Source organism: Danio rerio, chromosome 10 (genome assembly GCF_052040795.2).
Source record: "Danio rerio strain M-AB ecotype USA chromosome 10, GRCz13ab, whole genome shotgun sequence".
In the NCBI taxonomy this organism is placed as follows: domain Eukaryota; kingdom Metazoa; phylum Chordata; class Actinopteri; order Cypriniformes; family Danionidae; genus Danio; species Danio rerio.
The window spans coordinates 29,150,867-29,261,391 of record NC_141030.1 but is presented as its reverse complement, the minus strand read 5'-3'; the positions used below and the strand labels follow the sequence as shown (position 1 = coordinate 29,261,391).

At 35.6% G+C, this 110,525-nt stretch overlaps 1 protein-coding gene across 25 annotated transcripts; it reads left to right on the top strand.

The window, feature by feature from the left end:
• Positions 1–591: 591 nt before the first annotated feature.
• grik1a (glutamate receptor, ionotropic, kainate 1a) lies at positions 592–105,355 on the top strand. 25 transcript variants are annotated; one of them, XM_087270595.1, is made up of 19 exons: positions 592–691; positions 21,053–21,181; positions 36,824–36,991; positions 38,759–39,016; positions 49,837–50,018; positions 50,265–50,318; positions 52,108–52,281; positions 53,113–53,256; positions 66,016–66,123; positions 67,668–67,712; positions 72,140–72,247; positions 72,749–72,952; positions 74,208–74,431; positions 82,025–82,143; positions 89,257–89,474; positions 95,607–95,832; positions 97,829–98,079; positions 100,231–100,386; positions 104,930–105,355. In XM_087270595.1, exons 3-18 carry the CDS (start codon positions 36,862–36,864, stop codon positions 100,366–100,368), a joined length of 2,583 nt encoding a protein of 860 aa, XP_087126721.1. In that variant the 5' UTR covers positions 592–691; positions 21,053–21,181; positions 36,824–36,861; the 3' UTR covers positions 100,369–100,386; positions 104,930–105,355. The 25 variants fall into 25 exon arrangements, 24 of the variants coding, with proteins under 24 accessions (XP_087126721.1, XP_087126723.1, XP_087126720.1 ...); XM_087270597.1 differs by having other exon boundaries at positions 104,916–105,355; XM_087270594.1 differs by lacking the exon at positions 21,053–21,181.
• Positions 105,356–110,525: the final 5,170 nt, after the last annotated feature.

Sequence of the window (110,525 nt, the reverse complement as noted above, 5' to 3'; positions counted from 1 at the left end):
AATGTGCTTATGTTTATACATGCCTATAGTTGTGTCTACAAAGTTTATATATTTACAGTATAACCACCTTGAAAAATGGGGGTCGCGAGTCACTGACATTGTTATTTTGGGGGTCGCGGGCTGAAAAGTTTGGGAACCCCTGCTCTAGAAGCAGGCTTGACAATCTGCCCTAAACATCTTCCTTTTGTCTGCTTCTTTCTAACATAATACCACTTTAAATGCCAAGTGCACATCAAGGGCACATATTTGTTCCAAAGTAGGGAGTTTCATGAGCAATCTCCTAAAAATATTAACTCAAACTTCAGATGACTCGTGGGAATGAAGGAGAAAGTGGTAAGCACCCCCCATGTTTCTTCCACGTTATATTTGTGACGCAGATGCAGTCAAAATCTTTTTTTATCCCCTATAGGCATGCATCCCTTCAAAGTCGTCACTCTAGAGACTAGAAGGTAAACCATTCTAAGGGATTAGGGCAGAGGGATGAAACGCAGATGTAATCTCATGGTGAGTCAGATTTTGATATCGCCAACATGTTTACATAATTATTCTTGTCTTATCAAGTTTAACCAGGAGGTGGCAGTGCAGTGCTGTACCAGCTACTCTGAATTCATTAAGGATATTGGGACTCTACTGAACTTGCGACAACCACGTTTTCACAACTTAGGTTCCTGCTGAAAAGACTTTCAAAAAAGTAGGTACAAACTTATAAAAATACAGTTCTTCCACACAGGCATCAAGCAAATGTCCACAGAAATGATCAGGCCCACTGCTGTTAATTACTCATTTTGAAAGGAAAGCGTTTTCAACATCACTCAACAGGTTTTTCACTCGGTTCATGATTTTAAATGTCTCCAGGGTAAACTTGCTGCTATTTCGGTGTACATGCTGAAGGCCTGTTATAGTATTCAAGCTAGATTTTTGGAGCCATTTTGTTGATTGAGGTAAAGTTGGTTTTATATTAAAGGATTCTTTGCAAATTCTAAATGGAGAAATCATATTAGCAGCCAATGTCTATCAAAATACAACTGTTCACAGTCAAATAAATAGTGCTAATGTTGTATTGAAGTCATATTTATATGTAATTTCAGGCCTAATTATTCAAAGTAACATGGTACACAATGTAGGGAGAATGCCATAAGTTGTCACTGAACGAACGTGTAAATATAAAACCAACTTTTCCTCAATATTTTGTTGTTCTCCAATTTAGACTTTTGTTTTGATTTGTGATTCCCATTTTGCGGTATGCAGATCAGACTGTGCTCCATCTTTAGTTTTTTTTTCTTTATGTTGGACTTCACAGATGGTTTGTCATTAGGGTAAACCTTACAGTTAAGGGAATAATCACATCTCTACAAATAAGCATATAAGCATGTTACATAAGCAAGATGACCCAGATCATCACCACAGGGTTGTATAAAATGTTACAGTTCGTACAACCTTACCATTCCTGCAGGTAAAGCACTGATTCTGCATTTATCTGTGCCTTATCTGTCCTTAAAACAGTTCTGTGGGATAAAAAATGTGTGCAGTTATGATCCATAGAGAGCATTGCAGTAAATAGGAATAACAAAATACAATGCTAAAAAAAACGAACATGCACAATGACGTTAAAAAACACAAAATGAAAGGTCTACAGATATTTTTTTAGATTTTCCACCCGCATAAGTGGTGCAAATGAGTCATATTTAATGGTTGCACAGCCAGTGCCCGCATTTCCTCCTCTCCTCTCCTGCGGGTTATTTTTGTGCTTGTATTTTTGATGGGCCAACAGTATATTTATGCACTACCCCTTTTATACTTTAAATGCTCTTGATGCACTGATAAATCAAGAATAGCTAGCTTGAATCATCATTAGTTGTTTTTTATTTCCATTTTATTTTTCTGATGTGAGTACATATGAAGCGCACCCATAGTTTTATCGTTGTCTTACATTCTTTCATTTATGAAGCATGGATGTTTTGCAAACTTCTTACTTATTTACTACCAATTTTGATCATGTTTCCCAATTTGTATGGCTTCATCTGGACAGTAGGTTAACATCAAGTGCTCTAAAACATTGCAGATCCATTTTCTGCTCTGCTCTAAAGAAACCCATTTTGATTTAGAAAATGAAGCACTATTTGCAGCGTTTACTGTAAATGTAAACACTCATAATCAGTTCTCTACCTTGAAACCCGCAGAGGAAAAAATAAACATGATGGGCTATTTGCTAAATAGGATATCACATTTCTACATCAGGTAACTATCAGACCGAGAGAGCCCGAGGGATGAAGAATGCTAGCATAACAACAAACTCGGTGACAGTTGTCCTACTTAGTAACATTACTTTGCATACTGTATGATCATAGTCTTTTCAAACACTTCCTTCTCTGCCCAGCTCTGATTCTATTCACTGAGGTAGGGAACGTAAGTAGAATAAGGAAAAGTAGATAGAATAAGTTTTAAATAATGTTTCAAGGTGCTGTTTGTAAGTTATTGACACTACTAAATCATAAAAAAACATAGCTAAGAGTTCTCAACTGGTTTGGCCATGGGACCTAGATTTTTACACAGTCATCAAGCCGCAACCCAATTTTTTAGGAACTATAATACAATTTTAGGAATAATAATTAATTTGTATTTATTTGTTAACATACACAAGTAGTGACAGATAAATCATAAGACTTTTACCAAGACTTACAAATAAACAGTATTTATTGCTGTCATTTAAAAAAATAGATCAAATTATAGAAACATTACAAAGTAAAAATGACAAATGCTGTAAACAGTGGTTAGGGTAAGGAAAGGTTCAGTTACCATGAACTAAACTGAACTGTTAATAAAACATTTCTGGTTTCTAAATGTCGTTTTAATTTAGAAGGTTTCATGCTCTCTTATGAGAGCACCTCACTACATATGACACTGAGGCTTTAAGCCTTTTTTGTCGTCAATATATGTAAATATATACTTTAAATATTCGGGGTCGTACATGCGCTTCGACATATTTGTTGCTATGATTAAATGAAATTTCACATGTCAAACGGTAGGGTTATCGCGCACGAATTTCAAAATAAAAGTTTAATATAAGCAAAATAAGCAAAATTTTTTTACTTTTGTTGTTTTTTTTTACCACACAAGCCGCGACCCAAAAGTGGGTTACCAGTTGAGAAACACTGCCAAAGCCTAGTACTGTTTGCAGATATTTAAGTGACATGCTGAGAACATGCATGTTTATCTGAAAAAAGTCAGTTATTCTCCTTTGAAAATGTGCGTTTGGACTGTTTGTCATTGTTTTGGTCTGTGTAACTCCACCCACTGTCAGTTTGCCCAATTATATTTCAGCACCCCGGGTTGCCTTGGCAGAAAAAAAAACTCTTCAATGTTTTGAATTTGGACTGCTAAAGGTTATTTTGACATGACGTCATCGTCATTGATGACGTGCAAAATTCAGGTGGCCAGGAAGTAATACTTCTAGATAGGAACTGCTGTCAGAACATCAACATGTTTATGTTTTATGTTGTTTATAATTGTTTAAATTGGCCCAAAATAAGAAATGCCGAACAGCTTTTGTAGAATTCTAAAAGTTTTTCTTTAAAAAAGGGTAAAAGTTCAAGAAACAGAACGGAAAAAAAGGCAGCATGTACATAAATATGAAAACCATTGGAATGACAAATATGTGCATGCTGCCATGCTCAAATGAGTAATTCTGGCTGTGTTCATATGGGTTCCATGGTGGTTTCTGTTGTTGTCTACTGATGTTTTTAGTTGGGCTTGAGCAAATAGATTTCTTTCAATGTAGGCTATTGAGAAAAACAGTGTGTTTGTCAATCTATCTTAAACTCTTCAGCACTTAATTAGATTCACGTCATTCTCAGCCAGTGACGTCGTTTTCTGCATAAAGTTCAACAGTTCTCTCTCAGTTTTTTCAGTTTTCTCGGTGTTGTTATTACTTGACCAAGGTGAGTTCAATACAGACGGTACGAGTGGAGCCATGACAATTTTACAAAGACGTCTTCGTAATGCTTCACTCTAACCCCTCGATGTAGTTTTTTGAGGTTTTGCATGTATAAATGCAATTTCGCAAAGAATATTATTCATTTGTTGCTCAAAATGTGCCGCAAAGCAACATCCCAGGCATCCAGGGACATTTTATTTTACCCATCAGATTGTGCTTTACCAACACTGCATTTGAATGGTTCTGAGGTAGTGGTTTAGGATAGGGTATATGCCAAGCTAGTGTTGTTCCCATGCTGATGAACTTCCGGTGACCTGTTATTGTGAGTATTTTTCCATTTTATACGATTCCTTTAACAACATGGATGTTGTAATGTAATTAGAATAAAACTAGTTAAATAAACTTTGGGATTCATTTAGTTGCTCAAGCGTAAAACGAGACAAAAATCTTTCTACTCGTAAGCGTCTGACAGAATCGGCAGGTTAGCACAGAAGCTCCATTGAATATAGTGGGGTAAAATAAATGCTCATATTTTAAAGACATGGCGGGGAAAAACGAAATTTAATGCAGTGCTTTTTGTACAATCTGAGACCCACTTTATATCGGATATCACTTAGCAGGTGGAGATCGCTGATTTTTAAAGAAGACCTTAAGCACACCAATTTTGTAATGGCATACAGTTCATCGGAAGCACTTAACCCAGGTTACTGGCAAGTTAAAAGTCCTAATAGCACACTTCGCCATATACCCCATTAGGGAAGATAGGGCAATATTACAGCTTCATATCACACTACTTCACATAAAATTTACACTGGAGCAAAATCTAATGGGACAATAGTGTCAACAAACTGTGCTACCTACTTTTTGAATGGGAGGTAGGACAATCTGACAATCTGACAATGTAGGACAAACCGACAGAAGACCCGCTTTGACAATCTGACAATGTAGGACAAACTGACAGAAGACCCGCTTTTGCACGCCTTGACAGGGTGCTACACAGGGCTCTGAGGACCCTTTGGGAAACACAGGAGGCTGGTGGTGGGACTGCTGCCAGGGATATGGTGGGTGGGAGCAGTGTGGCCCACTTTATTCTATTTCAAACATATAGTTTTAAACTTTTTAAACTTATTAACTAATATAGTTTAAAATAGAAATTATTGTAACTATTTGCTTGTTTGTTGGAATGTTGTGATGTTTTCTTTAGTTTTTTACCAGGGTTTTTGAACAAAGACTTATTTTACTGCGTGCTGCATTGTGGTCAAGCCAGCCATGATTCAGAACAACGCAGACCACTGCGATTTATTATGAGCGTGCAGATTATAATAGCTTTTTTTGTTTCATTCTATCCATAAGTTTATCTTTCAGATTGTTGTTTTCAGATGATTTTTCAGGTCAACAAAATACAATATACTTATCTAAACACCTGGGGCCTCATGTACGAAGACTTGCGTGGAAATCATACTAAAACATTGCGTACGCACAAAGCTGTAAATGTGCGTACACAGAAAAAAAATCAGATGTATGAAACACTGCGTACGCCGAATTCCACGCATATTCTTTTGTACATCTGAATGAACGTGAAACTGAGCGCAACATGCACGAGCACAAAACCCCTCCCTGCCTCCTCCCCCATATGAATATGCAAATATGCAAAACCCAACGAAAAGGCAAAAGCAAGCAAGAAGAGAAACTTTGAACAGAATTGCAACATTTTACACCTATAAATCACACTATTTCTTTTCTAATTCACTCAGTGCAATGTTCAGACCCAACTATGTTAACCGCATCAGCTAAACTCTCCCCATTCTATTTTTTTCTTTTGTTGTTAATTCCGGAGGACAAATTTGCAAATAGCACTGATTTTCTCCGGTCTACCTCCGAAAGCAGCACCTCCAATTCACATCCTGTTCAAAGTTTCTCTTCTTGCTTGCTTTTGCCTTTGCTTTTTCGTTGGGTTTTGCCAAAGTAGAGTCATTTGCATATTCATATGGGGGAGGAGGCAGGGAGGGGTTTTGTGCTCGTGCATGTTGCGCTCAGTTTCACGTTCATTCAGATGTACAAAAGAATATGCGTGAGATTCGGCGTACGCAGTGTTTCATACATCTGAATTTTTTTCTGCGTACGCACATTTACAGCTTTGTGCGTACGCAATGTTTTAGTATGATTTCTTAGTACATGAAGCCCCTGAACTGTTTTTATATGTCCTATCCCTCCAATGATGAAGTGAACAGATACATTGTTTATAATGAGCACTGCTATATACATGTAAAAATATGAAGAGTACATTTTGATTTCATTGCGACTTTAACAGCTAATCTACTGTACAATATCGCTATTACATAGGTGAAGCAGTGGCGCAGTAGGTAGTGCTGTCGCCTCACAGCACGAAGGTCGCTGATTCGAGCCTCGGCTGGGTCTGCTGGCGTTTCTGTGTGGAGTTTGCATGTTCTCCCTGTGTTCGCGAGGTTTTCTTCCGGGTGCTCTGTTTTCCCCCACAGTCGAAAGACATGCAGTACAGGTGAATTGGGTAGGCTAAATTGTCTGTAGTGTATGAGTGTGAATGAGTGCGTATGGATGTTTCCTAGAGATGTGTTGCGGCTTGAAGGGCATCCGCTGCGTAAAAACATGCTGGATAAGTTGGCGATTCATTCCGCTGTGGCGACCCCGGATTAATAAAGGAACTAAGTCAAAAAGAAAATGAATGAATAAATGAATATAGCTATTACAACTACTACAACTAGGACTTCCAGCTCACACTGACCTCTTCTATTTGTGGGCTTCTATGTGTGCATGCTTTGTTTTTTGTTTTCATGCTTTATGATTGTGATTTTGTCTTTTTTATTCTTCCCACACACTGCTGCCTGCCGAGTACAGTCAATTATAATAAATAATAAATTATAAATATGTCAATAAATACAGTCAAGTGAGGAATGGAGATGTGACCATGCATTGTTTAGACTGAGATTAAAATTCTGCTCCTCCTCTCCTACCAGCCACACAGCCTGACCACCGTCAATATTAGCTTTGCCGCTTGTGGACACTGTAGCTTTAGGAAGAAGAAATCATGTACGAGTTGCTGAATCCCACAGATGAAACATTCATCAGACTGAGGCCAGTTAGAATCCTCTGTTGATACTGCAGCTTTGATTTGTACTTTTTTTGGTGTAGTCGTGATCATGGGACCTCTGAGGTAGAAACTGACTGTATGCTGCAGATCATGTGTTGAATATGAAGCACTGTGTATGGACTAAATGTTCCATAATTCATGATGCCAGTTCATTTACATGCAAAGCCTATTTAGATCCAGGCCTGTGGTCAGCAGCTTGCTACTGTGTGACTCTGTCTTTGGTTCTGGCTGCGGCCGCATGGGTCTGTTCGCCGGTGAGCATTCAGTGCACCCATCCCGTCAGTGCCAGGTGGTGTGTGGTTGGAGCAGCCTGTTTGCACCTGCTCGCTTCACTCATCGCTCTCATATCTGTGTCCTGGAAGAAACTCAGTATCCTCCATCCCAATCGTGGTCTGAGCTCCAGTCGGATCCACATGGGGAAGCTCTGTGTGTGGGCTGGCTGGCCTCCTGTTTACAATCCACGGCTGGGATGTCGCAGTGCTATTCTTGCCCAATCAGCAGAGCAGGATAAACCAGAATCTATGAGTTGTCCAGCTACAGTGACATCATTTTGGACACACTGTTTAGATGATCTTGGTATAATGTCTTTTAGGAAAGGCAAAGACCTCTAGATTACGCTTATTTTACCAAAATAAAATATGATCATGCCTTGATTTTTAATTATTTAATTAGGACAGTAAGGTCTGACTTTGCTTAGACAATGGTCTTGCCACTTATATAGAATATAAAGTCATGGTGCAGTGGAAAAGTAATTAATATTGTGTATGACTACCATGAGCTTGGAGGACTGCATCCATACATCTCTGCAATGAAGTAATGAAACGGCGAAGAAAGTGTTCTTGCAGGACTCTCAGTTTTTATCAAGATTCTTTGGATTCATCTTCAATGCCTACTCCACCTTACCCCAGACATGCTCAATAATGTTCATGCCTGGTGACTGGGCTGGCCATTCGTGAAGCACCTTGACCTTCCTTGCTTTCAGGCTCTTTGATGTGGAGGCTGAAGAATGAGAAGGAGCGCTATCCTGCTGAAGAATTTGCTCTCACTTGTGGTTTGTAATGTTACTGAATGTAACCCCAAACCATGGTTTTTCCTTCACCTACAGTAACTTGACTGATTTATGTGGGAACCTTGGGTCCATGAGGGTTCCAATAGGTCTTCTGCAGTATTTGTGATGATTGGGATGCTGCTCAACAGATGATTTATCAGAAAAATCTACCTTCTGCCACATTTCCAAATGATCAACTAGAAGTCAAGTTATTATTTGTTGCTCTTATAACTGGGATTGACGACAAGACTTTTGTCAGGCAGTGTAGATAGTCTCATCATTGAATCATCAATGCCAATAAAGATTTTAGTGGCAATTTCATCTTTCACACATACTGTAAATCCATCTGTAGGCTTTTATAAAAAATAAAAATAAAATAGAAGTCGGGGAGCGTCTTTTTTCACACATAATGAATATTAATACATAAAACAGTTCTTAAATATAGCATCTTTAGATATGGAGCGGTTTCCCCAATATGCATTTAAAGCTAACAAAGATATCTATCACATATGCAGGTTAATATCAAAATCATTTTGAATTAAAGTTGTTTTTTTTCTTCGCAAAAACACAGAGATGAAAGAATCTATCAAAACGTCACAATAGGGAAGGTCATCCGCTGCGGTAAACATTTGCTGGATAAGTTGGCCACTGTGATGCCCCTGGATTAGTAAAGGAACTAAGCCGAAAAGAAAATGAATGAATGAACGTCACAATAGAAAGAACTGACTATAGCAATGAACTTAAATGTCCATAGATATTGCCAACATTTCAGAATATTGACAATCCATTAAGCTTATCTGCTGTGATGAGACCAGTTTTGTTCATGTGATATTCAGTTTAAGGTCTGCTCATGGCTTGTTCACACTTGTAATTCAGTTCTGTTGGTTCTTTCGTCTCAATCAAAATACCTCAACTACTTATAACAATGATACTGAAGTCCTAATTGACTTAGTGTCCACACTGTCATAAAAAATGTAAAATCTGCTGCAAGGAGATGTGTTTATGGTGCCTTTTTAGTGTTCTGAATTATTAAGCAAAAAAATAAATGAAAAAACAGCTATGCTAGCTGTGATAGTTTAGCAAAATATTTGTTTACTCATTTACTCACCTTTTACTTGTTTCAAACCCATATGAGTTTATTTCTTCTGTTCAACATAAAGAATAAGGTCACCTTAGAATTATAAGGTTCTATCTGACTTTTTTGTCAAAATTGAGTTATTGACATATTCTTATTAAATGACATCTTATTTACATTATGGGATTTTTTTAATAAGTTGTTTTCATTTTAAGACTTTTTATTTATTTAACATTTGTTTAATGTTACACACATACTGTTTGCTATGGAATTCAAAAACTTTGACCCTCAATATCTCAAAATCATTCAGAACTCAGAACTTTATAATTCCATTTGACGTCATGAACATATTTTAGCCAATGTTCATATTTCACCAAAGAAAGATGACTGTGGAGTCCCTTTCTCATATGAAATTGTATGCATCAGTTTTCTTTTACTGCAGAACGGACTTTCATTCATATGTGAACTCATTAAAAGACTCTTAGCATTTCTATTGTACGTAAAACTGGTGTAAATCATTTAAACTTGTTAAATTTGCTGGAATTTTATTTATGTAACCCCTTTGTCTCTTTGTTCATACTGTATCTTTGTAAATGTTCTTTCTTGCATAAAAACAAAAAATAAATAATTCACCAAAGAATATTTTAAAGCAGACCCAGAGAGAAGTTTTTAGGGCTCTCAGACTGCTGACTTAATCAGTTGAACTGGACTTACAAAGCAGTTGCTGTTATTCCATTTTTAAATGTCCTGCTTCTGTCTTGTAAAAAGGGGGGCTATTAAGCAATTTGTCCAGCAGGTGGCGGTGTGTTATATTGTTTGACAAAAAGCCAGTCAAGCAAGTTTTTATTTGGACCAAAGTCAACAGTTCACTCCAAATAGTTTACAGTACTGTTTAGATTTTTTGTTATTGCTTATTCTTTTTATGTTGTTTAATAGGCTATGCTATACAGTTTCAACAATAAAAAATGTAATAATGATTATAATAATAAGATTTCTTGATATTATTGGTGTATTTTAACAATTAATCTTCCATATTTCTCAGTAATGCACAAGTCCTTGCTTGACCGAGTCAATGACGAATAGAACAATTTCGTGTTATTTGAAATACATTGTCACTACTTCTGTGGATTTCAGCGTGATATATTCGTGTATTTTAAATTTAAGCTTAATTAGAGCAAAAATCTAACTCCACGTGACAACATTTATCTTATTTATACCTCAAAGCGTTTGTTATTAGGTTATTGTGGGGTTAATTAAAAAAAAAGTAAATACCATATACGGCATTTGGTATAACTTGTATATCAATAATTTAACAGCCAGAAAACTTGTGTGCCGTCTGTGCTGTTTAAAAAAAAAATAATAACATCGTGAAGGAAGCCAAACGCTGAGCAGACTTTGCTTTAATCCTGCGTCTGGATTGTGTGTCAGTCAGGGGCGCGCGCTTTTACTCTCCTCGCGACGGCGCGCGCACGGTGTGCTACAAGTATCTGAAGCGATGAAGAGGGAATATCAGCACAAAATCTTACCTGAAATACCTTGAAGATTCCTTCACGTTTGGATTTCCCCGGAATGGATGATAACGTGTTGTTTTTGAGGCAATAACTGGCTTTTACGTGGAGCTGTTTCGCTTCGCGCAATGGGAGGTGAATGGAAGTTGATGAGCGCGCGGTATGGTTCCTTAAATCCAGTTTTATGACATGAAGTTTTTGCTTTTAACCTCTTTTGATAGCAGAGCTATGGAGAAGCGCAAAAGACTGTTATTTTTCTTTTTTTACTCGATGGCAAAGTTTTACCTTAGTGAACAGCAGGTCATACGAATTGGTAAGTAATTATCTACTCATTTGTTGTCACCTGCAATTGTTCATTCAGAATCGGAAACTTTAAGGGTTTATAGTTTAGTGTTTAAATATTGACGTGTGTTTTTATTGCTTCTTTCAAAATGTACCATGTTTTTGTGACCTTTAAATGCATTTTGTTGAATATAGTATTAATACTCAGTTAAATTATCATCTACCTCATTGATAGCTGCTACAATAGTCTATTTTGTTACATACACAATACTGTCTATAAAATGGGATAATCTCAAAACAAAGAAAAGGTTTTTCAAAGTCAGCTGTGATTCTTTGACCTTTTTTACATAATAAATGTCTGTGACAGTGAAAGTACACAAACAATGCATTCCTAATTTAATATGAAACCATCAGCAGCAACATCACCAAAATGAGATTTGATGAATTTGATCACTGACTCTGTGCTGCGTGTATTGGGATAAAGCCTTCTGTAATTCACATAGAGGACAGTACAGTCTGATGATTGCTGTGGTCTGACTTTGGCATCACTGTAAATCCCCAAAGCAGTTTTAACAACCTACATTAATCCTCTTTCCTACCCAAGACTTGATTTGATGTTCCTCTCCGAAAGATGGAGCTTCATAGGTTTGAAGCAGAAAGCTTGGCATATTGTTTCTTTGGGGTGGATTGTGAGATAGATAGATAGATAGATAGATAGATAGATAGATAGATAGATAGATAGATAGATAGATAGATAGATAGATAGATAGATAGATAGGATTCAATAATTTTATTTCAAAAAATTTTTCAACTTTTGTTTTGTTTGTTTGTATATATAAAAACAATACTGAATATGAATTTATTTTCATTTATTTGATTATTGATGTGCTACATTCATACATAGTAAGATAGGTAGATAATAATAATGTTTTTATTTTATTGTGTTGTGTGATTTTTAATAAATTGTTATTGTTTTATATTTCTAAATGTTTTATAATAAAATCTATATTCCAGGCATGCTATGAGAGTCAGGATTTCTATCATGTTATCATACGATTATGGTTTTTGCAGCCGATACAGAGAACTGTACCAATTCCTTGTCATGGTGATTGGCCGATACAGAGTACAGATTCTAATGCTTCAAGCTTTATAATGCATTAAGCACATTAAGAGAAGATCCAGCTTTACCTGAGAGAATAAATTAAGGATGCAGCATACAATACCTTAAATGCATCTTCTATAACCATTTAGGTTTGAACATCATGGCTAGAACAGAAGCAGTTTTACAGAAAACAATTCATTGATTGATTTTACTTCTGCTTAGAGGGTATATATAATATACAGGAGGGGAACGCTTGTGCGTCTTCCTCTGTAAACTCATAAACAAACAGCTGCGATCGGTCCATGAGATCAGCCAGATTGGCAAGTACCGATCGAGTCATGAAATGTGATTATCGGCCGATACTGATCTTCGAACGATCGATTGGAGCATCCCTGTATACTACATTATCAATTTATACTTCTAAATTATTATATTCTTAATTTTATTTTTTTTTTAAATTAAGCAATTAAATAAAAAATATATTTTCTTGGTGACAACCTAAAATAAAATGCTGTTTTTTCTAGATAGATAGATAGATAATAAATGTACTGGTGTTTCCTACACACAGACTTTACTTGGGTGGGCCACCGAGGTATATTAATGGCTGCCCAAGTATATTAAGTTATTAGGGATGCTCCAATTAGGATTTTTGCGGGCGATAGAGAGTAACGATTCCTTGTCATGAGGATCAGCTGATACTGAGAATCGATTCGGATGTATCAAGCTTTATAATGCGTAAAGCACATTTTCACTCTAAAGCTGCGGTCACACTGGGCTTTTCCTCCCATAGACTTCCAATTGTACGCACTCGAATACGTTAGACCGGAAACGCAGGGTCACGCGTTATGTTTCACAGGTTGCTGCGGTGCAAAGTTCAAGCTTGGTGAACTCTGACCTGCGAAATAGCATCACTTGACTGCGTGAGACCAATCGAGGATCAAAACATGACATCTTTGGACAGAAATTTAAAACATGGGGCAATCGCTCGTTTTTTTAAATGTCTAATAAGCTTATTTAATCCCGCCCCTTTTCGCAGCGCCGTATGACAGAATTTCACACACTCAAACTCTAGTGTGACCGCTTCAGTATGACACTTAATTGGAGATCTCTCCTTACATAAGAGAATAAATGAAGAATGTTGCATATAATCCCTTGCATGTCTCCTAAAACCATTTAGCATAGTCATGTCATGATCAGAACCAGCTTTACAGAAAATAATAGATAAAACATTAAAAAAAAAATAGTAAGAAAACTGACTAACTATGCAATTTGGAATCACTGCAAATGATGGAAGAAGAATTCAACATTAAAAAGTTTGGAGTGCATATTTGATGCTTGCAGCCATTAGCAAACCATTTTTTGGGACTAAACAATGCATCTGGCCAGGGTTTTTAAATCTCCTAAAATGTCCGGGATTTGTTTTGCTTTTGCTTTCTAAAGCTGTCTTCAAATGTATGCGCACAGCCGTGAGAGCGAGAGAAACATTAAACAATTCATTTTTTTAATCTTAACGACTCAAAAATCTGTTTGTGGAAAAAATTAGATCTAAATTGGCTGCATTTTATACACCATTAGAAATGGTTAATCAACTCAAGTGCCCTAATAAAATAATCTACACTTTTTTTATTCCTGTAATTATTAGCATTTTTTAAGATATTGTTTGTTCAGTTCTTTTTTTATTTTATTTCTCATTTGCTGTATATTTTATTAATTTGATGTAAATATATTGTCTATTTTATGCATCTAAATAGACATGTAGAAATATGCTTTGGCAATACTGTACAAAGTGTCATGCCATAAAGCAACCAATTTTACCTGTCAGTTAGGGTTGGGCAATTTACCGAAAAGTAATCGAAGAACATATAATCGATCTAATTTTTCCAGGTCAATTTTTTTCAATTACTTTTCCTACCATTTGTAGAGTTACGTGACTCAAAAAGATGTAACAAGACAAAAAGATGTAACTACACATCACAACAACACGTTGCGCAAGCTTTATGATTGGTCGGTTTGGTACTGGTGACGAGGGTGGGTGGCACAGACAGTCGCGTTTTAGACAATGTGTGTTTTAATTTCAGTTGTTCAGCATTGATGTTCAATAAATAATCATAGACAGTGATAGTGCTTGTTTAATTCAATTATTTTAAAATCAAGTGATGCACCCTACATTCATAAATCTCTTGCTTGTAATATTTGAGCATATTTACGGTACAAAGCTTATCACTAAACTATGAGGGTAAAATTATTAAATAAATAAATAAATAGTGGATTTCTTTTCTTTTTTCAACTTTAACTCATAGAATAGAAACAGTTTATTACAGCTTTTTAATAAATTAAAATATTGTAAAAATTTAATTGTTTTGTTTGTTGCATGTAACTCTTTATGTGGTGGGATTAAAAAGTGTATTTCAATGCAGCTACCACTGCAAGTATATTTCAAACCTGTGGGAAGCACTGAATACTATATAAAAATGTTGAAAACGAAGGTAATATAGTCATATTTTAGTAATAATAAGACTAAAAAGATATATATTTTTAATTTTTTTAAAAATATATTAATGCATTTTTCTATTAAATTTTTTATTTCCACAAAACTTGACATGAATTATTTACCCATAAATATTCAGATCATCTAAACTTGTGTTTACTAGATCCCTTGTTGATGTGGGTCATTTTTAGGATGTGTGCTTGTGTTTGCAGCTGAATGAAAGACTACTGTACTTTAGCTGCGATGTAACCTCCGGACTTCCCTATTGATCCCACAGGTATTTCATCAGTTCTGTTCCCGGGGGAGCTTGTTTAGACCACACTATGTGCGGACTCTCTGTATCAGGGACATTTGTCAAAGTTTATCAGATATTGTAGCTTTACAGATGTTCTGTCGTCTTGCACACACAGTGATCTGTCTTTAAGATAGATGTGCAATGAACCACATTGCTAGATAAACACTCTCTTTCACATACACATGGATTTGATAGGACATTGTATACCTGGGGACTCTGGTGACCGTATTAGTATGCTCTTAAAATATGAACATATCTGGATGATATGATTGGCATCTGATAAGGTGAATGTCATCCTGCAATAATGGTTGGCTTGGTTTGCTCAACAGTAAGCAATAATGGATTAAACTGACATTGTTCGGTTTTTCACAAGTCAACACTGTGTGACTGGGTACAGAAATTGTTTCTATTTCACTGGTGATGAGCAGAGAGTGAACTAAAAATAGAATCAGTGATATTGCCTTCCTGTAGCTCAAATAGTGGATGTAGCAAGGTGCTCGAAATGCCAATGTTGTTAAGAATTTGACTCTCAGTGAAAGCAATTTATGAAAGTGTGTACCTTCAGTGCTTTAGATACAAGCGTCTGTCAGATTTGTACATTTAAATGATATATAATGAACCCAGTTTTGCAAGGTTTGGATTTTTAAAGATACTCTTTTCATTTTTAGTTGTTTGTATAATTAATTAATTAAAGGATGATAATTAATTAAAGGATAATAATGAATTATCATCCTTTTATTTAGGGGTGAAATATATGTCAGAAACTACACAATAATTAGAGTACCAATGTCATTAAACAACCTAGTGTTTTTCTATTAGTACTGCATGAAATTGGAAAAATCTGACATTGCGATGTTTTGTTTTTCTACGATTCATATTGCTATACGAATAGAGTTTCTGTAGATGATTTAAAGAGATCTATTTGGGAAGAATTCAAGTACTTAAATTAAATAATGAAATGTAAATATAGTTTTTGTTAGGGCTGTATATTATACAGGACAATATATGAAGAATATTATATCGAATCGCAATGAAAGTTATGTCGATTACAATAATACGCTCTGGACTTTTCTACTCTATATTGATCTAAGAGCCAGTCACACAGGACAAATTTTGCAACAATGGAAATCTAGAAGTGTGTTGATATTAGAGATACACTAAATATTTGGCCGTCAAAAATTCGTTAAGTTATGCTATGGGCCCTTTATTTTTTGTGGTTTCAGTCATTGTTGGGGTATTCTTTTAAATCTGGAAGCATTAACACATTATATAGAAATATATATATCGTTGTTGTTAAATAAATAATTCTATAATATAATATAATATAATATAATATAATATAATATAATATAATATAATATAATATAATATAATATAATATAATAGTTTTTTGTTACAGTACAAATGGGACACTTTCTTGAACCGGAATGCTTTAAACTCTCTTGATTGACAGTCACAGGCCTTAAAAACATGTAAATGATAAATAAACTTTTGCTCCATTATGGTAAACATCCTCAATGACTGTGGCTCCTGGTCAGATATAATCAATTCAGCATTTCAGATTCTGTGATGTGACTATTGTGGATGCACATATTGCAATATTGATGCTGAAATGATATATTGTGCAGCCCTATTTTCTTTAAAAATGTTACAGACACATACAAGCGCACAAATGAATTTAAAAAAAAAACTTTGTAAAGACATTTTATTATCATTAAAAACAATTATTAGTGACATAATTAAAGATGAATTTATTGAAAAGGAGCAGGTGAATACTGATTGTCTAGATAACACATTTAATAGACTCTTGAATACATTTTTCATCATTAGTTTCATCAAATATGAAAAGATATTGGAAATGTGTCAGTTTCTCAGTTTCGCAAAAACTACCAGATGTCCCTAAAAGTTAAAGGGCACCTAGGTTACCCCTTTTTTCAGATTTAATATAAGTCTTTTGCGTCTCTAGAATGTGTATATAAAGTTTCAGATCAAAATACCCATGAGATTTTTCATTATACCTTTTACAAGATGCTGTTTTATACTGATTTCCAGCAGGGGGTGGTTTTGTCGTACTGCGCCTTTAAGACGAGTTTTTCCCGCCCACTATTTCTACATGCCTCCTCCCTCAGCTGCGTCAGACAACAGACAGACTTAAAGGAAGAAGGTCTCACCTAGCGTTTGTGAGATACTACAGTAAGAACTAACCTTTACTAATCAGTATTGTTAAGTTGCATTGATGAGTTACACACAATATCGTTACAAAGTTAACGCGCGCGCCCGCGCAAACACACACACACCGCAGATGACACACACACACACACACACACGCAGGCAGGCAGACAGACAGACAGAGCGCGCTTAGCTTAGTTAAGGCTAACCTCAAGTACTGTGTGGATATCTGTTATGCTAATGTACAAAATAAACCTGATTAACTTCCACAAACCGGATTGAAGCGTCTTCTTTTATAATTGTTCTGACACGCGGCTGTGCTGATGAAGTAAAGCTGAAGTAAAACGCTGTAATTAATTACACACATACTCTGTTTTAAAACACTTTAAACATGTGAAACTCACTCTTAATCACATTTGATGATGATTGCTGATCCTAGCGAACAGAACAGAGCTTTTATTCCCGGTTGCTTTGCGTATGTCTGCCTGGTCTTGTTGACATATACACGTGACTACCGGAACATGTTAATGCGCGCAGCTGTCAATCAATTCGGTGGGCGGGGGGATCGCACACCTACGTAATGGTGCGATTGATTTGAAAACAGCTCCAATTGGCCGACCCTTTTTTTGTAGTTAAATTGAAAAAAAAAAGGCTGGGTGTGTTCATATCACCCTAGTATGACGGTCTATACACTATACCAACACACAGATCTGTCCAAACAGCTTGAAAAGTAGATTTTTTACCATAAGTGCCCTTTAAATCTTGCATGAGTTGGTTTTTCTGGCAGGTCGAAAAAGGAATATTTGACCTGCGCTAGAAACCTTTTTTTTTTCGCTGCGAAAAGGGGCGGGATTAAGGTCACCTAGCAAGCTTAAAATTAACATGATCATTTTTTAAAGATATGGCTATGGATTTATTTGTAGAAACTGGCTCTCTTAAGCAGGTCGCACACCAGAAGCGCCGCTCGGCGGCGCGCCGCGCAGCGCCACGCAGCGCCACGCAGCGCCATGTATTTTAGAATTCTAAACATAGGTTTCTATCAGGATACACACACCGGCTGTCGGCGACGGCTCAGGACGCAGTTCATTTTTCAGCCGCGCCACAGAGCGCCATCTGATTAGTTTCATGTTAAATATCATTCTAATGTGCGCGTCTGGTGTGTGATACCTTAAACTGTCATGTACGCGCCGTGTCGCGGCGCCGAGCGGCGCTTCTGGTGTGCGACCTGCTTTAGGCATCATGCAGCTGGTGCTACAAGAGGCTATATTGCATTGCACAATTCAAAAAGATTGATCTTTTCATCTGGAAATTCTACTAAAATTAACACTAATGGTTTGATAACAGGGTGGCACAGTGGCTCAGTGGTTTGCATTGTCACCAAGAAGGTTGTTCAAGTCCCAGCTCGGCCAGTTGTTTGTCATTTCTGTATGGAGTTTGCATGTTCTCCCTGAGTTTGTGTGGGTTTCCTCTGGGTGCTCCTGCTTTCCCACACAGTTCAAAGACATGTGCTATATAAATTGGTCGTGTATATGTTTGTGTGTGAATGTGAGAGTATGTGTTTCCCAATACTGGGTTGTGGCTGAAAGGGCATCCACTGCATAAAACACATGCCAGAATCGTTGGCGGTTCATTCTACTGTGCTGAACCCTGATAAATAAGGGGCTAAGCCAAAGGAAATTAATAAATGAATGAATGAATGGTTCAATAATATGGCTCTCTTAACTATATTGGCTAGTGATGTGGCTATATTATATTTTAACATATTGATATCTGTCGTCATGATTTCTGGAATGGCTTTTTGAAAAAGGAAGAAGTATTTTTACACATAATTACAATTAAATAGTTAGTTCGCCATTTGTTGGTGTGTAAAAGTGTTGGAGTTCCAATGATTACAGTTGAAACAAGAAAGTGACATGGAAGGTTCGGGTTGTGACAATGTTTTTGGACTTTGACCACTGCTGTACATTAAACGTCCTCAACCCTGTTCCTGGAGATCTTCCTTACTGCAGATTAGGCATGGGCTGGTATAATTTTCTGACGGTATGATAACCTTGAGTAAAAACTTCACTGTGTAACTGTATTATGATTACTGCTCCAAAATATATTCTTTTTAAATGTCTGGATAATAAATAAAAAAAAATTCCAATTTGAACACAATTTATTTTATTTTGATAATTATAACTATTATATTATAAAATATATAATTATATTTTGGAGCAGTAAACATGTCAGGCTAAATAATTAAAAAGAATTGTTGACTTCTGCTGTCTTCATTCATTAAAAAAAAAAAAAACACAGATTTCTTCACAATTTAAAACGGCATCTTTGGAGATCTTTTCTGTTGGAGATACTGTTGTCTAAAAAGCCTTACACATACATTAGCAACGGTATAGCAGAAAATGATGGCAGTTTTAAAACCTTGATTTTTCTAAACCGCTGTATACCTTGAAAACAGTTATTGCCCCATGCCTATTGCAGGTTTCAGCCCCAACCCTGATCAAACACAATTAAATCAAAATGAGAGCGAGTAATAAATAACAGATTCATAGATCACACGCATCATCTTTTTTTCATTAAGTTTTTTTTTTCTTTCTCTCAATGCTGAATTAATAATGATTGAGTTGACATTTTGTTCAATATATTATTTTAGTATTGTTTAGATATTCTAATAAATGATGATTATATTTTGATGATTATGACTTTTTTTCACTTCTGGTCACATGGAATGGCTTTTGGGAGGGGCTATCAGGGCGTGTCTTGTTACTGCTCTGCCTTCATCCGTTTGCCAATGTTTTTTCATTTTGTTATCGATACCTAGCTTCCAACAATCCAGTCGGTTCCCAAAGGATGAAATCATGCACCACTTTACATTTTGTTTTCTAATTTCAGGGCCGTTTCAAGTGGATTTACATCATGATAGAGGAAAAAAAGGACATCTTAACTTGTTTCATGACATCTTTAATGAATGTTATGGTAAAAAACGATCATATTTGTTTCCTTTATCAATAAGTAATTTCAGAAATCATGCCAATCAAAATTGGTACGTTTTGGGTGAATTGTAACTGAAACTGTAATTTCTGTCAATTTTATCGACACTTGAGAAAAATATTATAAAAGTTTTGTGCAATTCTGTTATGGAAACCAGACTAGTGCCAGCTGTGTCCAGTTGGGTGAGTCCTAGTTGATGTGAAGTACTTAGATGCAGGTTTCTATCAGAAGGAGCAAATTAAATTGCTTGTGAACTACATGCACATATAGTATCCGCTGACACCATTTACCATCCCACAGATTTTGTAACTGTATGAAAGCAATTTCGTAGCTCTGGCTTTGGTCCAACTGTGTCAGGCAGGAATATTACCCCAAAAAGTCTTGCCTAAGATCTTAATAAACCCTTTCTGTTTTTAAAATCTTGGGGCGTATTTTACTGGGATCATGAAGCTGCATCAGCTCATTCGTGCGAGTGCTTTAAAATAATCCCTGCACTCTGGAAGTGTTGACTGAGGGAATGTGTTGGGAGTATTTCAGAGGCCATGTGGGGAAATTAATCCTTTTAGATTTGGATCCGTGTGACCTCAGAAGTTGAGCAGGACTGTGAAATGGCCCTGCTCTTTGACCGTCAGCAGAAGCCTGTGTGGATATGGTGAATAATCTGGTTTCCCGAGCCAGTCTTTTTAAACACTCCACAAAGTGTTTGTCAAATGTTTAACGACTAATACAAGTGGTAAATATTTGCATCAGAACGTACTCCATCTGATTGAGTAAGTGTGAAATAACAGTGAGCAAATCTCAGTGTTTAGAGTGAATCCCATGAGAAAATCAACCGGTTTGGTCACAGAAATTTGGAAATGGCTAATGTCTTCGGCTTTTTCTTTCTCTGCGAGAGCATTGGTATGCATGCTGACTCCTTATCCCCTTTGTGTTTTCTTGTGTTTGTCAGAAGGGATGTGTTTGAACAAGATTTCATGAATTTGAATGAGAGTGAAGGTTTTTTCTTTGATGATGCATTTGGCCTGTGTGTTTGCAGAAATCATTGTGATGTCTTTATGAGGAGTGTGTGGAATGCATCATAGACAGTGGCAGAAATGTTGAAGGGATGGACAGAGGCAGAAAGACAAGAGATTGTGTCCGAGATTCAGCAGTCACTTATGTGCAGGTTTGTGTTCGTGTGTGTGTGCATGCATCATTTGTTGTCATGTCCATTTGTGCTTTTGAAGGGTTCTAGACTCATTAAATATTTGATTCATCAACAACTGTGTGTACATCTGTTCGTTTGTCGGATGCTTTTATCCAAATTGACTTACAAATGAGGAACATTTGTAAACATTTCATCTTATGAGCTACAATATGTGCAGCAAAACATTGAATGTTGGATCTACTGAAATATGGCAGAAAGTATTAGATAAAATGATGCTGCGCTTAAAATATTTGAACAAATTAAAAGGATTTTGATCAATACAGGAGGTGGCATGGTGGCTTAGTGGTTAGCACTGTGCTGGTTCGAGTCCAGGCTGGGTCAGTGTGCATTTCTATGTGAAGTTTTTATGTTCTCCTCATGTACACGTGGTTTTCCTCTGGGTGCTCCGGTTTCCCCCACAGTCCAAAGACATGCGCTATAGGTGAACTGGATTAACTAAATTGTCTGCAGTGTATGTGTGTGCATAAGTGTGTGTAGATGTTTTCCAGTGCTAAGTTGTGTCTGGAAGTGCATTCGCTGCATAATACATGTGTTGGATAAGTTGATGGTTCATTCCGCTGTGGTACCCTCTGATAAATCAGAGACTAAATCGAAGGAAAATGAATGAATGATCAATAAAATTATAGTTAAGGAAATATCATTTAAATAGGCATCTATGTTGTATGTAAACCAATATTTTTTCAAAGTTGTAGAGGTTATTTGTACATGAACAATTTATGTTACTTACACAGGCATATTTCGGATATGTGTAAAAGACGTTGGGTAACACATTGAGTTAAAAAAATACATGAAATAGCTCCCCAGAGCTCCCCTAACTGGAGTGTGACAGCAAAAAAAATCAATCCAGGCTCACACAGGTCTCATCCCACATCTTGTGCTTTATTCTGTCACAGGCCGGGCCTTTCAGAGGAACAAGGAAATATATCAGTCGTTTTCATGTTAGCTAAATAGCTGTATATAATCAAAGTGAGATCTATGAAAAAATAACATGATTTCCTTTAAGTGAAACATAAGCACACATTGCTTTGCATCTTATTAACACAACCAAGCCTTAAAAGTACATTCTAGACCACCCCTTTAAGTTTACTGTCCAACATCACACACCCAAAAATAATTTTAGGTTTTTCTGACTGAATTTGCTGCCCAATAATTAATGTGGGGTGAGTTTTGCTTTGTGCCCTGTCTCTCAATTTGAATTAAAATTTCAATAATTGCTTTATTGGCATGACAATTGTTACAAATGTATTCCCAAAGCAGTTATAAAGTTTACATAAAAAGTAACATACATATATAATAAAAAAACAGTACACACAGTAAATAGTAGTAGTAAAAAAATAAATAAATGGTATTTATATATAAGAATTAAATAAAATATCAACAATACATCATATTATTCAATATATCACATTAATATTCAATATATTATATTACTATTCAACATTAATTATTCATACAAATCAATACAAAAATAGATCAGAATAAACTACATTTTTAGGATAAAACAGTAATAAAAACAACATTAATCAGTATATTTACAATAATTCATTTATAATCATCTAGGTGTGTATGTGTGTGTGTGTGTGTGTGTGTGTGTGTGTGTGTGTGTGTGTGTGTGTGTGTGTGTGTGTGTGTGTGTGTGTGTGTGTCTGTGTGTTTGCAGGCACATCACTGATGTTTTTATTGGTCTGCTCTCTCTTTTTGTGACAGGCATTAATGTATTGAGCCGCTAGAAGGACACACTCATTTTTTTCCCCTAGTAAATATTTAAGCTTTTTTTTGTCTAACTCAGTGAATTGTGGGTAAATGCTCTGTAATTTGGTGTGGAATGTTTCTCGGATGTGCTGATAGTTTGTGCAGCGGGTGAGGAAGTGTTCCTCCGTCTCTCTCTCTCTCTCTCTCTCTCTCTCTCTCTCAAATCAATAACCATCTCCTTATTTTTAGGAATGTTTAGCAAAAGGTTTGAATTTTCAGTTGGCAGTAAGTTAAAGGCACTGTGCTTAAAAGTGTCCTGCATATTCAATCTGATCTCACAGTAAAATGTAGCTGTTTTATTGTTGGCAAATTAATGGTTAATTTGAACAGGGCTTGAGGAGAAATGCATATGCAAATTTGCCAAAACATAAAATGGTTACATTTTTCTCTTGAGGAGAAGGAGCCACATAAATAAAATACAAAGTGCACATTTAACTTGAATTCTCTATGATTATTTGTACTTATAAATTTAATAATTCCATTGAGTGGAGCAAAGGGAATATTAAATATTGATTTTAATTATCCTACAGTACATTATCTTAATCAGCCATGTTCTGTGTTTGGCTTTTTACAAACTCTTTAAAAAATGTATTGTTGTTTTGCCAAATACCAAATAAAGTAATGCTGGATAAAAACTCTCACAAATCATGCTTTTTTTAAACTATCATGTCACATTCAAGGATTACCGAGCGGAGCATTTAGTCAAGACAAAAGCAGAATGGTTGATGACAATGATATATTGTTAGACTGACATGACAGATATGTAACATTGAAACTCATCAACGGAACATCTCCCAGAATGATCCAGGAGAAATCATCAAAACAAAAACTGACTAAAACTACAAAGCAATTTGTGTGATCTTTCATGGAATTACAAGTTCAGATCGGTTGAGCAGACTCAAAAAATAAACCAAACTTTGATGCATTGAAAATCAACTGCATATTATATTTTGCACCAAAAGACTTGTAAGTACAAAAATATTCCTACAGAATACGAAAGTAAACAAAGAGAAGGGGAAAGCTGGCAGACCACACAATGTTTGTTAGTATTGATTGTATCCCTGGTCATCGTACACATGCATTCCTTCAGAAACACTATACATTTTGAGAATTAAGCGCAGATGCTGCTTGAAAACAATGTGTTAATGAACTACAAATGATTACAGAAGTTTGTCCGCAAGCTAAAGGAGAATTTGCTAAATAATTTTATAAAATTATAATAATAATAATTTAAAAGCAAATTATATTGCAAACATTAAGATGTTGCCCATCCCTAGTCTTGGTACACTTGTTTGGTGTACACTCAAGTGCTCCATTCACATCCACCTAAATGAATCCTACCAAATAGAAAAACTAACTTTAGTAAGACTAAACATGACAGGTGTGAAAGTACACTTGATAAGCAGAAGTGGTGTTATTTTTGGTGCAAAAAGGTGTAAACTGAATTTAATAGGCTCTATTCTGCTTGATTTGTTATATTATTTGGCAGTCTTTACTCTAAATGTTTTTTTTTCAGTCTGACTGATTAGTACAGGTCAAGATATGACAATATTTGATCACTTTCAGCAGCATTAGTAAAGCAAAATATTCAATGTTTGCTTGATTCAGTGGCACTTTTTATGTTCTGCTCTTCAATAGGGCTGACTTATGGCTCTCTATAGGGACAAGGCAAAACACAACATACCGGGGGCCATGACAACTGCACACTGTACATTCATACTGTATAGAGCATACCTTTTAAATAATCAAAAAAGCACATTGATATTACTTTGTGCCACTTTTTAAAATATTGGGCCGTAAAGTTTAATCTTCTAAAGGTTATTGAGCTCAATATGTGGGGGAATAAATGAAGGCACTTAAAGACCAGCAGCATTTCAAGGCTGTATTCAGACATCATTTCTAAAAGGCCTTTGAGATTTAAATTTGAGTAAAGTGCTAAGAAATGATGAGAGATCTTAGCAATTGACTTTAATTGCACACATGCTTCATCAGGGTGTATATTACAGCTATTTCCAAAAAAAAAAATCAGCCATTTTATAAATCAAAAGGCCTACTGTTTCTTTCATCATCCAGTTCCTGAAGGAAAATGAGAAGGAATAAATATGCGAGAATGAGAAAGAGACACAATGTGAGCTAAAAAGCAAAAAGACAATACATTCAGTACAGTTCAGAAATGGCAACAATTACCCACAATTCAGCTAATTTGCATCAGTTTAAATGTAATAACTGCCTAACCTCTGAACCATTATTATTTATGTGGAGAATTTTGTGGGAAAAAAAAAACTTTGAAGAAAATATTTCCACTCATGGGTTTTTGACAGCCAAATTGCACCTTTTCAAAGTTCTTTTTGGTTTCCTGTAATATGATATCTGGTCTGCACTAAACTGGCATCTTATTTCCTATTTCTATAGACCATTTTGAGCGAAGTATACAGTAACAATGGTCCTGAAGTTTTTCCTCTTTTACATGTTTCCTTTCCATAGTTCCCGAGAATCCAATAATGTCAACATATTGATAAATATTCTTATGATACCTGTTTAAATGTTAAGATATGACTGAATTACCTCTTGTTACAGTTGTAAAATTGTTTGACAAGAAGCAGGAAATGTTTATGGGCCAACGTCATCACCACAAAAACATGAAATGGGCTATATTCTATAAGAATCTAAAAATGTAAAAGATTAATAAACTATAAATACACTTAAATAAATAAATATAAATGATTTAATACATAATACAATTTATTAAAAAGAAAAATAAAATGTACTACAAATATATATATATATATATATATATATATATATATATATATATATATATATATATATATATATATATATATATATATATATATAATGACTTAGTTCTACTGTGGATAGAAAAAAAAGTCATAATCATGTAATAGACACAAAATATATCTAAATAATATTTAACAGATTAATATTTTTACTCCATAAAATAACACATTGACAAACAAAAACATACTGAGCATTTTTAATTTGTAAAAAAAAAAAAACTTTGCCCATATTTGCAGCATTCGTTGATCTAAGAGACTTTCAGCCTAAAGCAATACTTGTAGTCCATAATTTGTGCCAAACACTGGAGTTTGTGTTGGCTGGTAAAACATTCTTCCCACTTTCTAAGACCAGCACTTGGAGTCTTTGAACTGTCTGTTGATCAAAGCCAGAGAGCAAGCACTGCATACTGCATTATGTGTATGTCACCTGTCAGCTGCCCAGGTTCTGGGAGGAGATAGGACGTGTTCTTCATTAAACTTCCATGAACTGCATAAATGCATTGTCCCATGGGAATATTCTCTGCTGTTGTGGATAATGGCCGGTGTATAGTATACCAAGCTGTAGATTGAACCAGGGCAGTGATAAAATATCAACAAGACACTTTTTTTTTCATTCTTTTGTTCTGAAATTCTGTTGTCATGTACATTTTTGGCATATTACTGGATTGACCAGATAATATTCCATGATTGCTATACTCCATGATTTGATATATTTGAATAAAATCTGCATATACCTAGTCATAGTTGAATAATAAGAGCTCAGTATGGAAATGGCCATACTGTGAGCCTCTGTGTAAAACCACTGTGAAAAATAAAGGAAAAAATCAGAAAACAAAACAGACTGTTGCGTGACTCACAAGGCATGCTTGCAGTATTTGCATGTATATAAGGTTACGGTTTTTACATCATCCAGACCTAATGAGCTACCGCGTCAGCAGGAGATATCATTAATATGCACACCCCAGGCTGCGTTTGATAAGCCACAAAGTTTCCTATTGAGACAACAATGATCATTTTCCTCCCTTAGGGATTTTCATATTTTCCTCCCTTAGGGATTTTCATATTTATTTTCATATTTATCTAAGTTTATATAATACTTACTAAGTATGCAGGACTTTTATTTTGAAAATGGGAGATGCAGATTGTGAATCTGAATAACAAATATTTAATTTAGAGTCTGCTAAATGACTAAATGTAAATGTAAATACATTGCTATGCAACGACTCCATGATCCATCGGTCCACATCCTCTCCACCCTGAAAAGGCATAAAGTGTGCTTACTTGTATCTTTAGTTAACTGATCATGTTTATTGTGAAATTTGCCGAGTTATTTTCTACAAACACATGCACAGTAGACACAGTAGTATGTGAATACACGTTTACGGAATCATGTCAGTCACTCAACTCTTGCTGTCATTTTTTTCTGAAGTTAAATGACCACAATACACTTTATTAAATGCCATCTGTTTATGCAGAGGTTGATATTAATTCCTAGCTGTGTTTTCACAGTTTCACAATGCAGCACGATACATCTTTGTCGGTCTGTTTTGTCGAGTTCAATTATAATTTAGACAAAGTTTTATCCACAAAAGCAAAGCTCACTAATTTTCATGAGACTTTGTAAGCTGGAAACAGAATTTTTCACTAGCAAGGAAACAGATCTGCTCAAGGTTAAAATGCGCGAACAGACGATCAATGGAATGAACCGGATTCCACCAAAGCCCCCTGAGGTGAAGAAGCAGACATTCAGGCGCACATCACTAATGCGCACTTTGAACAACAACAAAAAAAAAAACTTGTGCCATTGACTTGAGAGCTTTTAGTTGGTCAATGGCGCTGTCTACTTCAGTTGCCTCAAAATAGCAACGTGCCAACAATGTGCTTTTACACACCTACAGTACTTTTCAAACCAGCATCCCCATGGGTGCAAATGCATTTACTATTTAAACAATGTGGTGGAGACTGTAAAAATGATACCTGTGGCAGGCTGAAACTAGAAAAAATCCTTGTGCGGTGCCTGATGCTGCATTTCGCTGGGTGAATGATAGGAACCAAAGTGTCAAAGCAGGTGACTATTTTATTAAAGCCCTCAATTGACTGTGTGTGTATGTTCTATGTTTAATGTTTAAATTAGACTTTTTTCTTTAGTATTTGAGAGCTTCATACTTATCTGTAACATTTATGAATTCATCATTTTGGAAAATGAATAAACTTCGAGTTAGACAGCATTTATGCTTACTCATCAAAGAAAAAACAGTAAAGTATCAGTTTTAATGAGATGTTTGCTTTTGGTTGTTGACTGTAATTGAATACATGCGTGTTATTTCTATCATTTACTGAACTGATAGAACTCTTAATCAATAACTCAAGTTTTGCAATGACAGTTGGCTGTCATTATATAGAGCAATTTTTTAATGTTGAGAAACGTTTCAATTTCTAATATTTATAAAACAATTACTTGTAATATTAACACATTTATAATATTGGCAACTTCTGTCAAGTTTTTCATTCATTTATAAAGGTAACTCCACCATTTAATTTATTATAACATGCTGTGATTCTGTGATAGTCCAAATCACATGTTTATAGAGCATGTGATTGGCTGTTGGTTCCAAAGGACCTATAATATCAACAATGCAAAGTGCCATTAATCTAAAAAGTTGTACTAACTAGTAGGGCTGCACGATTGATCGAAAAAAGATTGCGATCTCTATTCGACTCTTTACGTGATCCTAATTCTGCTTTTCTAAGATTCAGCCAGTTATGTTTTCAAGTTCGGGAGAAGGATAAAAATGGTCACACAACTCTTTACGATGCTTTTCATACATTGCTCAGCAACATACACACCTCCAAATGGTGTTAACAGAGTCACATACTGTATTTATAAGGTGTAATTCACCCCAAAATGTAATATCTGTCTTAATGTAATGACGTATATGCGGACATGAATACATGCATGAGCTGACGCACTGTTTGTTTACTACCAAGAGGATGCGCACGTGCCCGCCAATGATGTCTACTTTAGTGAACAGAACCTGCACAGGCTGTGAAAAAAACAGGTAATGAAGTTTTGAATAACGTTCAGTTTGTTGTACAGAGCGATCGTTTGGGAAGTGTGATTTGCATGTATGTTTCTATTTTTTCATTCAAAGTGACGGCAGCCATGACATGAGCACACTCGGCAGTGAAAGTGAAACCGAAAGCATGCACATTTAAATGATCATACCGCATTTTGGAATTATGGTTACGAAAAGCATTTGATTTTTTTTTTTCTTTCGAAGCGAACCCAAAGTGTTGTGCATGAGAATAAATGTTTACTGGGTCAGTATGACTACTCTAGCCTACATAATGTTGAATATAATGCAAGAGGGATGCTGATGTGAATCTGAATAACAAATATTTCATTTTACCAGTGATAAAATGGTCTAATACAGGGTGTCTGCTGGGTCCTTAAAAGTATAAAAAATTTATCAATCAATTTAGAGAAATTTAAAGCCCTAAAAAAGTATTAAAAAGTATTAAATGCTGTTTTACAAGATATTAAATGTTGTATATCAGTATGCTACAGTTTACCTGTATTTAATCTTTGAATATTGGGATGTTGTGTAGTTCATGATATCAAACAAATCCTGTTAGATTTGACTTCACGCTGCTTTGTTTGCTGCAGTGACCAGGGAAACACTGCTATTCCTGCTGTTGTAAAGGGGCCACCTGTGGGATTAGCATTTTTATTCTATATACAGTTGAAGTCAGAATTTTTAGCCCCCTTTTTGATTTTTTTTTTCTTTTTTAAATTTTTCCCAAGTGATGTTTGACAGAGCAAGGAAATTTTCACAGTATGTCTGATAATTTTTTTTCTTCTAGAAAAAGTCTTATTTGTTTTATTTCAGCTAGAATAAAAGCAGTTTTTAATTTTTTAAAAACTATTTTAGGGACAAAATTATTAGCCCCTTTAAGCAATTTTTTTTCCCCGATAGTCTACAGAACAAACCATCGTTATAGAATAACTAGCCTAATTACCCTAACCTGCCTAGTTCACCTTATTAACATAGTTAAGCCTTTAAATGTCACTTTAAGCTGTATAGAAGTGTCTTGTAAAATATCAAGTAAAATATTATTTACTGTCATCATGGCTAAGATAAAATAAATTAGTTATTAGAAATAGGTTTTTAAAACTATTATGCTTAGAAATGTGCTGAAACAATCTTCCCTCCATTAAACAGAAATTGGTGAAAAAAATAAACAGGGGCGCTAATAATTCAGGGGGGCTAATAATTCTGACTTCAACTGTATATACAGTTTTAGTTTAGGACTCATTTCTTGGAATTAGTATTTAATAAATATACTGCAAGTTAAAATGTTGGCATTGTTACTAGTTGTAACCTAAAGTGGTGATGAAGTCTAAAAATGTAAGTAAAGAGTTTTAAAAAAAGGTCATAAAAGGTATTGAATTTCATTCTCTGTTTCCTGTATATACAATATAATAATGTTGTCAATGGCAAATAATGTCTCATAATAATTCAACTTTAGAATTATGACTTGTTGTATAAGATAGATAAGACAAAAGAAGATACTTTGAAAAATCTTGAAAACCTGTAACCATTGATGCCCATATTATTCAATTTTTCCTACCATGGATGTCAGTGGTTACAGGTTTTCAACTTTCTTTAAAATATGTTATTTTGTATTCAACAGAGGAAAGAAAGTAAAACCATTTTGGAACAAGTAAATGGTGAGAAAATGAATTGTAAATAAAAAAGTTCAGTATGAAGAGTCCAAATGTATACCGAAATAAACACATTTATAAATGTTTTTTTTTTTTTAGTTTGGTGATCATTTCAGTGTGTAAAATAACACAATTGCTGACACCTTTATAAGTTCATAATCAAATTCATAAAAATATGCAAAGTAAAAGCACAAACTGCAGATCCAAAGCACATAACATCCTATGTTTATTGCAAGGGCAGAATGCACATAATGACACAAACATCATGGCAGAAAATGGATTCATTAAAGTTGCAGTCTCCCAAGGTGAACTAGAAAGGCTTTGGACATCCCTAGGGGACCATTTTCCAATGAATAGAAATAAAGCATTAAGCATTTTCGAGTAACCATCATTGCCTACGCACACGTACACAACTGTCTATATCCCGCTCTTGCTGCCTTTCCATTCCACTTTAATTTTGCCTGACGTCTTAAAGACAGTATAAATCTATCTGGTTCCAGTGGCTGACTTTTTACATTGCAATTAAAGGAGGAGTGAAGCCAGATTGATTTGGTGTTTCCAGGATGATAATAAGAGATCAATCCCTCAGACTTTTTAGTCATAGTTGAAAAAGCCAGAGTAAATAAGCGTAGCGCGATTGGATAGTTCCTCAGAAACGAAGCGAGGCTTGTTTGGTGCCAGACTCATTGTTATCAACTCTCCTTGATGTTAGTGCATCTGCCTCGTCTCAAAAAGCTCCAGGCTTCATTCTCATCTCAAGCCCCCTGATCGGACCCAGTCTGACCATCTCGCACTATATGAAAGCAATCAGTTTTTCACAGACGAGATCTCCTCTCCCTTCTCCCTCTGTGGAGCTCTCGGTCCGCGCTCTCTCCCCGAGGGACTATCTGAACATCAGACAGCGTTATCCACAGCAGGACTTTTTGGCTTTGCTTTAAGTCCTGCTCATTCCAATTCAGCTTTCAAAAAGCCAAAACAAGCCACTGAGACCGGCTTTCACAGAAGCTCGTATCCACAGTCTGATGAGCTTCATCTCACACACATTAACATTTCCATTTAATTATTCTTATCTTCATTCACAGTCTTTTCATTAAAGAACCAATCTGTCACTTTCACTGCTGGAGGTTGGCTGTTTATTGGCGAGTTAATGGCTCATTATTTTCTGCCGAGACCTGTTTGTTGGCCATCTATGAATAGAGACGGATCTTAGGTGGATATTCTCCAGACAGATCTTGCATTGTATTTGAGTATTATGTAGTTCTTGTGTCTTTAAAAGTAATATGTCATGACAATGCACTTGGTAACAGATGCTCATGCATAATTCTGGAGATATACTTCAATGACCGCTTGGTCCAGACATTTACGTAATGTTGACTTGGCACCCTACTGGGTTAAATGGAGTCTTGATTGGCATATTAAGTAACAGAGTCTGTTGTTTTGATCATAATTGTTTGCTGATTCAGAAGTGAACGTTCTGTTTTGATCTTCGTGATTGTCTGATTTGCATGTGAACGCTGAGAAGAGATGATGTTGATTATTAACCTCATGCAGTTGTGATAATAAGTCTCTCTGGCGGTGAGGGAAATGATTTAAAAATGGCATGCTAAAGGTCAAACTCTGTGTTGGCCAATTAGTCCACATTTCTTAAGTAGAGAATTTTGAATGATTTGCCATTTATGATTTTCCAAATGTTATAGGATTGTTGACTATCTCGGTGTAGCCTGTTTAGCTAATGGCATCACATATTCTGTCTTAAAGAAACACTTCACTTGTTTTGAAAATAGGCTAATTTTACAATCCTCCCCCAGAGTTTAACAGTTGAGTTAGCCTAGATTAAAATAGATAATTGAATCACATTAGACCATTAGTATCTTAATCAAAAAGAACCAGAGTTTAGATAATTTTCTTATTTATAGCTTGACTCCTCTATAGTTAAATTGTGTACTAAGATTAACTAATAACCAAGACTAATAAAAAAGTTGCTGTTTTCTGGGCTGATATGGTTAGGAACTATACTATCATTCCAGCGTAATAATCAAGGAACTTTGTTGCAGCAACTGAAAATAGTCCAGAAAAAAAAAAAGAATCCAAAAACATAAATAATAGTATGTTGCTGTTCCTTTTTACGCTTACCAGCTGACACCTTACCTTCGTATGGATGGCTTTACCACTGTTGCCAGTTTGTCCAGTTAGCTTGCCATGTACATTGGTGGAATTGAGATGCAGAGAGGAGTTGACCACAATGACGTAGCTCGAGTCCTGTAAAGAACAGTTCCAGAAAGCGTGTAAGACAAAAACAGAAGCCAAAAAATAAACAAGTAAATAACAGGGTGAGAATGTGGTAAAATTGGAGTGTGGTAAAAAAAATAAGGCAAGGGCTTTTCTTCTTCTGGATTGCTTTTTAAAACTGTCAGTTGGGTTTAGGGAATTGGGTGGGTGGGTTTATCTGTACTTTTGAAAATACTATTGGTTGGGTTTAGAGAAGGAGGAGGGTGGGTCAGTCGATCAGTCAGTCAGTCAGACAACAGCTACCTCTAGTAGATTTACATGAGAAAAGCAGACGTGAATGGCACTCATGAGAGAAATTTGAGATCTCATAAAGCGTACACAGCGGCCTCCTGGGATGTATTTGGCGCATTCCAGAAATGTATATAGGGGTACGTTTTTAGAATGAGTCTGGGTTGGATCCAGCCCTTGCAGATTGCTCTAAATGCTCACCATCACCTAAAATACAGTTCTGCCACAGAAATGGACTACATTTTCCATCAGGAACCTCACTAACACACCAGTTCCGGATCACCTGATTATGTACGACACAGATGGAAGCAGAGATAATGGGTTTGAATCCAAGGCAATGCAGCTATAGATGTTTTTAAATGCTCTGTTCTTGTAATGTGTTTTGTTTGAATGAACAATTTTTAAATAAATATGTCTTGTTTTGGTCATAAAAAGTAACATAATTAAAAAATATCAAGTCATAATTTCAGAGTATTTGTACAGGTTCGAATTTGAACTCGGGTCATTTACTGCACAGTTAGTCTGCACACGCATGGTCCACAAGGCTACATGAGTTTTTTTTTCGACCCTGTCAGTCAAACGCAAATTCACCAGGTTTTGAAATGCTTCTGAAATGACCGATGCTTTGAATCACTTTAGTCACGTGACCTGGTATTTCGAAACACTTTCGTCACTTGACCTGGGTGTTTCAGATCATGCTCAGGTGCAGTGTTTCAAAACACTTCCGCTTCGGGATCTTGACACTGTCAAAATGTCTGTTTTACATCAGCCAACCTTAGTTATGCCTGGCTTTTGACCCTTGCCTTGTTCATTGTATATGTTGTTTTGTCGCCTGCATCGACCATCTTGCCTGTTAATATGACTAAGCTTTTGGATAACCCTCATGCCTCTGTTTGCTCCTGCTTTGACCATTGCCCGCCTGACTCAGAGTTAATAAACTGCATTTGGAACCTCAGCTCCGTTGTCACTTCGACTACTTAAGTTACAGATATACTGTATTGCAGCGCAATCCCAACTGAACTGTCCCTTGTCTTGGTTTCCAGAACGTTTATTTGGGGTTCCCAGAACAACATTTTTTAGGTTAATTTTTGGACCATATAGAAACATTCTGTTACCATCCTAAATGTCTCTTTGTAACATTCTCATGTCACCATAAAATAACCAAAAGGTATTGGCCTCTTCTTCTGTAAAGGTTTGGGATTTTGAAACCTTTGAAAAACTTTTAGAGAACACTGCTCAAGGTCACGAGAACATCCCTTTTTTTATATGAATTTAACTTCAGATGGATCAGATACAGGAAATTATTTAAAAGAACTCTGCTGTAAACTTGTAATGCATTCAGAACAAGGTTGTAGGTTTGATTTCTTACATGTTCGTGAGCATTAGACCTGTCACTGTCGTTTTAGCTCTTAATAATAATCAAACCACAACACTGACAAGACACACTCATTAATACTTATGTAACGTAATAATAATCCTCTTCTGTTTGATGTTAAAGACTCAAAACACTCTTTGTTCTTTTGCTTGTAATTGCTTTCTTTGTTCTTAGTTTCATTACAGACTGTTTACTGACAATGTTTATTTAATTGAAAATTCTTCAAGGCTAAATAGTTTTTGTAAATAGTGTCCATCACTCAAGGGTTGGTAATTATTACAGCAAGATTTCCTCAAGAATCCACTCTTTTTTTTTTTTTTTGTGTGCATATTTTGCTTAAATTGATCTTTTTCAGTTGTTAAAACATTATCTTGTGTGTGATTTGGTTTGCATTTATCATTAGTTTGGTACAGAAGTAGATTTTAGTCGAATTTATGCATAACCAGGTAATTATTTAATGGTGCTGTATGTACGTAATTGACTCTTCTAAAGCATAAAAATACTATCACATGTTTGCACATATTTAAGAAGAATTGCAACTGAAAAACAATGCTGAAGTCAGATATTCTGCTTTGAAAATGTTTTTTTTTCCATGCCGGAACAGCTGTCTTTGTTTTAATTTCAGTTTAGCCAAATATATTTCAGCACCCCGGGTTGCCTTGGTGGAAAACGCGTATTTTATTAATTCATTCAAGAAGGCTCTGAAAGCATGAGTTCATGACCAAATGCGACCTCCAGTGGACAGTAGAGTGAGACAGATTCAGTTTCACATGAGGTTATTAATTAGCAAATAATATAAATATATTACGAACGTAAACATTAGGTAAGCAGGTTACATTGTAACCCAGTGTCCTAACAACACTCTTTGTGACAAGACACGCAGTGATAAGCAATTTGTCTGTTTGCACCAGACAAAACACGGCAGAAATTTAAAAACAGCCATTCAGAAGCACAGAATATGCTCTCACTCACGAAACAGTATAGGTTTATAATATTTTTCATATGTTACCCTTCTTTATTTAATACATGTTAACCCTCTTTAACATTATTAAATGCACATGCTGAATTTCAATTTTAAAAGTTTTTTTTTATTTTCAAGATCTGAGGTGAACTGCCTGCTGCTGCTTTCAGTATAAGGCAATAAATGTCATGTATGCATTCAAACTCACATTTAGCATTTAGCACTGAATAAAGCACAAGATGTTTACCTGAGGTAATATGTCATTTTTCTGTTGTTACAATTAAAGCCGTTTCTAATATATCAATTTGAGGTGTTGGTTAGGACAAAAACTTTTTTTAATATGGAATATATTCCTTCTATCGCGTGTCGTTTCTTTTATTTAGAACACAGTTTAAATCACTCGCTTCTCTACTCAATCTGGCAACCCGCACTTGCGTTTGTTTTGATCCAGGAGTGCAATGCCTAGTTCAACCACTGGGTATCAAACTTACATATTGCACCTTTAAAGTCTGTGTGAAATTTTGTTAGTGCACATTGTTGTTCATTAGGTGAACAATTAATCCAAAGAAGGTAATTCACTGAAAAAAGTCTGACCATATGCCTCTGTGTTTGGAGTGGCGGTCCTTCCCGGTTGATGTCAGTCACTTCGATGGCTTCAACCAAAAAGATTTTAATGAATTATTTTTTATATTTTTAACCACACCTCTCTTGCCATTCGTTTGCTAAAAGGAAATGATGCGCAGCAAGAAAATCCCATCTGACTCAATATTCAGTTTCAATTGCACATCAAAACATGGAAATAATAGTCTCAGAAAGTCTCTTCCAAAACTTTCAACCTTTCCACTTTAAACTTATAGGCTACTGTTGTTGAGTGCTTGATTCTGATTGGCTTCTAATGTGTGCAATTATTTTCAGGTAACAACACAGCTAATGTTGTTCCATGCAGTTTTTGAACGCGTTACAGTTCCATATTACTACTTCAAATGAAATATCACGTTTTTTCACAGTTTACAACAACCAAAAATCTAATTAAAACAAACATTAAGCTTCGAGTGAAATCCATTAGAAACTTGCTCTACACAAAGGAGCTGTTTGAGGCCCATAACCTGACAAATATCTTGAAATAATACATAATTTGAACAGTGTTTTAGATGTGGTAACCATAGTATAAGCAGAATAATTAACTCTGGTTCATTGGATAATAGAAAATAATGCACACTCAAAGTTTCTAACATCAACCATCTTGGGACTGTGCGTTATTTTTAAAGAATTCAATGGCCCAGATTCTTAACCTCATACAGTACATTATTGTCTTATTGGTTTTGAAATATGATTTTCATTTAAAAGTACATTTTTAGACCTCTACGGTAAGTAAGATGGGTCAACAGTTTATGTATTGACTTTCATGGAAAAGCATTTTAGTTTTTTTCCTGTTGCTTATTCTTGTTTTTCTCCTTCATTTTGGTTAAAGGAGGCATCTTTGAGACACGGGAAAATGAACCTGTCAGTATGGATGAACTCGCCTTTAAATTTGCTGTTACAAGTATCAATCGAAACAGAACTTTGATGCCAAACACCACGTTGACCTACGACATCCAGAGAGTAAACCTCTTTGACAGCTTTGAAGCCTCCAGAAGGGGTAAGATATTCTGATTATCTTTGTTTATAGCTTTCTATTCATTTTGAGAAAATAATAAACAAAAATGTATACCTCTTTTTAATTTTTAATTTAATTTTTTAGATTAGCTCCAGATTTGGCTTTAGTACTGACTTAAACTAAAGCATACGCACAAATATAATATTGTATAGCATCCTGTTGTAAATGAGTTTAAAAGATAGTTTTGTGAGGAGTGTACTTGCAGTATATTAGCAGAATGAGCACAGTATATAATTAGATTTAAAGGTTATAAAATGTGTAGAAATTGTATCTATAGTTACTTTTTATCGTTTTAAACTTAACCATAATTCCCAAATAATATGTTGCAGCTAGCTCTCTATAACTTACATTGGGCCAAAAATACATTAATCACAGATTGTGTGTCATCTCTAAAGAAAAGAAAATATTTACCGTCATTTTAAGATGTATTTTATTCCACCTCACTCCGCATCAAATACTTAAAATTGAACAGTATTAAAACAGAAAAGCTAACGGGACAATGTAATACAAACCAAAATTATAGTCACTATAAACAAGATATATTAAAAATAGCAATTAAAAATAATAATGACAAAGTGAAATTAGTGTTAGTTATGTGGAATTGTGATACCATCAAACATGTCTTTCTCATTCACTTCCACTCCAAAAGTAACTTATTCTTTTTTTGACTTTAATTGGATTATTTAAGCCACTTTGGAATATGTTGAAGTACATTTCTGATGATTAAAAATAAGATTTATATTGTTGACAACACAGTAGATATATAAATAAATATGAATTAATCAAATTGTATAGTCATTTTAAATTCTCAAAGTCAAGATAGCCAAAAGAAAAATGTTCAACATAGGCTCATTCTAAAAAACGTAGCCCTGTATACATTTCTGGAGATCGCAAATTATGTAGCCAGAAGTACATATGGCTGCATTTCATCTTTAAAACGAATGTTACGGGAATGTTATGTTTACGAATGTTACACTTACCTCCATATAGACAGCTTTCCTGCAGTTACCAGTTTGTCGAGGGTCTTGCTTCGTAAGTCAGTGAACTTGTGACGCAGAGAGGAGTTGACCGCAACTATGGGGTTCGAGTCCAGTGTAGAACGGTTCCAGAAAGCAAATAACACAAAAACAAAAGCCAAAAGATAAAATAAATAAGTAAATTAGAGGGTGAGGATGTGATAAGATCTGAAAACATGGTGAAAATCAGAAGGGGTTATTTTTCTGGATTGCTTTTTTAAACTGTCGGTTAGGTCTAAGGAAGTGGGTGGTCGCTGGTCAATCGGTGCTATTGGTTGGGATAATGCCAGTGGCGGGGGTGTCAGTTGTTGTTGTTGGTTGGTCAGTCAGTCAGTCGACAACGGCCTCTGGTGGATTTACACGAGAAGAGCAGGCACTAGTTCCACCCGCGAGACAAATTAGAGATCTCAAAAAGCATACACAGCAGCCTCTGGTGGACTTGCGAAAACAAAAACTGCAAAAAAAAAAAAGAACTGGGACGTATTTGGCGTTCTCTAGAAATGTATATATGGCTACGTTTTCAGAATTAGCCTGGATTGAAAATGTGGTATACTTGCATCTAATCTTTAATAAAAGAAACTGTACAAATTGTCATTAAAAGTGTGTTTATGATCTGGTTTAATCTGCATGTTTTGTTCTGTGCTCTCCTCTTTTCTGTCTCTATCACAAGTTTTCTCATGTCAACTGTTTTTCTTCCCCCGTCTGTTGTTTTTCTCCATTTCACTCATCTCAGTGTGTGACCAGTTGGCCCTGGGGGTTGCGGCAGTCTTCGGCCCTTCTCACAGCTCCTCGGTCAGTGCCGTTCAATCCATTTGCAATGCCCTAGAGGTGCCGCACATCCAGACACGCTGGAAACACCCGTCTGTGGACAATAAAGACAATTTTTACATTAACCTCTACCCCGAGTACACCTCCATAAGCAGGGCTATCCTGGACATTGTCATTTTCTACAAATGGAAGTGCGTTACTGTGGTTTATGAGGACAGCACAGGTAAGTGACTGCTGTGGTTTTAGAAATGTGTGAGTTTTAAAAAAAGGTTATCTGAAGGGCGGCTCAATGAGCTTTTTTGAGGTTTTGTTGAGAGCCGTTTTGAAGTGGGATCTTCACACCTTTGTGCTTCAGCAGCTTTAAAATGAGACGCTGGCAGGTCAGGAAATGTATTCTGAATTCTCTTTTCTGCTGGAAAAAGTGACTGATGTCCACATTCTGTTATATTTAAAACAAATGGTAATTCAGACTGAATTAAATAGTAACCCCAGCATTACTGACATTGTCTGTTTTGGATGCGGGTCAAGTTTTATCGGCAAACATCAAACCAGTATAAAGACTCCAATATATTGAAAGTATATTTTTAAAATGGAAGTTTTAAATATACGGCATACTGTTAAACCACAGACACTATAAACTTTGAGCAAACAAACAGTAATGTTGATCCTGAAACAACATTCCAATCAGCCAATCAGATTTAAAGGAAACATTTAGAGTTTATGGTAAGTTTGAGCTTACAGAGAAGGTTATGTGCTCCTACATCATTGTTGTCCAACTGTTATTCCCATCTAATTTTGGGAATAATTTACAGTTAGGATTAGGTTTAGGGGTATGGATTATATTTTCCAACAGGAAGGATGTTTCAGAATCATCATTCAGAATCATCAAACTACCTCTTTATCAAAATCATATTATTTATAATTCAGCTGAGCATTACCATCTAATTAGCATGTATTGTTTTAAATAGCAAACTGCATTTAATTTTTACATCCATTTATAGCCAGAGATTTAGGCTGAATGCACAAAAAAATAATGCTTGCTTTTTTGTTATGCTACTTATTAGGGGTGTCAAAATTGATTGTTTCTTTGGTGCACCATGATGCAGATGGGGACAATTCGATATCGGTTCAGTAATAGATCATAACCGTTTATTACGTACTGATGTCATTTATCTCCTATAAACAATGTCGCAGTAGAATACTATGGCGAAGGAGGTGAGGGCGAGTAAACAACGCTGTTACTACTTAAAAGGTACATAATTATGCACAGCTCAACTGTGCATAATTATCGCGGCCGTTTGCTGGAAAGTCTTTCATTTACACTGAAGAAGGGACAGGACACGAGCCGCTATTTCATAACTAAGGAGAAATGCTGTAAAAATTTATCTCTGCATCTTTCTCTCACTTTGGACATTTGACCCGCTGGTGTGTTTGTGAGGTAACTTTTCTTCTCCACTCGGCTGTTAAAGCGATACTTGTGGATTCAGACACGAGCGTGCCTCAGGTGCGGGTTTTTTTACTGTCTATTATGGATTACCTGTGATAACTGTGTACTATGCACATAAAAACTGTAACAGTGGCTGTTCTTCCCGCGTCACTCATCGGTGAACAACGCTTTAATTTCTAAAGCCAATCACAGCCCTCTGTTGAGCGGGTGAAGACAATGACCAATCATAAGGGTGTAAGACCTCGTCTGAAAGTGCTCAAAAAGGAAGCGGGATAATATTTACTTTTTAGTTTATTTGCAATAAATCCTCATGCTTTCTTCTGTGCAGGTATTACATCTTGTTATCTTTGAGCAAGTAAAATTAAAGGTACAATTCATATATCTGACTGCTTGGATTAAAGGACAAAATTGTATTACAAATAATATATAAATAAAAAAGTATTTAAAGATTTTAATAAAAAAAATATCTTGTTGTTGTGAAGAAAAAATCTAATTATGTATCGAAAGCATAGTCAATACACCAAGATACCGGATTGAACTGATAATCATAACCAAACCGTCAGACCTGTGTAGGTTCACACCTCTACTACTTTATTAAAAGGAGCTGAAACAACACAATTCTTTAAGTTTTTTAGAACAGCTTAATAGTTTTAAGTTCAATCCACCTAAATTTGTGAAAACTAATAAGTAACTTAATTCCTTCATTTTGTATCAACACAAACCGTAGGTGTCAGGATCAGTAGCGATACAGCAGTTGCAGATCACTGGAGAACTACAAATCCCATAATTTTCCTCACACACACACCAGTTACTGTTCTCTGCCTGATTACACAGACACAGCTGATTCTTGGTTGATTTTCAGGACTATAAAGACACATCATACTCTTGGCTGAGTCTTTTAAGTCTGTAACTTTACAAAGTGTTTCTTTGTCATGTCTTGCCTTGTCTAGCCGCGTTCATTCAAACAAATTGAAGTAAACTTTACACTTGATCTTGTTAAAGAAAGAAAGAAATTCTGCTTTTATGTACAAGCGTTGCCCTTTAGAAAACACATAATAGTCATTTTACACCATATTTGATAGAACTGGGTCAGGATTTACTAACAAACTGTCAGTTTGGCATTAAAACTATACTGTTGGTATTTACTACACACATGTAAAGAAAGAAAAGACATACTGCATTTATTGCACAAGTCAGTATGTAAATGAGAAGTTACATCTTTGTTCTTTAATTTTGTGCATTACATTCAGGTGCAAATGTCCTTAAAAGTAACCAGAAATAAGTGCTAGGCTACTTCTGACAAAAATGCCACAGGTCAAATAATTTATGCCCAGAGGATGCCTCAGATCCCCCTAGTTGTGTCAGGATTTCTCTATCCATGCAATATCTCCTCACTCTTTTTATTCTTCGTGGCATTGTGGTATAAATTTATATTTCAGTGAGGATCCACTCATGCATTTAATACATCCGTGTCAACTTAGATTTTTTATTCATCTCCTGGGTTTTCTTTTCTTTGCCAATGGACAGTTCTGTAACCGCTTTGATAACAGCAAACGTAAAGGTGAGAAATTGCGCAGAGCCAGAGCTCATAACTGTGTAAATGTTGATTTTTCTTTAATTAACAGGGAGCTGTCACTCACAGCCTTTACATTTAACATCCTGGCTTTAAATCCCAGCATTGAAATGCACAGCGACGAAACGTTTCTGATGCGGCTCTGGCAAGTTTAATGCATGATTTGAGGAGAGAAGTGTTCATTTGTTTTTCTAGGTCACTTTGGTTTACGTCACCCTTGCCCTTATCAGTTTATTTCCGTTTGACTGAGCATCAGACAGTCTTTCATTTTCTATATATTTTTGGACTTTGTGACCTTTTCTAAATCAAAATGGTGCTGTGAAATATTGACTGAATATTGAACATCTTCTCCCACGTTGTTTACTAGTGATAATAGTCATGCGTTTAGTAAACTTTGGGCTTGTGTCAGCATTACAATCAGGATTTTAATGGTTATTCAAAATCATAATTATTATTTTTTTCTCAAAGAGATGATAAAATGTGCCCATTAAACACCCTCTTCCACAATAATGGAACGAGCTGTAGATTTAAATCAACATGACATCAAGTGTGACTTTTTTAATACATTTCTCTGGTCAGTGTTATGCATAATTCAGCATTATACTAAAGAATATCAAAAGCTTCACAATGTAATAACTTTCTCTGCCTCTGAGGGGATTTCTGTTTTGATGTAATCAAGGACACACAGATAGGGCAAATATAAATCTATCCAATAAAACATCATAGAATCTTTCACTATATGATTCCAAACACAATAATCTTTATTAGGAGTGCTTGATTATGGGAAAAAAATCATAATCATGATTATTTTGGTCATAATTGTAATTGGGGATGCAACAATTATAGATTTTGGTTGTACGATTATGCATTCATTAATGTTAAAATACTTCTAGTTTAGAAAATTACATGAACATTTCTTACATTTTAAAGTGGTATTTATTGCTGCTCAGTAACCAATTAATACAGCAAAAAAAAAAAAACAACAATAGTTCATTTGTATTTGAACTTAAAAAAAAGGGATTCTTTTGGTTTATTTTCTCAAACATACGTAATAAATTACATTAAAAAGAAATGATAGAACAATAAATAAATAAATAAAAATAAGAATAAATTTTAACAAATTATTTAATATAATCTAAGCTACATATGAGCTAAGTATTTCAAGGAGAATAAATGTAGTCAAAGGCTGCTGAATCTCTGTCTGAAAGGCACTTTTGATAATTTATATCACAAAATTGTTTGGTATTTTCATTTTCTATTTTTTTTCTTTTATTGGAGTATAAATGTATATATTCCATACTAAGCATAAAGCTGATCAGTCTGGTTCTTGTCACGTGACTCACGGTGCACTCGTGGGTGTTATAGACATGGGCCGGTATAAGATTCTGACGGTATCATAACCTTTGATAAAAAAAAATATCAATGGTGTTGTAATTGCTGCTCTAATATATATATATATATATATATATATATATATATATATATATATATATATATATATATATATATATATATATATATATTTTTTTTTTTTTTTTTATCTCTTGGTAAAAAACAACAAATTTTTCCCCTTGAACACAACATATCTTATTTAGCGAAACAGTGTTGCTCCCGATGTGCGCATTGGAAATAACAAACATGAGCACAATAAATATGCGATATGTAAAGTTAATAGCCTCAGCCATAGTTAATACAGTATGCATGGGTATTAACCTCAGTGTACAAGCCCTGAACTTTAAACTAGCGCACAGTTGGCATAACTTTTAGTTACAGCAGTTTTGTTCCGTGCAGAAATGTGGTGTTGAGAAGCCTTTACGATCAATTAACCATGATCAGTTTAAAGCACAATTTATAGTGAAATCAATTAATTATTGCATCCCTAATTGTAATTATTTAAAACGATATATATATATAGAGAGAGTTATTCCTCCCTGTAATTAAGGTTGCTATTACACCTTCAAAAAAGATCATTAAATTTTATAATTCTTAATACTAAAGCAACATAGGAGCAAAAAACAAACTAACAAAAAGTTCTCACAATTATGGAACAGGAAAAAAAAAACAATTGAATAAATATGTTAAATGCTTTAAGCATCTTTAGGCTAAGAAAAACTTTATTTGTTTCATATTAAAGCTACAAAAGTCCTTCAGTCAAGAGCAGTGAGTGATTTTGTCTTTGTCTTTTGTTGTTTGATTAGTAATGATAAAAATATAGAAATAAACTGTCGCGTAACAGCCATGCTGTTCTGATTGACATGCCTTTTTATTCTTAACTTTTTACATTAATTTATTATACAACAAACAAGGGTTAATATGAATAAACACTGAACACTGCCTTTTGACACATTTTTGCATGAATCTGACCATTAAAGCACTTACCCTAAGATGACTTTAGATGTGTGTGCTCTGCTCATCTGTGTTATCTTTTGCAATTTTAAAATCATGAATGAATTAAATACACATCTGTAAATGAGATGCATCCCATGCTGCAAAAGTTACAGTTCATACTTTTACACATTTTTATGTGAAACTGAGCTTTACAGCACAATAAATTCTTAGCCTATTGCTGGAAAGGGGGCCCGATATGATGCATTAACCGTTTTATCTTTATTACTTAATGCTTTTTTCATAATTGTTGAAAGCCAAAATTGAAACTGAATTTCGATTAAATGCACAGCCCTACTCTATGATATTTTATGATTCTGTCTTAAAATTAATCATCATTAATCGTATCCAAAATAAAAGTTTGTTTTGAAATAATATACTGTATATTTTCTATGTATTTGTGATACACACACATACATAAAAACAAACCTATAAAAAACTATTTAGTTACATAGATATTTAAATATATATATATATATATATATATATATATATATATATATATATATATATATATATATATATATAAAATATGTGTATATGATACAAATATATATATATATATATCTTAATATAAATAAACATTTTCCTAAAAAAATCCAAGACTGTGTGTATTCATATATACATAATAAATATATACCATGTATGTGTAAACATACACAGTACACACACTGAAATTAAGTCAAAACAAACTTTCATTTTAGATTCAATTAATAAAAATTCGTTTTTGCCCAGCTCTAGTATTTATGTTATGCATTTATGAACATCTGTCCTGTGTCACATAGTAAATCAATTCCTCTTCTTCTGTTAATTAAAAAATCCTACACTGCATCAAAAAATAATCATATTATATGCAAATTCGCCAACACACTTTATGCGATCCCCTGATGGCATCAAACTAATTTGGTGAGTGAATCAAATGCAGACAAACAAGCCTAGAGTTTAATAGCAAGTACAAGTCAAAGCAAATGGAAAACTGTCCTGCAAACAGTTCTATTACTACAGCTTAAAATGAACATGCTGACACTAGAGCTATTGTAAAATTGCTTGCATCAGATAGAGTCTGTGTCAGATTGACCAGTTTCGAAACGATTAGCGCGTCTGATTCATAGCCAGTGACTTGGATCGAAATCATTAGGAGAGCTCAGGGAACAGATGCCAGCTCAAATTTACCCTGGTATTTACACATCACACTGTCTCAGCTGTAGTGTGAGATTTGTCTTGGATTCCTGTGAGTCCGCCTGTTTGAAAAATACAAATTACGCTCAATTTTATGTCAGGAAATGTTATTGATAGCATATTTATGATCATCGCGTGAAAGCATGTCATTACATGGCCAAGTCTAAATCAAGGCAAATAGCTGTTGTCTGTAAATAAAAGGGTTTCATACCTTCCATTGTTACTGAGCATCAAAGGAATTGAACTTTTTGCTCTGGAGTACAGCAATCCTGTTCCCCAAATCTGCGTTTTGGTTGTGCGATTATGACTAGCATATTTCTTTATCCATGTCATTTACTCTGAACTCGTGTTGTAGCGCTGCCTTCATAAGAAATTCATGTCTCTAATATTAGTTTGCCACTGGTTTTATTGAATTTTCAATACGGGAGACTGCGTGGAACACTTTCTTCAAAATAATATAGGGTTTTCATTCTGTAATCCAATTTAGAGGCCTTTGAAGTTTGGTCACTGAATTTTAGAGTTAATTATTGAAGCCACATTAATTATTAAATGGTTAGAAGGCTCAACGAAATGGACAATGTGTTAGAACGCTTTGACACCAGGTTCGATTGCCTGGTCAAAATTTGTGTTCAATTAATTCTGAATCACAGTATGTTTGTGTCATCTGCCAATTGTTTACCGCTGTTGCTAGGTAACAACAGTGGTAAGTTGGATGCTCTTGCTGGCTTGTCTCACATTTGAACTCGGAACATAATTTTGAACATTTAATAATTTTTTTTTATTAAACGAGTGGTGCACACAACTGTTTGTCACAAATTGTTTGCATTTTAATCCTTAGCATTTGCAACTTACTGTGAGGATTTTGTGTATAGTTATGTTCATATCAGAAACAAACTTTACTACCTGGAAAGGCTGTTTCTGTTACCTTAATTTAAGGCTGTACAATATATTGTTTCAGCATCGATATCGCAATGTGTGTATCAGCAATAGTCACATTGCAGAATCTGCAATGTTCGAGTTGGGATTGTAGTTGACCAATTCAAAACATCTATCTGTCCTTTCGAAGTTTAACATTAATAGAGTGATTTTTTTTTTTTCAATCAATTGTGTTTTTTAACGATTGTGCTTGTGTGCGAATTCATGCAAATTTATATTATATTAAAAAATATATTAAACAAATTGTAAGCATAGATAAATAGAATAAAGCAAAAAGAAATAAATGCATGAATTAATGTTTTTTGGGTTGCTGGAGAATCTAACCGGATAACCCGCTTTGAATGTTATTTAATTCAATTCATCATGTTGTCACTCGATTGAATGGCCGTTATCAGTGGTTATTAGCTTATACATATGGGTCAGTAGGGGCCTTTTGCGCTGGTAGGCTCAGAAGACTGTTATTATCAATCCACATGGTTATTCAGCTATAGGTCACATACAACTGTGGCTGGAAGTTAATGAAAATATTTTATATTTATTTATTAATTTTCCCATTTATTGAACTTTATTAACATCTACCCCTACCCTAAACCCAACTGTCACAGTAATGTAAAAACAGATTTAGATCTGGAGTCTTCTTTATAAGGATTGCTGATTAACCATGTGGATGGATGAAAACAGCCTTCTGAGCCTACCAATAGGCGCAAAAGGCCCCTAATGGCCCATATCTATCAACTGATAACCACTGATAACAGCCATTCATAGCACAAAACAAAAGCATGGCAATGTCAGATTTTCCAATATCGTGCAGCCCTAGTAGTTTATACCACAGTATAATATTGAGAAAAACAAAATAAAACATGTTACATTCACAATTACTTGTAACAACCCCTAAACTTAACTCATATTCTAACCCCAACCATATAGTAATTACATGTTAGTAATAATTAATATTTCTCATTGTTTAGATTAATAGTTATAATGTAACCACATCACCTTAAAACATATTGTAACCCAAAATTTTAATTGAAGTTTATTTTAGCTTTGCGACTCTCATTAAACAGTACAGGGACCCCTAAATTTGATAGATGATCATCAGATTCTGAGCTTGTCTGGTTGTTAATGTCCTATAGTAATTGATGAGTTAATAAGGAGGAAATCAGTGTTTTGAACAATCAATATTCATTCACAGTGTTGTCACATTTTAAAGTGTAAATGTTACATTTGATTGACTGATCTGTGATCGAGCCTCTTTAACGCAGCGGCTGCTTACTTATAGCGATGTTGTAATTTGTTAATTAGGGCTATTAATTAAAATAAACTATAAAAGATTACATGCAGAAACTTGTAACCTTGGCAAATAAAGGACATTAAAGTCTTGTATCTAAATATTCAAACATTACATGAAAAATAAGTACAGAAGCAAAGTAAAAACACTGTACTGTGAACTGTAAATATCATGGAACAAACTACATATTTCTGCCCCATAATATAGATAAAATCCACATTGGATTGCAGTTGGAAGTTATTAAATCCAAAAACTCTATGTGGGTCTATTGGGAGTTTTAAGTAAAAGTGTAATATTACACTGTCTCAAAACTATTATAAATATAGTTCTCCCGCTAGTGTAATTGACAACATGTATCATGAAATACAACAGAATACACATAAGGTTGTTAGAAAATGTTTTGTTTTTTTGTCAAGAAAATCTTTAGATAACTACTCTACCTGACAAAAGTCTTGTTGTTGATCCCAGTTGTAAGAGCAACAAATAATAACTTGACTTCTAGTTGATTATTTGGAAAAGAGACAGAAGGTAGATTTTTATGCTGAATCATCTGTTGGCCTGCATCCCAATCATCACAAATACTGCAGAAGACCAATTGGAACCTACATGTAGCCAAGATTTTCACAGAAATCAGTCAAGTTTGTTGAAGGAAAAGTCATAGTTTATTACATTCTGGATGAGGGCATGTGAGAGATCTGTAGAGTGGATGGGAGCATCAACAGCCTGAGCTATCAAGACATTTGTGCTGCCCATTACAAACGTCAGGAAAGGGGAAATTCTTCAGCAGGATAGCTCTCCTTTTCATTCTTCAGCCTCCACGTGAAAGTTCCTGAAAGCAAAGAAAATCAAGGTGCTCCAGGATTGGCCAGCCCAGTCAGAAATGAACATTATTGAGCATGTCTGTGGTAAGATGAAGGAGGCATTGAAGATGAATCCAAAGAATCTTGATGAACTCTGGGAGTCCTGCAAGAACGCTTTCTTTGCCATTCCAGATGACTTTATTAATACGTTATTTGAGTCATTGCAAAGATGTATGGATGCTGTCGTCCAAGCTCATGGGAGTCATACACAATATTAATTCTTTTTCCACTGCATCATGACTTTATATTCTATACTGTTCATTTATTTATATTTATTAGGCAAAGGAAGATCTTACTGTCCTAATTAAATAATTAAAAATCAAGGCCTGATCATATTTTAGTTTGGTAATATAAGCGTTATCTTGAGGCCTTTGCGTTTCATATACAACAAGCCACCTCTGATACAGTACCAAGTCATCAGCCTGAAGTCAACTTATTATTTGCTGTTCCTAAAACTGGAGACTTTTGTCAGGTAGTGTGTATAATACATTGGAATAAAAAGGATATTGATAGGCAAGTCATGATGCCAAAGTGTGCCTCAAATTACATTTGACACCAGTTGTTTACGTCTTTCCATAAAGCAAAATGTCCACATTTAAAACCAGATGCTTTAAAACATAAGCTTCTACATATGAAAATTAATAAAGATTTTATTGTACTTCAGATTAGCAGAAGCTGAGGCAACAAAAATAATGCTGTGTAATGAGCTGATTTATAATAGTCACAATAACATTGTTGCTGAAATCTAAATAGTAATTAGCTTTGAAAAATACTCACTAGTGAGGCATTACTGTCCAACAGTGGTTGTGATTGTGTTTTTTCGAAGGCCATTGCATCATGTTGCTTTATGGATGTCTGAAACCCACAGCCCTCTGGTCTTTTGATCCAGCATAGACGGAGCCATTAGGCTTTCACCATGCTACTTTTTAAAAGGATATTTCTGGATTTCTCCAGCCTTCATTGCCATTCTCAGGTCTGATGGAATTACTAGAGCGATTTAGAGCTGTCTGCAATCATACTTTAGTGAAAGTATCATGGGTGAACATTATTATCTAATAACACTGAGTGACTCTTACTTACTAATGCCTTTGTCAGGTCTGTTTGACTTTTAGATAACGTTTTGACCTGCTTCACTTGAACGCATCGTTTTTCACCACTATAGACTGAGTGCTTTGATTAAAGAGAAGCTGGAAAGAAAAAAAGAATCTGATTGTTTGGTATCAACGGAATAGATGAGTCCCAATTTATGGGCCCCGTAAACATCTGCTATCACACTGGGGAAATCAAAAGTGTAATTACTGCGGCTCATGATGAGTTTGTTTCTCTTCCATTGCTCCCCACCTTCAATCGCTCTTTTGTGTTCTGCCGTTTCAAGGTTTAATGCGTATGCAGGAACTGATCAAAGCTCCATCTAAAAACAACTTGAAGATCCGTATCCGCCAGCTGCCGTCGGGAGGAGGCGACAGTCGCCCCCTTCTGAAGGAGATGAAGAAAGAGAAGGAGTTTTACGTCATCTTCGACTGCTCCTACCAAGTAGCCGCCGAGCTTCTCAAACAGGTGCGGCGTTCTGAACTTTTCCTGAACTCAGTTTGAAATGGATTGAAAATGAGAGTGAAGTGCTCTTGCGTGCTGAGAGCCAGCGGGATTTCAGAGTTGTACTTTAAAGCAGATAAATGTAATACAGTAGTGTGCCATGCTCCTTTATTTTTGAATTCTGCTGAATCTGACTTATTGCACACTCAGCCCTTTCTTTCTCTTCCGGATTCTTTCCGAAACATGGTTTGTTGTGTTTGTCTCTTGCAGCTGATGTCAATGGGCATGATGACGGAGTACTATCATTTCTTCTTCACTACATTGGTGAGTCTGAAAAGCTCCCTTCTTGCTATTAATCAGAGCTTTTCATAACATTAGATGATAAGCAGGCGAAGCGGTTTTCTTCTTTTTCTGTAATTTCATAATTGGTGCTTGTCAGATTGTACGGTATGACCCCATTGACAGGAAAACTTTATGCGCCCTGGGCAACAATTGTTTTTCATGTCAGACTGTACAATGTTCATCCTAATTTATTTTTGGCAGCACTCACTGGGTGTTAAATATCACAAATTGTATTCTGACATTTTTATTGAAAAATCAAACTGAAATGGTGGCAGACAATTGTAATGTTGGAAAAGGTTGAAAAGCAGTTTAGAGTTTCTTGAGTCTGCTGTGGCATTAATAGAGGGGCTTTGTCCTTTCGAAATCAATTATGAGGAATGACATGAATAAATTACATTTAAAAATATGCTGAAGTTGAAATCAGTTATTGTAAACTATAATCATAATTCATGATAAGTGAAATTTTTCCTGTATTTATGAACATATGAATGCATCTTTCGAGAGCATAAAATAGGACTGCACAATACATCATTTCAGCGTCGGTATCGTAATGTTTGTGTCTGCAATTGCAAGAAATGCAATATTGGGATTAGTTGGGATTATAGTTGACCAGAAACCACAGGTCAAAACACGTGGAGACACTGCAGAATTTAACCAAAATAGAGTGAAAGTTTGTCATCTGCATCTGTTTTAAGACCTGTGACTGCGAGCATTTTAAGAGAGTTTAAAGCATTTTCATAGTGCAAAAAGAAGTTTAATAAAGATTAATTTAATTACCTTGTAAAATATTATTTTACATTTGATCATACAATTTCTGTAACTGAATACTGTTACCGTGCATTCACATGGGGCTTCAGCGTCAACGCTTGACCGAGGGCATGTTGGGGCCAATGAAACAATTCCACAATTGGCTGCTGTCTGCTGGGGTATTTGCATAAAGGGATTTGATTGGCTGACGCTTTAGTTGGCGCGTTAAAAAAGTTGAGAAATCCCCAACTTCTGCAGCGAGCAACGCCACTGAAGCAGCGCCAACAGACCCACAATTCAGTTCGGCAACGCTTGACGTTCAATGTGAATGGGAAGCGTTGACGCTGACGCCACGTGTGAAGACTCTTCCCAGAAAACTATAAACTCAGCTTCTCATTTTCACTTATATATTTGCTCAAATTTGTTTATTTATGACTATAGTTTGTTATATATATATATATATATATATATATATGTGTGTGTGTGTGTGTGTGTGTGTGTGTGTGTGTGTGTGTGTGTGTGTATATATGTATATATATATATATATATATATATATATATATATATAAATATAAATCACGGCTATCAGCCAATCAGACTCAAGAACCAGACAGAACCGTTGTATAAATATATATTATTATTATTGTTTTTTTTTTTTTTTTTTTGGTTACATAAATATACACATCATAATTAAACATGCATATATATTAATTAAATAGAAACATTCAGATGCAATTAATCACAATTAATCAGTTGAAAGCTCTACACATACTCAAGCACATTCATTTGTCAAGGAATCACTTGTTAAATTAAGTAAATTCTACTTTTATGAAATGAAATTCCAAATCAACTTTCTGTAGATTTTTTTCAGTCTTAATTTGTGATCTCATAAGAGGGGCTTAAAGCTGCACAATCAAACTTTCCATCTCTTACAGTGCAGAAAAACATGAAGAGTCTATATATATCATGCAGGTTTTGCAGAGCTCTTAAAGCTAAATCTACACCAACTCTTATTGCCTTGCAGGATCTATTTGCTTTGGATCTTGAGCCGTACCGCTACAGTGGAGTCAACATGACTGCCTTCCGACTCCTGAATCTTGATGATTCGTATGTGGCTTCTGTGATCCAGAAGTGGTCTATGGAACGCCAGCTGGCACCCCCTAAACCTGAGAGCGGATTGATGAGCGGCATCATGACTGTGAGGATCAGCCTGCTGTCATGCTGTAGTCCATTTGAGTACAATATATTAATAAAAATATAAATTTTTTTTAGAACTTCACTTATTGAAGTAATTTGTTTATGGCTGCTTAATCTGAACTTTTTTCAGTAATCATTCTTCTTGATTTTGAGACCTTTTTACATAGTGTTTTATTGGAAACAATACAATTTGGAAGTATTAGTATTCCTTTGCCTGGTTTAGATCTTAATTATTGGGTTCAAACTCAGTTTAAATCAACAAACTATATTTGTAACGACAGAACTTGCCACCTTAGTTGGCTAATGATGGTTTTCGGAAACTCACCCCAGGGCGATTCCGAGTCAGACCGGTTCCAAACACTGGCAGTGTAAATGCACAGTCACACTGATCAAAATCCTCATTCATGTAACTAAAACCAGTTCTTAACTTTTTCCATAAGACTTTTGTTCACAATTAGAATAACCAGGATTAAGTCTCACCGCTGTTGACTAATCTACCCTTCCTCCAGAAGGCACTGTAGATACTGCTAGCACACTCAGACTCATTAGACATGCATGAAGGGCTTAAAGCAGAAAGCATCGGGAGATTTATTCAAATCTATTTTTACCATCCAGGTCACATTCTAGCACTGAATAACATTCAGAAAAACATAAGGTGTATGTGGCAGGGGACCAGAAAGGGGTTCGGTTCTCGGTTAAATTAAACCTAAATGGCATTACATAATGTATTGTGGATTGGCAAACGAAAACACCTTCTGTGTGTAATGCATTAATGTGGAATTTGGTTATACCAAGAGTATGTTTTGTGTGAAAAATCATCTTTTTTCCACAGACAGCGGCTGCGCTCATGTATGACGCAGTGTTCATGGTTGCTGTGGCGTCTCAGCGGGCCACACAGATGACAGTGAGCTCCCTGCAGTGCCACAGACACAAACCCTGGAGGTACGGCCCGCGCTTCATGAACTTGTTTAAGGAGGTGAGGATATTGTGCTTTATGTAGCAAAACACATTTGATTGATTTGATTTGCAGACTAGACTAGGAATAGTGATGTGGTGCTGACAGTTTATTTGTGTAGATATTAAATATTTTCACAGTTAATATCTTCATTCATTGCACTTGAATGTTAAACTACTTACTTTAAATGTACAATGGAAATCATAATTAAAGAACTACGCTTTCCTAAATTCTGAGGTCATGGCTTAGTCCTATATGAGGTCGTAAGGAGTTTTTAGGTATGTTTCATGAGTTACATATATTCAGAAGCACAGTATAAAAAATGAGTGTGAAACTCATACTTCAAGGGAGGAGGTTTGAACCAGCGATAATCAAATAAACACAAAACTAATGTGTAGCAGCAGACTTCCAAGCTTGGGTTTGCCAGGCAGTCTATCCATAGTTTGTTCATCTTTAAACTGGAGAAATACTAACCAAAAAGTGTGTAAAGAAGTCAGTGAAATGTGGAGGAGGAAGTGTCATGGTTTGGGGATGTTTGGAGCAAAAGTTCAGCCTCTTCTAGAGCTATATGGCAGAAACATCAAATGCATCAAGAGTTCACACTTAGCTGATGATTGATAATAAAGCTGGTTTGGCATGCTGTCCTGGGAGAGAGCCCTGAGCTTATAGGATCCTCGAGCCCTGGGCTCTCTCCTGTTAGCCGGATGAGAGGGGAGTTTGAGCTCAGATAGATCTCAGTGAACTCCCCTGACTTATTTCTGGCTAACTGACAGATATACAAATGGCTAAGGAGAGACATACGGTTTGCTAAGAGCTTGACTATAATGGCAATTTGGTATGTTCAATTTACCTGGATTGCGTGTTTTTTGGACTGTGAGAGAAAACCGGAGTCACCACACGAACATGGTGAGAGTGAGCAAACTCTGCAAAGAAATGTTGACTGTTTTTTTTAGTAGGGACTTTAACCAGAAACATTATTGCTGTGCGCCAACAGGGCTAATCACTGGGTCTGTAGCCATTGACTTCCACATGAGGGGGAGTAGGGGAAACTCTGGTTGTTTATAGTGAGTTAGGAATTATCTGAATGATAAATCATTGGTAAGCTAATGCGGGACCAGCCGTGAGCAATCATAACCATGTGATTCTCTTGAAATTAGTTTATAAATAAACTCCACTTATCAAAAGCTTCTTTAGCAACATGCAGTTCCTTCCCTGTGTTCATCATGCAACCAGCCAGCAATTTTCGTGCAAGAAAATAAACATGTGTCACAGAGCAAAATGGGTAAGGCAGTTTCTTAAACCTGAAAACATTGACATGACGAAAAAAGCAGCCCAAAGTACCGACCTAAACCTGATTGAAAATTTCAGAAAAATCCTTGGCGACAAAGTTATAGTTAAGAAACAGTCAGCTAACTGTGAAAGAGACTGAAGAAGAGCAGATCAAGACCACAAGAGAGCAGTGTAAGAGATTAGTGAGGTCCTGTGGTCTTTTATTTTTTTGACTACTATAACCTTTAGACATTTTAGCTGAAAACCTCTTTGTGCCACAATCATTGCTCCTCTCAAATTTTAAACACACAAGTTTTTACACAAAATAAAAGGCTTTTGATTTGATGAATATTACATATTACTAGGGCCAGATGGAATCTGTCAACGTTTTTTGCTATTTCTGCTGAGAATTTTGGTAAAAGTCTGCGGATTTCTGCGGAATTATTTTAAGAGTATCATAACTAAAACCTTAAAATATGAAATAAAAAAATTAGATCTTTTTAACTTTTATTTAATGTTTAAAATGCAAATCCAATTAGATTCACTTTATTTGGTAAATAATGCAAGTTTGTCATATAATATATCTAGTAAAAGACAGAAAATATTACTGTACAAACTGCATTGTACATAAATCAGATGAACATTTTCACATGAGTCAATAATATTACTGAAATTAATTAAAAAAAACTGAATAAATTTATAATTACATACATTTACTCAAGTAAATAAACAGAATAATGATCGGCTAAAAATCTGCGAAAATCTGTGGAAAATCTGCGGAATTCTGCACGCGCAGATTCCGGGTGGGCCTACATATTACTGTTTGATTATTATTACATTATTACAACAATTAAATACAAATAAAGTGTTCAAAAAAGGTTCAATAAATTTGATCTCTGCTGTAAATTCTGTCATCTTTTAGAATGCTGCTTGACATGTTGGAAAATGTATCAAACACTTTTAGACTTCAACACTTTAGATGTTTTCTTCTGATTTTGACCCGTAGGTTACATAAAAATATATTTGTAGATGAAATACATGGATTCTACTACCACTGCGTTTTGATCTTTTTAAGTTCCAGATCACTGTTGGATGCTATCATTGCTTTCGAACTGAGGGGTCATAACACTTCTCCTTCATGTCGGAGTGTGGGGGTGCTTGTTCATCCACTCTGACAACACAAAATGGGATGCCCATGAGAGCTCAAAATGGGTGTCTAAGGGAACAAAAAGTTTGTTCCGAGTAGTATTTTCAACATCATTTTTAGATATGCTTTCAGTTCCACTTGCGTAGTGTCTCAGCAGTCTGAGTGTTGCAAGCTTTAGAAAAGCTTCATGGCTGTTTTTAAATGAAAAGTGCCACAGTGCATTAGCGAAGGGGCACCATGGCGTGGCTTAGCTTAGTGGTGCAGAGGGTGAATTTATTTGCATGCTTGAGTTTTCCATGTGTATTTGAACTGGAACCCTGAGTTCTCTGCACTCAGTTTGCATCATGATCACAGGGTGCCAATAGTGGACAACAAAAAGGTACAGGACTATTAGTTTTTCTTTCTTTTTTTTTTAAGGAATGCTTCTGTGAAAGCACTAAACTCAACAAAACAGGAACAATAGAAAATAATCTCTGTGTATTAGCCTGTGCAAGGACTTGGCAAAACCTCACATGTCAGTCATTTGTTGCATTTTGTCAATATGCTGAAACCGTGCGTCTGGAAATGTATGGAGCTTAGGCGCTGAAATGTGGAATTGGCACTGAATTACCACAACCTGGAGGAAACCCCCACCAACACGGGGAGAACATACAAACTCCACACTGAATTGACAACTGACCCAGCTGGGAATCAAACCAGCAACCTTTTTACTGTGAGGCAACAGTGCTAACCACTGAGCCACCATGTCACCCCAGATCTCAGTTTCCTCACAATTAACAATCCACAAAATTGCAGGTACACTCAACTATGATTTAATTTTAAAAGACCAAGCCCAAGGAGAAGAGGGTAATAACGTTGTTGGCTTTAAAGACAGACAGTTTTAACACAATTATTACATTGTGGCAATTTCTGATGGGACTAAGCTGAAGGAAAATGAATGAATGAAACTGAGATCCTAATAATGGGTATTAAATTAACTATCTGACTATTAACAATTCTGTTAGCTTTCCTTTCATTCAGATTAATGGGAAAGGTCACCCAAAGTTTGTGTTTCTTTTTCTAAAGACAAAAGAAGATATTGTGAAATCTGTAGCCATTGATTTTCATGGTATTTTTTCTTCTATGCAAGTAAATGGTTACAGGGTTTCGACTTTATTTAAAATTTCTTCTTTTGTGTTCAAAAGAAGACAGAAAATCAGAAATCTTTTTAAAAGTCTGGATGCGGACAGAGTAGTATCATCTGTGAAGTATTAATCATCTTTCACTGTCCATTACAGTTAATAGTGCAAGCTGTTCCAGTACATTCGCTAGTTACATCTCGTACTTGTCTCGTCTCGTCTTTTCCCTTCTCAGTGGTGTATCACAAAAGCTTCTTTATAAATTTCAAATGATTAAATACCAGATTCAATTTTACATATCACTTGTAAAGCTATTCTTAACCTGGTACCATCTCTGCAATCTTCTTCAGGTTTTGTTTAATACATAGTTGAAGTCAAAATTATTAGACCTCCTGTGAAACTTTTATTCTTTTTCAATAATACTTATAATACTTATTTCTTTTGGGGAGAGTTATATATTTTTAGTTTGACTTGAATAAAATCAGTTTTACATTTTTTAAAACAATTTAAAGGTGAATATTAGCCTGTTAAGATATATTTTCTTAGTCTACAGAGCAAACCTATTTTCCAATAAATTTCCTAACTATCCTAACTTGCCTAGTAAACATAATAACCTAGTTAAGCCTTTAAGGCACTTCAAGTTAAGTACTAGTATCTTGCAAAATAAGTATAAACATATTATTTACTATCACCATTGCCAAAACAAAAGAAATGAGTTTAGTAAAATTATTATGTCTAGAAGTCTAGAAAAACACTCTCCAATAAACAAAATTTGGGAAGGATTTGTAAAAGATTTAGGAGGGCTAATAATTTTGACTTCAAGTGAATGTAGGTGAGCAAACATGAGCACTTCGAGAAACGAATTTCGCACTTTGGGCCCTTTCGTACACCCAGCGCAATTATGCGCAAAATGTATTTGGCGCAATTTGTTGCTATTTTCAGACCAGGGCAACCCTATTTTTCACTTTTTGCGCCACGTTGTTTAAATAGCAAATCTATTTGCGCCACTTTGTGGACTCATGGGTGTGCTGGTCTATAAAGGAGGTGTGTTAAGGTGCATTGTTGGCACGTTGCCATTTTGAGAAACTGAAATAGACTGCCCTTGACCAACTGAAAGCTGGTTTAAAGTCCAGCGCAGTGGTACTCATTTGCCTATGCAGGTTCAAACGCTTAATCAAACTGAATGTAAACCAGTACACAAATATCTTTAAATATAAAATAAAAATAAAGGATTACCATGTTACAAAAAAATAATTTTCTACATAAATATAAAAAACACTGCCTCCATGCCTTCTTCATGTCCGAGGTGCTTTTTTCAGGCTTGTTTATTTATGATGATTTGCATTTTTGTGTGTTTATTATTAGTAGTAATAGTATTTATTATATGCTTATTTATATTAGTTTTTTTTATTTATATTTGTATACAAGTTTCGATTTGTGGGGTTTTGGAGACAAATGCATCACCATATGGGGCATAAATGTAGGATGTGTGTTTGGATATAACTCAGTTTTTTTGACTTCTTTGCAGTTAACAAACGAAAATTGATATGTAAGCTAATGGATGTCTTCAGTGGAGTGTGTACAACACCATTTCTGTATCCACAAAAATAAAGAAGTAAAGTAAAGAGACTGAATGGAGGACGCTCATTCTTTACCCTTGCACAGATAAACTGTTTTCTCGCTAGTGAAGGTTTCTGTTTTCCAGTCAGTTTTTCCACCTACAAAGTCCGCCATGTACGTAGCAAATGGGCCATGGCGTGACTCAACTGACTCCTAAAGGGAATGGGAGATCAGACTCTGATTGGTTTAATGCATGTTATGCTCAAAACACACCCATTACTTATTAAGAGAATAAGCACAACCCTGTTAGACCATGGGCCGCGGCGCAGAGTGTATTTTTCCAATCTTAAAATAGTGGATTTGGACACGCCCTTAATGCTTTTGTGCCATGCACTTTAGACATTGTGCCTAGATTGTTAAAATAGAGACCTCTGTTAGCTTCATGAAATGAAACCACAAACATGTAACTGCTGTTATCAATCAGGTTTTCAGAATAATTTTTGCTTTCATAAAGAATATGCAACTCCAGCCTCAAACCTGTAGGTTGAGCCAGTGTTGCTGTTGTCAGCAGGAACAGGATGCTCAATTAGACAGAACTGCTTTAAAATGGCACAGAGCCACAGTGTTTACACTTTTTGAGGGAAATGAACCTTTAAAAGGCATGTCTCATTTCCGCATGGCAAGCCGGGAATGGAGAGAAAATACAGAGCATCTGAAAAATGATGCACTTCGACTTCAAGTGTGTGTAAGTGTCTAATTAGGCTTGTTCTGAGTTGAGCGAGCTCGGAGTTAGTTTCTATACATGCCAACACAGAGGCACGACACTAATGAGTCCAGATGCTCTATTTTAACGACCCATAAACTCTGTATTACAACACCATTAAAGCAATAAAACACTATGCTGTTGCTCTCTAGCACAGACACCGAGCTAGAAAATGCCTAATGTGTGAAATGTTGTCGATTGCAAAATTACCATGCTGTAGCCATTGAAATTCTTCATTTTTACTGCAACAAGACAGGAGTGTTTTAAAAAGATTGCCAGAATGAAAAAAAGCCCTCTTCATTTCGTTTACTTGTGTTCTTGCTTGTCTTGTCTATTTAAGTCATTTTCACTCACTTAAGTACTATAATGTGAATTTCGGCGCCGCTAATCAACCTTGACAGCAGGCTGAACGAGTATAAATGTAGTATTTGTTTATGTCGACCCGCTGGGCAGGAGATGCTGATCAGTGCTGTTTTGCTTCGGCTTTTATGAGGAAATAACCTACAGAATGGGTCATGTGCCATATAATTTCAAATTATGCGGCTCCTGTACTGTAGCAGGAGAAGGGGAGAAATGTTTTTACACTTCATTTAAGAAGCACTGATTTTATTACAGTGCATATGATTTCTGCCGAAAGGGCATTGCATGTGAGACTCACAGCTGTAGTTACACGTGTAGTGGAGGTTTTTGATGGTGTTTTACCCTGTTTGGGTGAAAATTGTAGGGTAGAAGTGAAACATAAGTATCATAATGTTACTTTTGGCACCTATTGACACATATTTAGGTTACCCCATTCTGCATTTCAAAACCTGTTAGGGATTTAAGTTGTCATCATTAAAGTATCTACAGAAGAGAAGTTTTGTAAGCTGTTTGGACAAAACTGTGTGTATTTATAGTGTGTCCACAGTCATATTGGCGTGATAGAAACACAACAAGTCTCTTTTTTTATTTCCTGACGGTAAAATAGACGTTAAAAATTCCTCCCATTTTGAGGCCCACCGCAACGTGACATACAGTAGGAGTGAGGTTTCCCAACCCACCAATTGATTGAAAGAAAGGTTTTAAAACATGTCTCTTTAGTAACATGTATAATCATATCAAAAATACAGGACTTGTGCTAGCAAAGCTACTGTTGAGCTCCCTGTGATCATCAATTATCAACAAATGTGATTTAAGAATTAATTTTACAAATTGAAAACATTTTTAAATGGGTGCATGTTTGTAATAAAGATAGTAAAATTGCTGTAATTTGTCACCACAGCCACACAGTGTCAGTAAAATTTTATAAGAAGACGCTTCAATTCCGGCTTGTTACTTAACGGATATCCATACAGTGGTGGATATGAACGTGTATCCTGCCACATTTGTTGTGCAAAAATAGTGCAAAGCTTAACGTGTATGTGCACGCAAGCGAACTTTGTTAATTTAGCAACATTGTTAATTGAGTAACTCATCATTGCAGAAAGGCTTGAATTAACTCCACAACAAATACTACAAATAACCATTGGGAAAGTTCTTTCTGTAGTTAGGGAGATCTGCTTCATTATTTTCTGTCACAGTGCTGTTTATCTACGGGAACACACGTCAGATCGGTGGGCGGGGAGAACCAGCTCATTCGCATTAAAGGCACCGGCTACAATGTTATAACAGCTCAAATTTCCCAGATTTAAAAAGGTATAATAAATGATCTGATTAGTGTTTTGAGCTGAAACTTTACAGAAACATTCTGGAGACACAAAAGATTTATATTAAATCTTGAAAAAGGGTTTAAGTAGGTGCCCTTTAAGTGTTGCAATAATCAAGTGGCAAACTAGTTTTACTTTAAAGTTACACTGATTATTTATTATAGTCATTAAAAAGTCCTAAACCCAGTGTTTTCCATTAAAAAACACATTTAATTTTCTTTTTAAACACTCATTTTTTTATGTTTAAAAATAGTATAATTTGTATTAATTAATAGGAATTATAAAAATAATGACTGTTTTAATAAGCAAAATCTACAACATTTAGTGTTTCGAATATAATTTTATTCCATTTTTACCCACATAAAAAAGTGGTTAGTTGATCAGTGGTCTAAAAAATAGTGCACACTCCTAAATATTTATGATTGATTTTATGTCATTTATTTTTATCCTAAAATCCTAAACCACCCTTTCCATGTTTAAAAAGCCCTAAACAATAATAATTACATTGAATTATGATTCATTCATTCATTCATTTTCTTGTCAGCTTAGTCCCTTGATTAATCTGGGGTCGCCACAGCGGAATGAACCGCCAACTTATCCAGCACGTTTTTATGCAGCGGATGCCCTTCCAGCCGCAAACCATCTCTGGGAAACATACACACACACACACACACACACTCATACACTCATACACTATAGACAATTTAGCCTGCCAAATTCACCTGTACCGCATGTCTTTGGACTGTGGGGGGAACCGGAGCACCCAGAGGAAACCCACGCGAACGCAGGGAGAACATGCAAACTCCACACCGAAACGCCAACTGAGCCGAGGATCGAACCAGCAAACCAGTGACCTTCATGCTGTGAGGCAGCAGCACTACCTACTGCGCCATTGCCTCGCCCATTGAATTATAATAACAAATGCAATAGATTTGAAAAACATATACTGTATGGATTATTCCCCGTAGTGTGTTGCGGCTGGAAGTGTCACGTTCAGTTGGTGGGGAAAGGAGAGAGGACTCAAGTGCAGGGAAAATGGGTTTTTATTTATAATAAAATAAAATAAAAAGCAAAACAAACTACCCAGAGTGGCGAGACATTAACAAAATAAATAAACAAACAAACTTGACAACAGGACAAGGAGTTAAACAATGACACTCACACATGCAACATGTATGTTCCGATCCCAATGCCAACCAAAAATGACTAGACTGGAGCTTTGGGAACGAAACACCATGCCACCAACAAAACAACAAACACACAAGGACAACAGCACGCATCTAGAGCACACCCGGACCTCACATAAATGAATGCATATATAAATAAAAAAAATATTACTTGTAATTAAATTTTATTTAAAATATTTTTAGCCAGTAACAAATAAAGCTAATTATGATAAATGCAATTTAAAAACAATAAACATAAATAAATGACATTTTAATGAAATAATTCCAGGATTCATTAGTGCTCCAATCTTGATTATATTAATTGTATGCAAATCTTTTTTCCCTCATTTTTTTAAAAATAAATAATAATATTCATTTTTATGTCAAGCTTAATGCTGAAACATTTCTTCTCTCACGCCAGAAAGCAGAGACATTTATAGTAACTGGTCAGTTGGTCATTTTTAGCCACCACTGCATTTCAGTGGATATGACAGTATATCAACGCTAACAGACCAGTATTCCACCCACAAGGCTTGATCTTGTAGAGATGCTGAAAGTCCCAGACAGGGATGTTTTATCTAAGAAGTGCTGGTGTAGGCTTGTGGATGAATGTGTATCGATAACCCATAAGGTTATGATTTCAAACCCCACAAGAGCTTCTCCATGATCTCCTTCTGTTTTGGCCTAGAGCAAAGGCACCTGCGTTGATCCAGGGGTCAACTCAATGACACATCAGTCAATTTCCAATGTCATTTTTATAAAACCAAAAGCATTTTAAAAAGATAAAAAGTGGCATTAGGATGCAATGCAGCACTCGTCTCCAGCGGCTCCATTATTTCAGCTTCCTACAAAGGTGGAAATAGTTCACTTGGAGGTCAGTATGAAGTCTGCAGGTGTTCTGGGAAATAGTGAGCTGTATCCACCTGAGCAGGGCTGGTGACGTGTTGAAGGCCAGCCGTTGCCTCTTATTTTGAGACGTGCTCAGAGAAACGCTGCAACCTTGAGAACACAAGTGTTTTTTCCTGATCTTCCAGCCACTTATCAAAGGTAGAGAGGGCTCCAACAAGGCTATTACTCTTCCTTAGTTGCCTCTGCTGATTGAATTCTGGGATTGTTTTCTCTCGTTTCTGGTACAACAAAAGCTGGGGGAAATGAAATGAAGGTACACTAGCTTAATGTTCTAGGTGTTTTAGGGGGAAACAATAAACAGTGAGGCCTGACTACAGTATAGGATGTTGGGAAGAGTGCTTGACAATAATTCAGAAAATGTTGCTTTTGATTTTTATTCAACCATGAATGTGTTTGCATTGTATTCTGTGTGGATTATACAGTATGTTTAACTTTTCATTATTTTAGTTGGTTATTAGAGGTAACATTATATTGACTCAGGGTTTCCTTGCTTATTAAAAGTACTTGAATTTTAGATTTATGGATTCAAGGCCTGGAAAGTACTTAAAATCAAACAAAAGTCCTTGAAAGTGTTTGAATTAAATTTGAAATCATTTTTTATGGTGTTATTTCAACAATTTTACTGCGCTGCTGTCAAAAACAATATGAAAAACCCTGTTTATTAACAAAATATATTTTATGCTAAAGTCAATGCAAGTCCAATAAATATTCAGACTATTCACTTATTAAGTGTGATGTCACGCGAAGCAACTTCCGGGTCCAAGCGCCATATCAAACTGTATGGGGAGACTCAACAAATGATAATAATAAACGTTTACAAACTAATTTAATTTAATTTAATTCGAAAATCACTATCGCTATATATATATATATATATATATATATATATATATATATATATATATTTGAAGTCAGAATTATTAGCCCCCCTTTTAATTCTTTCTTCTTTTTTAAATATTTCCCAAATGATGTTTAACAGAGCAAGAAAATTTTCACAGTTTGTCTGATAATATTTTTTCTTCTGGAGAAAGTCTTATTTGTTTTAATTTAAATTATTTCGGCTAAAATAAAAGCATTTTTTAATTTTTTAAAAATAGTTTTAAGGTCAAAACTATTAGCCCCTTTAAGCTATATTTTTGTTTAATAGTCTACAGAACAAACCATCATTATACAATAACTTGCCTAATTACCCTAACCAGCCTAGTTAACCTAATGAACCTAGTTAAGGCTTTAAATATCACTTTAAGCTGTATAGAAGTGTCTTAAAAAATATCTAGTAAAATATTATTTACTGTCATCATGGCAAATATAAAATAAATCAGTTATTAGAAATTAGTTATTAAAACTATTATGTTAGAAATGTGTTGAAAATTTTTTTTCTGTTAAAAATAAAAATAAACAGGGGGCTAATAATTCTGATGGCCAGAAAGTGATACATTTTTCCTAAATTGTTAAAATATTGGTGCCTGTGATGCAGCAAGTCCAGAGACTGTTGTGTTCTCCATGATTTTATATAAAACTCACTTTTAATGTGTAATATGACTAAAAAAGTGGTCATAAACAACAGTTTTCTCAATTCAAATGAGTAGCAGCTTGAACCCGGAAACAGTATTCCATATGTCACTGATACGTCACGACTTAACAAGTGGATAGACACCTCTTAAAAGGATTGTTTATCCAAAAATTAAACTTCTGTCATACTTTATTACTTGTTTCAAAACTCTTTGAATGTCTTTCCTCTGCTGAACACACACACACACACACACACACACACACACACACACAAAAGATATTTTGAAGAATGATGCAAACCTATTGACTTTCATGATGTTTTCCAACTATGGATGTCAATGGCAACTGGTTTCCAACATTCTTCAAAATACAGTATATTACTGTATGTTGAGTTCAACAGAAAAACAAACTCATAAAGCTTTGAAACTGAGGGTGAGTAAATGGTATACAGATTTTCATTTTTAGCTGAAGTATCCCTTTAAGAAATGAGCTAGTAAAATGAACTTCAATAGTAAATATAAACTAAGTATGGAAAAAACATTTATCTCTTAGATACATTATAAGTGTTGATAAGTAAAAAGAGTCTAAAATGTATCTCTCATACTTACTTTATTATTGCAATATCTTCATGCAGATCCTCATTTCCACTGAACTACAAACAGCTGTTACATTAACTTAAATCAAATAATGCAGATGTCGTATAATATTGTTATGAAATCTGACCCAACAAAAATGCTAATATAAGAGGGCAGTTTAATAGATATAAATTACATTTAGAATTTTTTAAAGAATTAAATATTTAATTTATTGATCATTGAATTAATCAGTAGCGACATTATAGTTAAACTTACACATCAATGTTGCAAAATATTTTATTTGTAATCATTCATTCATTCATTCATTCATTCATTCATTCATTAACCACTGAGCCACCGTATCGGCCTATTTGTAATCAACATTTTTGAAATAGAAAAAGTTATTTAAAAGTACAATAACAATGCATTTTTACTGTTTACTGTATTTTTTAATTAGTTTTATTCATAATTCTTAATTCGATTTTGAATGTACTTGTTTTGATGTATTAATAGTGTTTAATTGCTTCTATTGTTCTCCTTATTTTTTTGTCACTTTGGGTAAATGATAAAATAGTAAATATTACACTACAGAAGGGAGTTCTGGAAGAGAGATGTTTTTACTTGACTCCTGTATATCTAATGTCACATTTAAATCTTGCTGTTTTCCCTTATATTTAATAATTATTTCATTGTCAGTGCAAATAGCAGCTACTGTAACACTGAAGTTACGTTTTCGGTTTTCCCTTACATTAGATCTGCTGAATTTGAACACAGCTTAATCAGTAAAAACTGTGGCGTGGCTTGATGTAATATACAGTTCTCTTTTTCATTTAGCCAAACCTAAAGCACATCATCCAAGTTGTTTTATTCAGGCTATTTATCAGCACAAAATCCATTCAGCTAAGATGTAATTGACAAGCAAAATGTTTCGCTGAAACTCTTGAGGGTTTTTTTTTTGTCAACAAACGACTAAACCCTCAGGATGCATAATATTCCATTACCACAATGACTGAAAGACACGGCAGTGAAAGCGATGTTGTGCATCATTCTCATTGTACAATGTTTTTGTGCCTCAGGCCCAGTGGGATGGTTTGACAGGACGGATAGTGCTTAACAAGACTGATGGGCTGCGGAAAGAGTTCAACTTAGACCTCATCAGCCTGAAGGAGGACGGGACGGCCAAGGTGAGTCTCTTCTGCTGGACACTGATGAGAGGCGGTCAACGTCTGCTGCTGCTCTTATAGTTTACACAGAAACACCATTGACTGGGTGTGTGAGATCTAAGTTACAAAGCTTATAGTTTTCCACAAAGAATCTCTTTAGTGGTGCGCCGTTCTTGTTTATTTATGGTATGGAAATCCAATTTTCTAGTTCTGGGGTTAAAATGCCATTCTAATGTCACTTATTGTTATGTTTGGGGACAATAAATTTAGTGTATTTTTATTTAGAATTAAAATACCTCCAGATGAGGGACATGACAATAAAAAAATGTGACTTTCTCTGGAAACAGTGACATTGTATTTCATGCCCAATTTTGATTGCAGAAGTAAACTGACTGATTCCAATGCAATCTCATGATCATTTTATACTTTTTGATTTAGTGGCTAATTTGTATGAACTTGTATGATCTCATTAAACATTACATTACAATGTTTAGGGGTGGTTTTTTTTGGCACAACTTCTTTTGAAGATTATATGAATAAAATCATATGAATTTGTATGAATTGGCCACTTTTCTTGTAGGATGAAAAAACAGCTATGTTTCCTTGTGATATTGGGCTGACTGTTGGAAATTTTTCCAATTTTTCAGACCAACAGAAACAGATTACAGACAATGTCAAGTTTTATTTTATTAGAGTAATGATATTTAAGAGAATAATGCCATTATTTAGTTAATTTAGGTTTGGAAACATGCAAATTCATAGTGTAATGCAACTATTGCCTCCTCTCACATGACTTTCCTTTCATTATTTTTAGTGACCAACATCAGACTGTTGGACCACATTACTACAAAAAAATGAATGATTTCTATGTTTTGGGTTGTCATATTTTGTATATTTGTATTGTTTTACTTTTGTCTTACGTATTCTTCATATGGCCTCTTTAACTGTCACTCAATTTTTGTTCAATTCATACCTAAAATGGTATATGATGTATATAAGGATGCACCGAAATAAAAAATTCTGTGCCGAAATTAAAATTCTGGATGCACTTTGTTGAAAACCAAAATAGAAACTGGAAATATTTTATTTATTATTTTATTAAATAATCTAAAGTATTCTAAGAGTAAAGTAACTAAAAGTAAGAAGTGCTGTGCCCCGTCAGTACCTGGATGAGAGACCACATGGGAAAACTAGGTTACTGCCAGAAGTGGTGTAAATGAGGGAAGCAACGGGCACTCACCCTGCTGTCTGTGTGAGTCTTAACACCCCAGAATATTGATGGGGAATCTATACTGCTCAGTGAGTGTCAACTTTTGGATGAGACATTAAACTGAGGTCCTGACTCTCTGTGGTCGTTAAAAATCAAAGCATGTCCTTTGAAAAAAGTAGGGGTTTAACCCCCATACTGAAAAACGTGCCACCTGGTGACAGTTAAGAGGTTAAATGGATTGACATAGATCCTTAGTTGTGTCATTCTGACATCAGAAGTATGTATTAGCCGGTTGATTTGTTTTGAAATTGCTGCTCTCATGCTGACTACACGACTCTTCAATTCTTCCTAAAAGCGAGTGGCTGATGGCGCATCACGACCCAATAAATTATGGACAAAGGTTTGTTCCAGTCTTGGTTTCATTCCCTGAGTTTGTGATTAAACCTGTGGAGAGCTTGGATTTCCTCCCCTGTGTGAAATTCACTTCAGCAAACCCGCTGCCCTTTCATCGGCTTCCCTTTCCCTGCAGAAAAATCCTTATGCCAGTCACTTCTGCCAAAACGTCTTGCAGAGACGCATAATGTGTGCCAGTTATAGTTATGACAGTTAAATCAGCATGCTCCATATCCAGCACTGTAAAACGGACGCTCTTTTTCCCACAATGCTTCATGCCTCAATAAGTAACACATCTCTATAAAAGCCAGCTCAGGCGTGCAGAAAAAAAAACGTGCATTAATCCTCAGGCAGATATTTGCAGAGCCGTTCTAATCTACTTTTAAAGTTCATTTGAATAAGTCGCTCATTTCAGACCTATACGAGTCTGTGTGACAAGTGGCATACATAAACACAGACTAGATTAGGCTTGTGCTAACAAAGGGTTTATCGAACGCAGAAAGGCAAGCCCTTCGTCAAGCAGTTTAATTCTCTTAAAGCTGACTTTCTCCTTTTAAGGGATCATATTTTTGTTTTTGTTATTTTTAGTTTTAGTTTAATCTCTCTCAGATGATTAGAAATGAATGGGCTTTTGTTATTGCATCATCGTTATTAACATCATTTCGTCATTTGCCAACTTTTGTTCAATTTTATAACACAAATGAACAAAACATTAAACAGTATGCTTAAAAAGGATTAAGAGATTAAGAAAAAGTCCCACCTGGCTGTTTGTATTGAACATTATTTATGAACTCAAGCTTCCAAAGGTGTTTTGGGAGAAAAAAAAATCCCTCAAAACATTTGATTCCTTTAATGCATTTTCTAGCCTAAATAAAAGTGATCTTGTTTGAACTATAATTTTCTTTTGTGATGAGATAATTTACTTCTAAACAACCATAAACTCTAGTGTATTGTAATAGTTCACCTCAAAATGAAATTGACCTCATCCTTTATTTCCCACCCGGTGGTTTTAAACCTTTATGAGTTTCATTCTTCTGTTGAACATAAAAATAGATAATTGGAATATAATGAAATACTACCCAACAAACACATTTACGTTGTAGCGATGTATGTAGAACAATGTACAACTTACGTGCTCGCTACATTGTTACAACAAAGAAATGTAAGCAACATTGTAGTGTGACATTCATCAAGCGTGAAACAACGTTCTTACTACATGTATTAATGCTTATTTTCCTGGCAGTTTATCAATACTTCCTAGAATACAGGATAAGCTGTCAGAATTTTAAATATTGTTTATTCATTTTTCCTCTTCTAATTTAATAACTGCATATGTAAACCTGTAACGTGGAGACTGACACGGAGGGATCCATTATGCAGTATTTATTGATCACAATCTCACTCAAACACACAATATGCACCTGGGTGCACACACACATCCACAGTAGTAGTAAGGGTTTCAGGAATGACGGTGAACAGACACAGAGTGAATTACCAGGCATGAGTAGAGGGCAGTGAGCGTGAGTCAGAGTCCGTGTATCAGGCTTGGGTCGAGGGCAGGCAGCGAGAATCAGAGTCCGTGTATCAGGCTTGGGTCGAGGACAGGCAGCGAGAATCAGAGTCCATATATCAGGCATGGGTCGTGGGCAGGCAGCGAGAATCAGAGTCCGTGTATCAGGCTTGGGTCGAGGGAAGGCAGCGAGAATCAGAGTCCGTATATCGGGCGTGGGTCATGGGCAGGCAGAAGGCGAAGCAGAGTAAGAGACAGGCTGGAGTCGTACACAAGAGATCAGGCTGGATATAACGCTCAGTAATGCTGGCCGGGGCTGAACAAGACTTCGCACTGACTGAGTGTTTGAGTGCGGCTTATAAGAGGTACGTGGGTCGTTAACATGATTCAGATCAGGTGTATGCGCAATCAGTGTAGATGGATGATGTAATGCTAAAAGTCCGGAGATAGTGGCCTCTGCTGGCCAGCGAGGGGAATGACCGGGACCGAGTCGGTGACAAAACCTTTAAATTTAAAAATGCCACACAAATGTATATTATATAACTTTTTTATAATATATTTCACAATATTAAATACATAAAATACAGGGTACAATAAATAAAACACTTTACAATAAGGTTCATTAGTTAATGCATTTACTAACATGAACTAATCATGAACAACACATGTACAACATTTATTAATCATAATTGAACATTTACTAATGCATTATTAACATCCAAGTCCATGATTGTTAACATTAGTTAATGCACCATGAGTTAACATGAACTAACAATGAACTACTGTATTTTCATTAACTAACATGAACAAAAAAAGTAGTAAATGTATTGTTCATTGTTTGTTCATGTTAGTAAATGCATTTATTAACATTAACTAATCAACCTTATTATGAAGTGTGACCAAATACAGATCTAGTTATAAGCAAACAGTGTAAAATTAGGTTTAGATTATATTAAATAATTAACACTGGACACTGGGCATCGAAGCTCTGGACTTGAGAATACAGCAGCCCGTGGAGCGCAGCCGAAGGCCAGGAGTAGTATGGAGAACGCAGTCAAAGAAAGTAACCAATCTAATAGAGAATCCAGTTTCAGAGGAGGATCCACAGCAGCCACAAGTCAACATAGGCAGTGAACGAGAGGACAGATCAGAGCTTGACACAGCAGGACTACACAAATGACCACTGATGTCTTATTTAGCAAGATAAAAAAGCAATATTCTCACCTCTCCTCGGTCGTTGTTGAATAAGATGCCGAACGGTCTGTTGAATTTTAAACTGATTCATTGATGATGAGTAAATGTTGTACAGTGGTTGTCCATGCAGCCTAAGCACAACCTAAACTAGGGGTCACCAACATGGTAGCCCGCCAGGTTCACATGTGTTGCCCGCGGGCCTGTTCTAAAAATAGCTCACCATACCACCACATATGAGTAAGCTGCATCAAATATTTTTATAGGTATTCTTTTTAAATCACACTTGCATTGGTCTAAATTTGAAAATTTATTTAAGTTATATATTTAAAAAAACACTTTAAAAACAAATTCAGACTAATAAAGTGTTGCATATTGATATTTATTTCACTTGTTAAATCATTGTTGACAACTACTAAAACAACTAAAAATAATTAACATGATCACATAAATGAATATTATTAATTATTAATAATAACATATAATTAAAAGTAAATTAAGAAAAATTTGTTATTTATTAACCGGCAGCCCTTCACACTAATCGGTACCCAAGAAGTAGCTCTCAGTTTCCAATAGGTTGGTGACCTCTGACCTAAAGCAACGGCTGTTTAAATGGCAACATTATGATACCGTTGTGACAACCTTCAGCAACAACGTAGATTCTCAACCTTTTTACAGGGTTGGTACAACTTTGTAGGAAGATCACTATGTTAAGGCAGCGTTCTGTTTTTGTTGGGTATAGAAGTCAATAAACCCCCAGCAACCAGCATTTTTCAAAATGTCTTTTTTTGTTTGTGTGCAAGTGAAGACAGGAACTCTTAACAGGTTTTAAACGTGTGAAGTAAATGATGACAATTCAACTCTTTTGGTGAACTATACCTTTAAAACAAATAAATAATCATTTTCGGGAATCTGTGGCACTGCAGAAGGCAAATCCTTTCAGAGACCTGCTCCCAAATCTTCACATCTTTACACATTCTTCATGTCTTTATGCTTCTTGTGTTTCATATTCATATTTGAAGGCCGTTCATTTGAATAATGATGGAGATAACAGAAAAGCCCATCGGTTGCAGAAAAACTTCTGTAGAAAAGCAGTTACAGATCTTATTCTACTTTATTGCCCTGGAGAATTAAGTCTTATATTTCAAAGGAACTATTTCACCTTTTAATACAGCAGACATACTGTAGATACTACATTATTGAACCATTTACAGCATGATGCTGCCTATATATCTCAAACAATGCTAATGTCATTGTGTTTTCTATTTAAGTGTGCATATTAGACACAATATATTTATTTTTAACATCCATTTAATGGAGGTAGATTTGATTGATTGATTGATTGATTGATTGATTGGCTGACTGCTTAATTTGATTGATTGATTGATTGATTGATTGATTGATTGATTGATTGATTGATTGATTGAACAAAATATTTAGAATATTTATGTTTTAAAGTAAAAAGAAACACTATAATTCCCTCTTAGTGATTTAATATTTTCTGCATAAAACGAATCAAATGGAAGCTGAGTGCTTGAGTGCTTTTCTGAGGTTTTGAGAAGTAATTATACAATCAAATGGGTTTAGTGAATTAGGACTAGATTCTTTAATTTCCTTTCATTTTGTCATTTTTACCTTTCCTTTCCTGACCTATTTTTTTCATTATTATTATTAAACAGTGGTCTACACTGACAAAGACTATACTCGTGTGCTTTTTTGTACTGTATTGTTAGATTGGAGTGTGGAACTCGTACACAGGCCTCAACCTGACTGAGATAAAAGACAATAAAAACATCACAGATTCTCTGGCCAACAGGACCCTTATCGTCACCACCATTCTGGTAAAAAAAAAAATACAATCAGTTTTTATGTAATTTTTAAAATTTATTTTATTTTATGTTTTTGCCTTAATTTTAGCATGTTTTAGTCTTTTTTTTTTTAGTTATATAGATGAGCAAAATCTAAGCTAAATGAAAATTATAAATATTTTATTGACAAAAAGCTCAAAAAAAATTGTAAAAAAAAAATATTTGTCAACATTTTATTTCAAGTAGCAAAATTTAATTTGGTTTCAGATTTAATTAATTAATTGGATTAAATATTTTAAAACACTTTCTATGTTATAAAGAGCAACACAATAGTTGAGTAAAAGGTAAAGGTATTGACCTCAACTAGACACAGAAGCATGTTAAGAAATAGTTTAGTATAATAACAGCAATGTTGAGTAATTTTGAGCTGTTCTCTTATAATCTTATTTGGCCAATTAACTTTACCTTGGAAATCTGTTTTGCTTGTATGCACTACATTTACTTAAAGCACTTGCTGCTTTTTCTTTTAAACAGGAGAACCCGTATGTTATGTATAAGAAGTCAGACAAGGTGTTATATGGGAATGACCGCTTTGAGGGCTACTGTCTGGACCTGCTGAAGGAGCTCTCTAACATCCTGGGATTCACCTACGAAGTCAAGCTGGTTACTGATGGCAAATATGGGGCTCAGAATGACAAAGGCGAGTGGAATGGCATGGTTCGGGAGCTGATCGACCACGTGAGTGATCCCATGATTCCACATAACAGTAGTTTTATTTAATTTTTTTTGGTTTGTTTTGCTTTGCTTTGTTTTTTTTTTTTTTGTTTTTTTTTTTTTGCTTTGTTTTATGTTTTGTTTTGTTTTGTTTTGTTTTGTTTAAAGAAAAAACAGCCCATGGTGCCACAAAAGTTTTTTTGTTTTTGGGTTTTGTTTTGCTTTTTTTTTTTTGTATTTGCTTTTGTTTTGCTTTGTTTTGTTTTGTTTGAAAAACAAAACATTATGTCACATAAGTCTTTTTTGTTTTCTTTTAGCACTTTGTTTTCTTTTGCTGTGCTGTGCTTTGTTTTGTTTTTTAATAAAATGTCATGATGCCACAAGTAATTTTGTTTTGGGGTTTTGTTTTGCTTTGCTTTGCATTATTTTGCTTGTTATGTTTTTGATTTGTTTATTTTTGTTTTGTTTGTTTTGTTGTATTTGCTTTTTGTTTTGCTTTGTTTTGTTTGAAAAACAACATATTGTGTCACATAAGGCTTTTTTTGTTTTGTTTTTGCTGTTTTGTTTTGCTGTTTTTTTTTTTTTTAAACCCCATGATGCCACAAGTTGTTTTGTTTTTGGGTTTGTTATGTTTTTGTTTTTGTTTTTGCTTTTAGTTTAGTTTTTTCTTGTTTAAAAAACAGCTCATGAGGTCACAAGTTGTTTTGTTTTTGAGTTTTGTTTTATTTTTGCTTTTTTATTAATTTTTTTTTTTGAACTATTGATTTTTTTTATGTAAAAACTAATTAATCAAGCTATTTTCATTTATGATAAATGGTTTTTGTAATGAGGCTCTTCTCAGGTGATTTATCAAAACTAAAATATTTTGATTACTTTTAGGTTTTGTGCAAGTAGCCCAATAAAAAGACTAACAAATAATGACATTTGTGCTTTCATCTCTCTGTAAAAAATCTGTTTTTATATATTAATAAAAAATAGCTTTGTGTCTTATTTTTCTTTTTTAACCTTCATTATCTATTTTATTTTCCAGTATGATAAGGGAAAACATCTCACAGTCTACAATACAGCCATTTTGCACAAGTTTACTTCAAATGAACTTTGTCAAACAACAGAAGGCTTCAAACAGACAGTCATTTTTTTATCAAAGCCCTGTTGTGGGATAGATCCCTGCAGGCACCACTTGTTTACATCTCAGTGAAGTGAACTACAATATTAGCTGCATCCATATGCATTTTTTTCTACCAGCAGTCAAAATGAGTTCTTTTTATCCCTTTTCTAGATAGCTGACCTGGCCGTCGCTCCCCTGACCATCACTTATGTCAGAGAGAAGGTTATTGACTTCTCCAAACCCTTCATGACCCTGGGGATCAGCATACTGTACCGCAAACCAAACGGCACCAATCCAGGGGTGTTTTCCTTCCTCAACCCCCTCACCCCCGATATCTGGATGTACGTGCTGTTGGCCTGTCTGGGAGTGAGCTGCGTGCTGTTTGTGATTGCCAGGTATGATTGGAGATTTGGGTTTAAAGACCAAAGCACACTAGGGTTTAAGGTGTATTGGAAGACATACAGTACACAAAGTTTGTATGACTTGAATTGATTCAGTTACTATGGTTACATGGACATCAGCAATCAAATTATTTACCTTAATTTAAATAAAGGAATAATATGATTAATCTATGAGTTGCTTTTAGAACGTTCATGTTCCTGTTTTACATGTTATACCAGATAGACACACTATCCAATATTTCCTCTGAAGTTTCATGTCAATTTTGGCTTTAATTTTTTTTTATTTTAACTGCAGTTCAGCAGTTTCACTTTCATTCAGCAACATTTCATTCATGCCCCTGTGACAGACTCTGAGGTAATGGATGTGAGTATGAAGTAAGAATTGGTGGGAGAGTGTTGTTTCAATGGATTTTGATACCGCATGCCAAATTGAAAGAATAATTTTAGCATAAAAGTTTGTTCAGTAAAGATGATAACAGGTGTGACGAGTTTCCAGGAGTTCACTGTGTGTGTGCTTTTGGAAATGTGTGTGTGTGTGGTCCTTTACTTACTTAGTAGGCACAGAGAATAGTGTGAAACAGCCTTGTGTGGGTATGGACTATCCTGTCGCAAATTATGCGGCAAAAAAGTCCTACACGACTATAATAGTTTAAGGTGTTATCATGTCTGTACTGCACTTTATTAATGCGACTACAATATAAATACTCCACGTCTTAATTCGATTTGTGTTTAATATAATGATAACTGTAGTCAGATTAATGTCATCAAAAATCTCGGTTACAAGGTAGACTCCTAATTAAAGTATTGTCTTAATCATATTAAAATCAGAGTGTTGGTGTCTATGTAAACACAGGGTGTCTGCGGGATCTTAAAAAGTATTAAAAGTTGAGAAATCAATGTAGAGAAATTTAAGGCCCTTGAAAAGTATTAAAATTTGATGTCATATTTGATTATGCAGAGTATGGTAGTATGCTAAAGTTTGCCTGAATTAAATCTGCAAATATCAGGATGCTGTGTATTTTATGACATCAATAAAATCCTGCTAGATTTGACAGATCTATCGATTCCTGCAGATCTATAGGTGCCAACCTGCTAGATTTTGTATTTAGTATATGAATAATGTTTTAGTTTTGGTTTAGTTTTTTACATTAATGTTTAGTAGATAAAATATGGGTTAAAATCTCGTCAGTGTTTCCGGTTGAATCCCAAAGTGGTTATGAGGTCTTAAAATGTATGGAAAGAGTGTTAAAAAAGGTCTTAAAAGGTATTGAATTTCACTCTCTGATTGCTGTATATACTCTGAAACACACTCATTGTCAGAAAAGAAACAGTATGAGACAGGTGGATGATAATAATTGTTTACAATAATATTGGAAATCTTCATTGTTTTAACAATGAGTAAGCTGACATTATCAACCATGTCAGTCATTTTGCAGAAAAACGAGTCTCCTGGGAACCCAAAAGTTTTGCAAAGATGTCAAAGCCTGTTATAATGACTTTATCAACCTCAAGTCCTCTGGAGATGTTGTGATGATGATAAAATGCTATTAGCTGTTTTAATGGTGTTAAAACGTTGTATAATAGTTTTAACTTAATGTCAATTGAGTGACCAAATGTTTATGTTATCTTGCGGCATAGCAGATGTAAAGTTTAGGGGACAATTCAGAACACACAAGCAAGAGATGCATTCAGTATTATCAAAGTAATTTACATAATATACAATTAATTGCTAGTAACTGTTTGACTTTAGAAGTTTGAGTAATACAATGCAATTTATCTGACAGGAACTATTAAGTCTACTAAACATAAAGAACTGAATATACTGGATGAAATAGACTTTTAATCCTTTTACTGGACTCATCTTTACCTTAACTGTTTTAAATGGGAAATACTTGTGCAAAGAAGTCCAGGCCAGTGTAGCAGTTCACTTTTAATTAACTGGTCCCTTTGCTTTACATGTGTCTGTATGTTATCAACAGTCATAAAACTGTGAATATAATAATTTAATGTTTTAACAAATAAATAAACATGTTTAATCTTTGTCCACTGGAAATTAACAGCCATGCAAATGGATATTTAAAAGGCAATAACAGTTTTATATTTTTATTGATATTTCTCTGTTTTGAATGACACTGTTTACAATTTGTGGGACAGGACTCCAAATTTCAGGGCATAATTTGTCCTGGTCATTATTTTTGTCTTCTCGTTTCAGTGTAAATTACATCAACATGTTGAATAAATAACAATGGGCATTTCAAGGCACTGTTTAAAGTTTTCCTAAATATCAGCACAAGAGCATAATCTAAATATATGGTAAATGTGTGTGGAATTAAAATAACATGGATGATCTATTCTACATCATCAGATGTTTTAAAGGGCACCTATTTTACCTCTTTCTCAAGATTTAAGATATGTCTTTTGTGTTTCCAGAATGTGTCTGTATAGTTTCAGCTCAAAACTCAGAATATTTACTATATCTTTTAGAACATTGGAATGTTCTGCTCTGAACACATTGTTGCTATTTTTGTTGCCTGTGCCTTTAATTCTAGTCCTTGCTGCCTACTGTTTCCTCAATCAGAGTGTGCCTCAATCTCTGCCTCGGCAGATAATCAGCACAGTGACAGACATGAAGGAAGCAGATCTCACGTAACGTTTGTGAGAAATACTACAATAAAAACTTTCCCAATTATTATTTGATGTGGAGTTAATTCAAGCCTTTCGATGAGTCACACACCATGTTGTTTCGCACACAGACACAGCAGATGCATACACAGCATGTACGTTTAGCTTTGCACTGTTTTTACAAGACAAATGTGACAGGATTCACTTTAATATCAACTGCTGTATGGATATCCGTAAATTATTGTACAAAATAAACCCGATTTAACCTTCACAAACTGGGATTGAAGCATCTGCTTTTATAATTTTACTGACACACGGCTGTAGTGATAAAGTGTATACGGTAAAATCGTTGTAATTCATTACAAACATGCACAATTTTAAAAATGTTTGAAACTTGTAAAACTAATTCTTTATTACATTTGATGATGATCACAGCAAGCTGAACAGAACTTTTAATTCTTGTTGCTTTGCGCGTTTCCTATCTTGTTGATATAATTATTTGCATTACTACGGAGACATGTTACGTGGCTGTTACGTGTCAATTCAGTGGGTGGGGAAACCGCACTCCCATGTCATGTTGCGGTAGGCCTCAAAATGGGATGGATTTGAATCCTATATTAAATTTTCAAAAAGAAACTAATTGTGTTTCTGTCACTCCAATATGACTGTGGACACACTATACCGACACCCAGTTCTGCTCAAACAGCTTACAAAAGTTTATTTTCATCACAGGTGCCCTTTAAACAAAACAAAACAAAAATTAATGATTCATTCAATTACAATTGCAACAATAACAATTTTTTGTATTTTTTGGGAGTAATGGAGCAAAAAAGATGCTGGTATTGATGGACACTTTAAAAACTGTGCTGTCATTTATGTGTATGCTAACATTCATAAAACACTAAGTGTACTTTGAGCAATCTCTTATGCATCTTGAAAAATTAGCAAAGCAAATGTGAAAATTGGTTGTTAGATCTAGGAACAGTGACCCACTTCTTCAGAAACGTCTTTCAGATGGTTTATAGTTTGACATCACATGCAGAGCCACATTATCAGGCTGTCATTTGAAGAATATTGCTGTTATCTGCTGCTTAAGGGAACATTGTACATCTCTCTTTGAAGCTGTCAAGAAGTTTTTACACCCTCGACTTCTGTCTGATTTCAAATCTAAAGCTGTTTTGCAGATCGTGCCGATAGATATCACGTTGCTTTGTGGGAGTGCTGTGTGTTTTTTCTCAAATTATATCACTGCGCTCATGAGTTGCCAGAATCAAAATGCTGATTTGATCTCAAAAAAGATCAATAAGTAATAAACAGCACTGACTTTATTATATTCCTGACGGGTTTTGATTAATGATGTAAAAAAATCAGTTATGGACGTCCTGATGCACCAATAAGTGCATAATGCAGAGGCTCAGTCAGTAGTGTTTTGTTTTTTGCATGAGGATGAACAAGGCTGCGTCTGAGTCCATTAAAGTCCAGTTCATAGCCGCTACCCAAATAGAACATGAAGCAAGCCAGATGATTGGTCGTTTCAATTAAAATGCAAATGGCCAATGAAATGGGTGCCCAACCAGACTCTTTTACTGGACAGCTGGTGGGGTCTGTGTTACAGAGGGCTCATTTGCGCCGAGTGACCCATTTGTTCACGGAGACGTCCTGCAGGGGGTCTTTTAAACTGTGATCTTGAATTTTGGCAGCTCTGATAGCTGATGTACAGCAGTTTACAGAGCGAGCGTCCGCACACCACGAGGCATGACGGATGAGTCTTCTGACATGTTTTGATCAGGCATCGATCCACTGTGGGGCTTTTATAAATGACCCAATTATTGAGTGCTAGGACGGAGGATGTGCCTTTCAGATGCTAGCTGTGTAGCTGTAATTGTGTTCTTTTCTACTTTCTAGCATTGAAAATTTGGTAAGGTGTAAAAAGTAAATGTCTTAAAGCCTGCTATACAGAATGTTACTGATTTAGTCTAGCATACACTCAACAGAAAAGATTTTTGCTGCTTTTTCAATTTACTTTTTTAAAATAAGCTGAAACAACCCAATTCTTGAGATTTGTTTGAGACAAAGGAGATAATTGTTTTATGTTCAATACACTTAATCACTATTAGTTAACTTAATCTATTTGTGTTGGAACAACATGATTAAATTGTGAGGAATCTTGCATTTTTTACAGTGTAGTTACCAAATGATAAATAAATAAAGATAAGGTACACATAAATTACTCTGTCTATCACTTTTTTTTTCGTGGGACTCTCGCATGAATAGGCAGAGTGATCTGTGTCATTATAATGGCGTCGACAAACTTGATTCGCAAAAAATACAAAGTATAAGCGTGAAAGCTAAGGTTTGAAGCAGTGTACGCTTTGACGCGTTACCTGATAGATTCAAAAGACAGAAGAATCATTTTAGAGACAAGATTAATGAAATATGAAGTTTAACATCTAAAGTGAGATGTGATCCAGCGATATATTCTTGATAAACTGTCTGACGTGCACTGCTCTCTGGGGTTTTGTCCTTAAAGCGCCCACTGACTGCCTGGAGCTCAGACGTGCGCATATGCTGCAGTGCATGACAGGGTGTGTGTGTGTGTGTGTGTGTGTGTGTGTGTGTGTGTGTGTGTGTGTGTGTGTGTGTGTTTGTGTGGTCAAGTGATGTGCATTTTCAGAGGTACAGAGGTACAGAAGGAGGGCATTTCAAAAATTCTAGATGTAACGCAAGTTTGGACGTTGAATGTTTTCATTCTAAAATGGCATTTTAAAACTAAGACGTATTGGTGTAAACAACGCCTAAGTGTGTATTTTCCGCAAGCAGATAGCTGCTGCGATGGGGGTGGGGCAGAGAATCATGATGATGGCTCAGCATTGTGATGTCTATCAGCCATCGGCGATGGATGATGGCATCGTCTATCGTCCCAACCCTAGGTTCCACACAATTCCTTCATGTTGTCCCAACACAAATTAAATTAGGTTACTTAAATCTGTGGATTGAAGATAAAACAATTAAAAATCAAGACTTGTGTTGATTAGGGTCATTTTAAACAAGTTGTTTGAACAAGCAGCAAACATAATTTTTTTGTGTGAATAATAGAATAATTAATCAAAGAGGATACATTGAATGCATACACATTACAAACATTTAACCCTTATTGGGATGTTTTCATCCACTCTGGGGTGATTTTGTATCTTAATTCGGCCATAACTTTTTCTGTTTACTACCTTGTTGTTATGTAAGCTTTTCATTCATCATAGCACCCATGCTGCTGATGATGTGACAATAAAAGTGATTTGATTTGGGATGGAAAGCATCTACTGAATTAAACTGCTGTAAAAATGCATTAGATAAATATTTTTTCTATTTATTATTATTATTATTTTTTTGCATAAATCTGTTAATCAATCTCAGTCCTGGTCAAAACTACTAAATTGCTTTGAAAATTACAGGATTTTAACTCTTTAATTGACAAATTCATAAATGTGGTCACTGAAATGGTGAAAAAAAAAACATGCAAAATTAACTGTTTTCAATACCAAAAGTAATTGTGGACTGTTTCTTTTGCCTTTTAAAAGTCTTGGGCATGCTAAACAACTTTGTCTTTGATGCCACCAACAGTAAATTAGGGAGAAACTAATCGTGTTACTAATCGTTCACATGTCCAAGACTGTGATAAAAGGTAAAAGAAATCCAATACACAAAATTTTTTTTATTGAAAATACATCATTTTGTGTGTTTTTATCCTCAAATCAGTGACATCATTTATGAGTTTGGCAATTAAAGAGTTAAAATCCTGTCATTTTCTATTTGCCTATCCTGTAATATTTTTGTTAAGGACTGAGGTTGATTTTATTTAAAAAAATATATATAAATAAATAAATATTTTTCTGATGCATTTTATGGCATTTAGTGCTTGTTTTCATCCCTAAAATAAAAGGTTAGTCAATTTGAACAGTGCACAAGGTTTAAAAAAAAACTTTGAACATTCAATTTACAGCCTTTTAAATTAAACTGTGCATAAACTTTTTAATTCATGTATTAATTAAATCATTATGTATAATTGTTTATAATACCTTTTTAATTAAAGGTTAATTATAACTAATAACAAAGTTTACAGATTGAATTGACAACCCTAGAAAAAGGACAAAAAAAGTATGAACATTAACACCATTCAACGATTGCCTCACAGCCAGAAGGTCTCTGGTTCAAGCCCCGACTGGGTCAGTTGGCATTTTTTTCTTTTTTTTTTGGCATTTTTGGCATCAAGTTTTCATGTTCTCTCCGTGTTCTCGTGGGTTTCCTCCAAGTGCTCTGGTTTCCCCCACAGTCCAAAGACATGCGCTCTAGGTGAATTAAAACTAAATTCAAGTGGTGCTCGCTGCAGAGCCATTTGAGGAGAGGTGACCTCCAGAGAGGGGGAGCTTAAGCTTGAGCTCCACCTTTTTTGCACTTCTTCTACGAGTGATGTCACTGGGGGTAGGGTTAGGGGTGGGGTTGGTGTACGCATTAAAACAGCTTACAGGAGGAGGAGCAACAGCTCATGCTCCCCCTCTCTGGAGCTCACCTCTCCTCAAATGGCTCTGCAGCGAGCACCCTCTCACTAAATTGGCCATAGTGTATGTGTGTGAAAGAGTGTGTATGGATACGCGATTCATTCCGCTTTGGTGACCCCTGATTAATAAAGGGACTAAGCTGAAAAGAAAATGAATGAAGGGAATATTTTTTTTCACATTTCGGTTTACCTTACACCCATTTCCAGCCTTTCCCCCTCAAGAAACGAGATGTTTATTAATCTTCAGTCTGAGCAGTTATTGATAGCCTTTAGCAAGAAGAAAACTTTTTTTACAGTTCTGCAGTTTAGAAATTGCCAAACGCGCAGGCTCTCAAGCGCAGTATTAAACCCGGTCTTTGGTGCTCTCTTCATTTTTTATCTGTGTAAAGCCTGTTTTCTGTGACTCCTGGCAGGTTCACACCATATGAATGGTACAACCCTCACCCCTGCAACCCTTCATCTGAAGTGGTCGAAAACAACTTCACGCTGCTGAATAGTTTATGGTTCGGTGTTGCGGCTCTAATGCGTCAAGGTATGTTACACTCAACAATACATCGCTTCACCTGACAATAAAACAACATCAAACCAAGTGGCATTCATATAGAGAAAGCGTTTAAGGGGAACTAACTTTATGCATTTGCTAAAAATCACCTTGAGACCAGTCAGTTCAAATGAATAGAAATGTTTGTTTTTTTCATTTGGAGATTTTACGCAGTGACATTCATACAATAGGGAATTGTAGCTCAATGAAGATGAAAATGCACCTCTGGCATGGTTATAGGTCACAACCAGTTATTAAATAGATTTTTGTTCTGGCTTGCAAACTTTTAGCTGGGTTTTTCTCTGGTGTAATGGATCCGATGCTAGTGAGGAGAGGTTTGCAGGTTCCGCTACAGAAGGCATGAAACAAAATAGATGACCTGTCAGGTGTGCAGAAAAGTGTGAAACGCCAAGAGCGGCTTTAATGAGCGCTGGAGAACCAGACAAATCATTATGCAGCGTAGTCTGACCTCACGTTACAGAGAGTTTTCTGCTGAAATATTAGATAAATCTTATTTACATCAGAGAGACCACTCAGCCATGAAGAAGAAACGCTAACAGGAATTGTACAGCAAAAAATGGTGAAGTGCTGGAGCGGGTATTTTGTGTCACTGGTGGATTTTAGGATCATCTATTATGCTTAAAGTTGCTCTTTTAACATTAAAATGTAAACATATTGTAACTTTCAGGCCAGACATGTATTAAAATAGGTTTTCAAACTTCTTAATGAACAGGGCATTTAGTTATTTCAGTTATTAGTTATACATTTACACTGTTAAATGCAAGTTAGGTGTTTTTGAATCATGTGAAATGTGCTGTGATTTTCAGTTTTGCAGTTAATATCCTTCAAGCAAAACACACTCAAAGCGAAACTATTTTGGTGTAATTTAATAGATGTTGTTTATAGTTTTTAATAAATGTTGTTTACAGTATATGCCACTTCTGTTTGTTTTAAATGTACGGTCATGTACTTTTCTGCTTTGAATACTTGGTAACACTTTACTTGAAGGGGTGTTCATAAGTCATGTAACCTTTTTAATCATGACATGACATGTTAATTTGATTGAGATTTTATGCATGCTAATAACAATATGTCACTAACTGTCATTTGCTCAGTTTTGACATTTTAAATGTAAAGATGACATGCATATACATTCACCGGCCACTTTATTAGGTACACCTTACTAGTACCAGGTTGGACCACCTTTTGCCTTATAATATTCCTCAGAGATTTTGCTCCTTTTTTACACAATGACATTTCGCTGAATTGTCGGCTGCACATCCATGATGTGAATGTCCCATTCCACCACCACCATCTCAAAGGTGCTCTATTGGATTGAGAACTGGTGACTGTGGAGGCCATTAGAGTACACTGAACTCATTGTCATGTTCAAGAAACCAATCTGAGATGATTCACCCTTTATGACATGGCGCGTTATCCAGCTGGAAGTAGCCATCAGAAGATACACTGCCTTGCCTGTGGTCATAAAGGGATGGACATGGTCAGAAATAATACTCAGGTAGGCTGTGACGTTGACACAATGCTCAATTGGTACTAATGGGCCCAAAGTGTGCCAAGTAATTATTTCCCATACCATTACACACCACTAGCAGCTTGAACCGTTGATACAGGGCAGGATGGATTCATGCTTTCATGCTGTTGATGCCAAATTCTGACCCCACCATCCGAATGTCACAGCAGAAATCGAGTCACATCAGACCAGGCACAATTTCTAATCTTCTATTGTCCAATTTTGGTGAGCCTGTGCCAATTGTAGCCTCAGTTTCCTGTTCTTAGCTGACATGAGTGGCACCCAATGTGGTCTTCTGCTGCTGTAGTCCATCCACTCAAGTTTCGACTTTTTATGTGTTCAGAGATGCTCTTCTGCATACCTTGGTTGTAATGAGTGCTTATTTGAGTTACTTTTGTCTGGCCATTCTCCTCTGACCTCTGAAGTGCCGCTCATTCGTTATTTTCTCTTTTTCTGACCATTCTCTGTAAACCCTAGTGATGGTTGTGCATAAAAATCCCAGTAAATTAGCAGTTTCTGAAATACTCAGACCAGCCCAACCATGCCACGTTCAAAGTCATTGCTTCCCCATTCTGATGCTCGGTTTGAACTGCAGCAGATTGTCTTGACCATGTCTGCATGCCTAAATGCATTTAATTGCTTCCATGTGATTGGCTGATTAGAAATTTGCAATTTGCGAACAAGGAGGTGGGCATGTGTACCTAATAAAGTGTGTGTATGTATGTGTGTAGTTGATTGGTATATATATACATACATATCAACTACAGTGGTGCAAGCTGAATTTGTCATTAAAATGTCTTTGCATTTAAAATGACATAACTGAGCAAATGGCACTTGATAATAGTTATCAAAAGCATGAATAAAGTCATGATTTACACCCACTCAAGTAAAGTGTTATGAAGTACTTTTATTAAACTTTAAAAGATTTGTTGTGGGGTGAGGGGAACTTAATGATCTGCATGAACAATATCACAAGAGAAGCCATGCTATATCGCTCTATATCATCATGTCTATGATTCAGCCATATAAAATTCTAAAGCGAAACAGACAGTATACTGTAAGACATTTCACTTGGTTAAATTTACAAATTCAAGTTCACCAGCTGCCTTTAAAATGTGAGTCAACTCAACTTAGAGAGATTCTTTGTTTCAACTTAAGATGTTGAGTTTTAGTTGAATATATTGGGAGTTGACTCACATTTTCAAGGCAGCTGGTATGTGCAGGGAAATTTGCAACATTAATACTTTTAATCTAGTCTTGAGCATGTTTATGACCGGCATTCTAGCAATTGTAATAATTCTGCATTAATATTAATTTCTCAATGCCTAAAAATATGTTGCTAAGAGATTACAGTTTGCTGAGTTTCAGTGGCATGTCTGATAAATTTATATTATAAAACAATGTGCCTATTCTACACACGCAGTTATACTTTTATTTACCTTTTACTAAATAAGTAATAAATTAATTATAATTATAATCATAAAATGATTATATTGTTATAATTAAATAATTTCAACAATTAACCAAAATAAACAACATGAAGATTTAATTGAAATTTCAAAAAACAAAAAGAGAGAAAATTCTGAATTCCAATTGGGACATCCACAGGAAAAAAAAAAAAAAAAAATTATATATATATATATATATATATATATATATATATATATATATATATATATATAAAGATGAGCAAATCATGTCATATTCTTATTTGATTGATGTTTTAATTCATAATAATGTATTGTTATTTGTAAATGACCTTGACTAACATTTGTTTTTTAAAAGTGATTCAGATATTTATGACATGACCCGTATTAATAGCTTGAATGAGCTTTCAGAAAACAACACTCTCGTTGTGTTAATTGATGTGATTTATTCATATTCACGTGTGTGTGTTTGAGAGTGTGTGTTTTGCATGTGTGTTATTGCATTATAACCCACAACTAAGCCTCCTACGTGAGGTGAGAGAAGTAACCTTGTCATCTTTTTCAAACATCTCATCAATTAAAACGCAGGGGTTTTGCCAGTTAGTTAGCCTATGACAAAAAGTATTAAGAGCATACAAAAAAATAGTCTGTTGTTTGTTTTTATCCCTAAATTGACAGAGCAATATTTAAGAGGATTATTCAATGTTTCATCGCCTGTCTAAATGATTTTCTTCTTTATTTACCCACTAAATGAATGCATATTGCGATCTTGACTTAGACGTGATAAAATCATGGCTGTGATTGACAGCTTTGTCCAACATGTGCCATTTAAAAGTAAACCAGAGGTCAGTAGTTAGCATTTAGCCATGCTAATTATGCACAATCTGCAACATAGCATTTCCAAAGGAACAAACACACATCGCAGTGTCTGTCAAAGAGCTCTTTCTCCCCAGGTGGCTAATGTAAACTGGTCGGGTAGCTTTCAAAGGGATTTATTAGCATTAGCATTACTGAAAGGTCAGTTTAAAGTGGTCTCTGATTAGCTGCCTAGCCAATAAAACATCAAAACAGATCAAACTGACTGCCTCAAACACATTCAATTGTTTATTCCTTTTACTTTGTAGCACGGTCTGTCTTTAGGATTGACTTTTTAGTTACGCTAATGCTAACAGAGCACTTTGACAGTAAACACCACCTTTTACACTGAGCTTTTTTGACTTTTTAAGGAAAATGCAAGATGGTAATCATTATTATAATAATTTGTTATTTTTCATGACTGGCAGGTTTAAAAGACAACCAGCAAGTATGGCAGTTTTGTTGCGCTTTTTTGCTGACTGCTTTAGCGGCTAAAAACTGCTGTTAGGTGTATAGCTTAGATCAAAGCTAATAATTTACACACTAAACACTTGTGCTGTCTTTCTGACTTCCAACAGTCTCACCCAGTTATCCACGCATGAAAGACATCTTCAGTATCATACATCAGACTTAGCGATCTGTCTTTCTAATGATGAAATTAGCACATATTAATCCGTTAATAGGAAACTCTCCTCCCATATATCTTAATAACGCGTCTGTTTGATCAGAATCATGACTTTGCCTATAAGGACAGGTTCAGTATTGCTCTTTCAGAAAAAAAGATTCTGTTTTTCTTGTATGGATAATGAATGGTTCCTATGACAGTTTCATTTTCTAGCGATCTATCAATGCTCCGAGCCATTCAGCCACAGTGAAAATCCTCAGTAAGAATAACACACATTAGATTTATCACTAAGTTGAAGGTTAACATCTAGAATGAGTGCAATGAGAGCAAAAGCAATATGAGCCTCTTATGAGACAATAAACCTATTTAGCGTGTAACTCTTGTCTCTTGTGTGTGGGATTGTTTAAGAGTGTGTGTTTGTGTGGGTGTGTGCATGTGTTTGTGACATATAAGGGCACAATTTTGTATAATGACATGGGTATTACAAGAAGGTGACTTATGAGGATATTGCCCTATGTTCCTATTATTTCAAAAGGCTTATAAATCAAACAGAATGCACAAGGCTTCCTGTTAGGTGTTTTAGTAGATAAGTTTGCACAGTATAAAAACAATACGCCTATGGAATGTCCCCACGATTCACAAAAACAAAACTGTGTATCTTGTATTTCTAACTTTGTAAGGACCAAATCTCCCATAGAATTGCAATACCAGTAAATTTTGACCTTGTGGAGACTTTTTTGGTCCTATGAAGAAAACGGCTCATAAATTGCACAGAATTAAGTATTTTAAATATGTAAAAATGCAGAAAACTGCAGAGTGTTTCCTGTGAGGGTTGAGATTAGGGGTAGAGGGATAGAATATAGTTTGTACAGTATAAAAATCATTACGTCTGTGGAAAGTCCCTATGAAGATAGCTAGCATGTGCGTGTGTGTGTGTCAGTCAGTGTATCAGGGATGTTTTCTCAGAGGAAGCAGTGCCTTTAAAGAAATAAGAAGAGAAAGTCTTTGTCAGTACTAGAGTAAAACAAAACAAATGTTGCGAAACAGTTGATGAAATGTTGTGTAAAGCACTGTTGTAAAAAACTCAGTTCGAAAACTTCAGCAGATAAAAGATCATGGAGAGGCATCTTTTTTCCTTAAGGGGTTAGTGAGGACAATGCTGAAATGTATACAACGTGGTGTAGTTCTGCCTTTCTGTGTTTTCTGACATAAAGAGTAAAGTCTTCCTGATAAAACTTGCTGACCAATTATATTTAATTTGCATGCTTACTTTGCACTTGACTGGAGTTATTTACAGTGATTTTTGTGTGTGTGTGAAAAGATTCTTATCAAGAAAAGTCTTGTCTTCATTACTTTGAGAATAAAGTAAGAATATTCTTGAGAACTATAAAAAAAACTACTTATGTAATCATTAGTTTAATGCAGGGGTGTCCAACTCTGTTCCTGGAGATCTACCTTCCAGCAGATTTCAGTTGCAACCCTGATCAAACACACCACATATCAAACACACCTGCCTGTAATTATCAAGTGGTGATCAGGTCTAATTAATTGGCTCAGGTGTGTTTGATCAGGGTTGGAGCTGAACTCTGCAGGAATGTAGATCTCCAGGAACAGAGTTAAGCATCCCTGGTTTAATGTATGCTCCCCTGGTTTCCAAAATATTTTTTTTTAGTTAATGATAAATATTAAACCAATATATAAATATTTATTAATTCATTTGTTCTTTAATTTTCCTTTAGCTAAAGGTGGCGCACAGGACAGTACTTCTCACCAGACGCACACATTCGAATGTTATTTAATGTGAAACTATTCAGATGGTGCTCTGTGGTGCAGCAATAATAGGAACTGTGTCCTGAGTCGTAGCTGGGCTCCGCGGACAGCCACCGACTTGCGGCACCGGTGTGCGTACTCTGATAGAAATCTATGTTTAAAATTCCATTGCATGCATGGCGCATTGCATGGCGCATCTAGTGTGCGACCCCCTTTAGTCCCTTATCAGGGGTCGTCACAATGGAATGACCCGCCAACTATTCCAGCACATGTTTTATGCAGCAGATGGCCTTCCAGCTGCAACGCAGTACTGGGAAACACCCATCCACTCTCACATTCACTCATACACTAGGACCAATTTAGTTTATTTAATGTACCTGTAGCGCATGTCTTTAGACTGTGGGGAAACTGGAGCACCCAGAGGAAACCCACATGAATATGGGGAGAACATGCAAACTCAATTCAGAAATGCCAACTGGCCCAGCTGGGACTTGAACCAGTGACCTTCTTGCTTTGAGGCGACAGTGCTAACCACTGAGCCACCGTGCCACCTATGTATAAATATATTAAATATAAACATTTAAACACATTTCCTTTTGTGTTTTGTTGTCTGTCTGGAAAACAAATGATTTTTAGATGTAAAGAACTAGTGAATACAGATGTCAGATGTGTTCCTCGCATCTGAGCAGAGTATCTATTGTCATTTAATTGAAAAACGAACTAAATGTCATTTGCTCATACAGCTCTTTTTTTAAATGTCACTTGGTTTTGTATTTTATTATCTATCGTGGTGACATTCAAATATTTTTTTTTTCATAAAGCTTAAGTGTCCAAACACTTTTTGGGGCCAGTGTCTCTGTTCTGCTAAGCATTTGCTTGTTTGTTTGCTTTTTCAGGATCTGAGCTGATGCCCAAAGCTTTGTCCACCAGAATTTTGGGAGGGATTTGGTGGTTCTTCACTTTAATCATCATATCTTCCTACACAGCCAACCTGGCCGCGTTCCTCACAGTGGAGAGAATGGACTCCCCAATCGATTCGGCCGATGATTTGGCCAAGCAGACTAGAATTGAATATGGAGCAGTGAGAGATGGCTCTACAATGACTTTCTTTAAGGTAACATGCTCTAATTTTACATGCTGGACCGAACTAGCTGTTTACATAAAAGCTATTGAAATATAAGGGAACAGCCAGAAACAGTCCAAACACTCAGCAAATTATCAATTTTACAACAGGCTGTAGGCACAGGAGAAGCTGGAGCTTTTAGGAGTGAGCGTTTATTGGATTTCTGCTTGGAATTGTGAAAAAAAAGAGATCAATCTTGTCTCATGATAAGATAAAAAGTAATAAATCGGATGCAGAGTCACACACAGAGTTTTGAGTTTGTTAACCACAAAATATCACATGCAGTAAAGCATACTGAGAGAGAAATTGTACAACTACATCTCATTCGATAATTGTAGCAGCTGTTTGCACATGCTGATGCATTACATACAGTGCAAATTCACAATACACTGTTCAAAAAAGGGAACACTTAAATACCACATCCTTGATCTGAATGAATGAAAAATTCATATAAAATACTTTGTTCTTTACATAGTTGAATGTGCTGACAACAAAATCACACAAAAAATATCAATGGAAATCAAATGTATTAACCCATAGAGCTTTGGATTTGGAGTCACACTATAAATTGAAGTGAAAAAACACACTACAGGCTGATACAACTTTGATGTAATGTCCTCAAAACAAGTCAGAAAGAGGTTAAATAGTGTGTGTGTGTGGCCTTCATGTGTCTGTATGACCTCCCTACAATGCCTGGGCATGCTCTTGATAAGCTGGCAGATGGTCTCCAGAGGGATCTCCTCCCAGACCTGGACTAAAGCATCCGCCAACTCTTGGAGTCTGCGGTGCAACGTGGTGCTGGTTGATGAAGCGAGACATGATCTCCCAGAGGTGCTCAATTGGATTCAGGTTTGGGGAATGGGCAGTCCAGTCCATAGCATCAATACCTTCATCTTGCAGGAACTGCTGACACACTTCAGCCACACATGAGGTCTAGCATTGTCTTGCATTAGGAGGAACTAAGCGTCAACCACAGTCTCACAATGTGCTCAGTGTGAAGCTGATTTCACCTGTGAAGAGCACAGGGCGCCAATGGCAAATTTGGCAATCTTGGTGTTCTCCTTTATCGGGGGTGTCTTGCTAATTGCCTATAATTTCCACCTGTTGTCGATTCCATTTGCATTTGCACAACAGCATGTGATCATAATTCAGTGTTTTTTTTTAAGAGGGCAGTTTGATTTCACAGAAGTGTGATTGACTTGGAGTAACATTGTGTTGTTTAAGTGTTCCCTTTTTTTTATATTGTGTGTGTGTGTGTGTGTGTGTGTGTGTGTGTGTGTGTGTGTGTGTGTGTGTGTGTGTGTGTGTGTGTGTGTGTGTGTGTGTGTGTGTGTGTGTGTGTGTGTGTGTTTGTGTATATATATATATATATAAAATAAAAATTAAGCTTTCTGATTTATAGCTACATATTTGAGTTTACAAAAAAGGGCCATGTTTACATACAGTATTTATATTCATTTTTAGACTATACCAATGTTTTAACTTGAGAAGAGTTAAAGGTGCATTAGGTGATCTGTCTAGCATAATATCTTTCAAACACAACTCCTCCCCTGCTGTCCAAAGCTACTCCTTTGAAATCAAGAACGCGCACATTAAAAATGACAGAGACCCACCAGATCATGTCATTCGCCAGTTAGAAAACTTTATAGTATTTTGTAATGTTACAATTCCAAATGAAATGAAAAAGTGTTTTATTTCTAGCACATTTTTAATTATGTAGTTAGCAAGCAAAACTTGTCATAATGTGCAATATTTCATCCATGCAAGGATCACTGGTCTCACTCTCTCACACGGTTTGTCCTAAAGCGACTACTATATGCTTATAGTGGTTGGCCGGTGGTGTGCAGGAATTACACTTATTACTAAGCCATACCTGCATGCTATTTAAGACTGAATATTCAAAGTAGCATGGTAAACAATATAGAGACCACATCACAGGTTGTCATTGTTCAAAAATGTGAATATAAAACCAACTTCACCTCAGTAAAGCAGGCTAGACAGAATAGCTTTTGTTAAACAAAATCTACATTATCGTTGCTGTAAAAGGTCCCTTATGAAACTGAAAATAGTCACATCGATCTTTGGCTTGAAGATTTCAGTGGCTGAACAACACTTCAGTGCATATAACCCATTCAAACACAACATAATCTACATAAGCTTTTTGTGACTAAAATAGTTTTAGAACATAACATTACCTGTCTAAAAGAAATACTTTAGCCATGCTGTCATCCTTCCTGCAGCATGCAAAAGTAACTCCAATATTGATTCAGGATTTTAAAAAAAGGAGCGCAGTTGTACAAATCTACATTTGTTAAAAGACAGTTTGGGCTACTTATCAGAATAATGGGAATTATCGGCTCGACAATTTTAATTGGATGAACATTTTTTTAGTCTTATGCCTCACTCAGAATATAAAAATACATTTAGATAATTTACTTTAATCATTACTATTGGAATATGAAGAGACTTTCAACCAAAAAAACGTTTTAGAAGACAATAACCTACTGCACCTTTAAGAAATCAATAATGCTGTTATAACCTTCTGAAAATATTTCTTATTCTGACCAAGTGAAATTGAAAAGTGAAAGAAAAAAAGCACATAGAATAAAACATAAAACTGATATTAGAGCATATTTGTATTACACTACATGGGCTGTAACCTATAGATGAACCTTTAAGTCACATGAAAATCATTCATTCAAAGATGATTCTTTTCATTTCGCAGAAAGACACCGATAATACCTCAAGTGTATGCAAATCCGCCTGAATCCTCCTGAACTCCATTTACCTCTACCAATCCAGCCATCTAAAATTCCCATATGTCTAATAATCCAGTCGCCCATCTTATGAGAACCATCCACACATATGCCCCATTCATCAGTCAAAGAGAGAGAGTAAAAGACAAACAAGTGACACAGATAAAGCTCAGAACTATGTACAGAGGCCGCTGTGAGCTTTATCCACCAAGATTGTAGGCTATGATTACATCTTCATGTATCTGGAAATATACAGGCTTGTGGAAGACCAGGACAAATCGAATCAGCTGTGAGAGATTTAGTGCTCAGCTGTCCCATTTCCCGCCTTCTGTCCTGCTCACACACCAAATTGGACAATTTGTCCTCTTTTGACTCATGCTAATGAGCAAGGCAGATTCGGCAATTCAGTTTGATTTGTATTTATATGGTGTACATGGTGAAATCTGTGTTTAAATACAAATGATGGTAATTGAAACCTTCAGAAAAAGGAATAAAAATACACATTTGCGTTAAGCGTACATCCCATACAGTTGTTTGATACATTTTTACATTTGTTTTGAGTAACAAACACTGTAACAACAAAACATAAATATCTACATACAGTTCACACAAGGTAAGAACAGTGTACATTAGTGTAAAACCATAATATTATACATGTGTAAATGTTCTGTAAATGTTAAATCACTTTACAAATTCAAACAAGAAATAAAGATCTCTCTCTCTCTCTCTCTCTCTCTCTCTCTCTCTCTCTCTCTCTCTCTCTCTCTCTCTCTCTCTCTCTCTCTCTCTCTCTCTCTCTCTCTCTCTCTCTCTCTCTCTCTCTCTCTCTCTCTCTCTCTCTCTCTCTCTCTCTCTCTCTCTCTCTCTCTCTCTCTCTCTCTCTCTCTCTCTCTGTCACACAACCAGTGATCGCTCTTAGAGATCGCTGGTTCTCACACAAACTCTCAGGACTACACTTCCGCATTCCCCAGGACTACACATTCATACATGCACTTCTCCCAGACACGCACGCCTGCTCATTCATCTAGCCTGATTACAATCACCAGCTGAACCTTGTCACAGACTGATATCACACCACTTATAAGCCACTCATGAACCCATCCAGTTTGCCGAGTCTTGTTTTACCTAGTGTGACATTACAACGCGTTTCCTAGTCTTGTCTCTCCGTGTTAGACCTTAGCCTTGTATCCCAGTCATCCTGTTTAGCCGCCTGCCTACGACGATTTTGGATTTGCCTGCACATACCCGTTTGTACCTGATTTGACCACTGCTTGCCTGACGCTGAATACACCTGCATATTGGATCTTACCTCCAGTTGTCTTTGTCACTCCACACCGTCGTTACACTCTCTCTCTCTCTCTCTCTCTCTCTCTCTCTCTATATATATATATATATATATATATATATATATATATATATATATATATATATATTGTCACGGTTGTGGTGGGGAAAGGAGCGAGGTCTAAAGTGCAAAAAAATAATGGGTATTAATAATAATAAAATAAAAGGCAAAACAAAACTACCCCGAGGGGGAAAACATTAACAAAACACACAAACTTGGCTGGGCTGGCAAGACAAGGCAAGGCAAGGCAAGACTGGAGCAGGAACACAGGGGGAGTGTAGACGACAAACTGGCAGAGGACTGAAAACATGAGGGGATTATAAAGCAAAAGTAAATTGACACAAACAGGTGAACATGACAAACTAATAATGAGTTAACAAGGAGGGTGGAACTAGACAACAGACGGGAGAGCGCATGACACAGAGACAAGACAAGCCATGCGCTCACATAAAACAGGACAAGAACATGCAGCCAATGAGAGAACTCATTAACCGCATGTTCATGACAAGACAAGCACAACACTGAAGCACACGACAAAAGCACGTGACCACAATGTAAACACATAGCCACGTGCTTTGACAAGAGACGCAAGACACGAGCACACGATGAATGAAAACACTCACCGTGCGCTCACACACGCAGCGTGCATGCTTCATCCCAGCGCCGACCAAAACCGAAAACAACTAGACTGAGACGCTGGGAATGAAACACCACGCTGCAGACAGATGAACACAAACACGAGTACAAGAGCGCCCGCGTTGGAGGCAAGCAAAGCCCGCGCGGCTGCATCAAGCGGGAGCGCGCACGCTCTGCGCACACACACGAAGGCGCGCGCACACAAAGAGACACAAGTGCTCGACCCAAGAAAACTCGAGCCGAGCACAACAGGACAGGACTAGACATGACTAGTGTCCAGATTCTGCCACCAAAACAAGAATTTACATGACCAGAGTGGCTGTCAAAATTAGCGCGTTAACGCACGTGATTCATTTTCAATATTTAACACGTAAAACAAAATAACGCAAGTGCATTTTTTCATTTCCTGTTGTGGCCGATGTGTGTTCCGTTTCCGACGCGTGATTGCCGTTTGCCTTGAATGCCAGTTCAGCTTGCTCCAGGCCCTGCGTGTGTTTAACGTGCAAAGGAGAAGACCAAGGAGGCGCTTTTAGAATGTCCCACATATCTATTTTCTATTGAGACATAATAATTATCAATTTAGTCTCTTATGAATATTTGGCTGAGATTGTTGGTTGGATTGTTTATTTTATATGGTAAAAATGGATGTGTGGAGGATGTTACTGAATATCTGGGTTTAATTACAATTGTACTGTATTAATGTGTCATTTTTTATTTGAGCTTAAGTTTGGTCATCAAATTAACATTATTAAAAATCATTTTTACATCTTTGATCTATATTTAAGTTGAAATCCATCCTTTCCTTTGAGTGCTTTTGTGTCTTCTTGTTTGAATTATTGTAATGCATTGTATCTGGTGTGTGTGGAAGGACTCTCTTTCTGCACCGCTGAATTCAGGCTTTTAACAGATACCAAGAGAGAGTATATTACTGCTGTTCTTATTAAATTACAAGGGTTTCCTGTACATTACTGAAAGCATTATCATGTTTTGAAAGCTTTAGCCGCACAATATATTTCTGACCTAATCAGCATCAATTCAATAGGGCTTTGCGTTCTAATGATTTGATGGTCCCTCGTTCTTGTTTAAAATGCACTAGTTGACTGTTTTTGTTCATAAAATTTGAAATGCTCTTCCCATGTCTGAGGAAACTTCTCAAACATTTAGAGTGCACACATTTCAGAGTGCACTTAAAATGCATTTGTTTTCTTTAGTATTTGATAATGTTTCATGATTTGTTCTGTGTTGCTGTGTGAATACGATTACCACATTTTACCTTTTTGTTTTTGTTCTAATGTCTTTAAAGCACTTTGATCTCCATGTTGTGGTCTTGAAAGTGCTTCATAAATTAAGGGTTGAGGGTAAAGTAAATGTTATTTTTTACTTTAGAAATCAAAAATCTCAACGTACGAGAAGATGTGGGCATTCATGAGCAGCAGGAAGAACACAGCCCTGGTGAAGAACAGCAAGGATGGCATTACGAGAGTCCTGACCACCGACTACGCTCTCCTGATGGAGTCCACCAGCATCGAGTACATCACCCAGAGAAACTGCAACCTCACACAGGTCGGAGGCCTGATCGACTCTAAGGGCTATGGAGTTGGCACACCAATAGGTAATGGTTTGCTCTCTGCTGGAGAAACAGTTAAATGCATCCTAAAGCCCAAATATTTTTTTACACATACATTGGCACTTTTAGAGAATTCTCATTTCATAGAAGGAGCAAACACAGGCTTTTCACATGTTCACTAGAAAGTTTCATGCTTGTTTAATGTTTGCTTTTTCCATTAAAAAGTTAAAAGTCTCTTTTGAACTATAGTTGCACATCTTGTGCACACAACAGGATGATTTTTCCTCTCATTTATCATCAGCACTTGTTTTATGATGTTTTTCAGCATTCATACCTAAGCGATTTCCACCGTTGATAAACACACAGAATGTGCAAAATTACTTTCATCTTAATGAAAAGCAGAAATACCCTTGTACACCAAGTCATATTTTTTTATTTTACACAGAAGAGAGACAATGTTTACGAAGAGTTTTTAACACAAACTAAATAAAACCAAAAAAACATTTTCAAAAAATTTGATCTGGCATTTTGCGTCACATTTTGTATGTGCATTTAGAAAAACTGAAAAACTAGAGATGGATGCAAGATAGACTTAGCTTTAGACGAAAATAAAATGTTTTTGTGTTTCCAATTGTAACAATTAGGGCTTTTGATCAATGCTACCAATTCCAAAGTATGAGTAGATTAAGACATATGCTTTAAAACATGTTGAGGCATATGCTTTAAAATATGAGTTTTACATGGCAGACTTTTATTTTTGGGTCATCGGCACAGAGGTTGATGAATGTTTATTTTTGTGTCATTTACTCAGTTACTCTGATAATGGTTGTTTATTTACATCTGTGCATATGGCGAAACTCTTAAGAATTAAGAAGTAAACAATTAAACCTTCCGCTGGTTGTACTCCCCCTCCCCCTAAAGTAATTTCATATTTATCAGTGGTGTACATTTTTTAATCAGTTAATATAAAATCTTGATGTGATTTTGACATTGTTAGTTTCATAGCAATCATACAAGCTTGATGCACATTTTGGCGACCCCTGATTAATAAAGGGACTAAGCCGAAAAGAAAATGGATGAACGAATGAATGAATAGATGCACATTTAGAAATGTATTAAAGGCCCCTTAAAGTGCTTTGAGTCTCAACTGAAAAATAAAGAGAGGGTGGTACATAGTATAGCTCCTCCCCTTTAAAAAAACAGCCAATAGCATTTAGTTATTATCACAGCTCTGCCAATGAGAGTGGTTGAGATCAAGCACATCAAATTAAAAGCAAATGCTAGATGCTAGAGCAGTGGTGGGCAAACTCGGTCTTGGAGGGCCGGTGTCCTGCAGACTTTAGCTCCAACACTAATCAAACACACCTGAACATGCTAATCAGTGTCTTTGAGATGACTAGAAATCTAAAAGCAGGTGTGTTTGATTAGAGTTGGAGCTAAACTGTGCAGGACACCGGCCCTCCAGGACCGAGTTTTCCCACCCCTGTGCTAGAGAGCATTTGGTTGGTCAAGATTTGATGAGAAACTAAAGTATGAGGTGACGTCGATCGGTGTAAAGTAGACGGATGTGACAAACTGCAAGCTTTAGATGTTTTATCGGTTTTATATTTTTTTAAACGCAAGTTGTTGTTTTTCACTGTTTTGGAATACACTAGCAAATGGATATCCTTAAAACTAACAGACTGAAACTAACATCTAAAATAGTTTGATCAGGTGTGTTTAATTAGGGTTTGAACTAAACTGTGCACTGCAGCAGCTTTCCAGGAACTGAGTTTGACTTCTTTGCTCTAAACCAGGGGTGCTCAATCCTGTTCCTGGAGATCTACCTTCCTGCAGATTTCAGTTGCTACCCATATCAAACACACCTGAACCAATTAATTAGGACCTGAACACCACTTGCTAATTACAGACAGGTGTGTTTAATATGGGTAGCAACTGAAATCTGCAGGAAGGTAGATCTCCAGGAACAGGATTGAGCACCCCTGCTCTAAACTATTCTGTGTGTTGTCTTGCCACATAAAACACCTGCTGTTCTCTTTAGGCTCACCATACCGGGACAAGGTGACCATCGCCATCCTGCAACTCCAGGAAGAGGGAAAATTGCACATGATGAAGGAGAAATGGTGGCGAGGAAACGGCTGTCCAGAAGAGGACAGCAAAGAGGCCAGTGCCCTGGGTGTGGAGAACATCGGGGGCATCTTCATCGTCCTGGCGGCCGGACTCGTGCTGTCTGTGTTCGTGGCCATCGGAGAGTTCATCTACAAATCACACAAAAACAGCGATATTGAAGAGGTGAGTGGGGTCTAATCTACCTCAACGCTGTCACAGCCCAAATGAGCCATGCAAACACAAATGAGACACTCGTCGGATGTTTTTGCGGCAGGCCACTGGTCAGGAACCTGTCGCAGGCATAATGCTGTTTATCATTTGACTTCTGCATTTCTGATTCTTTTTGTATTTGCATAGGGATATAATCAGAATGGCAAAAATATAGTGCTGTATAATCCTTATGCCAGATTTATTATATGAAATGAATGATAACGTGCAGCACTGTTTGACAGTGTTGATGTGGAGCGTAAAAGTTAATATGATGATGTATTACAGTCGTTAAATATGACGGTTATGCATTATCCATATTTGACAGTTTCAGACGGTTCATTTGATATATGGATTCAATGCAAATGTAATGTCATTTTGAATTGATGATGAATTGCAGAGTTTGTTATTATTATTATTTTAATCATGCATTACTAAAATTTGACAATTTATTTGTCGAATTATTTTCAAAATTCATTAAAAAGGCTGTAAGACAACTAGAATATATATTTTAAAGATATAAGGACTGTGGAATTGCAGATTAAACAGATTGCCTGTTGACTAAATAGATGACTAAATAATAGATAATAGAATAAATAAATGACTTTAATTTTGTTAGGTTATAATTTATAATTTATCGATTATTTATTCTACTTGTATTGCTATTTATAATAAATATAAATAAATGTAATTTATATATATATATATATATATATATATATATATATATATATATATATATATATATATATATATATATATATATATATATATATATATCCAAATTACACTATTTTCAGTAGGATCATTTGATACATAGGTTAAATCCAGATGGGGTCATTTGATTGTTATATTGTTGTCATTATTTTAATTATGAATTACTAGTATTAAAGTATGATATATTGTCAAAATATATATAAGTAACTAGTATAATAAGTGAGTCTTCTTAATGTGGAACTGTCATTTTAATTACTGCAGATTAAATAGCTTTGACTTTTGTTTGATGTGTTAAATTTCCTGGTCTTCATATTTAGCACCAATATTCATTTTAGTAATTTGTTTATATAAACATAAAGCTTATAGTTATTGGATTATTATTGCTATTTAAATTACTATTGATAATACATATAAAAATGTAATACATATTTATATATAGTAACATACATAAAATAAGTGATTAAATTAGTAAAATGAAACAGCTTTTATTCTTAATACCAATATACATTTATTACAACTATAAAGGTTTTTTAATGAAGGTATATTTATTGGTATTTTAGTCCTTTTTCAAAATACAGAAAAGATACACAGATGTTGAATAATCAGAATATAATGACATCTTTGTTTGTATTCTTAAATGTGTTTGTCACTATAGAATTGAAGTCAGAATTATTAACCCTTCTGTTAAATTTTAATTCTTATATTTTTTCCTCAAGTTCTGTTTAATGGGGAGAAGAGTTTTCAACACTTTTCTAAACATAATAGTTTTAATAACTCATTTCCAATAGCTTTGCCATGATGACAGTAAATACTATTTGACTACATATTTTTCAAAATACAATTATTAACGTGCAAAATAAAAAAAATAATAATAATTTAAAGGCTCAATTATGCAAGTTAGTGTGATTATACAAGTCGTTGTCTAACAGTGGTTTGTTCTGTGCACAATCGAAAAACAAAATGATTAAGGTGGATAATAATATTACACTTAAAATATTTTTTTAAATAATTAAAAGACTAATTTTATTCCAGCCAAAATAAAATGAATAAGACTTTCTCCAGAAGAAACAATATCCAATTTCATTGGTTTATTAAATATCTTTTGAGAGATACTTGAAAAAGAATAAATATTTCATAGGAGGGCTAATCATTTTGACTTCAACTGCATCTACTAAATGACCAGCTATAAATTAGTTGAATATGATATTAGTATAAAAGTAGAGAAGAAAACATTTAGGATCTGATCTATGCTAGTCTACATTTGCTAACTGACTTTACACATTTTATTTTGCATGAGACTGCTGTTTATTTTGGGTTATCATGTTGTACATTTGCATGCTGCTGATCTTGTCCTGCTTTTTTTTTGTGTGTCTTTGTGTTCTATTTTTATCATTGATCTGCATGCACAAGGCCTTCTGTTTCTTTTATGGAGACCAAAGCCGGCAGCTGCTGCAAAGAAGCGATTCCATCTCCTCCACTGGCACGTCCTTATCGACAGATTTAGAGAGCGGGCGGCTCCTCGGGGATGACATATGTTCTTCGCGTTAGCCACACACTCTCATATCTGTAAGGCCTGTGCATTATTTAAAGAAATAGAAACTCCTTCCTCCCATTCGTCCGTGCACTGGTTACTTCCAGACCATCTGCCCAAACCCTTGACCTCAATCCAGCGGCTCAGAAATTTAGCACGCTTTTCAAGGAGATGAAGAACACTTTCATTTCTCTTTGCTCGCTCTGTCTGCAGACAGATAAGAAATGGAGTGCTCTCAGAAACTTTTATTTACTGGTGGAAGCCATTCGATCATTGCCATTTGAGGCTACTTTTTAAATGTGAACTTCCTACATGTCCTAAATTCTGCCTCTGGGTGCTTCCTCAAATGATCGGCCTACTTACTGAGGGTAACGATCGTTTTAATGAGGGTTATGATAATGATCTGCCCACTGATTCTTGAGCACAGAGACTGAACAGAACAAAGTTTGTTTAAAGCAATTATTTGAGTTTTCTTTATTTACAAAGTTCTAGTTTCTATACAAAAAATATACTATTTTAAATATTAAATTATATTAAAATATTTAGTTACTGACAAATCTAGCATTTAGTAAATGTGATTACATGAGAGAGAGTTTCAGCTCTTTTGAATTGCTACTAAAATCAAAAAGATATTAGATATTGAACAAAATAATCATACTTTATTGTAATAAATCCACTTTCTTATTGCTAGATAATATAATATAATATAATATAATATAATATAATATAATATAATATAATATAAAATAATATAATATAATATAATATAATATAATATAGGCTGTTCACTAGGTCTTAAAAAGTTAATTTTCTTACTTTTATGCCCTAAAAAGTCTTAATTTCACTGAAATATTTTGTTGTGGGTCTTAAATTATTTTCAATGGGTCTTAATTTTGCTTTGGCCAAGTAAAGCTACTCAATCGGGCCGACATCATCCAATGACCAACAATATATCTCAATAAAACCAATGTTTTATATTGCAAATATTTTTATTGTTCAATTCACAATAGCTGTTGGATATTTTACAGCAAATTTCCCATTAAATTCCCTAAAAATAAAAACATTTACATGATTCCTCATGATAATACCGGGCCATTAGAAAAAAACTTAATGTTTACCCTGTATAATTATAAAATGTAATTCTTCCCTAGTTCGTGTCCAGGTGGGGCCAGTTGTCATTTTTGTGTGGAGTTTTCATGTTTTTCTTGTGTTGGCATGGATTTCCTCCGGGTGCTCCATTTACCCCACGGTACAAGGACAAACATGCGTATAGGTGAATTGAATAAACTTAATTGGCCGTAGTATATGTGTGTGATGGAGTGGATGTTTCCCAGTACTGGGTTGCAGCTGGAAGAGCATCCGCTGTATAAAACATATGCTGGAGAAGTTGGTGGTTCATTCTGCTGTGGCGACCCCCGATTAATAAAGGGACTACGCAGAAAAACAAAATGAATGAATAAATGAATAATCAGGGTGTTTGCAGGGACTTAAAAAATCTTAAAATGTCTTCAGTTTCAAAAACTAAATTTTAGGCCTTAAAAAGTCTTAAATTCACTGAAATATTGTGTTTGGCTTAAATCATTTTAAACAGGTCTTAATTTTGCTTTGTCTAGGTAAAGATCCTCAGTCAGACTGACATCATCCAATGACCAACAATACATCTTATTATTTTTTATATTATTTATATTCAATTATTAAACTTATATTATTTTCATATGTAATTTTTTATTGCAAAGAAATACAATTCACAATAGCTTTTAGACATTAGAAATCCCCCATTAAAATCCCTAATCAGTGAAAGAAAACTAAAAACAATTACTCAATTCTTTACAATAATACCGGGCCATCAGAAAAAAATCCTTAGCGTTTAACCTTGTATAAGTCTAAAATTTTATTCTTAATGGTCTTAAAAGGGTCTTAATATGATATATGGGTATAATATAATATATGGATATAATATAATATATGGATATGTAATATAATATAATATAATATAATATAATATAATATAATATAATATAATATAATATAATATAATATAAATAACATGGTTGATGTGTTATTATAGTTATTCATATTGGAAATATTATTTTTATTTAGTATAAATGTTAAATAGTAAATAATAATCATGAAAGGAGATGTATTATATAATTATAGAGGGTGTGTAAATGTCAGTTTTGATGATGAAATACTGACACTGAAAAAAAAATACAGAATAATGGCTAGGAGAATAATGTTTTTTTATTATTATTCATTCATTTAATCCGTTTTTATTACCTAAACACCTGATACTGAATGTACAGTCATGAAACCGTGATATCGGTCTCTGAAACATAATTAACTTCAACAGTTTTTGGAAGAGAAAAGACGTCAAGAGGAGAGCCTTAATAATGACTTTATTAAATATTGATGCACTCAAAAAGAAAGAGCAATTAAAAAAAGTCTAAGATTACCGTGTCTGAAATTAGGCCACAGGATAACCATAATCAGCTGGGAGCAAATTCGGCGCTCGCACAGAAGCAGCTTTATCTGTCTCCCACAAGCCCAGTGGTGCTGTGGCCTTCATGCCTTCAGCATCTCACGACTGACAGGACCGGGATGGGTGAGATGCAGAAATAAAAATATACATCAATACAACTGAAAACTGGCTACAAAACTATTTGTGAACAAAAATATTGCGTAGTGTTGGTATGAGGAATTATGCCAAAATGTTAAACTCTGCTCATGTACGAGGCGCTTCAAAAATGAGGCAAGTGTAAAGGTCATGCACATCCATCAAGAGTATTTACATAGAAAAACAATGGAAAAGCAGCGCATTAGAATGGAAAATCACATTCTGTTTGAATGGCATCTTACAGAATCAGGCTTAGTAGATAAGTTTTTTTATTGTCCGTGTTCTGGCATACATCTGTGACAAGTAGAACATGCAGTGTGCCCTTTTATAAGTTATAAGTTTTTTTTCAAGTTCACATTTATTTATTGAGCACATTTAAAAACAACAAATGTTGCACCAAAATGCTATGCAATAGCTAAAGCAACAACAAACTAAAACTCAACAGAATCTCAGAATCTCAACAGATTCAGAATAGATCAAAAACAACAATATAACCCACTACTCTCATGCCACATCATAGTCTAAAGAGAATAAATGAGTTTTCAATCTTAATGGGTGCAAAAATTTTTTTTTGAAAAATCATATATGAAAATGATGTATCCCCTGAAAAGAATGTATGATGTTTTATAATTTTTTAAAATTGTTTTATTTGTAATTTTTTATAATTATTTGTTTATTCCCTATCTGTAAGCGGGTAAATTGTTGAAGAAGAAATTGTTATGTAAATAGAAAAATCATAAATAACATGTTTTTCAAAATAAAGTGTCCAACATAGACAAAGATTTCATGGTAAAGGTTTGAGTTTATAAGGCAACAGTCATGGGCTCAATCGCATGGAAGACATTTTACCATGAGGCATTAAAATCTTGAGTGAAAATGCTTTAATAGACTGTAAAAATTGTGTTCCAAAGCCTCTAACAGATGCCAATACGTTACTTCTGAAATTGAAAATAGGAAACATTTTGGAAGCGGCCTAAATAATGAATTCGTTTTAAAACATAACTATTGTTCATAATTAGCTTCTTGCACAAATTATCCATATTAATGTATTTTACAACTCTGTATTTTCAAGTCTGAACTGTGTGCTTGATATTGAGAAAAAGATCCAATCAGGTAGCGCGAATGTCTGCAGCCACATCTCCAATTTCAGATGTCTTCGTTTCCCCATCCACATTGACATGCAGCAGGAGCTTTTTAAAACCAAAACAGTCTCTTTAGCATTTCCAAAACGCTACGTTTTCGGGGCTTGGAAACTCCGGGGTATTGTGGACGGAAGGCATAACCGTAGCATGACATATGCGTTTTAAAACTAAAACGTATTAGTGTAAACGGGGCTTAAGTTTACCCAACTATGACGACTTTCGATACTGAGAAACCCGCAAATGTAAAAAGGGTCCATTAACACTAATGATTTACAATGTTAACTAACATCCAAATGACTGTTTCAAAATCAGGGGTTATTTTGGGTCGTGTAACTCTGACTAAATGGATTAAACGAATGACTATCAGTCAACTAGGAAAATCTATCAGCCATAAAATCCAATACAAAACTTTTCATCCAAAAAGTTGGCAGCTGAAGTCAATCCTGTGAGAGTTTCATAGCATGAAAATCCCTGTGTAGTCACAACCCTGTTCTCCACGTCAATTCCTATTGTTTCAACACCATCCAACTAATCCAACCGTAAAGTTCTCGATTTCCTGTTCATTTTTCTTTTCCATCATTCCATCACGTATCATATCAAGTCTTCAAGCGTTTCCAGTGAGTTCACACTAAGAGCGTCAAATCCATTGGAAAAGCTCAACTGCACAATGTTAGATTGTGTGTGTGCGTGTGTGCATGTGTGCGTGTGTGTGTGTGTGTGTGTGTGTGTGTGTGTGTGTGTGTGTGTGTGTGTGTGTGTGTGTGTGTGTGTAGAGACTCACGCAAACCTTCGTGTTCTTTCTTGACAGTGTGTCTCTTTCAGTGCTGTGATGGAAGACCTGGGCATATCCCTCAGGTGCCACAAGGCGTTGAGGAAGAGAGGCAGACACAGAGGAAGAGCAGGCCTGTCTGGAGTCTTATGTAACCCCAAACGCATCCCGAGGAAAGAGACAATGGCCTAGATCCTCCTCCAACCGCCACGCAACCTGCGGGTGAAATCAGTCTCTGAGGCTGTGTGTTTTTCATTCAATCTCTGTGCTTTTTATTCATGAATTTGCAGGCTTTTATATGAGTGGATTGTGGTAATTTCACATAGACCTTGGTAATATCTTGAGCCAATGGAACTGGAGACGAAAGGAATAATTTATTTTGAGATATTAATTAACGTACGAGCACATGGCGTAATTTGGTAGCATTTTATTGTGCTGTCCTTGATTTCATAAATAAAAGCATACATATTTTACACACACTTGGGGAATTTGTCTTGCTCTGTTGTTATTGGTGACGTGGGTTCTATTAATTGCAATGTTATGTAACCACAGATAATAATGCTTCTAATCTGGGATGGTTCTACTGGGAATTCAATGTATGAATGTTTCTCCTTGCTATTTTTTCTCTCCATTTTGACCCTAACAATTCCTTTTTTTGAATTATTATACATTTTGGCCTCTGACAGATGCCAAAATGTTACTTTTTTATTGAAAATAGGAAAAATATTGTAAACGGTTTAAATAATCATTGCATTTTACAGGGTTCATGTGATCATGGAAAAGTCATGGAATTTTGACATGGCATTTTCCAGGCCTTGAAAAGTTTTGGAAAAACAGAAAAACCCACAAGGTTTTGGTAAAGTCATGGAAATTACATTTACATTTAGTCATTTAGCAGACATTTAGCGACTTAAGCTGCAGTCACACTAGAGCTTATGCTTGCAAAATTCTGTCGTTCAGCGCTGCGAAAAGGGGCGGTATTAAACAACATGATTAGACATTAATAAAAGTGAGTGATTAGTCAATATTTTAAATTACTTGTTTTAAATTATCTATTGGTCTCACGCAGTCACCTGATGTGATTTCGCAGGTAAGAATTCACCAAGCTTTCAAATGCAGTGAAATGCGAAACACATGCTTGCGATTCTGGTCTGCCTTTGAATGGAAGTCTATGGAGCGAAAAGTGCAGTGTGAGAGCGGCTTTACAATACAAGTAGATTTACCTACTATTACTAATTTAACGAATTATTAAGATTATTTAAAATTTGTTTGACAAATATCTGTATATTGGAATGGAGGTTAGTTGTTTTTACTTTCTTTTCTTGGCCAAAAACATGCTCTCACATTATTAGTGCTGTGTAAGCATAATCTGTTTTGCACAAATATAAAAATAAATTAAAACTATTGCATGTTTTGTGATATGCTGTAATAAATTTTAACTTTTCTTATGATTTACATTAGGACATAAAAATTGACTTGAAAGTCCTAGAAAAGTCATGGAATTTTTGTAGTAAATATGTGTATGAACCCTGATTTTAAATGTTAATACAGTTCACAATTAGCTTCTTGCTCAAATTAGGCATGTGAATGAATTTTACAAAAGTAAACTCATAAATAGGGTTGGGTATCGTTTGGGGTTATTTCGATACCGGTGCAAAATTGATACTTTTAAAATGGTAACAGTGCCAAAGCGGTGCCTGAACCGATACTTTTGAGCCACTAAATTATGGAGCATGACTCTAGAAAAATCTTTTATTTGACAAAAAAATATTTTAATCATTTAAATTGAACAATATAAGTGAAGTTTTACAAAATTATTTCAAGAGGAGCACGTGATATGATTGACTACAGCTGATCCTTATCACTAATCATTAGCTAGCCTATCGGATCATTCCAAAATTACTATAAATATCCTGCCTAAGCTTCATTTCCTATCTTCGTTTTTGAAAACCTCCCTTTATCCTTCCCTTCTCCATCCTCCTCAATTCTATGCTTGAGCGACACGGCGGCTCAGTGGCTGGCGCTGCTGCCTTGCAGCAGGAGGGCCAATGGTTCAAGTTGTGATTGAGCCAGTCGTTGCCCTCTGCGCGGTGTTTGCATGTTCTCCCCGTGTTCACGTGGGTTTTCCCCAGGGTACTCCGGTTTCCACCCACCCAATCTAAAAACATGTACATAACGAATAGTTAGAACAGTCACAAGCACTTAACACATACATACTGAATCGATTAGAACCACCATATTAACCAAAGTATAGGTAAGAATAAATTAACTGGGAGGCTCTTGAAAAATACCTGATCTCGTATCCCTCCTAATGCCCAATGACCAGGTGCGAGCCTTGGGCTCATCTATGGAGTCCGAGCTCAGGGTTCTCTCCCGGGACAGCATGCCAAACCTGCTATCATACTCGAGCATTATCTAAATGTGACTCTTGAGATAAAGTTTAAAGTATACATCAATTCATATTGTATATATTTGAATTGAATTGCATTTATTTCAATGCATGAATGTAAGATTTGCATTATGCAATTAACATTACATTAGCTTACTACTAACCTACGGATAGGCTGTCATTACCATCAGGAAACACCTTTTTTCTAGAGCTTGTGACTACATTTACATGGACATCAGTAATCGAATTATTTGCCTTAATCTGAATAAGACAATAATATGATTAAGATGTTTACATGAGTTGCGTTTTAAATGTTCCTTTCATGATCCTGTTTTACATGTTAAAGCACATAGATTAAGTAACGTTGTTACGTCACCACACAATCCACGTTTCCTCCAGAGTTTTATGTAATTTCAGGCGTTTCATTTTTCGAGTTTGGCACTTTCAGTTTCATTCAGGAATATTTCATTCATGCCCCCGTGATAAACTAAGGTATTTGATGCGAGTAATAAGTAAGCACTCGTGGAAAAGTGTTGTTGTTATGGAATTTTATACCGCATGCCGAATGGAAAGAAAAATTCTCTGCATTTCGTGACTCCAGTGTATGTGGTGCTTTAAGGTAATCAAAAATCACTGTTTACTTGGTAGACTCTTAATCAGATTTTTGTCTTAATCATATTAAAATCAGAGTATTGGTGTCCAGGTAAACGTAGAGTATAGCTATAACATAAGATATATATACTTTAAAAGGCTTAGTTTAAGCAAATTTGATAAATGTGATTGTTTGTTGATTACAGTAGTCGCTCACTGGATGCACAACTAAGCGTGTCACTAAAGCCGCCTTTCCACTGCATACAACAAGCAACAGACCGGAAGTCATTCATTTCCAATAGAGAGTAGTCCGGGAGCTGTGTGGATTTCCGATCATCTCCGTATGCGGAAAATTCGGATCCGATTTGAGCTGCGGATACGTTAAAATATTTGAACTCCTGTGAATAGAGCGTATGCGACCAACCAACCGGATGTGATGTATTCCAGTGTTGTCCAAGCAGGTCCGTGTGTGCGAGATGAGAAATAGTCTTTTTTTTTTTTTTTTTTTAGTTTTTTGAATAAAATAAAAGTCTATATTAAAATTTTAAGAGGTCTATGAATATATAGTATTCATTTATTCAACCATGGTGAACGCACGGATAATAAAGGCTCTTTTTGTACTTTAAATTGAACACCACAAGAATCAGCTTCTCTCCCATGGTGCATGACAACACTGAAAATTCTGTGCGATTGCCACAAGGGCGCGTATTCCAACAGTCATGTCCAAATGTCGTATACAGTGGAAAGGCGGCTTAAGAACAAGAACAAAGGCCTTACATGGCTGTTGTTTAGAATTAAATGTTTAGAGATGGTGTGACACATCGTGCACCTGTGTGTGCCCTTGATGCTTTCTACATCCTTGTCAAAGCACCTGTGACTACGAAAGTAGGCACCGAAATTCATATGCTGATTCGGTCCGGTGCATACTGGTAATACAGGTACTGGTGGCATAATGGCAGCGGGTTTCCGTACCCAACCCTACTCATGAATGTTTTACCAAGACAACCAACATCAAAAGTCTGTTCCAAAATTGGGTGACTAAATGGTTTAAACGAATGACTATCAGTCAACTAGGATAATCTTGGACCGGGTGCAAATTTTCATCTAAAAAGGTGGCAGCTGAAGTCAATCTTGTGATAGTCCCTGTGTAGTTACGAACAATTCAAGACTTTGTGCCTGCTTCACACGAAGCGATGTCCTCGAGGGACTGACCTAAATATTCTTCCTCAGACTGAGGCACAATCAACTGGAGTTCAAAGATCAACCTCTGCTTCAAGATCTACCTGCTCTACGACCCAGACAAATGATTCTCTGAAGATTAAACGCCCTTTTTCTGCAAAAAAGTGCCTATAGCATCTATCTATCTATCTATCTATCTATCTATCTATCTATCTATCTATCTATCTATCTATCTATCTAGACATTATGGTGTCTTTTTCAAATGTATGTAAATCGGATTATACAAATATAGATCACCCGTGTCGGCAAAGACAATGCGATTTCAAGCTCAGCTTTGGCCTCCGGTAATGGCGACATGAAAGATGTTTGTGAGTGGACGCTCATGGTCTATTGGCAGACGTATAGAGACGCTAGAGGCTGAGGGCCATTCACACTGAAGAAGATAAGACCCCTCTAGGCTGTTCAGGTCTGGCAGGCGTTTTCAAAGGCCTCAGCCTTCACTGAACATGTGACAACTTTCATGCTTTTCGCTTTTAAGTGTTGCTTAGTGTTGTCTGGATGTTGTTTTTATTGGATTATATTATTTAAATAATGTTTTCAGCTAAGTTAAAAAGGATGTCTGTTTGTCTGTCTGTCTGTCTATCTGTCTGTCTCTGTCTATTTATCTATTTCTTTCTATCTATCTATTTCTGTCTGTCTGTATCTGTCTGTGTCTTTATAGCTATCTCTATCTGTCTAACTACGTATTTCGGTCTGTGTCTGTCTGTCTCTTTATTTATCTTTTCATCTATATATCTATCTCTATCTACTCTCTATCTATTTTTTTCTATCTATCTGTCAGTTTGTCTATATATTTAAATCTATCTATATATCTATCTGTCTGTCAACCCGCCTGTCTGTTGGTCCGCCTGCCCGCCCTTCTGTCCGTCCGTCTGTCTGTATATCTGTCCATTTGTCTATTTATCTATCTGTCTATATACAGTGGATTCGGAAAGTATTCATAGCGCTTCATTTGTTTATGTTCCAGCCTTATTCCAAAATGGATTAAACTCATTTATTTCCTCAATATTCTCCACACAATACCCCATAATGACAATGTAGAAATAAGATTTTTTTTTATTGTTGCAAATTTACTAAAAATAAAAAACTTCAAAAAAAAAAAAAAATCACATGTACAGATTTATTTACAGCCTTTGCTCAATACTTTGTTGATGCACATTTGGCAGCAATTTAAGCCTCAAGTCTTTTTGCATATGATGCCACAGGCTTGGCACACATGTCTTTGGGAATTTTTGCCCATTACTTTTTGCAGTACCTCTCAAGGAAGTGACAATGTACAGCCATTTTCAAATCTCTCCAGAGATGTTCAATAGGATTTAGGTCTAGGCTCTGGCTGGGCCACTTAAGGACATTCACAGAGTTGTTGTGAAGCTACTCCATTGATATTTTGGCGGTGTGCTTTGGGTCATTGTCCTGCTGGAAGATGAAAC

Excerpts from the sequence above, each read along its gene's own strand:
- grik1a (XM_087270584.1), top strand. The coding sequence starts at position 10,882 with ATGAAGTTTTTGCTTTTAACCTCTTTTGATAGCAGAGCTATGGAGAAG. Across the intron at positions 50,319-52,107 it reads ATTTCTTCTTCACTACATTG|GATCTATTTGCTTTGGATCT; the intron begins GTGAGTCTGAAA and ends ATTGCCTTGCAG. Across the intron at positions 52,282-53,112 it reads TGATGAGCGGCATCATGACT|ACAGCGGCTGCGCTCATGTA; the intron begins GTGAGGATCAGC and ends TTTTTTCCACAG.